This window comes from Amia ocellicauda, chromosome 18 (assembly GCF_036373705.1).
Source record: "Amia ocellicauda isolate fAmiCal2 chromosome 18, fAmiCal2.hap1, whole genome shotgun sequence".
Taxonomy (NCBI): domain Eukaryota; kingdom Metazoa; phylum Chordata; class Actinopteri; order Amiiformes; family Amiidae; genus Amia; species Amia ocellicauda.
In genome coordinates, this window is record NC_089867.1 from 26353194 (window position 1) to 26497372 (window position 144179).

General features: G+C 42.8%; 2 protein-coding genes across 2 annotated transcripts; both read right to left on the reverse strand.

Annotated features, from left to right (window-relative positions):
• Nucleotides 1-4657: 4657 nt before the first annotated feature.
• On the reverse strand, nt 4658-66906 carry trim62.1 (tripartite motif containing 62, tandem duplicate 1). The gene is made up of 5 exons (XM_066690591.1): nt 65545-66906; nt 19670-19765; nt 13680-13936; nt 12788-12903; nt 4658-7991 (listed from the first exon to the last, which is right to left on the reverse strand). The coding sequence occupies exons 1-5, from the start codon at nt 65950-65952 to the stop codon at nt 7441-7443; spliced, it is 1428 nt and encodes a 475-aa protein (XP_066546688.1). The 5' UTR covers nt 65953-66906; the 3' UTR covers nt 4658-7440.
• A 36621-nt stretch (nt 66907-103527) lies between these two features.
• wnt4 (wingless-type MMTV integration site family, member 4) lies at nt 103528-128483 on the reverse strand. The gene is made up of 5 exons (XM_066690759.1): nt 127862-128483; nt 109412-109647; nt 107050-107181; nt 105584-105726; nt 103528-104834 (listed from the first exon to the last, which is right to left on the reverse strand). Exons 1-5 carry the CDS (start codon nt 127936-127938, stop codon nt 104367-104369), a joined length of 1056 nt encoding a protein of 351 aa, XP_066546856.1. The 5' UTR covers nt 127939-128483; the 3' UTR covers nt 103528-104366.
• Between the last annotated feature and the right edge of the window lie 15696 nt (nt 128484-144179).

Sequence of the window (144179 nt, forward strand, 5' to 3'; positions counted from 1 at the left end):
TATGTCCAATTAGCAATCAATGATTTTAACACACGTGTTGACAGTAAACAGGCCTTTTCTCTGCTTGATCAGCCTGCTTCTCCAGCTCAATTCCACTCACAAAAGCACAACCCTGTTCAATCTTTGTTGCGGCAGCAAGACTTGCAGAACACAATTTGATCAAGACTCATTCATGAACGTCCCCCTTCTCCCTTGACTAGTAATGATTTTATATATATATTTTTTTAAACCTTACAAAATCAGATAAATACTGAATCATCTAAATCTGCAAACTTTTTTTTATAACCATTGGGTTACAGCATTCAAATTAGACAATCCATAAACATGGGATTCAAAATGCACCAAAAACAGTAGGCTTCATCCCCCTGGGCTTCTTTAACAGCAACTTCTGTGGCCTGTGAACCCGCAGTGTTATATTGAGGAATTGTGGCAGACTGTCAATACAGTTCCGGTGACCATAGCAGAAAGCTGAGCCAATTACTTATTAACTGCCAAATTGAGACAATTAATTATGTAAGTAGAAAAAGTAAATTTATGAAAGTAAACAAGTAAATAACACATGCAGGCAGGCTGGCTGGCATTTGTACACATGGCTGTACTGAGAAACTGGATGCATAAACCTAGAAATTAAAGTTGTCAAGCAGCGCTGTGTAGTATTTATTGGGAGCCCGAGGGAGAGGATGTCATTCCAGAAGCAGACACCAGATGTCACTCTGAGCAAATGAGACGAGGGCAGGAGATTTCCGATTGCTGGTCCTCAAAGTGTAACTGATGTGTGTAACTTCCTGGCACAGTGGTAGATCTAGGGAATGACTTTGACCCAGACCAGCCAATCACCACCCATACGTTCACACACCCGCCCCAAATAAGACCACCAGCTGCATCACAGCAGCCACAGAACAACTTCTTTCATGTGCTGTATTGCATGTGTAGCTATTTCAGTTTTCAGGTACAGAAATCCATGACTGTCTACACCTTCCTAGGAAACTTATAATGAAACAATAGCTTCTACATTTCTGCTTTACTTCCAGGGGACCCCAGTCTGCACTGTGCACAGAATGTAGATTGAATGTTAATGGGTAGCCAATTATATTAACAGCAATACAAATATTGCATATGTATCAAATTTTAAATTAGGCTATAATGTATGATTGTGCAAATAAACACGTTAATGAATCTTATTGTAATTAAGTTTAAATGCATCTATTCCAGGTTTGCTGCAGTACAATCATTAAACACGGTAACAAATAAGTTGTTGCGCACCATGTGGAAAAGCCCCAAAACCAGACTGAACGTGGAAATGAAGGTAGAGGGTTGGATATCAATGAAAATGTCAGGAATGATTACGGAGAGCAATCATTGCACACGATCCAATTTCAACTGAATATGCATCATTATGTGCGTCATTATAATTAATACATGTTTACTTCCTACATACCAAGTCTACACTGAGGGCATTTCATGGAAACAAGGAGAATATGGAAAAATCAATGGGAATTTAACGGTCACAGTTCTGCTCCTAGGCATAATGCCAGAAGAGAGAAAACAGAACCCTACATGGCAGTCAAAGCAGGCCAGAGACAGAAATAGAGCTTCTTCCTGATTAATACTTGAGGCTCGAGTCCCTTCTCTCACAGCCCTGCACTCAGCTCAGTTTTTCAATTTACATTCCGATTGATTGATGGGGTATCTAGAACGCTGGCCAGTCATCGATCATTTGGACGCAGGGCACTGCATGTAGGTCTTCCTGGCTCCCACAGGCCCGTCTGTGACCCGATACCGAAGCTTCCATATTCAGGGTCTCCAGCCGACTAATCTCTTGAAGATGGACCCAGACTGCACTAAAAATATTTGATAACAGATTTCTGTCAAGTTTTCAATGGCTTCCAAATTTTATCACCCAAAATCTTTTTTTTTTTTTTTTTTGTCTGACGTTACCTGGTCGCACCCACACAGACCTTTTCAAGGCTTTGCTCGTTGTCTCCTCACTTTCACTTCAACTCAGACGACTGTCTCTTTCCTGGCTTCAATGGTTACGGGGGTGGGGAGGGTGAGTGTCCAGTATCTTAGCTCCTAGAAGGCAAAAAAAACCTGTCCAGTATTCAAGGCCCTAGGTGTTACTTGTAGCATGGAACCCTTTTAAAGACTTATTAAAATATCCTCCTAATCCTCCAAACCTTGAATTTCAGTTCTGGTCCTTATGCCAAGCAGCAGGCAGATCTGATCTAACGAGAAGGTCTTCTAGCTGGGTGAGCGTCCCTCTGCTCGGTGCAAGAGGAATCTGATCTCACTGCGCAGGCGAGTTCCTGTATGAGTTAAATGTTTGTGTATTGTATTTGGTTCAATTTTGGTGTTGATCTGTAGATGACATGCAAAGGGAAGAGAGCAGTTTGGGTTTTGAGCAGACAGGCTAAATCCAAACAATGCCATGGGTCCAGTCACTTTTTAAGCTGAACTGGTCTGCGTGCTGTAGAGGGGGAGGGGGACGAATCAGCAAACGCCCTGCGCTATTGAAAAATAAACCGAGGGAAAAAAACAACAACTAAAAAACAGATCCATAAGTTATGACATGCAGACATGTCATGTTATGTCACATCCCCCTCTGATATGGATCCTCTAATAAAAGCAAAGTTTACAAACAAGAGGAGGCCATTCGACCCATCAAAACCAATTTGGAACTAAACTATCAAATGGTTCAAATTAGCAAAACATGGGTATTTAAAACCCTGCAGAAGGATTGTATTAGCTCTGCGTCTTTGAAATGAACGTAATTCGTCCTACAAGAGGGGAACACACAGCGCATTACAGGACCAGAGTGCTGCCGTGGCAGAGAGGACGAGCGCTCTGAAGGGCAGACATTCGGGCAGGGAAGCGACTCATCCGAGGGACACGCACAGAACCCAGTTGGAAAAGGAAAGATTTGAGACAAACCAAGGGAAAATATTCCTTTGTTGGAAACTACAGCCTCCGACTGTCAGTCTACATGTTTTTTATCTCGCTCTTGAATCTCTTCTCTTGCTTGAACAAGAGATATAACATAAAAACCTATTACAGAATGCCACGAAAAAAACCCCTCTCAATCCAGAAGTTATTGCAACAATGTTGTGATTAACAGTCTGATTGATCTATTGACGTTTTTTTCCATGACTTTATTTTCGTTATGAATGCAACCAGATGAGGACTGAGCCACACAGCAATTTAGCTTTTTGTTAAAAATATCAGAACACTGAAAAGGAAAAGCTTGCTTTGGTTGAAGGAGAAAATTACAAAGTTGAAAGCTTCAGAAATTATGTATGGGTTTAAAGTTTTGCTGTCCTTACTGAGCTTGACAATTGCTTGGGGAGGATTTCCTTTGGTATTAATATTGGTGATGTTCTATATATTACGTGTTCCCATAAATAGGATTGCCAAGTCCAGGATAATTTAAAGTCTGGGGGTAAGGAAGACCAGGTTGCATAGGACCGATAAGATCAAGAGTCAAACTGAAATGAAAAGTCCCTGTGACAGGTGTGGAGACGGCGCCGCAGCACAGTAACACATGCTCCAATTACCTGGGGCTAAAACATGAGAACGCTGAAATACAAACTATCACGCTACACACAGGAATTCCTTCAAATAAGGTTTAAAATGAACAAAAAGAATAAAGCAGAAAACCTTTTTCATGTGAACTCCGAGAGGAATACTATCAAGAGAAACACTTCAAAAGGTTTCTGTATGAATTTAATAAAACAAAAATGAATAAATAAATTAAAGCCTTGAGCATTGCAACATTCCCGTTTTCCAGAATTAGAGCCGAGAACCCAGAGATACCCTGTGACCAACTTCACCGGCTGGCTGGAGACAGGAGCTCCTCGGCCGTGTTTAGCTAGAAGATCGGTTAGAAAACATAACGTTAGATCTGTTTAAAAGGATTGAAAATAACCACAGAACAGAAATCAATGTTAAAAGTCACAATCACAGTTCATGTTTGGCCACTAGGTTTCAAATGGGTCAGTTCAGAAAAGAGCAACAAACTATTCTCAGTGTGAGAGGAGTGTTAGGACATGCAGGTTAAAGAGAATCACTTGTTAGTTAGATCTGGATACTGTGGTCAGTTCTGGGCTCCACACTTCAAGAAAGATATCGCTGCTCTAGAGGCAGTTCAGAGGAGAGCAACCAGACTTATTCCAGGTCTGAAGGGAATGTCCTACTGAGAGACTGAGGACCTGAACCTTTTCACCCTGGAACAGAGGAGACTACGTGGGGACTTGATCCAAGTCTTCAAAATCATGAAAGGCATCGACCACATCGCTCCTCTGGCAGCAGGATCCTTCTGTGCCAGGGTTGAGAACCACCAATGCTCAACGATTCAACAGTGGTGTAGTTTACTTACCCAACACATTGCACTGCTGGGCTGCTGTACGTGTAAAATTTAATTTAATCTACCCTTGGGACTAATGAGAATTCCCCAATTAGCACTTGTGCCCCTAAGAGCCCACAACAAAACTTGTTAAGGTGTTAATGAACTTACCACCACAATTCAGTGGACTCCTCTCCTGGAAAAATCATTCAAGATTAGTTAGTAGGTTGGTCCTCGGGTGGCAGGCGGCGAGACTCCAAGGAAGAGTGTGAGAGCGACATGCTTCAGTTCGACCCGAATGAAACAGATTTGCACAGCGAGTTTTACAATGCCTTTATTGTACATTAAAATGCTTCTTGTGAACGTCTTGTTGCAGCACAGACCCGAGTGCGTCCACACAGCGACACTTTGACAGCGGCCGTCGAGAGACGGATCAGTCATCTGCATCGTGGTTCAGTCACCCGATAAGCAGCATCATCTGAGGAATACTGGTCTTTATTTTTATTCAGAAAACTATTTGAGAGAGAGACTGCAAAGAAAGCAATGACCCATCAACCACATCACCCCCCTATAGCCACACCCAAGACAGCACATGCCACAGGGCACTTCTGTATTAAAAGTCAGTGAGAGTTAATCACATTACTGCCAATCGTTCCTCTTGCCATGACTCCAGTGCCCGGGTCAGGGCCTCATTTCCTCATTTCAGTCTGAATCTTAATTAGCTTTTTTCCAGGCAAAAATATTCTTGAACACTGCTGCCAAAAGCAATCTCAAACTTACTGAACACATAGTAAAGGACACATTAGCACTGCCAAGGATAAATATTCATTACGATGGCTAATATACATTTACTTTTCCCTCAGCCACACTGCATATTGTTCAGCTTTCTCCCAAAAATAAAAACAATTTGGTCATTCGTGAGTTTATATTGCTTTCCAATTTAAACTGGTCATGTTCGCTTGGGTTTTATTACGCTTCTAAAGTGAGGCTTGGGTTCTGTGGCACACATCTGAGCTTTAAAAATAAAATGAAATGAAAGATGGACTTGTTACTTGCTGATTGTAATGAATGTATGACAAACTTCAAAGACAGTTGCAAACTAAGAACCCTTTCAGACTAAGCCAAACAGGAAGGCGATCACAAAAGGAACTGGCGTCGGGTCTCTATCGCTGCGTTGAGGGTCTGAAATGCTCCGTCAAACCATCTCCACCATTAACATCCTCGAGGGGCTGAGAGGGAGCTGAGACTGTCTCAAACTGAAGCACGGGGCACGGTGACTGATGTTATGTTATCACCCGGGCAAGGGCTGAAAGGTTTCTCCGTCCCCCGAAAGTCAAAGCTTTAAAAGATAAAACTACCCAAAGCCATTCAAAACGGCAGCAGAACTAAGACACTTTACACAGGAAAACGCACTTAAATCCATAGAGACTTTCAATCAATACTATACAGAGTATTCTTCGTTCAGATGTGCAGAGTTCAGTTTAATTGAGAGACAAGACTATCAGGACTAATGTTACCATGTGACCGTGGTGGTAATATTCAGGTAAACTGTACGTGTAAGGAACAAGAGCCACTCTTTCCAAAAGAAAACATTGGAAGTGGCTCTACTTTAGAGGATATAGAACAAACAGAGCAGAATCGCCCCTCCAAAGCGACAAACACAACTGCTGCCACTGCCAAGTGACTTCAAACCAAACCTGGTCATTTTAAATGTTTCCTTCTACTGTTCCTACCTGGCTTTAAAGCTGAAATGAGCCTGGCCAATCTGGTCTATTTGTTAATCTAATCAGATAAACATTTTTGTAATAATGCCTTTCCATTCAAAAGACTGTCAAACTACAATCAGACAAAAATAACAGATCTGTAGAGTCATAAAAATGTCAAGTCAGTGTGCCACACAATTCCTTAAATGAAAAGACTAGCTGACAGCAAATCCAAATAATTGGACAAATTAATAAATTAATCTGAATATATTAATAGTTGGCATATAGTGGCAAGGTCAGTAGGGTTTTGAAAAATACAAAGCCCATACCAAGTCTCGTCAATGCTTCACCGTCTCCAGACAACAGGCAGTGCGTCACAATTTAAATTCAACGGTTTGATTCAGTTTTCCTATACGTTTGATCGACAATTTGTTGGGACGGTCTGACTGGAATGATTGGAAATCTACACAAATTGTAGTTTACAGATGAATAAAGATTAAAGTTAGTAATAAATCTTTGGAAAGTAAAAAACTAAATAAAAAATACCCATCTACCTCAAATGTATATGCTTATGATATGTAGAAACACTTTAAAACAGTTTCCCCAAAGCCCAAAAGCAGCAGAAATGTTTGACCTGACCTCCACTAACCCTGTCCTCCTCGAACACAAGACAAGGGTAAATGGCAGCACCTCTCCTCCAATGAGGCACTTCCTCTTCGCTCAGTCTTCCACCTCATCTCTCCTGTCCCTTAAACACACCTGGCTACAACCCTGCTGGCACCGAGGCGAATTAAATGATTGCGTCTCCAGCGTACGGCAGCTATATTGAGAAATCGATGGCGGACTTCTGGAGTGAGAGAGAAGATGAGGGTCCTACATCGAGGGCCGAGCTACAGCAGCTAATGAAATCCCACTGAAAGCCGATAGCCTCATTACACGTTTACCGTCAAGCACAGGAGTGGAGAGGCCCGGACTCATTATATATAGGAAAAAACAAAAGCTTTTCAGCATCTGACAGTATCTTTCTGCATCTCCAAGATATCATTTTAGTGTTTTTGTCCTTGTGCTAATGCTAAACAAAAAAAATACATACTGTACATCCCTCCAGAAGCCCCCCCAATTACACGTGAATAAATTAAATCAAGAAAAAAATACAGTAAAGGCAATCCCATTCCAGACCCGTTTCGCTTTGACTTTCAAAAAGTAGCATCACAGAACCCCATACCAGGCCAGACGGATTAAAATAAAGTCTCCTGTGTCCAGTGGCCTGCAGACACCCAGTTCATGGCTATCCCTGGAGAGTCGCACAAAAACGACAAAAAACCCCAAAGCCCACAGATGAGAAACTGGTCCGTGCCCTTGGCGGCCCGCTCTCCCTCTCCCTCCGTCGTGAGGGTCTTATAGGCGGACTGTATTGATCCTCAGCGGCTGGACGTTCTTCCCGTTGGCGTGGCTCTGTCCCGGGCTGAAGTATGGGTACAACTTGCCGGGGAATTTCTCGCGGAAAGTGTAGAGCCAGGACATGTCATCGGCGTTGTAGAAGACCAGCAGGCCCTTGGGGTAGTCCAGGTAGACGCCCACCTTCTCAAGCTTGCTCTTGACGTTGAGGCGCGTCCAGGGCTCGGTGCAGGCGCTGTACTGGTTGCCATCGTGCATCACGATGCAGTAGAATCCCCGGCTGGGCTGGATCTGGATGCTGCCCTTGCGGCTCACCGTCTCGTGGGCCACGCCGATCATCCACTGGGTCTTCTCTGACACCATCACCTCCCAGTAGTGCACTCCAGTGCCGAAGCCCTCCGCGCCCAGCACCGACACCTCCACGTCGAAGCGGCGCGGCGAGTCCTGCAGGGGCTGGGGGTGCAGGTTCCCGTAGGCCACGATGGTGCAGTCGTCCGACAGGATGAGACGCTGGTGGGCCGTGATGGGGTCCAGTGTCAGGGCAGCGGGCACTGAGGGAGGAAAATAAAAAGAACACGGGAGAGGAGTTCTAGACAGTTAAGTTGCATTGTTTTGTGAAATTCTGGTTTAAAAAACATTGAATTATGAGGGAGAAACTGGATATGAATAGAAAAGTCACTTTCAATTAATGGTTGGGAAAGCACACGTTACTTGAAAAGAAGATTAAAAAGGTTTTAAATTAAAATCTCTGTGGATTCTGTGGTGAATTTGGTGAATCTCTCAAATCCTGGGGAAGTCCCTTTTCAGAGGTGCTGTCATATACAGGTTTATTTGGGGACCACTAAACTATTTACAGGGTTTTAAATGATATAGAAATAGTTGTTTTAAGAAACGACCTATATTGCAACTGGAATCATTGCAAAACAGCCACAAAGGAGACTACATCATTGCAGGAAACCCATCCGTTAATCCATTTGTGTAATTCATTACAAGTACGTTACCATTATTTTACGCAGCTGCGTTACTTTCCTCTGGAGCTGGTGAGCATTGTTTTGTTTAGCATAAGTCTGCTGATTCAGCCGACTGGCAGCCAATCACAGAGCACGCTGGGAGACTGCAGCTGCTGGAAATTGCAGGGTTCTCGGATTGTCAGGCTTTCAAGGGGATTGTGAAATTTCCAGGGCTTTTAAGTCCCCCCTCCCGTTCCCATTAAAGAGGATGACAATTACTTTTCTTTTTTTAGTTTTCAGCATACGCTGGATTAAAGTCTGAAATCTAACATCATATTTAAAGAAAAGCAAGTCACAAGCAGGTTTATTACCCAGCAGTAAATCTTTACAGTAACGGTAGCGCTGACAGAATGAGATTTCCTCGTGGGCGGATTAATCTGAAATACATCCAGGCAATTCGCTGCTAAGCTGCTCCATTTGCATCATCGCCACACATACCGGCGATCACGCCTTGGTCACTGGGATTGAGCGGCTCTTCATTTGCAAATGAGGAGAATGTGTTTATTTCCTTTGACGGTATGTGGCTCAGTACATAACACAGTAAACACAAAGTGTGGGGGGTGAGGTGTGCGTGTTGTACACTGTTCTTCCGCAGAAAGATACTTTTTAATCTCCAGTCTGAGGAAGAACTGGCAGCGCATTGAGTCACGGCGAAGTCCTCCTTCACGCACAAGCTGTGAATAATGAAATCACACAGTGTAATATTACTGCCTTCGAGCACATGGGAGGGGTAATATCTGTACATGTTTCATACTTGTATCACCCACACGCTAAGTTAAATAGGATACATTTCAGGCATTTTAAGTGGAGCTGCGCATTCATACTGGAAACCATATCCGGGAAGGGAGCGTCGGCACAGCGCAGTGAGGAGAACACGAGTCCAGGCCTCGTGCCCCACTGTGTCAAACAAAGAGACCCTGTTTGGACTTCAGCATTTAAAATTACAATGCTGACTGAAACCAGCCCACTTTGACAACACTGATGCACTGCCATGGTTTAATTTCAGATTTGGATTCAAGTTGTATAGTCGTTGCTTTTTTCTTCCTGCACCATGCATCTTGAAAAGTGTACATGCTGTGGGCGCTGTAAGTCACCCAGAGTAATTGGTGTCTGACAAATAAATAAAATAAACAAAACCAAGAACTGCACCAGGGCCCCAGCAACTCAGCTGGAAATAAATGAGCCAAAATCAGCAGAAGCCAGGTCTACAAGTTACATGATGTTGCATTGCCTTAAATTTATAGAAGCAAAAGAAACTGAGAATGCATCACAGCACATAAACTACTCCTTCAGAAGAAACCCTCAGTACTTTAAAACATTAACTGCACTTTCCTGCCAGAAGAAAGTGTTATCTGTGTGTTTGTCCTGTTTTTTAGTGTTTTTCAGATGGCACTGAGTAAAACTAGCAGAAACAAGAACATAATGTGCTCAGAACAATGGCTGTGAGTTTTAAGAAACCAACTGACAAAATTGTTACCCTAATCCATTACAAGCGAATCTGGCTTCAGACCATCACACAAACCAGGTCTCCAATTGGATCACAAATTGGGATATAAAATACACTGATGGGCGCTTGGCAAAGCTGTCAATAGGATTTGTGGAATGCAATGTATTATCTTATTTCCTTTAAAAACCAGGCTCTTCACAACATCAGTCATAGCCTTATATTCGTCACATGACAGGGGGAAGTCAGGAACACAGACTGAAAGGATGCGAGATCCTTGGCGACAACACAGCAGATACTTTTTTAAAAGCCTTTTCTTCACACAATCCGCCTCAGCTGTTTTCTCTTCTGAAAAGCAATACTTCTACCCATTTTGCCTCGGTTTCAGCCTTTTCGTGGGACTGTGGCTCCTATGTTGCAAATTACATGGCTTTGCTCTGCCGGAGATGTGCATTATCTGCGATTTCTGAGAGAATCTAATAGTGTGCTAATTGTTAGCTACAAGACTTAGTTATTAATGGACACCAAACGAGCATAATGGGGCGAAAGGCCTCCTCTCGATTGGACACTTTGGTTTATTTGTACCTCAGAGCTCCTACAGAAATTAGGTGATGAGATGAAAACCCAAGTCATTAAATCACTCAATCAGGAACATTTACCTTACATTTTCTAACATTTTCAACAAAATTGTGTCGCTTATCCCCAATTGGACAGTGAGCTAAGACTCCAAGTATACCATGTTTTCTGTTACCTGAGTAAAACTGGACACGGACGATGATCGATCAAGACGATTAAAGGCCCACTTGTAAAGCATTTTGTTCACAACGATTACAGATGTGACTGTACCAATTCCACCTCACCTCAAGCCTCTTTGATGCTCAGCTCTGAGGAGTACGGAAATTACTGGACCACACTTTGCTTACGTTTCATCTGCAGGAAAATTACTTCTCTTCACAGAGAATATATGAGGAGTTTGCAACGGGGGGGGAAACGAGGTTAGAATCATTAAGCACTCAGAAGCGTTCGAGAGTTAACGGGTTTAAATGAGCAATTTAGAAGAAACACTGGGGTTTAAAGGGCGGATGTTTTATTACAGGCATTTGTGCACACGCCTGGAAAAGTGTTGAAAAGGAGCAGGCCTAATTACATGACAAGCACGGTTATATACGTGTGTCTGGGCCAGGGTTACAGGCGTGCCTTGTTCTAAGCGGCTCCCTGTCCCTCTTACTCTCGCTGTACCTGCTTATCAGCTGCTGAAAACCATTTGTACTTATCTATGCGTGAAATGTGCCGCTGACAGGGCCATATTGATTGCGAAGAGAACTTGCTCAGAAGCAAAGGCACGGAGGAAAATGGAGAGCGAGAGTACGTGTGTGTGTGGATGTCAAAAAATAAATAAAAGGGAAGGAAAAAAAATCGTATACATATATACATCCTGGCAGAACTGCATTAGTCGGGGAGGGGGGTAATCAAAGCCAAAGTCACTGTTCGGGTGTGGATTTGCTGACAGCGCACCTTTGCGAAGAGCCAGGGAAGCACAAAAACCTAATCCATCAACAGTGGACCCGTCACACAGGACTGAGGGGGCCGGACTCTCGGCGAGCCGTGCCTCTGAAAGGCTCCATCCTGGTCTTCAGGAGCAGCAGACTCAGCTGCTGAATTGACAAAGGGTGGTGGGGGTGGGGGGGGACTAAACCAACAACAAAAAAAAAACAACGAGATGGAGATGACAGGCATCAGGCCCTCCTGGGGGAAACTGTGCAAAAACACGACGGCTGTGATATGGTGTAAAAGCGTCTGAACCGGACTTGGTGTTAACAGGCAAGTGATGCAGTGAAACGAGCCACGGCAGCAGGAATCTGACGGCGCCGAGGCCAGACCCAGCAGGCAACCCCTCGGCACATATGCAGATGTGACCGCTATATGTGCAGATTTTTTTTTTTTAAAAGCCTCCGGGATTTAGGGATGTATAATATCTGAGGATCAACTGAATTATACAAGAATGCTATTGAGTTGTTTACGCTACAATTCTTTTATGCATGAAGCTCGAAAAGGCAATTGTGTGCAACCGTGGCATCTAGGCAATTATGCTAATATTGTCCTAGGTAGGAGGCAGGGTATCAAAAACGTTTTGGCTGAAGGCTCCAGATCAAGTCCACAGGTCAATTATCTCCAGCCTCCGGGCTGCAGTCAGTGACAGGAAGGCCATCCTCCGCCCAATTCCTAACATGTCAAGTGATGAGATGAGGATTTGTATTGATTGGTCACAAAGAGGAACATTTTTGTTTTTCTTCCATCTTCCCTCAAAGCGAGTTATTAGAGAATCAGAATCTGTCACCTTCTGAGTTTTCAGTACAGCAGTCCAAATACCAAATATCGATGTTAAAGAATCCAAATCCAAATAGACTCTTTCAAAGTGACCAACATGTGGCGCTCTTCCTCCCGCCCCCCGCCCCCACCAGACATCTCACAGGCTGCTGGGTTATAGTCTTTGGAAGGAGGCACTGGTCTGAGATCCTGACTGATCCCACGGTACTATTTAAAAGAATTAGTTTTCGTCCGGCTAATTTTACGCCAGTTTTAATGGGCCGAGTAATCCCTCTCTCCAGCACCTTATATACAGTTAGCAAAACCTTCTCTATGGCTTGCTTATGAAACATTTTTGCACTCCCCCGCTGTCTTTATCCAGACTGCGTACAAATGTGTGTCTGAATAAAACTAAGAGAACGGAATGATGTGCAGAGGAGGAGTACAACTCATGACCCGTATTTGTTACCGTGGATAAGAGAAGATGGCAATTCAACGCACACTCGCTGTTTATCCAAGTTCACAATCAGAGATGGGGGTGGGGGGAGTACCTTTTCAGTTTAGAGACCTTTCTATTGTACAATACCTGGAGAAATGTCCTGGAAGAGAGATTTCCAGATGGTATACTGCAGGGGTCCCATGTATTTGGACGTTGGGAAGTCTTCATACGTCAGGTTGGTTTCATGAATCTTGCCTTTAATTCTGGAAGGAACAGCAAAATCAGCCATTAGTTTGAGCATCTCAATATAAACTATGGCCAGCTTTTAGGGAAAAAAATTCTCTCCTCTCTCCTCTCTCTGTAGGGATCTGTCCCCCCTAATTAGTACTGGGCAAATCCTGGGTCTTGGGATCTTCCGTTTTGTTCTACTTCAATTAGTTCCTACTGGTGAACGGCTACAAATCTTAAAATCTTTATTTTACAATCAAAGCTGGTTTAACTTGCTCACCGCTTTGGCATTTCCAGTGTGTTAGTGCTTAAATCCACAACATTAAGTAGTAGATTAAAAATACAAATATGTTGATTAATTGCTTGGGGTTGGGCATCACGGACTTCAGATCAATGCAGGAAATCAAACTAGTTAAGCATGGTTTCCTGAATTGTAGGTAAAAGAGTGCCTGCTCTATGTGAAGTTGGCAAGGGATGTGGCTGTAATATACTTGTATTAATACACTATATATGCCACAAAAAAAAGTTTACGTCGTTCACCTAATGAGTGAATCTTCTACCGGTTTTGGAATACCAATATTTGGTATCAAATACAACATGACACATCTGCACGTATAATTACACCATTATGAATTACCTCCAGCGTAACTGTGCATGAAGAGCAGTCATTAACACAAAAGCGCACAAAGTGGATACCCATGATTGTCCATCCCCACCCTGGGAATCAGTGTTTGACCATTTAAAGACGCCACCAAAATCCACCCCCGACCGCAGGCCCGTGGGACCCGTGTGGCCGGGAGCCGTGCCATACCGTTCGGACGTGAGCGCCACCCCCTCCAGGAAGCCATGGCGATCGGTCTCGCTGAGCCGCTCCTGCAGGATCTGGATGCCCTCCTTGACGTCGCGCAGCTGCTGGCTGTAGCGCTGGATCTTCTGCTCGATGTCGGAGAGCGTGTGGGCGGTGTCCTGCTCCAGCTCCTCCAGCATGGACTTCTGGCGCTCCCGGAGGAAGCGGTGCAGCCTCTCGAACGCCTCGCCGATCGTCGCCCGCAGCCCCTTCGCCGACGACTGCAAGGGTAGAGAAACTCATACATGAGGAAAGAGACAAAACAGGAAGACATCTCTTTTGTGGCGTTAAGTAACTATGGCGTCACTGAACTATCAGCCGAGGCAGCTTCAAAAATTAACTGGACAGAACGTGTTAACTGCAGATGGTTTTACTGGTTCTTTACTGGGATTTATAAATCACTGATATTGTAGTTGGTGGGATACAGGGTACAGAGAGGGGCTCATAGGATCCACAGGGGAAGAGATGACAGACAAGGCTTACAAAACCATCATGTGATGGTTGGCAGGGTGAGGGATGACATGGACTGAAAAAAGGGTTGATGTTTCTTGTTGTCACTTCTTTAGGAGCTGATTCATCAATGCAACCTCTTACAGCTGTTCATCAAATGAAAACAATCCCATCAGTAAGTATTGTTCTCAAAAAAAAAAAATCTCTTCCCGATAGTGGAACAATAAAGCAGTCTCTCTCTCTCACCACCCTCTAAAAATTGATTTTCCCTTTTCACTTAGACACTGTCTATCCCATGCATGTCTCTTTACCCAAGTGTGTTGCCTTGGATGAAGCCGTCAGGGAAAATGAATGATAACACGGGCAGTAATCAGGAGCTTTTTTACCCTCATGAACACAATCAGGGGGAAGATTGTTCACTAAGAGCTGCCTGGACAACCAGTACACAATGCAAAGCTCTCATCAGGGCTCGGGTGAAATTAGCAGACCGCTAACGACAATCCTTACAAAACCATCTTGTGGAAGCAAGAAAATCAATACAATAGCCTAACAGACAGGTAATGAGGAGGGAGAATGAACGAGGGGAAAGTTGCAGGAGTCAGAATCACAGCTGGAGATGAGATTCACAAAAGAAAAGCCACATGAAAGCCCATGAGACCGGAGGAGAGGCAAGAGGGAAAGTGTTTCAAAACTCAACAATGAGATAAAGTGCTGCGGATGGGGGGGGTGGGGAGGGAGGAAAGGAGGATAAGGATCAGTACGATAAAGAAAAAGGGATCGAGTAACAATATTGAGAATAAGAACAGAAACCAAGAGTAAAGCTAACAGACTGAGTGCCTTAAAAGCACTACAGCCTTTAAAGATGGAAGAAAGATGTGCATCCCGACGCTCAGTGCTGACGACAGAAAACAGGAAGCGAAGTGGATTAAGGTAAATAGAAATCCTGAAGACAGACAACGCAACGTGGTTAATGAAGTGAGGAGCAGATTTGGGAGATGGAGAGAGACTGCTGAAGCAAAAAAACAAGGATTTGGAGAAGCATCAGCCACAGATAATATAACCATTTAGAGGAGTGAGAAGGAAATCATAAGCTGAATCTTAAATGCATTACAAATAGTCAGGGGCAGCAGAGTCTAGCAATCACAGGGACAAAATCTTGTGAGCCACCCATATAAAACACTTGAGTCATTTTAAATTAAGGGACTATGGAAAAATAAACATTTGGCAGAGGGAAAGGGGGAGTTTTTGGAGTTTGCAATAACAGCCAAAGTGTCCTTCGAGTCAGAAAAAACCTCTGACAGGAGAAGCCCTGAGAGCTGGCGTTGTGAGGCACAGCACTTCATTTCAGACCGCTGCCGAATCTGTACCGGGATCATGTAGCCGCTATCAGTATTAATAATATCAGCGAGCGGCGATCGATTAAGAGACTAGTTCAAACAGCAACGCGTTCTCCCCTAGACTTTTTCGGGCTACATGAGGAAGCGATAATAGCAGGGGCACATAGATAATAGCCACTTTAAAAAGATAACCGTACGGAGAGTAGACAGTGGAAGGGTGGGATGTAAGTCAGATATAAATGACAGTGTAACTGTTTTAGAAATCAATCTCAGATTTGGCTATTGATCATAACTGACAACTTCATGGGTTTGGGAAGCCTCACACATACAAGAGAGGTTATAAACCATCATCACAAACTGTAAAACAAACCAGTCCCTCCTCCTCAGCCATGACTCTCTCCAAATGCCGTCACCACTCCACTCCGACATGCAGCGGCCGCTTCTTCACAGGTCAACATCTGATGAAACCAACCCTCCCAGACCAACTACTCCACACAGCTCCTCATCCAGACTTGGTCATCTCCTGGCCGGCCCCCCTGCGTCTGCCACCCGTCTGCTCCACCTCATGCAGATCTCCCCTGTCGCCTGATGTCTCTCTAGCTCCCGATCATAGCTGGCATCCAGGTCAAGAGTCAGATTCCTGCCAACTGCTGCTACCCTCTCTCCCTTCTCACTGCCCCGAACTACCCTAATCCAGACCATCCTCTCTTTCCTAGGCTAGAAAACTAGCCATTTCCTCCTGCCTCCTGAGCCCTTGCCCTCAAACTGTACAAGTAGTGGAATAAACTAAACCCAGAGGGCAGATCCTACGTTTCATGGGAAGTCGAATACTTCACAGACCGAGTCAGAAAAGTTTTTTTTTTTTTTTATCCATGACATTATTGATTATTATAAGATCATGTTTCTCTCCCCCTCCCCAGCCACAGACATGGGCTGATGTCACACGCAGATTGGACAGAATGACAAGTCTCTCGTCTGCCACCTTGAGGTGAGGCTATCATTGTTAACAGTATAACGGTCTCGAATGACAAAGTATGTCTATATGTATATTTTCCCTGTGCTCCTTAAACCATACACAAGCTCATATTTATCCAAGAACTCCATACAGAAATAATGATGTACATTTACAGGAGTGCAGGGTTTCCATTTTAATAACAGCAGGGCAAGAAGAATATGCCGATTTGCTACAGTCACTGTGTTCCTTAGAATGTCTTTCCTGCCGAGTAGCCCATTCTTGCGTCAGCTAAAAGAAATCTAAGGCCATCAAGCTCCCAGACAACACAAATCAGCACAGAGTAGCAATAATTAATCCTCGTGCCTGGGGATAAGAGTGAATTAGCAATAAACACTGTGGCAATGGCACTAAGTCACTGCACGATTACCAGAGGTGACTGCAAAAGCACAGGGAAGGGAATGTTATGTAATACGTTCAACATTGCTTCAAACACAAGAAAAGGTATAATTTGCTGCTGATTGCCCTCTCTCTCTCTCTCTCTCTCTCTCTCTCTCTCTCTCTCTCTCTCTCTCAGTACATTACTGTCTCGTCATTAACTACATACGGAGGTGCGAAAAAGAACGTGAAGGTGAGTCCTTATCGATGGGTCAGGGAACTGGTAATTTCAGCAGCACATGGCAGCCACAAAAAGCAGCTCGATTTCTTTAATACAGTCCAGTGAACAAGACACGAGTCTGGGATGCAGTCTATAACTATATAAGTAATGGTCCTAGTCAAACCGTTGGAGACAGCAAATCTATGGATCTATTTCTCCCAAAACAAGCGTGCTCAGAATGGAATTTCCCCAAAGCCACCTCTTCAATATTACTTGTGAACCTTTAACAGGTTGTGGACCTTTTCAGCATTGGAAAAACTAGGTTAAACATGAATTTGTCTTGCCGATTATATACCCACAGAATGCATACGTTTCTGTTCCCCCCAAGAATCAAGCGAAACGGGTCTGCCAATAATACTTGTACAAACTCAGCAGGAAGAAAACATGCTTAAACAACCCAACAGCCCTCAAGTGAAAATCAAGAAACTTGGCCAGCTCTATACAAGTTCTGAGGTTAAAGTTTGGTTTGTAAGGAATAATGCAGCTAGCCCACTGCCATAATCTGTTTGTAAATACAGTAAAACCCTGCTTTGCCTTGGCCATTTTTGTCTCATTTAGTTTCTGCGGAACTGACTTTCACTGACCCGACGCCTCACCTTTGTGTTGTTTTATTTTGCCTTTAATTTTAGCCCATTGTATGTATGAGAGCGTCCCCACTCAGTTTCGATGTGCATTCCTTGTGGACAAAATAAAAGGACAGTAGCTGAAAATGGTGTCTTCTCCCTCTAAAAAGGAAACCCAAAAGAACAGGAGGGCTGATCCTCATAAGCACTTCATAAAGGTGAACTGGTATTCGTGCTGATTCTGATTGTCTCAACAGGCATGTATGTTGAGTGTGCTGTGTTTATTTTGTATTTTATACAGAAGTGTTAATTTCTGCATTTCAAATTTGGTAAATATGGTTTGTATGGCTGTATCCTGGGTTATAACATGAGTCTTTGTATGCGAGAACATCCTCAATGCCGTAGTCTAATTGAAGCTCTGATCAGACACTGGGATTAATCTGAATTGTCGTTTAATATTGTAAGACATGGATGACTACAAACATCTTACTGCTGTTATTCTGTGCCCCCAAATTATAGAAATCCCTCATTTACAATGTGTAAATCCTTGGATCCTCTTTATTTTTTTCTAGAGATACATTTTTAGTAGTTTAGAAATATGCAAATGTGTCGATCAGTACCAGCATCTTCTTGCTGTGCCAGTCCACCCAAACACGAGCATCTTACAACTGATGGAAACCGTGGCGTCTTCAGAAGCAGTTGCAAAATTGAAGTTGCATATTTCTAGGAGATTATAAACTGAGCTGAGTAATAAAGCAAAAGCACAAACAGTCTGGAAGCAAAAGATGAGACTGTGAAGCAGGCAAGGTCCTTGATTTCTGTCTAGTGATGCTGCCAGTAAGGGATCTCCACTCCAGACTTAAGGGAATATTAAGTACGTTAAATATACACCTGTTTTACTCTACAATTAAAAATAAGAATAATTCAATTTAACAATGCGAGGCCTTCACCTGCAGATACTGGGGGGTGAAAGCAATTCAAACTCTGCTAGGATTAATACCTTTGTTACTGTGCTGTATGGCATCACACTAGAAATGAGTCAGAGGTTGCCAAATCGCAGCTGTGCTCGGATTTAGACAGGAAGCGGTCTTACTGTGAAGCCCTGTTCTATGAGTCTTGCACAGGTATCAGACTAAACGAATGAGCAGAGAGCCCTCTTCCAGGTCTGCTCAGTGAAACAGGTGGAGCGGGGCATGGTTTGTGAAAAAGATAAATGGCACCAATTGTACGAGTCCACAGTGTCGGTCAAAGGCTAGTTTCTTAATCCTTCAAAGTCAAACAAGAGAAAAAAAAAACAGCCTTGCAAAAGTTGTTGTATTGACTCACTCCCCTGATTACAAAGAGGGGTCAAGATTAATGAGTTGTTCAATAAACCAATTTGCTGGTTAGAATGTGTTGTCAGTCACAGAACGGTGTGTGTGTATGTGTGTGTGTGTGTGTATATATATATATGTGTGTGTGTGAGGGCTACCTCAACGTAACGCGGTTTGCGCTGCTCGGTCTTCTCCTACGTGCTGGACGATAATTCGGGGAACACTCAATTGCTAAAATCACGGTATTTGTACCCTGTATAGAATTAGTACAGTGAGGCAGACTGCTGTATGAAACCCCTCATCTAACTCAGAGCCCAGCTTGTGGGGAGATGCTGATTAAGTCATGGGCTTACAATACTCTTGTGGGCTAATGAAGATGAAGAAACAGATTTGGGAGTATGCAGTTGCTCTCCTCTCTGATGTAATGGATGGATTTAAAACAAACTAGTTTTGTTTTTTGGGATCAGGCAACCTTCAAACGGCAATACTGTGGCTTAGTGGTTAGGGCTCTGGACTCATAGCTGTGGGTTCAAATAGCGGGTGGGGCAGTGCTGTTGTACCCTTGAGCAAGGTACTTCACTCAGATTGCCCCCGCTGTATAAATGGGTACAAATGTAAGTCGTCCTGGAAGAAATTTCAAAATCGCCACTGTGCGCTGGAGGTGAAGGCACGGCCTCTTACCTTGGTCTCGGTGAGCTGTCTCTGAAGCAGCTGCAGGGCCTCCGTGTGGCCGATCTCACTGTCCTGAAGGGCCAAGAGCTGCTCCTTCATCTCCCGCTGCAAAGGAGATCAGACCGGAGTCAGTCAGGCTCACATTTCGACAGACATCAAGAGTACCGCACTTTAAACCAATGGCATTTTCAATATCGTTCCTCAGGCCATTATCAATATCGTTCCTCAGGCCTTAAACCCATTGAGTACCAAGAAAGATCAATACAATACAAGGCTGCACCGCAGTTTGATTAGTCTTGATTACAAGTGTTGGATTGTTGTACTGCCGCAGTATGAAAGCACATCTCACATTTTCACTTCCCAGAAGAACAGAACGGATTACAGTCAGCTCATCTTGCTGGTTTGGCTGCCAGCGGAAAAAATCTTAATTTCCCTCAGCAAGGAAAGCAAGTTCCCCACCAGATGTATTTATAGTAAGTTCACAATATACCCCCCATTTTTTGTGTAAAGAAGTTCAGCCCCCAATACTCCTATTAATTCTTCCATCTGACCTCAGGCCTTCGTTCACTACAGAGTAATTTGGTTTCTGCACAAATCTACTCGAAATATGGTAACAGGATGTAAATACCTAGCACTAGCCTGTGGGTTATACAAGAGCTCGAGTCTTAAGTTTCGTTGTGAAACAATCACACAGCACCACAAGCAAGTGGCTGAACAGCAGCTTCCAAACACGCAAGAGAAATTACCCAGCAGCCTGAACACTATAATAATAAATACTTATCCCCATTCCATCACTTCAATCCACCTCCTGTTGTTTTCCTGAAACACAAGGGCAGCTGTACCTAATACACCCCACACTTGATCTGAAATTAAAATGTTGCTGGTTAATTAAATAAAGTGACTGGGTTGTGGCGTCCCATGGTTTCTGGGGGCATTTCAATCAGAGATTTGAAAAACTACAAAAGAATACATTCCTGCTGCTTTATTCCTGGTGTTATTGGAAATTGAACACATGCCTGTAGACATTTTTAGCATTTCGTCCCCAAAACTGTGATGACTGTGACCTTGGAGCAGATTCTTACTAAATTCAAGTACCCAAGTGACCGAAAACAAATCATGCGATCCCTGAACTAAAATCTCCCTCCTCGGATAGTCCTTTTCCTGCCCTTCAATGATATTGTGACATTTGCCTTTTCTTTCCTGCTAGAGGCATTGAAGTGATGAAGTTTGTGAGCTGTGCATTGGCGTTCGAAGTACCCTGTGAAGTTTAAAGATCTAAGCGCTGCGAGAAGATATCACCTGTTGGAGCAATTTAAATGGAGTACATCAATTCCAGCAAGCCTGGCCACTAATCATGCCCACATATGGTGACTGTCTCTTCACTCAACACCCAAGACATTTCAGTGTCATTTGTCACTTGATTGTCAAACTGCCGCTTCCCCACTGAAGCAATGTTAAAGCAACATAGGTCTAATAAATCATTTAATTCTCTACCACCTTGCGAAGGACATGGCAATAGGCTGAAATTAACTCTGCATGTGAGCGGTTATGGCCTAATTTCTTCCTCATTAAGCTCCACAGCCATCAAGTCCTGCACATGACAACGCGGAAGGCGGGTCAGAACTGGGTCTCAATGGCAAAAAATAAATCCTGAAGGCGCTGTATAACGTTAGGGGGGAGTTAATTGTTCAGTTTCCCTCTCAGAGGGACGGGTGCTCAGCACAGCTACTGTAAATAATCGCATAAAAATGTCCTTTAAAATAGAGCTGATGCAATGTTGAGAAAAGTGCAAAATCCCAACAGAGCTTCCTTGCGTACTTCTGAGCCACCGCGTTCCCTCATTCCCTCATTTCCTCCATTTCTGCCTTGAGGAATCTGACGCTTTTTATTATTGTTTTGTTTTCAGCAGCTAAAGATTAAACAAGGTGCGTCCTTGAGGCTGATGTTTCACACTTCAGTTTAACCTCCTGTTGGTCTCTGGATCTCTTTGCCCACCTGGATCTTGAATCTCAAATCGATAATTCGATTCTCAGATCTGGGCTGAAGACCCTACCACGTCCTGTTTGCTTTAAAATCTGCTTGTCCATTTCCTCTAGATTTTTAGATACTGACAAATGATTGAGCTCTATCCGTGTTGCTAACACCGTATATCTCCACGTTTACCTTTCTGATAAGGACTGAGCACATTGGACCATGCCTTGAAAACAGTGTATTGCGGGTCTATCCCGCACCCCCACAATATCACCTACAAGTAAAAAAACATGCTAAATTAGTTCGATGAAGTAAAGAAAACTTTTTGGGAACCTAAATAACCTTGGCAGCTGTTATTCAAGTATCAATACTCAGATGCTGCAGGACTGCAGAGCTCATTATAATCTTTAATAAAATCTAATAGTCACTATCCTTCACTTATGCTTTATGAAATATGCATTAACCCAGGTGGCAGCGCATGTCTTTAATAACCTGGATGGCGGAGCTCAATAGCGTCTGACCACAGCACCCGAAAGCTGATTTGAGCTGCTGTCCCAAGGGTGCTACGCATTTGTTTCAGTAAACCAGTGGCGAGCGCTAATAGGGAAAGAAGTGTTTTATTCAACAAACGAAAGTTGAGTTTGTCCTCAACTTAAGATGGCAGTTATAAAACCAATAGAAAACATACGTGCAAAAAATTTTGTTTATAAAAATGTATATAGCAAGTGTTTTTTTATTGTTCTCGAAACACAAAGCTGTTTTACTTTTCAGTTTGACAGGTGCTAAACTGTTTTGATAATTAATAAACAAAACATTAAATTCAGTGTTTACAGTCCAATACTGTAGTATGGAAGTAGAATTGTTTGTATTCTTAAATGAGACAATATGGAGTATGCATAGTAGAAAAATATTTACATGCACACTGGATCCGATCATGCATGGGATTTTTTCATGCATGAAAAGAGAAACTAGTGTGTAGCCCTCCCACCTTGCACACAGAGTCTGCAATCGTTGCACGATGAAACGAGTGAAACGAGTTCGATCCGATTTTATGTGCGTTAAAAATGACATTGACCAATGAAACACAAGAGGAAGACGTGGATTGGTGGAAAAGCTTATTTGCGTGCCTAACCACGAAGAAATACACAACAGAGCAAATATAGACCAACAATATATGTCAAGCTATCGCGGAGCTGGACATGAATGATACCTACTGTCTCATGTAGCTAGAATTGAAGAACAGCACAGCAAGACGTGTGACGTGTGACTTAAAAAGACTTCCACTTTCAAATAAACAGTTTAATGTTGAAACATGCACTATGCACTCATGCACTCTACTGCGCCTGTTTCGTCTCTTCCTTACTTGCTACAACTTTTTGCATGAAGGACTACAAATGAGGTGTCAGATCCAGTGCACCGGCCCGTACCAGCTGAGCAACTTCATTCTGTCATCACGGCTCCAGTGTTATTTCTCTTCAGGTGCTCATGCATCGTTGTGCTGCCGCGCCATGTGGGTTCAGATTTTCACAATTTGCAGCAAACTGTCTTTGAGGTGTTCATTGTAAAGTGCTCCTATACTGTAGAAGACTTTCCATGGGTGTAGCTGATGTCTTTCCACTGCTGCCACTCTTGTAAAGTGCGGACTATCTCAAGACAACAGAAAACGGAACCATGTTTACCCTGAACTCACCCAGACAGTTCTCGGTTGCAGGATGAGCCTCGAATCACCCTCTTTACTGCCAGACGAGCTCTTTGTTACTTTGCTAATAACATGCTTAATTAGAGCTTCCTCGTTGTTTTCTGCTTTTAGGCAGCTGGAGTTAGTACAATTAAATATCCTATCGTAAGAGAACTTAGCTGAAATGAAGACACCGAGATGCACCTTTCTTCTCTGTTCATGTCTTAAAAATACAATATTTTGAAAGTTAGTCTAGACACATATAATACAATTTTCTGACGTTCTGATCAGGGTTCATTTATTAAACGTTTCAGGTGACCTAGCGGATTAAACGTTGGCATGGATGTGTGCCATGTAAACAATTAGTTCACTATTTCAGCGATGAATAAATCATGCCACAGTATTCTTCCAGGCCTCCCTGTGCAGCTGAACTCTGAGAAACCCAAGACACGCGGGACTTGGGTCTGGAAGCATGACGGAAGCGCGAGAATGAAAGCTTCAAATGAAAAATAAATTCATATAAATTTCATATAAAAAGGTAAGCTAAATGATGGATTCTAACGATATTAATGTATCACTCTGAGATGATCGATTCATGCATCACCACAGAGGTCAGGTTCAGGGGAAAGTGTCTGCTAACTCAGGGGGTCCCCAACCTGAGCGATGGAGGGTCACAGCATCTTCAAGGTTTGTTTCCACCTTAGGTGCCGAATCCAACTAGAAACAATTGACCATGACCTCCCAAGGTCAGAGAGCTGGTTGGTCTACATCCTTCCCAAACACCCCTGTGCTTAAGGACTATTACTACAGTATCTGCCCACAATATCTCCATTGCTAAGGAAGAGAAGAAACTAACTAAAGCTGCTCTTGCAGGGCTGGGTGCGTTTCCTCATAACCAAGCATTTTTCAAAAGCTTAGAGCACCTCCATCAATACCAATTAATTCTGCATTAAGGTCTTAAAACAATAGAAATATTGATTTGTGCCTCTGAATCACCTTTAGAAAAATAACCGCACATAAATGGAAGCAAAGTGTTCTGAAAATGTGCAAATGCAGTTTTCTTTTTTCCATAGTTTAAGCAGCAGCTTGAGAAGGATAAAACATTGCAGAATAATCTGCAGGTGGGTTTTATTTACTGCGCCTCAAACACACAAGTGAGCAGTTACCCACACTGAGGCTAACCTTGTCCCAGACGGCAGCATCGTAACTCCTTCATGCAGCACTAATGAAAAGCATGACCTACCATAAACAGAGTTACACTGCCACTGCCAAGCTCTGCAAGCTAAAATATTTACAACCATGCCATAGATCAAATGATGAGGCGCTGGGCAGACGACCAATCTACACTTAAACCCCGCTCTTCGCCTTCAGTCAGACAACTGTGGAGATACAGCAGCAGAGAAAATGTAAACAAAATTCTGTGATTTAAGCTAGAGTGATTGCTTAATTTCCTAAGAAACCAGTTACCGTTTTTCAGTCAGTCTCAGCTTTGACTTCCTGCTTTATGGTGACAATACACATTAGCATCCCCTCTTATACTAATTGTCAAGATTGATCATATTCAAAATCGGTCTCTAGAGTTACCAATATCAGCTAAAACATGGTTTCATATTCCCAAATCGGATGGAGAGAGGTAGGCCTACACATCTAGACAGAGCAGAACTTAAATGTTTTGAGTCAATGGACAAAAATCTCTACAAGAAATCCAGCAGCCAGTACAGCTAATTGTAACCAAGCTACTTCAATTAAATTATACAGGAAATGCTCTGGGAAGAACGACAAACAGCCAGCAAAAACCATCAAGGCCATGCACACACATTGCAACAATGATGAATCATAAACCAACACTTCTACATTATTGTATTTGTACGCAGTGGGATATTAAGTGGAAAACGCTGGTGAATCCTGATCGCGAGAGGCTCCCCGACCCTCACCTACGAAACCTCACAACATGCGGAGTGCGTTTCACCATAATGGGACCGGATCACGAAAACAGGATTCAGCAGCAGATAGGATTACCGATGCATCTGTGACAGCAGGGTCATACAATGGAAAACAATCCTCTCAGTAACAGAGGGGTTGACATGTAACTTTAACCTCCCTGAGTTCACTTGCAATTAAATGGCGAAACCTTTACTTGATAGGTGTTCATGCAAGCAGGCGATATGATTCCAGACACGGCTACACTATTTATAGGCAGCACATACAGTGAGGGGAAAAAAGTATTTGATCCCCTGCTGATTTTGTATGTTTGCCCACTGCCAAAGATATGATCAGTCTATAATTTTAATGGTAGGTGTATTTTAACAGTGAGAGACAGAATAACAACAACAAAATCCAGAAAAACGCATTTCAAAAAAGTTATACATTGATTTGCATGTTAATGAGTGAAATAAGTATTTGTCCCCTTCGACTTAGTACTTGGTGGCAAAACCCTTGTTGGCAATCACAGAGGTCAGACGTTTCTTGTAGTTGGCCACCAGGTTTGCACACATCTCAGGAGGGATTTTGTCCCACTCCTCTTTGCAGATCCTCTCCAAGTCATTAAGGTTTCGAGGCTGACGTTTGGCAACTCGAACCTTCAGCTCCCTCCACAGATTTTCTATGGGATTGAGGTCTGGAGACTGGCTAGGCCACTCCAGGACCTTAAATGCGCTTCTTCTTGAGCCACTCCTTTGTTGCCTTGGCTGTGTGTTTTGGGTCATTGTCATGCTGGAATACCCATCCACGACCCATTTTCAATGCCCTGGCTGAGGGAAGGAGGTTCTCACCCAAGATTTGACGGTACATGGCCCCGTCCATTGTCCCTTTGAGGCGGTGCAGTTGTCCTGTCCCCTTAGCAGAAAAACACGCCCAAAGCATAATGTTTCCACCTCCATGTTTGACGGTGGGGATGGTGTTCTTGGGGTCATTCCTCCTTCTTCAAACACTGCGAGTTGAGTTGATGCCAAGGAGCTCAATTTTGGTCTCATCTAACCACAACACTTTCACCCAGTTCTCCTCTGAATCATTCAGATGTTCACTGGCAAACTTCAGACAGGCCTGTACATGCGCTTTCTTGAGCAGGGGGACCTTGCGGGCGCTGCAGGATTTCAGTCCTTCACGGCGTAGTGTGTTACCAATTGTTTTCTTGGTGACTATGGTCCCAGCTGCCTTGAGATCATTAACAAGATCCTCCCGTGTAGTTCTGGGCTGATTCCTCACCGTTCTCATGATCATTGAAACTCCACGAGGTGAGATCTTGCATGGAGCCCCAGTTTGGAATCTGATTGATTGATTGCTTCTGTGGACAGGTGTCTTTTATACAGGTAACGAGCTGAGATTAGGAGCAGTCCCTTTAAGAGAGTGCTCTCAATCTCAGCTCGTTACCTGTATAAAAGACACCTGGGAGCCAGAAATCTTGCTGATTGATAGGGGATCAAATACTTATTTCCCTCATTAACATGCAAATCAATTTATAACTTTTTTGAAATGCGTTTTTCTGGATTGTTTTGTTGTTATTCTGTCTCTCACTGTTAAAATACACCTACCATTAAAATTATAGACTGATCATTTCTTTGTCAGTGGGCAAACGCACAAAATCAGCAGGGGATCAAATACTTTTTTCCCTCACTGTATATGAAATCATATCATAGAGCTGCAGCTTTCTCTCAGGACTCCAGGCACACACTTGTACCCCCTTTAAACGAGATATAAATCTGTCCACCACCGACAGTGCTGCCTTGATTATTCAGAGTTAGTCGATTATTCACTTAAAAGGAATGATATGTTTCAGCTCAGCAAGACACTTCTGTAATGATTTACAGTGGCCACAGGCCTGCTTTCCTCAGACCCCCCCGCTGTGCACCGAAACAGAGACAAGCCCGGGATACAGCAGTAGATCTGCCCAGACAAGTTGTGCACATCCAACCATCTGCCAACGCACCACTCCTCTCCGACGCTACAGAATTCCATTATAGGTAATGCACCTTTGCAGAGTTTCAAATAGTGCCCATTTACATCATACAACACAAGTAACATTTCTCCTTTAATGTCACCCTTTATGTAGTCCTCGAGTTCAAGGCCATCACACAAAGCAGCCAACATGTGTCAGTTACTAAGAGTAAGCAATCAATAAACATTTCATACTTTAGCTAATTAACACTTTAAATAGGCACTAGCACAATTCAAGCTTGTGTTTATCTAGTGTATAACTTAAATTTAAAATCTAGCCAAATAATGGCAGGTGTCAAACGGAGTTGCGTGCTGTATTACGTAGCCATGCTCGAATACCTAAACCCTGAATTAACCAATCAGGAAAGACTACGGTCACGTCTGATTGGCTGCAAAATTCAATATGGCAGTGGTTTTTCCCTTGTATTAGGATACATAGATAAGAAAAGTTCAAAAGATCAATCTATAATTGTCAAAGCTGTATATTTAGATTGTTCACACCCTTACCCACTATGTTTTGTCCAGGTCCCTCCGATACTTAAATTTGTTTTGTTCAAAGTGATCTCATCTCAGATTTCGCCCACATCCGTCGCCTGTTGAATTCAGCACATTTCAACACATTTGAAACGTCTATAAATCACCCGACCCTTCCAGCAGCATTTCCCATGTATGCATCCCATGTAAAGAGAAATCATATAATTTGAGGCCAAACCAATTAAACCATAGAACTATATCTTTCACCAGCTGTGATGGAACGCTGTTGTCTTTTGTCAACTTGTAGTGGCTTCCAATCCTAAAGAATATTTAAAAACACATCGGCACTACATGTACAAAACCACCGATCCTTAATTGAGAGATGTGTAGAGTCATAAAAAGAGACACCTAGTTAACCTATTTTTCACTAGGTCCTTCCTCAAGTGAATGCTCTCAGTTTCTGCAGTAAATCCCATCCTCAATATGCATGTTCTACGGGCGATTCATTAAACCATCACATTTAGTTAAAAACAGCATTTCAGTGCCTCCAGATCCATCTGAGTTCTGCCTCCCTTTGCCACCTTTCTGTGGAGATATTCGGTCTGGTGTCTGAAAAATGTGGAGGACAAAACATGTTCTGGAAAACATGAAGGTCTTAAAAAAAAAAAAAAAAAAAATTAAGTCCACCCCCATGTGTTTTTTCCAAGGTGTCCTTTATAAAAATTATAAATTGCAAAACAATAAGATATCCAGCTCCCTCCCTCCTGGGATATCAAATTCAGGCCCCAAGTCATCATTACTACAAGAATATGTATTAAATGCATTTCCCCACCTCATCAGAATACAAAGTAACCTGTGCATCACTTGGGCATTAGAAAGAGCCCCCTTGGGTCCAACTGGGGTCTGCAAAACAGTCTGTACTTTCCCTGTCCTAATTACTGTATGTTGCAACTTACAAAATAAAATTTACAGTAGCCAGATCTCTCCCCTGGGCATGTTGTCGTGTTAATACCAAACGAAGCGCTTTGCATGCCATGGATTGTGTTACACTGCAGTTCATACAACACCCTGACAGGGGTTCAGACAACACTGAGGAACAGCTGGAGAGATGCAAGTGAGTGAAATGATGGCACCGACCCAGGAGGCTTAAAGTGATGCTTTAGCAATGGCAACACTGAGGGAGGCCAGGCAATAATATTATTATTAATAATAATAATAGGGATCACAAAGAAGGATTTAAAAAATACGTATTTGTGGAAACGTTCAACCAGCTCTAGCGATGTTTAGGTTTTCCAACTCTGCACGTATTTGGAAGCTAGAAATTTTCTGATGGAGAGGGGAAATTGTCCCGTGCATTCTCTCCAGTATAAACACCCAATCTCTGCCAGAACGAGACGGCAATGTTAGCAAGCAGAGCAGATCTGACGGGCGGAAAGTGGACGCTCTCTCCATCTCTCCCCCGATCTCTTCCCTGCAGAGCTCCCGAGGCAGTGCAGCGTGCCGCGAATCTGGAGAGCGTCATCGTACGTAACCTCTCGCTGCCCCCCGGCTGCCCACATACTGCAGCCGCTTCGTTCCTGTCGGTGGTAAGGATTTATTGGAGACCCAGAACTAGCAAAGTGCCACAGATATCGATTCGGGAAACCATGGCAGTGAGGGTCGGCAATTTATTAAACTGCAAGTAGGAACCGGGGGGGGTCAGGGGGAGTGTGTACGGTGCTGTGGTAATTGTTCGGTTTTTTCATAAGAACAAAGTTTACAAATGAGGAGGACATTCAACCCATCGTGCTCATTTGGTGTCCATTAATAAAGGAGTGATCCAAGGATCCGATCCACTATCCAGTCTGTTTTTGAATGTTCCCAAATTGTCTCTTCAGCCACATCGCTGGGGAGTTTGTTCAGATTGTGACGCCTCTCTGTGTGAAGAAGCGTCTCCTGTTTTCTGTCTTGAATGCCTTGAAGCCCAATTTCCATTTGTGTCCCGGGTGCGTGTGTCCCTACTGATCTGGAAAAGCTCCTCTGGTTTGATGTGGTCGATGCCTTTCATGATTTTGAAGACTTGGATCAAGTCCCCACGTAGTCTCCTCTGTTCCAGGGTGAAAAGGTTCAGGTCCTCAGTCTCTCAGTAGGACATTCCCTTCAGACCTGGAATAAGTCTGGTTGCTCTCCTCTGAACTGCCTCTAGAGCAGCGATATCTTTCTTGAAGTGTGGAGCCCAGAACTGTCCACAGTATCCAGATGAGCTCTAACTAGTGCATTGTACAGTCTGAACATCACTGCCCTTGTTCTCAATTCTACACTTTTGACAATATACCCTAACATCCTGTTTGCCTTTTTTATTGCTTCCCCACATTGTTTGGATGGAGAAAGTGAGGAGTCCACATAGACTCCTAGGTCTTTCTCATGCGTTACTTCATCTAGTTCTATTCCTCCCATAGTGCAATTATAGTGGACATTTTTGTTACCTGCGTGTAATACCTTGCCAAGTCCATTTGAATAGCCTGTGCTGCCGAGATTGTATCTGCTGAGTCACCTATTTTTGTATCTGCAAATTTGACAAGTTTGCCAACTATCCCAGAGTCCAGATCATTAATATAGATTAGAAAAAGCACAGGCCCTAGTACTGATCCCTGTGGAACTCCACTAACAACCTCACTCCAGTTAGAAGTGACTCCTCTAATCGACACCCTCCGTTTCCTATACATCAACCAGTTCATAATCCATCTACTTACATTACCCTGAATGCCTACAGCTTCCAATTTAAGGATCAGTCTTTGGTTTGGAACCTTATCAAAAGCTTTTTGAAAATCTAAGTATATCATATCATATGCTTTCACATGATCTACAGCTGCAGTTGCATGTTCAAAAAATTCTAATAAATTAGTAAGACATGATCTGCCTCGTCTAAACCCATTTTGACTATCTCCAAGAAAATTGTTTTCATTAAGATGCTCCTCTATTTTCCATCTAATAATTTTTTCCAACATTTTACAGGTGATGCAGGTGAGACTGATTGGTCTGTAGTTTCCTGGCTCAGTTTTGTCCCCTTTCTTGTGGATTGGTATGACATTTGCTGTCTTCCAGTCAGTGGGCACATCCCCTGTTCTAAGTGTCATTTGGAATATTTGAGTTAGCGGCCTGTAAATAATTTCCCTCATTTCTTTAAGTACTGTTGGAAATATCCCATCTGGCCCAGGTGATTTGTTGGTTTTTAATTCTGCTAGTCCCTTTAGTACCTCCTCCTCATTTATCCTGATCTCTCTTAGGGTTTGACTGGACTGGTTGTTAACCTGTGGCATGTTATCGGCTTTTTCTTTTGTAAAAACCTCTGTGAAATACTCATTTAGAACATTTGCCACATCTTGTTCGTTTTCCAAGATTCTTCCATTTTTGCCCTTTATCTGTTTCATTTCCTCCTTTATTGACCTCTTGCTGTTGTAATATTGAGAAAAGCTCTTTGCATTAGCTTGAGCTCCAAGAGCTATGTTTCTTTCTATTTAGCGCTTTGCTTTCCTGATCCCTTTCTTAACATCTCTTTGAAGTTCAACATATTCTTTGTATTTTGTTGTCTCTATCCCTTTTGTATGCACTATACAACATTTTCTCTATTTGTTTGCATACTTCTATTGAACCATTTTGGGCAATGTTTTTTGGTCCTCAATTTGTAAAATTTTAGGGCTGGTATACCATAAAAAAAAACGATATACTGGTATTCATTTATGGACCAGTTTGGACTTTAAAATACCAATATGAAGGTATTGTAAAAGTTTTCTATGCTAAACTGAATTTACTAATTACCGTGTCATTCAGCTACCAATAAACCTGATCGTGTTCGCGTATCCCACAACTTGCTGCGCCGGCTGCTTGAGACTGCGCTGTCTGACACGAGACGCATCTGATCAAGGAACGCAGATAGTGTTCGTGTAATGCAAAATTACCGCAAATCTGCACAGCTCCACCAACCTGCGCTACAAGAACACGACTACCTTTCTTAATTTATTATTTGTATATTTTAGTTTTTATTTAAAAATAGAATTGCCAATCATTTAAGTAACATTATTGTGCATCATAGATTTACATTATATTTAAAAAAAATATATTGATGTAATTTAATAAAGCATTGACAATGCTAAAGTGTCAATCTAGAATTCTATATCTGTGGTTTTGACAATGCTGTTCACAGCTTCATTGTGTAATGAAAGTTGACATTCGCCTGCACTAACAAGGGGTCAGCAGTAGTTTTCATAAAGCTTAACATATCCCTCTTGATTTCTGCATAATCTTTTGTCTCGCAGCCACAGCTCACCTCCCACAGCAGCGTCTCAGAGCTGTGCTGGGTGGTGCGATTCTGCACAGATTTGTGGGCGGGGCTTAGTGGCATCACGCAGAAACACTCCAAGAACGCGCATCTCTGAGTCTCTGCGCAGAACTGCGCTTCTCGAACACAACCCTTGTTCTGGAATTAATGTGCCTCAGCCAAATATCGAAAATAAATTCCATGTGTATTGTGTTCAATGCAAAATGAATGAAGACAATGAATGACCCTCGTGAATCTGTCCTGAAGAAAGGTGTGTAGTTGATAGTGTGGACATGATTTGGTTTCAAGACAACGGACACAGAACAGAGAAATGCAATTCAATGTCAGTTGTGTCTTATTTATTTTTGCTTTACAAATGGTATAAAATAGCCATTAATAAATACTGTCATACCGTCAAATTTGAAAAATACCATGATACTGTATTTTTGCCATATTGCCCACCCCTACTAAGTTTTGGTACATATTTCTCCTGAGCCTCAAGTAGTATATTCTTAAAATATACCCATCAATTTTCAACTGACTCTGTATCCAGTGTGCTCCAGTCTACCTCTTCTAAGTGCCACCTAATACCTTCAAGGTTTTCTTTTCTAAAATTGTAGACGCTTGTTTTAGACTTGGTCCTTGTTTTTTGAAAGAATGCCTCAAAGCTAACCATATGGTGACCACAATTTGCCATTGGTTCTCTAACTACTGTCCCTCTGACTCTATCTTGGTCATTTGAAAAGATCAAGTCAATGCATGCGCTCTCTCTATTTGGTTCCCTGACAAATTGAGTTATAAAGCAGTCATTTACCATCTCAACCATTTCTATTTCTGCTCTGTAGTCCCGACTGGGCTTTCCCAGTCTACCTTTGGGAAACTGATGACGTCAAAGGAAATGAGAACTGCCGGAAAAGTCATTGTGTAACCAAGATTTTGAATTAAGGGTGGTTTGGTTACAAAATATTAGCAGGCATCAGTCATAAAATGCCATAAATCCTTAAATCAAGTTACAAAACTTCTGTATTTAAAGGACTATGAAAGAAAGACATGGCAAAACTGTGGTCAGGTACACCTGAAAACTGCCCAGACTCAATTTTAATGACTTTCAAAGTCAATGTGGGCTTCAACCACCTCACTTTTCTTCTTTTCTCATGAAATATTGACACCAAAATAAAATAAGTTTGCCAGGTTGGCTTTATAAAGAAGGCCATGGTTTAAAACTCTCGCTGTAGAAGCCCAGGGGACCGATGGCTGTGCTTTTGTTCTAGTTATTGTTAGAATAGTTGTAAAATTGTTATGAGAAGGGGGAAAGAAAAGCAAAACAGAGAAAAACGAAAAAGTCACCAAAGAGTGTGCATTAAGTGGCTGCTTATTCCCTGACTCAAGAGCTCTGTATTATTCTTTTAGAAAATCATGAATCACAGAGTATAGTCATCCATCCGACACATAGCCCTCGAACTGACGGGAAAAAAAAACTAAATTATAAACACACACAAACATACACACTTTAATATTGCATTTTCAAATTGTTTGCCAGATATTTTGGCAGGTGAGTCTAATTCCCTTCTGTCACTAGAAAATAAAGCTTAAGTGGGCAAAGACAGAGCCCCAAAGTCCGCTAATTAGAGTCTGCGCAAAGAGATAGGAGGGATTATGCCCCTGACGTCGGCGGGGAAGGGGGCCAGTCGGGGTCCTGGGGACGTCTGAAGCTCACGCCTGGCAGTCTGGGTAATCAATCCCTTAACGAGATTATCTCACACAATGGATCCCAAACCTCTGCTTCTGCTGCAGACTCTTGCAGCTCCTTGGCACAGGCTAGCTTTGCATGAATAAACCATTACTGCTCATATTGAGGGGGGGAGAAAATCACTGAAATATCGATCTCTACAACCTCCTGCATACAAAGCCTATAAAGACCACCACTCCCGCCCCCACACACAACACCATTTATCTGACAATGCCGGGCCCTAGGATGATTACAGTGCCAGCACTATAGACGTTCAGGATTGCCACCGTTTGTGTATTTACCGCTTCCTGGTCTAAGCAGCGCAGTAAAGCAAACAAACACAGCCCCTCATTAGCTTTCCGCACAGGCAGGTACATGCATCCGAGTTTTCATTTCTTTTCCCTACTTCCAACTCCCCCAAGGAAAATTTAAAAGATTTTTAAATTAAAATTTAAAGATGAGAGAGAAAACAGCGAGTTTCAAAGGAATAAAAATAGAAACATGTCTCCTGAAAGTCGACTTGTATAAAGTCCATTAGACCTAAAAACACAAATGGAATAGCCAGGCTGCAAGACTACTTTCTGTACGGGGGTACAACCCTAAAGAAAATTATTGCATGTTTATACGACTCGTACAAAGTCCAGTAGACCGTTAACCATCCAGTTAACCATTATTAATAAAAAGGATCAAAGAAAGATGGATGTTTCAATTAATACAAGTACAGTCTTCAAAGGGCTAGTCGGCCAATTCATTAATACAGACTCAAGGTTTGTCATGTGACGCATCATATGCAGGGGGGCAGATGCGACTGAGCAGCCCCTGGACCTTCCAGTGGGGGGTATTCCAGTGAGAGAATTAGTGGAACTTGAACGGATAAAGACAAGTGGATGCTAGCAAAATTATTTTCACAAAGCAGACTCATTTTATTAACAAAACATGTACACTATTGCCATAAAGAATGAATCTGTGCGAGTGTTCGTTGGATTTCTTTGGCCATTGTTAGATGCTGCTGATCATGATGTAGAGAGAAATTACACTCGGGTGGCGATCGAGGAGATTTACTGTAAGGTTTGGGCGCCGCAGGATCTCAGCTGCGGTCGACAGAACTGCTGTGCTGATTCAGATCTTTGAAATGTTGCATCGTATGAAGATCAGTGAATTGCGGTTAATATGCAAGCTGAAAGGCTTTGAAATATTTTGCTTATATCCATACAGTTATGTTTTAGTCTGCATACAATAATCAAAGTGGTACTGCTTTCACTGACATACAACGGCACTGAACTGCATGAAATTTGAGTCTTGCAGAAGCAGGCGAGGAACTCTGGCTCAGAACATTCCCATTCATCTCACAGATGAGAAAATATTTAACTTCTTAGGAAAGCAGCAGGGGTTTAATGTGCAAAATACTGAGGTAGGAAATTACAGAGGCACAACTGACAGAACGGTTAATGAAACCCCTCCTGACTGATTAGTTTATACCACAGTAAAACCATTTCAGAGGTCCTGCCCCACCTGACCTGACCCACCGGCGACACTGACAGCACAATTCAACCCGTTAACCAGAGTGCAGCCGGGAGGATTGAGGCATATGATTTTTCCTGTGCTCTTAAAATCTTTATCCACTTCTCCTCAACTGGGGTTTCTGAGCTCTTGAATTCCTTGGGGACCAAACTCAATCTCTCAGACCTGCACTCCCCCACCCCACTAAGCCACTTAAATGAATGGAGGTCACTATGACAAGATTATAATTTTGTATAGATCTTACGAGATATCCTTGATCACTGTACACAAAAATAGGATGCTACGTAAACCTCAATACAACTGAGCCAGTGCGATGCTGCATCGATTTAAACAAAACACAGACTGTGCAACTCAAGGGGTTTTTGCTGGGGAATAATCTCAGGCTGAGCCCACCTCCCATCACATCCCATTTTGAAAATAACCGCATTTGTACAGAGAGATGAAGATCTTTTAATGGGTAAACAAGGCTACATTAAGAAAAAAAAAAAGGTTCCTACTTTACTGTTCTGATTGTATTAAATTGTATAGAGTTACATTGGTACTGTGGCTTCATGAAGACGTTTGGAAGCAGACTAGGTCAGACTTGCCAGTGTCGTCTCGCAAGAACCAGATAATTCGTCCTGGAAGTACCAAGAACAAGTTCTTGCACAACCCGCCCAGGAAGCGTTGTTCTGCATACAAGGTAGAGACTAGAGGAAATCTTTCAAGTTTGGATAGGATAATTGCAGAGGTAGTGACTGAAAAGGGTAAATTGTGGATAGCATTGCGCACATAGAATAAACACACTGTGATCCATATGCTGGTGTGTGTACATATTGTTTTTCCTAGAGATTTCCGGTGGCTCTTTCAACAAATGGATTAAAAATGCACCAACAGTTTAAAGCGCTTGTTTCTTTTAATGGGAAGCAATCAGCAAGCTCTACACAGAACAGAACCTGGCTGTGTTAGTTTAGTGTGTGTTCATAAAATGCACATTTGAATGCACACAATATCAGCATAGTTATCGCAGAATTGGATTAAGTGGTGCAATTTGGTAGCGTCTAGACTTTTGCCTCATAAGAAAACATCCATATTTAAAGTGTCACTTAATCAACTCACGATGAGAAAAAGACAAGTAGCACACAGACAGAAAACAGACACACAGAGCACTTCCAAGTCATATACCCATTGAAACTACCAAACTGACCTTTCATGGGTTTCTTTCATAAGTTTGAGGCTTTAATATTTTAACAAAATCCATATTTATCAGAAAGGGTAAATAAGAAAAAGCACGAGGGGCTAGATCCGGATTCTTTATTGCCACACAACTGATATGGAATATTAATGATATTAAAATAAACACTGCTAGTTGGAAGAATTAACCACAAAGCTGACGGGATAATTGGTTTACTTCCTTCACATGGCATAAATAGCAGCAATCTGTCGAAAGCAGTGACTTCACTCAGCACCATAATTAGTCATCGATGAAATCAGCCTTAAATGCCAATGGATTTAGATCGGAAATTACAACGGGAGAACTAGTTATGTGCTGAACATTGACGCATTTGATTAGAATTTACTGCGGACTGGTTTCTTTCCTTTTTTTTTTTCCTTCTTTTTCAAATTTCCCTTTACTAAGTGGTGCATAGCTATAACCCTTTAAATGGAGTGAGCGTCCAGAGGTATAGGGACCCCAGAGCCTTTGGAAATTGCCATGGGCCCCTTCATCTTCTGAGGTCTGCTTCAAATCCATTTCTGCATCTGTGCGTGGAAGAAATCCAGCTCGGATTCATCATCGCAGAAAGCTGTCCTCTTCCTAGTGGCTCCAGTGAAATAGAGGTTAACGCCCCATGCTTACTTATCGGAGTCTTAGGGCCGGTGTTACTCCTGTGGGGTGGGACGGCTCTTGCTAGCAGTAGTCTTTTGACGCACTGAACAATGCTGGAAACAAAGGCAGTGTAATACACAGGCCGTTCTCCATAGGTGTGTTTAAGAACGGACTCATGCTCTGAAAGGTGTCCCGAGAATGATATTAAAATAAATAGTCGTTCACTGGCTGTAGAAACGTAGTTCTTTATCATTGTTATTAAGAAGTAATCCGAGTCTCAGCACATGAATAAAATCACAATACAGGGAGAGTAGGGTACAGAATAGGGCAGCTTTCAATCTCACTGAAATTGAAAGATGCTGAACAACAGCCCTTTTCCATTTCAGCAGCACCGTTATTCGGCCTTTGCCTTTCTGAATGCGATGTTTCGGTTACACAGACCTTGACAGCGTCAGGGAAGCCTGCATTCATCGCAGTCCCAGTATTTGGCAGTGGCCTGATTTCCGTCTAAGGTGTAATGCTCCAGGAGACCTTTATTGAAGGCTCTTGCATGTCTGTATTGAAGGAGAGATCAATACAGACATGCGAGAGGATCATCTAAAGAGTCTGGTTTCTCTGCCCATTTACTCTGAAAGGGTAACTAAAGCCCCCAAGAATTAAATCGCAAATGTTTTTTGGTTTGTTTTGGACAATGGAAATACTAAAGAACAGATGTAGAGCTTCCCATTTCCGGTCCACTACGGGCTGCAAGGTTGGCCCATCACACTTCAAATGTGATTGCGGTTACTTACAGCCCACAGCTTGGGATTTATCTTCAGACATTCAGGGTCTGTCGTGAACTGGCCCTTGGGGAGGGACACACACAATTAGCTTTCATCAACGGTGCATATGGGTGCACTACATATATGCCGGTTATGTAGATGAAAGGCACCACTTTAGAGTTAATACTCGAGACTCAATCACCTTGAATCATTGGGTGTGAAGTCAGTTGCCACAGAATCACCCAGTAGCTTCAAGGAGCCATTTAGCATGTGTGTGGAGAAGAAAGGCGGGCAGCGGAAATTCAGTAATTGAAATTCTGTTCTTGGCGTCGGGGTGGGCTTCAGTCACTTCAGAGAAAATGCTTTCTGTTCACAGCCGGGCTTTAAATGCCGAGTTTCATTGTGATGGAAGGCAGTTCAAACGTACACATCCTTGAAAAGTTTGAAGGCATAAAAGAACGAAATGAACCCTTAAAGGATTCGATTTTCATGATTAAAACAAAATTGCTTTGAGTGGATGAAATCCAGGGCAAGCCATGCAAATGATGAATGTACTGAATGCATTTCCTCAGTCCAGGTAGCACTGAGCAGCGATGCTATGTAGCTCAGAATGAAGGGGAAGTACATACTTCGAAGAGAGGCCAACAAAGATGAGGAAACACAAATGTACATTCATTATAAAATGGAGAGTATGACGCAGTACTGTGATCAGGAAATAAGGAAGATGGATAGCGAGTTGAGGGAACCCTTCAGACATGGGAAATTAATCCACAGCAGTGAAAAGAAAAAGCATACAATGGACAGCAGGAGTGTGTCAATACAGGTATGAGAGACCTGGGGGCGGGGGGGGAAACTCCGGGGCAGGTGTTAAAACACCCCGGCACACTTAGCAGAACGATAAAAGCTCAAGATGCCAGCAGAGAGTAATAGATTAAATGTAGAAGATGAAAAGCAAAATGCGTGTATTTAATGAATACTTTATAGAGGCGTGGAGGAAAAGCACAGAAACACAGGCCCTGCTCTGACCTCGGCATCTGCAAAGCAGGGACCGGAGCTTTTAAAGCACATCGCTCGGTCCGGATGGGATCTGTGCATTAATACTTAAAGAAATGAAGGGTTTGATTCACTGGCCCATTGAGAAGGTAGTGGAACAAACAGTTTATAGGAGAGGGGGGAGAAGAGGGAAGGTAAAAAAAAAGCTTTACATGAGGTGAAGGATATAGGTTTAGTCAAATCAGCCTTACTCTCCCAATCGTGTAGTACAAGGGCCAATTAGAGCATCCAATCACCCTACCAGCATGTCTTTGGGAAGTGGGAGGACACCACAGTACCCGGCGAAAACCCACAGGGACACTGGGAGGACATGGAAACTACTGGCAAGACATGGAGGCTGGCTTCAAACACACACCCTAGGCAACAGTGCTCCCCAGAGCGCCACCATGCTCTCCCCATTTATTTAATGTAATTGGATTTTTAAATTGATTTTTCCTTCTGCATGGTTGGTTAAGGTATCTATTGTCATCACTCATGAAGCTCAGGAAAGTTAAATCTTAAGACTGAAGGGGAAATTGATGGGTTAACGTGGATGTTTCAAGTTAGGGTCCGCGGGAGCCTTTTGACAAGCCATCTCTGCTAGTGAAGTGAAGACGAGAATTGGGGATATTAAAAGTACATGCACTGAACAGGAGCCGTTATAGGAGATACAATGAGTCTAGAATTCGGTTCAACATCTCTGAGGAAGTGTTAAAGAGGTTGGGTTTTAGAACACATGGGAAGATATATTTAGATTTCCAGAAGAATTTTTTTGGGATAAAACAAAGTACCACATGAATATTTCCTTGTCAAAGCAGTGGGAAGCCAAGTCTGAACATCCACAGGGATAACTAACTGGTTAGTAGAATGCAAGTCTGTGAGGGTGGAACACAACCTCAATATGGAGCAAGGTAATTAGATCACTACCTCTGGGATCAGTGCTCGGATTGCAGTCGTTCCTCATTTAATTGACCTAGACTCTGGCAAAGCTTAACTTATACTAATTTGTAGATATGAAATTATCGAGGCTACAAATTACTGATCGTGGAATACAAATTCTGTATTAGAAAGTAAGAAGATCAGGATCGAATAACACCTACATTTGAACAATAAGCGGTAACAGGCAACAAGACTATTCTATTTTGGTCTGACTGTACCCATGTATTAGAAAGCCAAAATAATGTATATTAAATTAAAGGAGGTCATGCTGAAAAAATAAAAGGTTATGCTCTGATATGACTCAATTTAGTGACTACCACCTTATCTGTATTTATCTAACGTCTGCACAGGAGTTGATGATAATTAGTTGCTTAACCGTACACGAGCGATGCACTGGGAGAGAGAAAAATAATAAATTAGATTGCATAAACTAGTGCTAAACAAGCATGTCAAGATAAAAGCAGAAGGTTTATTACATTTAAAAATGAAACTGCACTGCGAACGAAACCCTGTGCAGAGAGGACGTGTCTGCTCTGGGAACCTCAATCGCATCCCAAGACAGAGAGCTACTCTGCAGCAGCGATTAAACAAAAGAAGCCGATCTCTTCTGCTCGAAGCAAAGACGACTCTGGGGAGACAGAGGTATTCGGCATCCTGAGAAAAGACACAAAGGCTCTCCTTTACAGCAAACATGAAGAGGCAGGACAAGGCATGTACTGAAATAAGTGCAAGTGCATTAAAGACGAAGAGCAAGAGGCATGTCCTTCTGCTCAGGAGTGGGTGTGAGGATGAAACCACAAGATCAAATCAACATGCTCACCAGCACTCCTCGCCAAAACGCCTGGTAGACTCAATTATGCCCAAATGGCCTTCTCATTTGAAATCTGTACGTCATCATGACAATGGACAGAAACTACTACTGCTTGTGAACGGTTGTCATTTTCCCTTCCTAAGTGACACAGAATGCAGAATCTTAATCACTTCCATAAGCGGAGATCAAATTGCATATTTTCTCCTCAGAAATAACATATCCATGCCAAAATCATATCTGTCACTGAGATCACTGAGCTATGGAAACAACGACAAAGAAAACTAAACACTGCTCATTAATGTATGGGTTATTCAAATCGGTCACTTCCTACACAGCTCTTTTTTCCGATAGAACTCATTATCGAGGTTTACTACAAAATGTCAAACTACAGATCAATGATTCGAAGGAGTTGTTGGCTTAAGTTGTGGGTTTGGAACAGACCCACTGACTCGAAATAAACACCATCTCCGGCACACAGGTCCACACACACTGTCCCACCGAGAGAGGATGCAAGAAACTCGTCTTAACATTGCATTCCCACCCATCCACAACAGACCGAAGCTCACAGACTTCAGGATTTCATCTTCACAATGAAACTAAAATGTGAAAGGAATGAGGGAAGGATTTGATTCATAGTAGTTTCTATGTGCTCCAGCGAACTGCAAAAACCTCACTAATGGAGGATTAGCAGAAATGCAGCCCAGATGGCATTGTGCGCGATGTAGTTCTTCAAATTTGAGAGCCCCCCCACCCCCAGTTTAACTCTTAAGTGCTCACTGTGAATATGACAAAACATACAGTTACCGTCACTGGACAGGCTGGTGGAAGTGCACAAATTACTTGAGAACCACAGGACAACAAAACCCAAATCGATATCCTCAAAAGCTGAAGGATCAAGTGCCATTCACTTTACGCTTTAAGTATTGAATGCCTCCTCTCTGAGAACCTCATTTTATGGTGCCTTGAAATAGGCATAGCACTGGGCTCAAGTCTCATGACAGAAATTTAAAACATAGCCCCAGGATAGGGCCCCGTGACTAAATGGATACTAATCACTAAAAACACTGCACCTCTCTCACGGTGCTGCTCAGAGTGATGTACCCATCTTTTGACGTTTCTTCTTCTACTCCTGTTGCTCCGAGTTAAATTAACTGCGAACGCACATTACTTCAAAGCTGTGCATTAGTTTTGATAGAAATGTGCCTTTTCAGTTGGGGCTGCAGAAATCTCCCCTGCCTGCAAGTCGAATAGATGTGCATGTAGATGGGGCTTTTATTCATGACCTACAGCGTATGTGCTCACAAATGACAGTCACAAAAAATATTGTAAAAGGACATGACTATTTCAATAGATGTGAACTTGCTGCAGTAGAACAGTGTTACAATTTGAAAAGAAACTAGTTTATAAAAACAAAACCCACACCAAAGAGGGGCTGAGGTAAGAGGAGAGTAACTGGACCTCATCAGTAACAGACGACCGCCTTGAACTGGTTAATATTAAGCAAAAGCAGAGTAATGCATTTGATACCTGTGTAAGAAGCTACTGCTGGGTCAGGGAAAACCCCTCTCACTATACTGGGTACAGTCACTTCCAATCAGCCTGAATAACCCTTCCTCACCTTCTCATTTGGTATGGTTTGTTAACGAGGGATTGAAGGAAACCCATGAGACTGTTCATTCTGGAAAACACAATAAGTGAGGGAAAGACTACAGTAAACTGCAGTAAATCCAGGGTCATCTGGTGTACACAAACCTACCCCCCCCCGCTCTCAGCTCTGTATTAGCAGTGTCCTGCTGCCATTTCAATTCTTAAAATACAAAAAAGCACAGGGAGGAACTGAAACGCCTTACAGGCTGTTCCTGAGTAAATACTGCAGTGAGGAACAATATTTGCGTCCGTTAATTTTGCAGGTCATATGATTTTCTCACTGTGGCATTCAGACCACACAGCTCCTAGACGCGGTGGAAACTATTCCACCGTGCCCTTTTCACGGTTGAGCATTTGACTCCTTATGACGTGCCGGCGTCGGGTGACCCAAAGTTGCTGCGTTTGAGCGTGGGTGTGGTTTGGCACCCTAATAGCAAGGACACAAAAACACCAGGTCATCACTAAACAAAGCCACTCTCCTTCCTACACGCCGCACTGTACCTCAGACAACCCTATTATAACATCAGCATAACAAACAGCGTTTACAGCCCAGTGATTGCCCACGCATCCTGACATTACTGAACTAATACAGCTGCCAATCTGCTCTCTGGCCAGCGGGAACCTGGAGCACCACAGAGGAAGACAAAGGGTTAAACATTACACAGTACTGCCCTGGGCACACTGTCTTAATGGAAGCCTTTGAGTGTGTTCACAGTGGGTTAGTGCTGTGGATTGTGAGCCCATCTCAGGTCCACGGCATTCGACTGCCTGGTTTCGGTTGCTGCCACAACGAGGCCATTACAAGATCTGAGCTAGGGAGCATGAATCTCACTGCATCTGTCACTCCCTCCATTTATATATTAGTTGTTTTTTTACAGTAATTCAGATGCACACCACTGGAACCATCTACATACAGACCGGTATTCAAAATCACAGAGGGGAAGAAAACTCAAGGCAAGAAAACTGTCAAAAGCACACAACAACAACAAGCCAGTTTAGCCAACATCTCATTAAACTATTTCTAGGTCTCTGTAGAGAGAAGTTACTGGGTCCGACCCATTCTGCAGGCAAAAGAGTTTCTCCCCCGAGGAGCGCAGTGTGGGAACAAGCCTGCCAGAAAACTCATTCACAACCTTTTTAAGTTGCCTTGCCGAGATGAAAGTGGATCAAATGAAAGCTTCCCTATTGAAGCCCAAGGGTGCCAGGAAGGTGGGGGGGGGGGAGCAATGCTTATTTGAGAGTAACCTCAGAAAATGTAAAAGACGGCCTAACTAAGTTCCTGCTTTCAAGTCACTGAGTAATTTCTCCGTGGGCTCAACTCGCAATGCTTTAGAATCTGCCAGTAAATTAATTTAATAATGCGCATTCACACTGCTGCAGGAAAGTCTGTGCTAGCAGCTAAAAGGTTATAAAAATGAGTGGAGGAAAATCTCCTTCACCTAATGGTTTGGAAATGCAGAATAGGCTTCATATGCACACGCTCCCTTTGACATACAAGCACCCAGAACAATGGAGACCTGTCCCCCAGCAAGAGCCATCCCGGGTTGGTGCGAGGCGAGGGAATCAAGCCTTCGCTCCTAGAGGCTGGGATGTCAGTCTGATTTAGGAGTTAATTATCGGACAGAACAGGGAGAATTCACACACTCTTGCACAGTGCTGGATCATAGGCTTCTCCGTGCAGCATCTTTCAGGAGACACACGCATGCGTTTATTTATTTGTTTCATTAACAACACTCCACCGCTCCCAGAGTCCGGGTCCGCTGTGCCGACACAATTAGGCCACTGTAGCTGAAAATCCGGTGGAAAATGGTCATAATAGGCTATACGGCTTTATAGATCACCATCATTCGCTCGTCCGCCCACAAGGCTGCGTTTCAAGCGGTGACTCAAAAGGGAAATAAAAAGAAGCCACGGTACAAAGCGAAGAAGACCGTAGAATACAAATTAAAGTACTGCACTTCATTCAAACTGGGATTGGATGGTGTTTCATATTCCAAAGAAATACCACCCCCCTCTCCACTCTAACAACTCCACATCATTTCAAATGGGGCCTTCAGTGAACTCTAAAATTAATTCTGTAATAAATGGTCTGTGTGCAAAAACTCAGGCAGAACGGCAGTGGCGAAAGCACGTGCGAACGACGGCACATTCTCTGCTGCCCGTTAGTTACTCATATGCAGCACAACGTGGTCAGCAAAGCATCAGGCATTTCATTCTTGCACTCAACTCAAACCTGAACCGGCAAAAGCCACCGAAACATCTCACAGCCCTGGCGTGCCACATAATTGGTCGCATCTGTTGCGAGGCTCCCGCATTCCCCTTGCATTTGTTGCAGACTTGCATAAATAATTAGGGCGCTATCCTGCAAGGTCTGGTGCAGTGTGCGGCTCTTCCAGGAGCACAGCTGCGCTTTGAAGATATTGTGAGCGCAGAAGCTCCATTGATGTTCGCTTTTAACGTGCCGAGAGCTCGAGTCGAGCAAATTCCATTTCGCACACAAGGTCCACCAGCCCCACTGCCATGGCTTTCACCACATTGACATTTATTGAAAGAGGACTTAGAATTGAACTGCATTGCTTTCAATTTGAAGAACATATGAAGGTTTCAGAAAATGGATTGTAATTTCAAAACAGGAACTGAACTCGAACCAGCTTGAAGCTTCCACCAAAAAAAGCACATTGAAGACACCCCACCCTTCCTGTCCACTGCCTTCTGATTCAGTACAGTAGCCATTCATTACTTCCCAGTAGTATCATCACATCTCATTGCAATTCGGCAAAACGAAAAGGAGTTTAAACAAATGCCTGAAACAAAGGCTCGGTGTTCAGATACATAAAACATCTGTAAGGACTGGGGAAGAAAGCATGTCCATAGATTTATTGATGTCAAAGGGGCTAATTTTCCCTCTGAGTCAGACCTAGTGAATATAAATATATACTTTTCTAAAGGATAGTTTTCATTTAAAATAAGGAGGGGGGTGCTGTTCCTTCAAATCCCTTACTAAGCAGAAGCTCTTTGGTAGAGGATTAACTTGTAGGGAACAAACATTAAACCAAAACACGTTTACTTTTTTTTTTTTTTTTCCTTTCTGTAATTAATGTCCAACGGTTCTGAAAACGATGAAAGGAAAATCCATCTGTGTTTTAATCTCCACAGAAGGCTGTTGACCCTTAAGAGGATATGTCTCAGTGCAGGTCATAAATGTGCAGGTAACAAATCACACACACAGAAGGACTGCAGACAAGGTTCAGACCCCAGGCTCTTACTAAATACCTTAATGCTTTAATACCTTACAGTCTCTTCCTTCTCGGTTTCTGTACTGGGTTTGAAGTCAAGAAGGAAGAATAATCCCATGAAATATACTAGAAAGAAAAGGTCACAAAATGCACTGGAGCTAAATCTAAATCAATCAAACCCTGAATGGTGTAATTTAACTATAAATATTAAGAATTAAAGGTTAAAGAAGGGCCAGGGATTCGAAGAAAGTCAGCCCCCCCCCCCCCCCCAAAGAAGGAGACAGATTACAAATAAGCATATTGAAGGGAATGATCGACTAATTACAGCCCTGCATACTGTTGTGCGTAAGGAATTATTAGAGATTACAGACCAGTCTAGCCTTTGACTCATCAAATGGTATGTAATCTATGCTAATTCCCTCTTAATGAGGAATGACTGATTAGTTAAGAGTCTCAGGATTTACCAGAGATCAGTGGTTCTGCAGCGCCAGTAATTAACTGAACATCGTGTCCAACTGAGAAGTGTCTGTCATTCTTGCCCTCCTGGGATCAACTGACAGGCGAGCAGCGGAACACAATTGTGCAGCTTTAGAGAGCAACAATCCTGTTCCTGACCCAGAGAGAGATGGGGGTAAAGAGGGAGGGGGAGAGAGAAAGAGAGAGAGAAATGGGGGTAAAGAGGGAGAGAGAGAGAGAGAGATGGGGGTAGACAGAAAGAGAGAGGAGAGAAGAGAGCGAGCGGGTGCCAGCCCAAGGCAACAAACTTCAAACTGAATTCATTTTTAGACAGCGGGCTGAGCGCCACTACATTTGTTTTTCCTTCACAGCAAATAAAATGTGTCACAAATTGAGACACTCTTGTGGTGGGATACGAGGCGGTGGCAGTGAGGGGGGGTAGTAATCTGCCATGATCGTTTATTTACGGTAGTTAGTGTATATGCAATGGCAGGGCGGCGCGTTTTGTTTCAGTTGCGGGACAAACGTTCCAAATGTCAACAGACTTGGGGGAGTGCCGGGTATTTTACTGCGTCACTGTAACATCTTTGTCATTTGTCTTCTTTCTTTAACATCAAAATGACCCCCAGTCCCATCCCATCGGCAGCCAAATTACTCGCCCTGTAAATACTGTAAACAACCCAGCCCTTTTAAGGAAGTGGGACTGCAGCACTCCCAGACTGAGGATTTGCCTGCGCTTTCTAATGAGATGTTTAAATCAAAATCTGTTTAATTCCGTTTCTCAGTTCTCCTCTGAAAGGCCAAAGGGGTCATCTGGTTTCATTTCCACCTGAGCTCCTTCTGCAATTATTCACTTAACCTAGAAAAAGGAGGAAATTGACTGTTTTCTCCAGCAGGTTTACCAAGTCTCTGCTGCACTGAGACCCCGGAGGAGCAGCGGGGATAAATAATGGAAGATACACAATGTCTGGTTTTAGAAAACGGTTAAATAAAAAGCTTTATTATTAAAAACGCTTGATGTTTCTCCAGCTGGTCTTCTGCAAAATAAAATCAAGACAGGTCGCTTATATACACCAATCTACTGTGTCAAACCAGAGAGATCCCCATTAATCAATGCAAATGATCAACAACAAAAAGTTAGTTATGAAATTTTACATCAGTTTCAAACTTTACCACAACTTCCAATGCTTCACTCTGCAACTCACTGCGGTATATTAATGCAGTATCCTGCAGGCGGCGTAGACCACACTACAGATTCGCCCCTCACTAACACCCCATTGAATCAAACAATTGTATTAACTAAGTCACCTTGCATTCAATACACACAGCAGAGGAATAAATAAGAATGAATGAGTAATTTGGAAGCCACTGCAAACTAATTGAGCAATGGCATTTTTATTAACTGGCAAACATCCTAAGGAGTCTTCAGGTCGGCTTTAAAGACATGCCACTGGGAAACGGCTGCGGAGATCAAACAGGCTGTCCACTTTCCCCAGTAAACCCCAGGTGAGGACTTCCAAGACTAACTGCAGAAAAATAAACCCTAAGCAATACTATATAAACTAATGGTTTCACAATGGCATACGTACGTTGAAAAGCAAGGCGGAGATTCAGCTTTAGTGGACACAAAACCCAACTACCCCCGAGTCTAACTGCCACCGACGCATGAATAAATACAGAACATGTTCTGAATGCAAGACAATTTGGACTTGTCGCATAACTCGTTCCCAGAGTTAGAGGGAAGAAAAAAAAAAAAAAAAAAAACATCTTTGCCTCCACAAAGCCAGTTTCGACTTGGGGAAATTATTATTATTTTTATTTCTTGGCAGACGCCCTTATCCAGGGCGACTTACAACATAAGTGCAAACAAAGTGCAAATACAGAGAAGTACAAAGCATCAATCATTACAAATTCAACTTAGCTAAAACATAGCAATTCAAAATAATACATTTTACAAATTCCAATTTACACAAGTACAGTAAGTGAGATCCTACATCCTGGACGGTGAAAGCTAAGTGCTGTCAAGATGTAGGGTTACAGACTAGGGTTACGGGAAAGGGAGCAAGGAGGAAAACAATCAAGAACGCGAGGAGCAATAAGCTGAAGTGCTATCTAGCAGGGATAGAGGACTAATATTACAAGTGCTGTCGGAAGAGATGCGTCTTGAGTAAGCGCCGGAATGAGGTCAAGGACTGAGTTGTTTTGACTTCGGTGGGCAGGTCGTTCCACCATTTAGGGTTCAGGGATGAGAAGGAGCAGCTCTGGAGGAAGGGGAGTGGAGAAGAGGCAGAGTTAGTCTTCTGGCACTGGAGGAGCACAGTGGTCTGGAGGAGATGTATGGAGAGACAAGTGACTGAAGGTAGCTTGGTGCAGTGTGGTCAAGACAGCGGTAAGTGAGGGTCAAAGTCTTGAACTGAATGTGTGCCGCTATCGGGAGCCAGCGAAGGGAGCGGAGCAGTGGAGTAGCGTGTGTGAATCGGGGCAGAGAGACACCAGATGAGCCGCAGAGTTCTGGATGAGCTGGAGCGGCGGGTAGTGGACGCAGGCAGGCCGGCCTGGAGGGAGTTGCAGTAGTCCAGGCGGGAGAGGACCAGTGACTGGACGAGTAGCTGAGTTGAGTAGTCGGTGAGAAATACGCCGGATCCGTCCCTGTTGCTCAGGAAGAATCTGCAGGTGCGTGTCAGTGTGGTGATGTGCTGGGAGTAGGAGAGCGCAGGATCGAGGGTGACTCCTAGATTTTTAGCGGAAGAAGGAGAGAGTGTGCTGGATTCCAAAGGGATCGAGATGGGGAGGTCAGCAGAAGGTGAGGAAGAGTGGGGGAAAAAGAGGAGATCCGATATGGAGAGGTTGAGCTTGAGGTGGTACGAGTGCATCCAGGCAGAAATGGCAGACAAGCAGGAAGAGATGCGTGAGTGGATGAGAGGGTCAGAAGAGGGAAAAGACAGGAAGATCTGGGCATCATCAGCGTAGAAGTGGTAGGAGAAACCATGGGAAACGATGACGGGGCCCAGGGAGCGAGTGTAGAGAGAGATCAGCAGCGGGCCCAGGACGGAGCCTTGGGGAACGCCTGTGAGGAGAGGTTGGGGGGTGGATGAGGAGCCTCGCCATGTCACTTGGTAGGACCGGTTGCTGAGGTAGGAGGAGAACCAGGTGAGAACAGTCCCAGAGATCCCAAGGTCAGCGAGGCAGGAGAGGAGGATGGAGTGATCAACGGTGTCAAATGCTGCAGAGAGGTCAAGGAGGATGAGGACTGAGGAGAGGGAGGCCGCCCGAGACAGCTGAGGGAGTCAGTGACAGCCAGGAGAGCCGTCTCAGTGGAGTGAGCTGTGCGGAAGCCGGATTGCAGAGGATCAAGGAGTGAGTGTTGGGACAGAAAGTCCGAGAGCTGACGGTGGACCGCCCGCTCGAGAGTCTTGGAGAGGAAGTGAAGTAGGGAGACAGGGCGGTAGTTCTGAGGAGAGGTGGCATCAAGGGTTGGTTTCTTGAGCAGTGGGATGACAGCAGCTTGTATAAATGCAGAGGGGAAAGGAGGGAGGGGATGAAGGGGAGAAGATCAGGAGCGGTTGCTTGGAAGAGACGAGAAGGGAGAGGGTCCAGGTCGCATGTTGTGGGTTTGTGACGTAGGAGGAGAGCAGAAATCCACTGTGCTTTTAAATCCTCACTTAAGTTTTCAACAAGTCCGAAACTGATGGAGTCTTTTAAAATTGGTGCTGTACAGTCATGACATTTATTTCAGTTAATGGCTCTAGAAAAACTACTGGAAGTGATACTGTGTTTAAATTATGTATCGGGGAATTTCCTACGTTCCTACGACCTGTGCACTCAACAATTTTAGGAGCAAAACATATTGTGCTACTCTGTGCACAACTGGGAATAATGGAGGACAAGGAAAAAAAGGATTAGTCAGCTTTCAACCTCTACTCCACTACTTAAGCACAATCTTTTTGCCAATTAACACAAAAATAAGACCAAATAAGACTACTCTTTTCACTCTGCAAAGAACGTGTTTGGCATCTAGTTCAGTGCTGCAACACTGACTACAATTACATTAAAAAAAAAATCTTCACACCAAAAAAGTTCCTTTCAGTTACGTGTAAATTTCACCCACAACCACAAAAGTACAGAACACCTTGATTTCAACAATCAAGCTGTTAATGTAGTGAAAACAGAAGTTTTTAAAAATTCTTATTCATAATCTGAATCATAAAGCAATACTACTACAGTAATGGTAGATATAGGTACAGATGAATATTGAAAGCGTTTAATCATAATCTCTAGTACAAAATGCAATGGAGGGTTGCTCTTGATTGCTGTAATGCAGATTAGTCAGGATTTAAGGCCATTTTGCCATTGTGCTTTAAACACAGATTAATGCAAACAAACCAAAACAGAACAGTCCTAGGGAGTTAAAGGCATCCTGTGAAATAAATCTGATAACAGCTTATAAAAAAAAAAAAAAAAAAAAAAAAAAAAAAAAGCACCTATGCAATATGCATACGTAACTACCAAAGCAATCTGTTCAGCTGTGCGTGACGCTCCAGCTTGATTAAAGGGTAAGGGTTTCATTTGTGTCCTGCAGAGGCTGGCGTGCAAATCCATTTAAAAAAAAAAAAACTTGCATACAACACACACTGTATCCTCTGTTACAGACTGGGTAGGTATGGTTCTGCTAGAAGTGGCAGTTTTACCAATTGCATGTCAAGTGGCCGTTCCCGAGAAATGTAGAGGCCTTCCATCACGGATAAAATCAAGAATACTAATGCCAACACAAGACCGCAGCAAACTCAACGTGAGAACGGGCGATTTCCTGGCTGTGAATACCTCCAGAGAATACAATAGCGTGACAAGTGTCTGCAGATTTAAGAAATCAGAAAAAACAAATGTAAATGCAACCAAAACATGTTGACTATGTCTAATAAGAAGGTGACCTGGCCACTGAACTCTGTAAAACAGGAGAGCAGCATGTAGCTTTGGAGAGGGGGAACACAAATGCAACTTCTTGGACACCAATTTCGATCATCATCATCCAACAGGAGGTGGAAAACAATGCATGCAGGAGTTGGGGAGGACAAAGATGGCTAGGGAAGACGACACATGGACAGTTGGATGGACAGGGCTGAAGGACATGGGCTGAAGAATGGCATGGCCTTGGACGGCAGTTTCAGTTTCACAAATTGGAGTGTCACCACAAACCGATTCCTCGAGGGGATTTTAGAAGATGTATACTTTGCTTTCAATAGCCAATACATCATGATGGGCAGACCAAGCTTTCCCAAGTCAAGAGTCATTATGGGATTCATCTTGACCTGCAGAGTAGTTTGTTTATTCGAGGGATATTTTCTTCTTAGACAATTAAATGTTAAAGGGTCGAGACGGTCAGAAAACTCAATTTTTAACAATTCCTGCAGTTGTCAGTTACGTACAGCACCTCGTCTACTAATTCGCTCAGTGCTGCCAATATCACATCAAACGTGTATTTTCAGTTAAATTCCTTCCATCAGATCTATCAAAGTTTTGACACCAGTGACTTCACAGCTACCTTTTCCACTTTTTAAATCCAGTCCCAATGAGAACTGTGGTCATGTTTCCATCACGTGTCCAATAAATGTTCTAGGTCTATTGATTTAATTTATTCTTGGCAACCACAGAGAGAGGAGGGGGAAAAACAGGTCAATACACTGACTTTTACAGATTGGGTTGGCAGATTGGGTTCAGCTTTCCCTGGTCTGTGGAGACCAACCGAAGTCTCCAATAATTGTAGCCATGCCTCGTTTGCATGCTTGCGAAGTTCTGGAATCGCCGGGATGAGATAAATTGCAAGATTAACTTCATGGTGTCTGTATTACAGAGACGGATAGCATCGGTTTAGGAAAGAACAGGCAGAAGGAAATTGCAGATATAAACTCTTTAAATATGCAGTGTAGTTTTTTTTGCATGCTCTTTAGAAGAAAAAAAAAAAATCTTATTTCTCACATTGTCATTTTCTTTCACTACCACGAGTTCAAAATTGAAAGGGAACAATACAGAGTGGGATACAGTAAGGCAATGTGCCAGGAGATACTAGCCGTACAAGAGCTCTGCAGCAGTAAACTGAAGGGCCGTTGCACTTAATTAGGAGCTTGGTTAGAATGAAAAAGATAGGGACATGAAATCATAATACAGTCCAGACCACAGCTCTCAGACCTGGTCTTAATCCCTTCTCTTCGATTTAGGATTAAGTGCAGATGCCTCGGTCGCACCGACACTGTAAACTAAGTGGGTGAAGAGAAACAGATTCCCGGAGGTGAGGATTTAAAAAAAAAAAAAGGCAATTCCAAGAACCAAAAGTCAAGGAAGCAAACTAAGGAATAAAATGAGTGAGTGAGCAAGCTACAAAAAAAGGAGAGGAGGACAATGTAACCAAAGAAAAATCTGTTGATCAAAGGTGAAATGGAAACCCTTTGCTTGTGCCCCCTTCGCCCTGAGGACTGATTAAAGATCTAAACGGTTGAACTGTTCACAAAAGAGGATGCAAAGTAACTGGAGATGGAAAAAACAACTTTAAAAAGGCAAACACAGGAGCCCTTTTTCATTTGTTGCACAGAGCGATGGATATTACACATTTCCAGCATCACAGCGAGAGGCCATTAGCAAGCTCCACCATCGAGGAGAAACCCTTCACCTTTCCCTCTGCAAAACATCTGGAGCCACTCCTTTGATTTCCAGCCACATTCACACACTTTCTTCTCCAATCGTAAAACTTGAGTTTTTTTTTTGTTTTTTTTGTTTTTTTATAGTGCGTCTCTTACCAAGACTTTTCCCTTCGCCACCCAACCCTCCGTTACAGTGACCTCAAGCTACAGAGGGATGGCAGCAATGACTAATCTCTGGATTCACACGCCATCATCAACCCCCCCCAACAACACACACTTCTTTCCCCTGTTTTGATCAAAACCAAGCTTTCAGATTCCAAATATCCGGCAGTCATCCGGGGCTGTCATGTTGTGCTACCGTCTCATATCTCAGCACTACAGAAGCAGACCTCGGGGCGGACTCGAAGGGCAGCCAGTGTTTTAGCAACCTCGGATGACCCCTCTCCGCATCGGCCGTATGACAGGAGAGATAACAATCAAACACTTGCCCTTGATGCTGGGATTTCTGCACAACAAGTTGCATTTTCACCAGCGCCTTGTTTTGGAGCTGGATGGTTCATCTTCTCCCCTTAAACATGAACCACACTGTGACCGGGGCTGGGAAACAGGTTGTTTATGGCACTGCTCAGGTAAATGAGATTTAGACGTCACATTGCAGACTGAAATAGAGAGAAGAGCTACATCCTGCTCAGCATTAAATTCAGATCCTGTGCTAGATCAGGGATGGTGTTATTTTGCAGTGGGATATTTCCATGCTGACTGATGTTACAATCAGCGTCTCCTGTGGGAAGAGCAGCTCCAGTCGATACACCTTCCCTGTGTAAATGTCAGTCACGGGGGACCACTTTGCTTTAACATGGCCAAGCATCATTTAAAGGAAAGGATTGAAACCGAACAGGATTCTCCCACCCCCATAACCCCTGTTCAAGACAAGCTATAGAAGAGATCCCAAGAGACAAAAGACCTAGAAGATGACCACACAAATATGACGATGAAATGAAATTTGGAAAAGAGACGCTGTACATCAAAACAAGTGGAAATGCCTTGGGGAAGCGGTCATCCAGCAGTGGATCAATGAAGACTGAGGATATATATATATATATAATTGCATTTGCATATAAAATTAATGCATATATGCTTTCAGCTACAAGGCACAACACTTACACGAATGCTACAGATTCCATTGTAACAAGGAATTTATAATCTCAGGCAAAAGGGAACAGACCGATACTAGACTCAGCATTGCCTGGGAAACGTTTAAAGGCTGACCACTTCAGCTTCATTACAAGTTCTGTCACAGAAACCCCTTTTCTCCCTTTCCATAACTTCCTGGCCTTGAAAAATCGCTTATTCAAAGTTAACTGGGACAGAGAAAAAGGCTGACAGTCATGGCTAACTATCGTATCAAGGTTGGCGAGTGTTATTGACGGACATCAGGGTTAAAATGGAAGTCAAATCCAAGCCCCCATCTTCTCTATGTCCAAGACCTCTTTCTATCAGCCATGAATAAGCAATTGTGGCCACAAGACAAGGCTCTCATCGTAAACCACTCATTACAGGTTAACCCTTAGTATGCCTTATTCTCATATTTTTAACTGATGGACCAGGTTCGAGATTAGAGTAGTGAGTCTTAACAGGTGGACACATTATAGGACATCAGGCAGGGATATTAATTTCATAATTAAGAATTGAAATATATTTGATAACATCAAGATAGCCAGTGATTAAAATGGCAAATTGTACTCCTTAAGCATTAGCAGCATGGCAGGAGAATGAAGGCCAGGGGTGAATTTCAGTAAGTCAACACGACCTTGTGTCACAGTTGAGGTTTCGCACCGAGGTGTGGCCGCCCACCACAGCAGCACGCTTTGATCGCTTGCCATTGACCTTCTGCATGGCGGTCAAACACTTCTGCAGCGAATAAACATGTACAACACACACACGAAACAATGAAAACCGCGGGAGTCTACAGAGCTCACCAGCAATATTCAAATCGGCGTGTTCCCATTTCGACGGTTTAATCTCCACTGCTTATTAACAAGTCCTGCGATTGGTTAGGCGAATCACGTCCAGGGGTGCACTGAAATGCTGTGTGTGAGAGAGAGATAAATGACAGCCTTTCTTTTGCACAGTAGCCGCCTAGCAGTGCAGCAAAATGGGCAGCTGCAGCCTCTCACAGGCCAGTCTCAGGCATGGAGAGAAAGCACCTGCGGCCCGACACACACGCACACACGGGGGCTGATACACACATTGCTCTCCTACACTTCCATTGTCACGGAGGCCGAAACAAAGCAACCACAACATTTCTTGCCATGGGTTGTTTCTTCCCGTTAAAAGGAAGCCTCTACCATTCTTAGTGGACCAGATCTTTGTTTTGCAGTTCTTGAGCCCTTTTTCTCCTCTTCGAAAATTGATTCTACTCGTAGACCACTGGAGTTTAATAAATGAAGTCAACGTCACATTTCAGCTTTACACAAAAATCCCCAAGTCACGATCATTGGTTTTATTCCAGAATCCAGATGAACAAGGTTGTTTTTTCTCCCGCTTAATGCGTCTTTCTGAGATGGTTGCATTTTTTTTTTTTTTTTAAACCAAAAACAAAGACTGAATTGTGGTCAGTGGAGAATGTGTGCAGAGCTGGCTGGCATAGTTGTGTGCTTTTACTAAACTTAGTAGCATATAAACTACATCAATTAGGCCACTACCACACTCCTAAATTTCCTCAAGCGAAACATCACAGGAGATACTGAAGATAAGTTGCATTACAGAAAGGACAGGAGGCTGGTGTACTTGGATTGTTTTGGAGACTTGTTTTGTCTAGGCAAGAATATTGTGGCAAAAATAAAACTCTGCTGGCAAGACTGTTATATTACAGTGGTACTAAAATAAAGCCTTTTATGGAGTTGTTTGACATCGAAACATTGTACTTTGCTCCAATTAAGTAATTTAGCATGGAAAATCAGGACTGCCACCCTGGGGGATTGGCATAGCACGGTGGTATTTATATAATTGATGTTGCGGAGGCCATCTTGGGTCAGCCCCAAAACTCCAGCCTGAGCCAGGGAGCCTAATTAAGCATCGCAGCGAAGGACGGAAGAGTTGGGCTGAACAGTTCTCGCTAGACCGGCTGCGCTCGTAGCCTTCGGACTAATTGAACACTTCATACCATGGATGGCTTGAGCTCAATGTGTTGACTAAATATAGCAACAGGATAAATTGTTATGTCTGGTAGGGAGAGCTTACAGACAGGTCCTCGTTAAAAATGTCCCTTTTAAAAGACTCCTGGGTAAATCCCTCATTAAGGAAAGCTTTGTTTTTGCTCCAGTTTGGTACTGGGTTGGTTGGTGCGTTTCAGCTGTACAGATTAGGCTGAGGCCTATTTCCACAGGTTGAGCAGTTACTGCCGCTGGACTGCATTAGAAAAACAAGAAGCACCATAATCAGTATTTTCCACCACACTGTGTTTACCATGCAAAGTAAACACCCTCACACTCCTAGAATAAACTATACAAAAACTAATTACCATCCTGAAGTGTATGATGTCATAGTGCAACTTGCAAAACAGAACAGGTGTAGACCTAGCATGATGATATTTATAGTTTTAAACATATGTCCCTAAATATATTAATAACAAAGCACAAACTTCTTCATGAAGCAAGTTATTCTGAATTGTACTATAAACCAGGTGAGTGGGTAATGTTTTTAAAAAGGCAGAATGTAAATGTTCAAAGTTCTAACACCTCCTTTAACACTTACAGAAGGCAGTGTTGTCCGCTTGTTTCATTGATAAACAAAACAGAGCAGAAAAAACCTTAGCAGGGTTGTGTGAGTCTCTCTGCTGTAGCTGTGTTTGAAGCAACAGGCAGGGCTGTGATCACGGTGAAGTAAGTTTATTTTGTGCGATGTTCTCGAGCAAGATAATCACCCTGTTGGCTCCCTGGAAAATCCCACTTACCAACGTGTTTCCAGGTCCTTTCAAAGGCACGTGGTTTCACATCACTCTCCTGTTGATTGATTGTCGTTCTGCAGACTGAGGTTTCCCCTGGTCAGTAGCTGTGCCAGAAGCTGTCAATCATGTGACAAGGCCGGACTGACTGGATGTTAGGGCAGGTCTGCTTTGGCTTCTTTTAACTAAAATAGGCCCATTTCTGCTGTCTTGATTCAGTTTATCTGCAGATGTATTCGAGAGCCCAGGGGAGTGAATGTGGGCATCGCGTGCAATGCTGCCTGGTGAGCATCACTTCCATTTATTTATTTCATTGGCTTCTCTCAAATGTGCTTCAGTAAACAGTCCTCTGTGTGTAAAGTCCAAACAGAAACAAACTGCTCAAACCTCCTGAGAGTCATCACAAATGGGAAGCATCTGGGTCTGCGTTGACACATTATCTATTCATCACAGACAACGCATGTGGGGCAGGGGAGGTCAATTAAACAAGCCGGCTTGAACTGTGTAAACAAATGCAATTTATAAAGTAGACAATCTGATACAAGCTTCTCCTGTGGCTGCCGTTGGTATTGGCAGATGTTATCTTGCAAGGTTAATTATTGATAAGCATATGCAGTCAACAAGTGGAGCAGAAAAACCTACAGAGATCGTAGAGATCAATTAAAACTGAGTACATTCGCAGTCCAAACACGTCCCAGGTCTGCAAGAGCCTGAAACTGACAGCCAGGGATATGGAGAGTGATTGGGCAGGGTCTGGGAGAGCAGATTTTTAACAAACACTCGGCACCCGAGCGAGAAGGGCATCGATGGACTGAAGGCCAGGCGAAAGTCACAGGCCAAACTAACTGCATACAGCATGCCAAGACATGCAGTGACCAGCCTGACAGGGTCTTTCAAAACATCCTGTGCTTTTAACAAATCAGAAACTGAAGAAACCGAGACAGAGAGTTGTTCAAAACTATGTTAAAAATAAAAAATAAAGAACAGCACTTCAGGAATACAATATACAATGAGTCACAAATCTCCTTCTATACAGAGAAGGCTGTATCCTATGCACCGCTTTTTGACCACTGTCTTGGGGAAACTATTGAAGTTCATGTTATGTGAAACAAACCACAAACTATAATAGAGCTCGAAAAACTGAGTAGTAAAGCCAGTCAACATTAGCAGATGCTTAAAAACATCTATCCAACCACACTACTCTCAACCAGGCCGTGCAAATCATTGGCAATCCTACAGTTACCTAAACAGGACCTAAACACAGGCCAACAAGGCAAGCGCAACACTCGGCTATAATGAGAACAAAAATAAAAAGGACAGTTACCTCATAACTCATTTTCACACGAGTCCTCGTGTCAGTCCAACTTCCAAGCCCGTCAGTCAAAAGTCCTTTCCCATGGCAACGGAAACCAACACACAATCACACAAGAGTGTCATCTGGCTGCATTTGTTCTGCACAATGTAAGGACATGTTGAGCGTCAAACTGCAGGCGCTTTGGGCACAACAAAGTTTAACTGATGTTTGGTTAATGTTTGGTTTTAAATTAGTCATCGTGACTTAAAATACTGAAATATTACAGTGTAAACAATGACAGAGGCAACTCGCCACATCTTTCACTGCTCTGACTTCAGCTTTCACCTAAAATGTGTTTTTTAGCATTGAGTATACTGTTACTGGGGTACAATGTGTGCAAATGGTAAAATATTTTACACAATTGTTACTATACTATCTACAAAAGCCTTGCGATCTTCGTCTAATAAAATTCATAGTAGATCATACAGTGGCTGAGCAATTCTGATACAATTAAATGAGGTATGACCTCAGGTAGAGAAACAATATAACTACAGATTGTAATATTTAAGAACATAAATAGAAGCCACTATAGCTGTCGGCTCTCAGGGACCTTATAAATTAAATTCATACAACCTTGCTTTGAAAAACTGAGAATTGGATTCGCGTATAAGTACTGCATTGTTTTATTGTACTCAACTATTAAAACGGTTGGGCAGGGAAACAATACAATGGTTGCCCCCCCAGCAGCTACACATCTGAAGGGATACATTAACGGAAGCCAATCTTGAAAAGCCCACCATCAGCCTTTCATTTCACTTCATACGGCACAGCAAAAAATAAAACTGTTTTAATGGTATCTGGTTATTTGCCCAGGGTGGTTTCTTCCCAATTACGGCTGGCGTTTGTTTAGGAACACAGGGGAGGCGGGCAGGCAGACGGCGCTGGTCATTATTATAATACAGGGCCTGCACCCCCCCGCTGACAGCCGTGGATCAGTCGGCGCTGCTTTAAGACCTGCGCTTTCCAACGCCAGGAGTGGACAAACAAAATGGGACTTCTTGCTCAGAGTAGCTGGATTGAGAGGGCAGGGCGCTGTACATCGCACTTCATTTCTCATTACATTTCATTTTTATGTCTACCATCTACAATAGTTGCTCTCAGTTTTTGCCCAAGAGACCCTCTTATTGTAGAAAGCGTTTGCACACTGAAACTCTGACCAACACTAAAAGCGATAGAAGTTTACACTTGAACCCACCCGCGATGTCAGCACAACTGAGGGGAGTCAAGTCCAGCAACGGCTTTTTCTTTTTGCAATTGTATGTAATCTTACAATAAATGCATCACATTGTCACACTATTTTAAATCCAACCACATCCGTTTAAGACTTATTTCAGCTAACGTCTAACAACTTATTAATACCCAAGATATTGGTTTATTAATTAACTAGTCTTTCTTCATTGTAGATCGGTACTGAACTTTATTGCTTTATTGTACTTCAGTATACATTTATTGTAATACAATTTTACAATAGTGGAAATGTTTATAGCTTTTTCTTGAATGACTGACATTGTTTCAAGACTTCAGCCAAATAATAATAATAGTAATAACAGTTTAGCTGACAACTATCAACAGCATTTCAGAGGATTAAATTCACCACACACAGAAGGGGGTTGGGGAATCGCAAAGAAAACCCTGTCAGTTTGACTTTACAAAATTGACAAAATTAATTTAAAAAATGTAGTGTAAATGTGAAATTACCAACTAAGTATAAAAGCTCAAAGTCAAGGTCTCTCTTCTGACCTTCAGATCTTGACTGAATCTCAGACTGTTCTGAATGGTTTTCAGTTCAAAGAGCAGATTAATCTGTACTGGTCTCCTATTTAAAGTCATTTAATTTGTGCAGTAACCTAATTCAGCCCCCAATAGCTCAGTTAATCGTTATTCCGCCTCCCCAGCTCTTTGAGAGATGGCCAACACCTCATTTTCAGAGAACAATGCAAGACTTAAATCCAGAAAGCAATGAAGGATTTTCTTCACTGGGATGTGCAGATGACTCCACATCTCCTGATTAAAGTTTAAAGAAAGGGAGACCAAGAGATGGGGGGGTTGAAGAGGTTAAGGTCTGCTTGATAAATATTCATTTTAAACACGAGTTTAAAAAGGTTTGCTCTGCTTCAGTGGAAGTTTGAATTATTGTTAATAATAATAAAATCAAACTGTAGAATGCAAAGGCAGAACCAGCTCGGTGGGTGGAGTGTTGGTGGAGGACAACTCAGAAAAACAGGAGTATAGTTCTTGCCAAGACCTGTATTGATTCAAGTTGACCTTATAGAGTGGGGCAATTGCTTCGATTATAAAGTAAAGCAATGGACATGGAATTGGTTTCAGTGATTTGATTTACCCTGCTGGCAAATCACGAACACCAAACTACAACTGGACTGTTTGGAGATCGGGGGATAAAATATACCATATCTATAATAGTTAAATGTTACAAATTGTACAGGTAAAAACAAACATCTGCAGCTGATGTCATATGTTCCCTGCAGAAGAGCTCTGACGGGGAAATCCAGTAAATAAGTACAAGTGCCCCCCTGAATGAACTAACTTTCCCGAAACGACTCGCGTTTGGCTCTGAGGTGAAATCAAAGTATTCCGTATTCTTTCCAAAGCTCGCTACACTGTCACACCAACACACACGTGAAAATGTATCTCCTTGTCACTTTACATATTAGGAACATCAGTGATGAGAAAGGCCTTAGTCCCCAAGTCTGGATGACAAAGCAGCCAAGCCCTCCTGACAAATAAAGGAGGGTGTATTAAATCACAGGTTAAAGATTAAACATTACAATGTTCCCCTCTTTGTTGGAAGGGGGGGAATACATTTAATTTGGTATTAATAGCCACAACTGAAAAGCTTGAAGAATAGAGGTTAAAGAAAGAGGAGTATGCGTTTCAAGTAGTTTAAGGAATTGCAAAATAGACACGACATGATTGCACAAACAGATTAGGAAGCTCAAGCCATTCCTCTCCACCTTGTGAAGTAACTTTCTACTATCCTGAAGAAACCAGAGCAGCCCTGCACCTTGGGATCTGACAGGAAGCGTGATAAAGTGTGTAGGGAACAACAAAAAACTAAAGAAACAGAAATGCAGAAATTACAAGGCGTTTATTTCATCTTCAGTCTGCTGAGCACTGCCAGTTTGTGGGAGAGATCACCCGAGTCAGTTCTCTGAACTCTAAAGAGTTGCCAGACTGATGCTGCCTCCTATTTACACCGAAACACGCCTTCAGATGGAAAATTATCTCAACGATGCCAATTGTTGAGCAATTATGTTCTGCAGCATCGCATTTCCAAAACCCATTTTCCTCCAGGTTTTGTCTAAGGCAGTGAAGCACTCCCATTCATAACTAGTGCTTTACCACCAAAGCAATTCCCCCCCCCCCACCCGACTGAAAATAATATGCTTTCCTTCAAATTCAGATATAACTGCTTCCCAGCCCATCACCTCCGAGTCCTACATGTTTAGATCGTCTTCGTATGTCCACCTGCGCTTGCATGGAGATCCTGTCTCAGGTTACCTGCGCAGCCGGCAGCCTGTATGGATGTCTTTGTCTCTGGTGTACCTGAGCGCCAGGAAACAATCACATCTGTGACTTCTACAGGGTGACGCGGTTTCAAGGACTAATTCAGGAGTAATTCGTGATCCATTCACATTTATGGGAGCTTTTAGCTTTCGGTTTCTATGGCCCATGTAAAGTATTATCAGATTTGCGTGTTTGGTTTTCTTTTTAAATGTCAAACAGAGTTAAGGCTACTTTTAAAAAAGCAGTATCAAAGTACATCTCTCCTGAAAGAGGGGAAGTTTGTTTTTAACTTCCGATTTAAAACTGCAAGACTGGGCAATAAAGGAATAATACACTTGTGGAGTATAGATTCTGTTTGAGCAGTTTCATAAACCATCTTGTGAAACTAAATACTAGAGGTCTCTCTGTAGTTCCGTTACAATTACCTGCCTGAATCCATCAGAGGCAGAAAACCGCTTCACATAGGTTTATTAATTCAAATCTCAGGCAATTTTGCAAAACAAAATCACTATTTCAAGTTGAGTCTTAATGAGCATTTTACAAAAAGCATTCCTCATTTCATAGAAAAATCAATTACAGGTGATGAAAATGCTTCCTATTGCACAGAGGCAGAAAGCATCTTAATTGCCATCAATAACATGCAACAAGAACGTGGTGTTTTTCTTCTGCAGAGACGCATCTTGTTCAGTTTTAATGAGAATATTTCTCATGGTAATCAAGACGGGCTTATAAGCTATACAATTTGCCGTGTGTCATGCTTGTTTGTGAATGGCTCACAATGAAGAATGAATGTCAAAAAGCAACGCACTTGACTAAATATATTTAGTCAAATATATATATATTTAAGGCAGTGAATTAATAACGCTGTGGAACATTTGCTTATTAATATACTCTTACAGGACTCTGCAGTGGACAATTAACATTATACAGGGAGAGAAAAAAGCCAGTAATGAACTCTTAATAATATTTAATTCAGAGACTCCAGGAAATAAAATAACACGCCTGACAGGAAGTGCTCCTGCTTGCAACAGAAATATTTATTAAAAAGTATGTTTTCCCCAAGGTGGGCCTAGATCTTAGCCAGTCTCTGCCCATGATAAATATCATGACAAGCAGCATAGCAGGAGCTCGGCAACTGTGCCTTTAAATACCAAGCTGCCGAACAAAAAACACTAACATTAAAAATGGCTTGGAGCCTTCAACCTGAGGCTGTCATTCTTCTGTTGACACATTTCCTGCCATGCTAGTGTCAATCACAGAGGCCAGCACAGTAATCCGAGTCGATTTGCCTGTAATTACAACACTTTGAAGTCACTTTCTGAGTAGCAATTATTCAGCAGAATGGTATGATGTTTTAGGGGGCAAGCCTTTAAAGGCAACAATAGTCATCACATTTAGAAAACTCGCTCCATACCCCTGAAAGAGAAAGACAGGAGAAAGTAAGCACAGAAAAACATCTCCTACACTCTCTTTAAGGCAGGTATGTAAATCTACACAATAACAAATATTTAAGAAATGCAGTTTAAGCAGTCTAATTGGGGGGCCTTTATTGTCAGCTTTGCTCCGGCACCGCAGAACAGGAACACAGCCGACACTGAGGCACCAACAAAACGTGTGCGTTTGCCCCGTCTCGCTCAAGGGTCTTTCTGAGGATAAACACTCCTGCATTAGCAGTCAGGAGCCGCACAGAACCACCTCAGGAGCTGCCTTTGAAAGAGCTTTTCCATGCTTGACAGCAAACACTTGTCAATGTAGCATGCATGGTGGGGGGGGCTAGGCATGCTGAATTGAATTTCGTACCAAGCATCCCCGGGCGCGATCTTAAAAGCCAACGCAGTAAATTGGTGTCGCCCGAAGGGGTCTCATTTTCAGGAGACGCAAACCAAGCAGACGTGAGTGTACCTTGAAGCGCTCCTGGGGGAATCTCTCCACGAGAGCGTATGCAAAGTGTTCAACAAAAGCAGCATCTTGTACTAATTAAGTCGCCGGTGAGATTACTTGGGAACCTGACGGCTGTGCGACTCGGCGCGCTCAGTAATTGGCCCGTGCTCAAGTCTCACGTCTTCGGCGATGAACTACTTTTTTGTGTCAGGTTGACTCGAGAGCTTAGAGTGTGAAAAGCTTTGAACTGGAGAGAGAGCTACACCAGTTACAGGAAGCTGAAGTAGAACCACACTTTCAAAGCTATGAAATGCCTTTTCCCATATCGTAACCCTCTCAAGACACAAGAAACACTTTAGAGGACTATGAAAGGGGAAACCCAGCAAGGTATGGTCAGAATTACAAAGCACAGAAATGTCAAGGCATGGCTCGACATTAAAGGAGGCACACAAAAAAAAAAAAAAAAAAAACAGTGATGTACTGGTTTGATCAAAAGAGCCACTGAAAGTTGATAATGTCTACAGCTACCATCACAGACCTGAGATTTTATTGCAGCAATTTCAAATCCTGTTTCTACACGAATATCAAAGATGACTTGACAAACTACGCTTCAGAAGATATTAAACATCTGGGGGTGTAGTGCAATAATGTTCACAAGCAATCATCTCGTATGGAGATTTTTTGATTATATTTGAAACTATCTTAGTTTGGGGACACAAATGGAAATTGGGCTTCAAGGCATTCGAGACAGAAAACAGGAGACACTTCTTCACACAGAGAGGCGTCACAATCTGAACAAACTCCCCAGCGATGTGGCTGAAGAGACAATTTGGGAACATTTAAAAATAGATCACTTGGATCACTTAGTTATTAATGGACACCAAACGAGCACGATGGGGCGAATGGGCTCCTCTCGTTTGTAAACTTTATGTTCTTATGTTCATAGCAGTTTTAGAGCATCAACACTGAGGCTTAAGTTGATTTCTAATAGTTGTATCAATCTTACCTACACTCTTATTTGCCTACTTGCCTAAATTAAGTTATCCACATTAAGGCTTTTATTAGCAGCGCTACATTGCTTTTCAGTCAGCTTTCCTTCTGCTGCACAATTTAAGGCCTTATTTAGTCAATCTGACATAAGCACAAATTGCAGTTAATTGGTTTCTATGACCTTCAAATGATGTTTTATTTAACTTCACTTTTAAAAGAAGTAGGTGCATAATGTCTTCTATTCATAAGATTTGTAAGAATTTTGTTTACATTATAATTTCCCTGCCACACATTAGTATTTTTAAAAGACCTGCTACTTTTTCCCTTACATAAGTAGAAGAAAAAATAAATAAAATAAACCACTACATTGGTCTACAGCTCTTTGGTGACCAATGATCAACAGACACCATCCAATCCTCAGTTATCATTTGTTACTCCCTTCTTTAGAGTCCAATCCCTGGCTATTAATAAAGTCATGCTTGTCTGTCCAGTACGGCTGCATTGAACATCAACAGTGTGCCATTTCTGTGAGAAAGGCAACCTTACCAATGACGCACAATGGTCCAATATTGAGCCCCCCCATTGCACTACTGTAGATTGCCATTTAAATCCACACAACATATCCAAGTGTCCCCACTCAATCATCGCCACATAACTGTCCTTGCTGTTTAGACTTACTAAAATCCTCCCCCTCAAAAAATACCCCACACAGGAACACTGCACTGCAGCAGGCAAAGCAATTAAACCTGAAGGCAAGGACAAACAGAAATGACATCTGCAAGTGGAGACCATTTGATTTGATTTCTCCCATCAGCAACTCACTGCCTTTTGTACTTGTTGAACGGGTACAGCTGCACTTTTCTGGGAAGTCAGCAAGATGGTACAGGGTGGGGGAGGGACAAAATATGAGATCATGAATCAAAACTGAGACACTTTGAGCCAATTTGATCTCTCTTCACGGTAATGCACTTGATCTGGCCCAGAGGAACAATGTATTATCAGTGACTAAGATACACATGACTGTTTTGATAAACTGCAAGGATAACATCTATAAATGCCTAGTCCAATGTTTCTAAAAGCAGTTGTGAAAATGTAAGTCAGTAAAGCACCCTCTGCCAGCTCAGTATCACACAGCAGCGCCTAGTTTGGAGCATGACAACGTCATTCATGAGTTGCAGTCCAACTTTGTGTCATAACATGCACAACACACACAATGGTCTATTCACTCTCCAGGTGGGAGAAGACAGAGGTCTGAGTGACTGACCTGGATCTCCTCGAAGGCCTCGTCGATGCTGGTGACCTGGTGCTGTTCGTGCAGGGCGGGCTCGTCGCAGAAGAAGCACACCAGGCTCTGGTCGCTCAGGCAGAAGAGCTTGACCTTCTCGTGGTCCTTGCAGGGGTAGGAGCTGCGCTGGGCGTTCAGGATGGCGTCCAGCGGGAAGGCGGCGTAGCGCTCCACGATGTTGGACAGCTTGAGGCTGGGCGAGAGCAGCGGGTCGGCAAAGGTCCGCCGGCACTCCGGGCAGTCCCGGGCCCCGTGGGGCTCCTGGCGGCTCCAGTGCTCGGTGATGCACTTGCGGCAGAAGTAGTGCTCGCAGCCGAAGCTCACCGGGTCCTGGTAGATGCTCAGGCAGATGGAGCACAGCAGCTCGTCCTTGAGACTACAAGCCATCTGCGGGTGCTCACAGCAGGGGCATTTACACCAAACTAAAATATTTAACTAGTCTACCTTAATAATACTGGTGAATTAATTGAATAAACCGCTGATAATTACTTTAATTAGTCCGCTGCACCCCAGAGCACCTGATGCAATACTCAAGTAAACGCGATGTGCTCTTCTCCTCCGCAGCGGGACACACATTAATGAATATGTATCGTCTCGCTTAACCCTAGAAAGATATTAATGGAAATGTATGGTCTCTCTTCGCCCCGGATAACAGCTAGTGCCTCCTCAGAGCTGCATGAAACTTCAACCAAAGAAAGCAGCAGAGCGCCGTGCAACCCCAGCACACAGGCACACAACAAAGCTTCCTATCAAACGCACACGGTTTATACGCCGGTGCTTTTATCCACAGTTAACAATAAAACCACGACCGCTTCCTTTGCCGACAAACACACGCACAAAGACCAGGCTGCCCGTCCAGGCGGAAACTTTAACCGCACGCCCGTGTCCGAGCTCTGTGTGCGGGAGCGGCGGGTGCAGCGCTGCGCTCCAGCTGAAACTGTTGCAGCTCTAATTACCGACTCGAGCAAACAAAGGTGCTACAATGTGTCGCTGCGGGCTTTAAATGTTGCACCTCGCCGGCCCCCACTTAAACCGCCAGCCCTGCGCCTCCTGCTCGCCCGGTACGGATGCGTGTACCTGCCCCCGACACTTCAACCCGCTCGCCTTCACACGATCATGGCATCCTGACCGGGGCTGAGTTTCGGACCCGGTGCTGCTGGGCTCTTCCCGGCTCCCACCGCCAGCGCTGTGGCCAATACCCAGCCTTCACGGCAGCTTGTGCGGCGCCTGCCCCACGGTTTAATCCGCGCTTGTGGAAAAGACGCCACGTCCGTATGATGTGCGCGGCGCGTCGGTCCGCAATCGCAGCCTCTTCCCGGCTCCGCAGCCCCGGGTCCGTCTCTCCAGGAAGGAGCGGAGCGGAGCGCCGGGACAAACCACTCGTTCACCTGCGCGCACCGAGGGGGGTGTCCCTGCTTTGGTGGATTCCTCCGCCCAGCCCCGCTCTCTAGGTTTCCTGCAAATGCACGGCTTTTCAGCTACAATTAATACAGTAGCGTTGACTGCTAAACTACATTAGTCTGTCAGACTTATATTAGATTTTATACTGGGTTTAAGCAGCGCACGTCCCCCCTCTAGGGTAGCCGACCCGTGCGGACTTCCTCATTGCTGCGCACCGGGGTTTGCTGGCTCTGCGTGTCCTGGACTAACAGCTGGTTTGAGAGGCGACGGCTCTGTTTGTCTGCCCTGTCCTGCCGCTACTGCGTGTTTTCATTTGGCAACCCATGCAGTCTTGAATTTCCCGAGTTTTAAAATTGGCCATTCATTGCAAACCATGTAAGTTTGTGAATTCTTTATTTTTCAGTCTATTTGTGATCTATTGCAAAATTAAAGCACAATAATGGACACGTTTCGGTCCTATGTCTTATTTTCCCCGATGTTGTTTTAAAACAGGTGCTTTTCTAAAGGTTTCTTCTACCGCCAGTGTGTGTATGCGAGGAGAACTCGCACAACGGATTCAAATCTCACATTACATCCATGTGTTACAAACTTTTAATAATTCTGTTATGTTGAATTTGTAATTGCATATAAAGACTAGTGTGGAAAATAACGGCAACGTGTTATGATTTTTATCATTATTAAATTGATTTCGTATAATAATAATAAATACATACATAAATCAAGTTTGCATGGCCCTGTGTTGTAACATATCGTAACCACATACATGCAGAAAGGCTTAAACTCTTGCAGCTCAAATATAAAGAGGAAATAAAACATGTACTGTGGTGTAGTCAAAATTGTATATATTTATACTTAGCACACAATACTACGTAATTGTAACAAATCAAAAAAGCTGTATGGATCAGTTTGGTACCTCTGAAACAAACGCCTAACAGGAGAAAGCCAGTTAGGTGGATAATGTAGCTTATGCTGGTGTATTTATAGCCTTGAACAGAAAGGCATACCCTCATTCTTTGCATACCAAGTAATTATATGGATAGAAACCAAAACAAAGCATTCTAAAAAGTAAAGCTGCACATGAGGTTTCATAATTTGTAAGACTTCCATACCATCCTTCTGGGTGCCAAGACTGGCCTCTGGAATTGTTTGCGTCCGACGTATTACACCCCCTATCCCCCCCACATACAATTAAACATATTTGTCCCCAAGACCCATCTTTTATAGGTTAAAAGTATCCTGAATTATGGGACAGTGACATAATTTCCCTGGAGTGAACTAATGCCCAGAGCCCAGGGACCTGTCTTTTGGTGTCCCGTTAGAAACTGGAGCCTCACCACACATAGTCCACTATCCTGTTCATCCCAGTCGGATTCGGGCGTAATTCACTTGCTATGCCACTGCTCTTGGTAAAGGTTAGCCATGGAATTGTTTAAATACTTTAGTTGATTAATGATGTCAGTTTTGGCCTCATATAATGGTTTAAAAATACTTAATAATACTGTGTTATACATATTTTCATTTGTGTTATTCCTGTTAATCTTAGAATGTGACCTTTAAGTGGCATACTTCTAATATTTTTGTGTTTGATTACATTACATCATGCAGGGTCACCATCCACAAAAATGTGGTCACACGAAAGCCAGAATATCATAGAATCATTGTTATAGACTTTTGCCACTGGTTATCCCAGATATGTGACAGGTATATGGCGTACAATTTGACACAGCGTAGGTGGTGTAGGACTCCTACAGTACACTGGGGCTTCTCTCAATGGGGCTTGTGATGGGAAATAAAGTAGCAAAGCTGGGCAGATTGCCAAGGGATAATATTGTGAGTGCATTCGAGTACTGTGGTTTCCAGCTATCACTCATCTGCTGAGAGGCACACCCTGCACGATTCCTGTTCTTTCTATTGTCTCCACTTACAACTGCTGGAACTGGTTGGGCCTGTATGGAAAAGGCAGCTGTGGCCCCAAAGAGGAATATGGACTCTACCGTTTCTGAGCAAGTATTGGAGTACAGTGAGTTGCAAACCTGCTGTAAACTTGCTGGAAATAGCCATCAGAGGATGGGTACATGGTGGTCATTAAGGGATGGACATTGTCAGAAACAATGCTCAGGTAGGCCGTGGCATTTAAACGATGCCCAATTGGCACTAAGGGGCCTAAAGTGTGCCAAGAAAACATCCCCACACCATTACACCACCACCACCAGCCTGCACAGTGGTAACAAGGCATGATGGATCCATGTTCTCATTCTGTTTACGCCAAATTCTGACTCGACCATCTGAATGTCTCAACAGAAATCGAGACTCATCAGACCAGGCAACATTTTTCCAGTCTTCAACTGTCCAATTTTGGTGAGCTTGTGCAAATTGTAGCCTCTTTTTCCTATTTGTAGTGGAGATGAGTGGTACCCGGTGGGGTCTTCTGCTGTTGTAGCCCATCCGCCTCAAGGTTGTACGTGTTGTGGCTTCACAAATGCTTTGCTGCATACCTCGGTTGTAACGAGTGGTTATTTCAGTCAAAGTTGCTCTTCTATCAGCTTGAATCAGTCGGCCCATTCTCCTCTGACCTCTAGCATCAACAAGGCATTTTCGCCCACAGGACTGCCGCATACTGGATGTTTTTCCCTTTTCACACCATTCTTTGTAAACCCTAGAAATGGTTGTGCGTGAAAATCCCAGTAACTGAGCAGATTGTGAAATCTGTCCCGTCTGGCACCAACAACCATGCCACGCTCAAAATTGTTTAAATCACCTTTCTTTCCCATTCAGACATTCAGTTTGGAGTTCAGGAGATTGTCTTGACCAGGACCACACCCCTAAATGCATTGAAGCAACTGCCATGTGATTGGTTGGTTAGATAATTGCATTAATGAGAAATTGAACAGGTGTTCCTAATAATCCTTTAGGTGAGTGTATATTATTGAACTAAAAGCAATTCCTAAGATTGGGTCAAGAAAGGACTTTATGGAGTTCCAGGAACAATCAGCTAATAACCTATTTCCATGTGAATTAATTAACTAGGTGAAGTTACCAAAATATATGAAATTCCATTCCATTTCTAGGACTAAACCACTTCGATACAAGAACTGGAGTTGTGTGTCTTGTTTGAAACTGCAAGGTCATTCTTTTCTTTTTATCAAGAGATTTTGAATTGAATTTTACTCTTTGTACAGACTCAAACTCAACAAGATGATGAGATAAATATTCATGCTCTGAGCTACATTTAATAAGTTTTCTATATACGCTGTGAGGTCAGAGACTGCCTGCTGCATCCCAAATCTTCAGCCTTGAGGAGAAATGATCTGAGGACAGCATTCAAAACAACAAATATCACATGGGAAGAACAAACAATAAAGACTCAGTAAGTACCTTTGTTAGTATGATGTGCCATCTGTAAAGTACAAAAGGTGTGTGTGTCGGGGGAGCAGATATATTTAATTTAACCATGAAAGATAAAAACAAAGGAGTTGAATTTTCAACTTCTGACACACTTATAAGAGAGCTTCTTAGACCTAGTTCTCATGATCCGTGTCTTCTGGGTCCCAGTCAGCTGTGGTGTCGGATGAATCGTGGATTTGCTAAATTGGACCCTGTCAGTCTCCCAGGATTTCTATGAATCAAGTTGCTTGTTCAATGTTGTTACTAATTTGTGATCTTCAGTGGTTTAGAAGCTTTCATCAACAAAAGGATTAAGCCTAGTTCAAATCAGGGGTCCTGAGGATAAGAGTTGAGAAGCTCTGAACTTGAACAGACAGATGGGTGAATCGACAAACACAAGGGGTGAAAGACAACACAATTGCTGTCTTCTTGAAAGTATATTTGCTGTGACTATGTTACACAACGTGAATCCAAGGTTGAAAACTGTAAAACAGCAAAATAAAAGAAGTAGGACTCATGCACATAAACACGAGCACCAACTGAAAATGCAACAGAAGCACGGAAAGGTACAGATTCAAAATGAGTGAGGATGGAATGTCAATGTTTTAATAATGGCATGAAAAGACATGTGATAACAGACCAGACATTACACACTCACGCCCACGCAAAACAACCAACAGTGTGGAAGTTTTAAGAGCAGACCATTACCCACAACGCCATGCGGTACAGAAGCACATTGCTAAAAAGCTGATGCGGTTCCTGGTTCTTCAGATTGACCTAAATAAATGAATAAATCCACAGTGAAACTACAGTCTGGGAACAGAGTAGGAAAGACAAAGCAGAGAAAACAGAAATCCAACAATCAAACAATGAATATCTGCCCAAACAGATCAATGACCTACAAGGACACAAAACCAAACAACTGTCATCACCCGAAAAGAAATCCAAAATATAGCAAAGCAAAGAAAAACGGCACAGAAATTAGTAATACATGGACTCTGGGCTCTGAGAAGACACTTTTCCCAACTGAAACATTGTCAAGCATGAAAGCATTCAGCCTGCTTTATCCCAGAATGAAAATGGATGTCTTTTTCACAGACAGTGTACTGCAGTGCATTGGCACATTTCACACTTATTGATGTGTTGTGATAAGTTGATATAAGCCATTTTGTAAACACACTAAATGTTATCGGAAAGTAGTCTCCAGCTGGTAGACACTTGCAGCTTTGGAGAGAGGCAAAGCATGTCAGTCTCAGTTTAATTCCATACTATGTCTAAAAATTAGGTGTTAGGTCTTCACAACTGTGAATGATGAGATCAAGTTGAATGTTCTACCTTCAAATAGAAACAGCCATTGCAGCCAAACATACGTACAAGTTTAGAGACATTTCTTTCATCATTGTCACCATCAGCCCATATCAATCCCCTGCAGGATGAAGGTCTCCTCTAGATGTCTCCACTTCCTTCGATCTACAGTCTCTCTTTGAGGTCACCCTGGCTTCTGATTCATCCACTCATTAATGTGTAATTTTCTTGGGTCATTTTTCTTTAGTCCTCTGATTGGACTTTCAGTGATGTCACATTTGCATAATCAAACAAACATATATCCCAAGAGATGAAGAAATACATAGATGACCAAATAAAAGATGGGAAGATGAAATAATTACCTTTGCGGGCGTGATGTGGAAAAGAGAAGCTGTAGATTGAAGCAAGTGGAAATACCTTGGCTAGGCCTTCATCCAGCAGTGGATCGGTATATGCTTCTGATGAAGATGATGATACATGTTTGATTAAGTAATGTATTGTAGAGCATACCCTGCTTTAAAACACAAATTACACAGAAGAGATGTGGTTCACCGAGTTTTATAAGACAGTAGAAAATAAATTCATTTCCTTTATTTTCATAGACCCAATAGCCTAAAAACTACCATTGATCTCTCCCCCGCCTCCGATCAATTGCACTTGCTGCTATTCCTGTATCTTGCCAAACTTTATATGACAGGATAATTGCTACTCTACTGAGCAGAGATGCTTTTTAACACGACACCTTCTCTGTCTCTCCGTGACAAAGGAAATCAGAGTTCGAGGGAAGGCTGAATCTTGCAGCTCTCGAATGATCCCACACAACCTGTGCATCTGAACTTATGATGTGTCAAAAGTTCTGTTGATTCTCCAGCAAGAGCAATTAATAAAGCAATTCATTTGCATCGAAGCACTTAAAAGTAAGACCCATTGCCAAGTGTTACAGTAAGCAATAATATCAAAGAATTCAAATCCATTAAATCAGAACACTACCAACTTTAGTGCCCTCCCTTTTGATTCTCCTGCACATTAGAAAATAAACTACAAAATACACTTTTTAATACCTGCAAGCAAGACATAAATAGGTTTTTAATCCAGTTTTTAAGTATGTAAAATTACAATACTCTTCCATGAAATTGTTCCATAACTCCTGGCCTATATAGCCAGCTGTATATTCACCCACTTTTTTGGCATGTATGAAAATCGAGTGACCCGCCATCTTTTCAAAACACAGAATGACCCGAATTACAGGACTATACCTCTCTGAGGAGAGGGGAGGCAAAGGCTGTGTAAAGGATGGGTGATTGACGTGCCGAGCTATATTTCATGAGCGTGTTTTTATTTTCATACCTGTGACAATGCAGAAGAGATAAGATCATGCTGTAAACAGCACTGTGAGCAAAACAGGAACAAACGGTTCTTGGAAAGGAAGGAAAACAAGGACCATTCATTGGGTTTGGGAGGTGCTTCATTTCAGCATCCCATTTTGTTTTGTTTTTCATTCATGCGGGAAATCATGCAGTTTAACACTATGCAGTCATTTATCAGTAGCTACTAAATGCTAATAAATAATAGTTGGACAGGATTGGTTTAGCGCTCCCTTTATTGCCCCAAAAAGGGTTGGCACACCCATATATTTAAATCCTCGGTGATCACCAAATTGAACAGCTGTTGTTTGATTTTCATTGTATTTGAAAAAGAGGATTGGCAAATGGACAGGAATGTTAGAGGAGGGATGATTTAGACAGACAAGACTTGTATCCACTTACATAAACCAGTTCCCCACTCTCTCTGTTGCCCTCGATGAAACACAGACTTTTACTATAGCCTGTGAATCACTAAGCCCACTTGTCTATACGTTAAAACCTCAATGGTGAAGCAGTTGCAACATTTTCAAATACAATATCTCTCACTTTCAGTCTTTCAACTTTCAAAAGAAACAGACCCAAGTCATTTATGTGTGTGTTTGTGAGGGGCGGGGGCGAATGACAGGGGTTAAGGCTTGTTCAACAGCCCACCTTCAGATGGAGAGACTGTTTGCATACAGAGTTGTAGTGGACTGTTGTCGCCACGCGTTTCTGGGATAGTGTCGATGTAAGTCAAAGTCATTTCTGGCACAGAGGACAAGAAGGTTGTCGTGATTTCATTATTAACGCCTGACAGCATTCGATCCAGACAGGAGAGCTGCACGTGTAGGATGGCAAAAGGCATCCCGCCACCTGGATGTAAACTCTGCATGCCAACAAGTTCGCTCGGGCAAAATGGCGGTCGGAAAGCGAAAAGTGCGATGTTGTATTCGTGCCTCTTCTTCTACAAGCACTAAAACATGCATTAAGCCAGACTTGGAAAATGCACAATGCAGGGTGTTAACCGCTTTATATTTCACCAACTGTGCTTGTTATGGAGCTTAAAAAAGGAATTCAAAGGATGAGGAAAAAACAACAAGACAACAAGGGGAGCCATTGAGACAGACACACCTTGAGACTCGATGAGCTGCAGCTCGTTTTTGTTGTTATTCCACTTTCTTCCTTTATTTATGTAAGATTTGAAATTGGTGCTTGTGGATCTTTCCCCCCCCAATACTGTCAGGCACAATGTCCGCAGTGCACCCAGCAGCCAGAGCGCACAATTGAACATCAGGATCTGTGAGCTTATAATAATAACATTTTATAATAATTATCTATTCATGTAGCCTTTATTCAAGGCAACTTAAAGTGAATAATACAAATTGTTGTGCCTGGATTTATAAACTCACAGGTGAATCACTGTGTTAAGCAGTGCAGTACTAAGCATTGCGGTATATCACAGTACAGGGTACAATACAAACCTAATGCACAGTGAAACACAAATATTCAGCCCATTAGATTGAAGTGCACGGAACAGACACATGCAAAAAATTATTCAAACAGACCCGTGAGATTTGCTGGGTTCTCTGGGTTTGAGGAGAAAGCTGGTCTCTCGGGATTCTGGAACAAATTCCTAAATGATATTCTTACACAAACATGCTCAAAAAACTGGCAACGTACACTTAAGAGTCTCCTCGCGTTTATAACAGTTCTATTTCACAGAAACCATTTCAATTCTCGATTAAGGGGAGTGTAGCCAGGGAGGCAGAAGCACAGATTTGCACAGACTAAAGAAATGACTTCCTTTTAATCCCCCTGTGGTGTTAAAAAGTAAAAGTACTTGAGTAACTGTCATTGACCCCACGATAAAACTATGTTGCCACAGAACTAGAATTTAAGGCACCATTTGACATAAGATATGCTGAAACGCAAACCTTTTCATCAAGGAATTTCACATTCTTTAGGGCAACTTGAAACACAGACAATGTAAAACTGTAACTTAATACATGATATCGATCTGTATTGTTGCTTTCAATTGAAACATATCTTTTTTCACTGAATGTAAAGAGTCATGGTTTCTAGTTCTCAATGCTTAGGGCTTTGGGTATTCATTTACTAATGCATTATCCTTCACGGCAATAGCTGGCAATGGTCAAGCCATCAATCCGTTGTAATTAACAGGCTCCACTTAGAGAGTCTAGCGTTTTTGCAACTTTCTGCACTTTCTATACTTAAAAATGTCCATTAAATGATTGCATGCTACAATTACATAATCAGAAAAGCCAGAATACAAAACCAGGTTGTTCGATGTCTCCAGTAGCAATCTGGAAGTGTGTTTTAGAAATCTGGGCAGGTTACAGCAACATGTTTTCTCAATCTCTGCTGTGTTAAAATCATAAAGCCTCTTTAGCCCTAATTATACTTTTAAGATTCATATCTTATTTATGGATTGAGAGCATTACTATGCTTTCATTTACCCCCCCCCTTTAAGCTTGAGCTTAAAAAAGTTTAATATTATATAAGAGAGTAAATTGACTTGCCAAGATAACAGTAAATATAATTTACCATTATGGGAGAGCTTTCAATACAGATTCCACCTCCCTGCTGTGGAGTAAAACCCTCATCTGTCACCCTGGCTCACTCAACATGTACACCCTGAGTAACCTCCCCTGAAACCCAAATCAGTCACCCAAGCACCGCATAAAACCAATCGCTGTGCTGAGCAGAAATGGCAAATACTATAATAGAGAGAAAATCATAATAACTTTAATGACTGCAGTTGACGGGAGAAGGGAACTGATGGACTTAATATGATTATAATCCAATCCCCACCACCAGCATAAACAAACGGCTAAATAAGCGATCCAATACAAATAAGTCAACCTGCATTACATGAGAATATCACCACACAATAATACCTAATAGCACTACTGCAAAACAGATTCTGATGATATGAATCAGGCACTGAGGCACGGCTGGGCCCAGGGAACATTGTCAAACAAAGGACGATACTTTGATGCAGGTTTGAATGGAGGCAGGTGTAGAGGCCCTTCTGCACTTAATCCTAGATGACATATAAATACAAATATGTCAATAATTACAAAGAAATCTCCCCTGCCCAGGCCCAGAAGAGAAAGGACAGGGATAGCGGGCTCAACGTGGGCTGAATATACCCTGCCCAGGCTGGAGAGGAAAACCACTTCAGGAGGAACATAGAGCTTACTGGTCATTCTAATCACCATTCCAACACCGGTTCCCTTCTAGTGCTTTTATGTGCTCAGAGTCAGCATTGCTCGGCAGGGACCCGTTCCCCCACAATGCACCTCTGCATCAGACACGCAGGCCGAATCTGTAAGCAGACAGTATCGCAGACGAGGCAGAACGAAGCCTGGTTCATCCCTTCTGCTTCAGCTCCCGATGTAAATTTTCCGGCAGATGAAGGATGTGGACCCTGATGCTGTGAATTCTTCACAGGGAGAATTGGATGGCTGAATCTGAATGAGCCAATTTCTCCGGGCGCCACGGAAAGAGAATGAAAATAAAGAACCACGCAGAACAAATAATGACAAAGATGATGACTACCTTAATTTTCATCTGAGAATAATGCCACATGTATTAGTATTTATAAGTGGTTATTAGTATGTAGCCCAATGTCAAGGGCAACGATGCTGTATTTGATTCACTCTTATTAAAAGCAATTAACCTATCATGTCTGACAGTTATTGCTGCAGTGGCACATCCTGATATAGCAAAGGTGTCATGATTTAAAGATATAAATCCATCCAATTAAAGGCTCAATCAAATCCAGCTCTATTGGCACAAACCTAAGGAGAGACAGACTCAAAGGACGGATAACCCTGTCCCTGGATTTATAGGTGTACCACACAGTAATCATTCAACCACAACCGGAGAAAGATGCTAACCGGGCCTGACCCACAATCCACCTGTCTGTCCAACGCCGACACATCTTAGCTGTCGCTGTAGAGATCGACCCGTTGTCACCAGTCCGGCATCACGACCTGCATGGGATCACAAAGTATTTATTGTGTCCCACACATTATGTAACCAGCCCTTTACAGTTGAATGCCCGTTGCCTCAGGAAAAAAGCAGTCAGTGAAATCATAATAATTATCATAAGAACAACAAATCAAACGCAAATCCATGAGGGGCATCTAGGGAAAGAAAAATGGCTCCAGATCAAAAACACAGTTCTGTCTCTATTCAAGCCACATTTGAGCGCAATTCATTCCCCAGGGACCGTCATCCCCGGTGAAAAGAGAGGGAGACAGCTGGGTCTCCTTTACTGTCTCTGCCCCCCACACACATCAGCTGCAGATCCATCCCAGTGTCTTCTCCTCACTCTTCACAACCCTATTGATCCAGCCCAGTCCCGGGCCCAGAACCGCTCTGAGCGTGTGGGAGAGAGCAACCAGATGAGGTGTCAGCTCCAAGTCCATCGTTCACACCTGCTCTGACGCACCTCCCCGCTCTGACACTCTGACCTCGGGTCATGAGAAATGAACGGCAACATTTGTTATCTGCCTTCACATTCAATTCTCATCACACATTAGAATGTACTGTAATGGATGGGGGGGGTTCATGTGGTTTGAGCTGGACCTGGGTGGGGAGGGCACATTCTCGCTCTGCTAGGGCTGCAGTCCCATCAGTTCTGATATGATTTTTACTGGCCACAGCTGAAGACCTGGGGAAAATTCTTAATTTCTCCCCAGTTCAATAATGGAAGCGATCACTCCAGCAGTTCATAAATCATTCTCTGCGATGATTAACAATTTTGCTTTGGTAAAAAATAAATTAAGCAGCTCTCCTTTGGAAGAAATGGTAGGTAGCCAGGCAGGATTGTAATGCAATGTGCATATTGTTATTTTTGTGTCTGTTTCCACAACTCTGCTGAACATAGCTGTGGTCCTGAATGTGCAAATTGAGTTTTTCGATAAGAAGGTACAAATGCCGTCCTACAAAAGACTGATGTTGAAGGAGGGAGTCAACGTCCTCCGATGAAAACTCTAAAGCTCCTCACAGGATACAGCTACAAATGGCAATATTTCAGCAGGGCTTTTTTCATACGTTTTCCCTCTTTGCAGCAGTGTTCTTGCTGAAGGGGCCAGCAGTTTTTCAAATGTCTGAAGAGCAACACGACATGAACAAACTCCACCATGCAGCACTCCCACACACTGTGTCTGCTAGTGTTAGTCTGGGTACGGTGGCTTTCATGAACTTGACAGTTGCTTTAGGGGGTCAAAATAAAAAGCCACGTAATTCAAAAAAGACTAAACATTCAGCTTCAAAATACTCTTTTTAACTGTGATGTAACAGTAGTGGAGAGCTATACAGTCGTCCTGTTGTGTCCTGGGTTGAGGTCTCTTCCTTAAATTAATGGAAATACACACAGGAATTCATCCTTGTTGTTCTAGGCCAGTGATTCCCAACCCGTGGGCCGCAAACATGTATTTTGAAATGCTTTTAAAATAGGAATACATTTTTTGTTTAAAGAAATGATAATAATTAGGCCTGTGTTAGAGGGCTCGTTTGGTCTCCAGAGCGTCGGAGGTTTTGAAGGTTTATCACATGACAATCACATCATGTTTTTCTCTTGTTGATCGAAATGGGCTGTTTTTCAAACCGCATACTACCCATACTACCCGTACATTACTGAACTGTTGGTATGTAGTACGTATAGTATGGGTAGTATGCGGTTTCAAATACAGCCATTGACTTCAGATGTCACTCGTAGTCTGTCTACATTAAAACATTTGATTTGTATAATGCCCATTACTTAAATAAAAGTCGTGGAATATAACGAAGTTAAAAACCGTTGTGTCAGCAGGTATTGGACCAGATTAAATTTAATTTGAAAATGTACGTTTACATTGATAATTTAACTATTTTTTTCTTCTGAAAGAGTACTATCCCCCATCTATCAGCATGCATGTGGACCACTGTGTTATTCTGCATTATTGTTTCTTTATCTGCCATCGTGCAAAATGTTGTGCAATATAATGCAAACGTGAAAAACGAAACAAATGTCTAAAAAAACATCTGCTGTTTGGGATGTTTTGCTAAATGCATAGAAGACATCCAAAAAGTTGAATGTAAGCTGTACAACTGAAAAGTGGTATATCACGGGGGAACTACCAACCTCCGGGATCATTTAATCAATGTAAATTTAAATTAGTATGCATAATTTATTAGGATTAATGGGTAAATTGCAACGAACTGAAAGCATAACTGGAGATCATCCCGTGGTTAGTAAGCAGCTCCGCGCTAAGTTCATTGCAATTTACCATTATTATTATTATTATTATTATTATTATTATTATTATTATTATTATCATTATCATTATCATTATTATTATCATCATCATTATTGTTATTATTATTATTATCATTATCATTATCATTATCATTATTATTATCATCATTATTATTATTATTATTATTATTATCATCATTATTATTATTATCATCATCATCATCATCATCATCATCATCATCATCATCATTATTATTATTATTATTATTATTATTATTTACTGAAACATATATAATGTTGACACAAACTGTAGAAGGGAGTCTTTTTCTTTAGTTAACCCAACTATTAAGGTTACTGTGTTCCAGTGTCTTTCGTATTTACTACTTTCAGTATAGTTGTCTTTTTAATGTTACTGAACACCGGGGTTCATCAAGTGTTTTACACCGTTTTAATACCGATTCGTTATTTCTGACACTATTTTCTCTGTTGAATAAAATACAAATTAAAGATAACATGCATACGTCACCACACATACAGTTTATTAAGAGTAAAGTGCTTTTACTGGAAGGAACATGTTTCATGCAAGTTAAATCAATAGCCTACCTATATATAAACCATGTACCTGTAAAAATAAATTAAAACACGATACTGTTCGACATAACACATTTTAAACTACAAGGGGATGTTTTATTTTGTTTATATGGATTAATTGAAATTTTGCAAATTTATTTAATGTATTTATATGTATTTAAAAAATGAGTTTTTGAATGGATTTTGTGGGTAGTGGGCCTCAAAGATTTATGATGTTAATCAAGTGGGCCTTGGAAAATGGAAAAGGTTGGGAAGCACTGTTCTAGGAAATCAACAAAAGAAACAGATCAGAAATAACGATTTCCCGCTCACAAAATAGCTTCTGTCCCTTAGGTGTATTCAGGCTGGTAAAACAGTCCTAATTATCATCAAGATTAACAAGTTGTTCACATTTGTATTAATTTAAATGGGACCCGACCCTAATCAACACCATGATCAAGAAACTTAATTAGATAATTAAATTGTTCCTGCTAAACACCTTCATTGGAGACTGTGTTCTCACAGAACACAAACTTATACATTATTTCATGTTTTGTTTATGTTTTGCACACCTTTCTATCTATATATTTTTGTGTTTGTTTTTTCCACCATAGGATTTGTGTATTGAACTCTCTCTCTTGTACTACAAACTCAACAATATGTGTCGATTTACAAACCTCTCTTGGAGTCACCTTGGCCACGGGCATCGGGCAAATAAAGTAACAACAACAACAACAACAACATCCAACTGAAGAGCACGATTCACAGTGAACAGGTTTCCAGGCAGACTCAAGTCCCCGTGCTGTACTGTAAGTGTTGCTCTGTTCCTCAGATACACACTGCATTATTTCAGGGGAGAAACAACCATTTAAAGGTTTCCCACCATAAAACATCCTTTCACGAATAATACCAGACTGTCGAGCGGCGAAATTCACATCTGCATGAGCCCCAGTGACTTCCTTCTTCCACCTGAGCCCATAAAGACTGAAAGGTAAATTGATTAGTGAGGGAAAAAAGTATTTGATCCCCTGCTGATTTTGTACGTTTGCCCACTGACAAAGAAATGATCAGTCTATAATTTTAATGGTAGGTGTATTTTAACAGTGAGAGACAGAATAACAGCAAAAAAATCCAGAAAAACGCATTTCAAAAAAGTTATAAATTGATTTGCATGTTAATGAGGGAAATAAGTATTTGATCCCCTATCAATCAGCAAGATTTCTGGCTCCCAGGTGTCTTTTATACCGGTAACGAGCTGAGATTAGGAGCACTCTCTTAAAGGGACTCTCCTAATCTCAGCTCGTTACCTGTATAAAAGACACCTGTCCACAGAAGCAATCAATCAATCAGATTCCAAACTCTCCACCATGGCCAAGACCAAAGAGCTGTCCAAGGATGTCAGGGACACGATTGTAGACCTGCACAAGGCTGGAATGGGCTACAAGACCATCGCCAAGCAGCTTGGTGAGAAGGTGACAACAGTTGGTGCGATTATTGGCAAATGGAAGAAACACAAAATAACTGTCAGTCTCCCTCGGTCTGGGGCTCCATGCAAGATCTCACCTCGTGGAGTTTCAATGATCATGAGAACAGTGAGGAATCAGCCCAGAACTACACGGGAGGATCTTGTTAATGATCTCAAGGCAGCTGGGACCATCGTCACCAAGAAAACAATTGGTAACACACTACGCCGTGAAGGACTGAAATCCTGCAGCGCCTGCAAGGTCCCCCTGCTCAAGAAAGCACATGTACAGGCCCGTCTGAAGTTTGCCAATGAACATCTGAATGATTCAGAGGAGAACTGGGTGAAAGCGTTGTGGTCAGATGAGACCAAAATCGAGCTCTTTGGCATCAACTCAACTCACCGTGTTTGGAGGAGGAGGAATGACCCCAAGAACACCATCCCCACCGTCAAACATGGAGGTGGAAACATTATGCTTTGGGGGTGTTTTCCTGCTAAGGGGACAGGACAACTGCACCGCATCAAAGGGACGATGGATGGGGCCATGTACCGTCAAATCTTGGGTGAGAACCTCCTTCCCTCAGCCAGGGCATTGAAAATGGGTCGTGGATGGGTATTCCAGCATGACAATGACCCAAAACACACAGCCAAGGCAACAAAGGAGTGGCTCAAGAAGAAGCACATTAAGGTCCTGGAGTGGCCTAGCCAGTCTCCAGACCTCAATCCCATAGAAAATCTGTGGAGGGAGCTGAAGGTTCGAGTTGCCAAACGTCAGCCTCGAAACCTTAATGACTTGGAGAGGATCTGCAAAGAGGAGTGGGACAAAATCCCTCCTGAGATGTGTGCAAACCTGGTGGCCAACTACAAGAAACGTCTGACCTCTGTGATTGCCAACAAGGGTTTTGCCACCAAGTACTAAGTCGAAGGGGTCAAATACTTATTTCACTCATTAACATGCAAATCAATTTATAACTTTTTTGAAATGCGTTTTTCTGGATTTTTTTGTTGTTGTTCTGTCTCTCACTGTTAAAATACACCTACCATTAAAATTATAGACTGATCATTTCTTTGTCAGTGGGCATACATACAAAATCAGCAGGGGATCAAATACTTTTTCCCCCCACTGTATATATATATATATATATATATATATACACATTTTATTCCCCACTTTACGTATTGAAGTTGGGTGTATGAGCTGCAGGGCTGAGGCTCTCCGGGACTAGAAGCTGTAAAGGTAACTAACTGTGGCTGTGAAGGTAATTTAGCAGTGCTGTAATAAAGGGCTGCATGCACAGGGCTTTGATTCTACTGGAGAGAGTCTGGCTCCATTGTCCAGTTGAACAAGCTATTCAGCAACAATTTTGCAGCAGATTGTCAGATCTTTAAGAAATGGCTGTATAAGTACCCCTGATCAATAATCTACCAGCAAGCAAACAAGCACAGAATCAGCAGCACAACAATACTCAATACAATTTTGATACAAATATCAAACAAACAACTATATACATACAATCTAAATGTTAAAAATGTGTAAAACGTAAATACTTTCCTTGTTGTCGATGTTTGATAGCACTTGCTGGGAGACGTCCTGCGGCCAAACCTGTTAGAAACAGGAAAACAGGTTCTATCAGATTTCAAAATAAATCTCTCATTGATTAAACCAACTCTTAGACAGAAGACCTATCTGAATGGAGAAGCACAAGAATCTCAACAAAAAAGTCATCGTCTTTACCTGCAAGTGCTTAACAATATTAGGACCCCTGCATGTCCACAGCAGTGAGCTTGAGCACAGTCCGCTTCATTTCAATGGCTGGGTCTGCCCACCATTTAAATTGAGAATGGTTTCACCAAAATATACAAGAGGGGATCTACATTAAGGAGGTTAAAAAAGCAAACAAAAAAAACACAAAAATCTTTATTCTCAAAGTTGTATTTCTATATTTGTTCGGCAGGAATCAATCATTTGTAATAGTTACGACATCAAACCAGAGGAGCTTTTCCAGATCAGCAGGGACACACGCACCCGGGACACAAATGGAAATTGGGCTTCAAGGCATTCAAGACAGAAAACAGGAGACACTTCTTCACACAGAGAGGCGTCACAGTCTGAACAAACTCCCCAGCGATGTGGCTGAAGAGACAATGTGGGAACATTCAAAAACAGACGGGATAGGATCCTTGGATCACTTAGTTATTAATGGACACCAAACGAGCACGATGGGGCGAATGGGCTCCTCTCGTTTGGACACTTTCTTATGTTTCTAATGTTTTACAAAACATACATAAAATAATCTGATTAATTCTGTAGTCAATATTTAATTGATCAATTTTAATATTTTATTGTACATCTGTTTTGTTTTTGTCTGTGGGGGGAGAAGTATTTTTGTTTCTGTTAGTCGTTTCTTGAAAAGCTTGGCGTCTGCAGATCATTTCCATAATATGCTTTTGGCAAAATAAGACCGGCGTGCCCTGCAGTGCGTGATCAGTCATGCATTTCAATTCCAGCCTCATCTGGACTGATGGCTTCGCTTTAAAACGGCCTTTCAGAAGCTCCCAGGCTTCTAATCTCCATCTCTTGAAATATCAAAACTATTTACTTCTTTGTTATTAAAATATTCAAACGCCAGCACCGAGCTCCCCGTCGCATGGGAGCACTTTTCTGCTCCAAATAATCTCGCTACCACAAGATTGAAAATGCTGTCCTGCCCCCCCTCTGGAGCTTCTTGCGTTCAGTTTGTCATCACTGCGGAGACTCAATCGTCTAACTGTCCTGCCGATCAAGTGAAGTTTTCCTCCCATCTTTATAGATACGCAAGATCTCTGTAGCTTTAATCCCTCTGGCATTCATATCTTCACCTGGACACCTGAGGGATCTTCAGAGCTTAGAGGGGTTGTCATCAGGTTTCACTCTGGGATAAATCTCTAGCATAAGGCCAGTAAGAAATTACAGGATTTGTATGTAAATACCAGCTCCAGGAGCCACTCAACACTGGCCTGTAAGTGTGTGTGTGTCTGTGTGTGTGTGTGTGTCTGTGTGTCTCTGTGTGTGTGTCTCTGTGTGTGCGTGTCTGTGTGTCTCTGTGTGTGTGTGTCTGTGTGTCTCTGTGTGTGTGTCTCTGTGTGTGCGTGTCTGTGTGTCTCTGTGTGTGTGTGTCTGTGTGTCTGTGTGTGTGTCTCTGTGTGTGCGTGTCTGTGTGTCTGTGTCTGTGTGTGTGTGCGTGAGTGGAGCCTCTGTAACGAGAAGGATCGTCCTTTTTCTGCCTCTTGTCACTCTAATGCCGCACACTTTCTGTGATGTATCTAATTTCCTGCAAATTATTATCAGCGGAAATTAGTGAACAGCACAGCAGACAACTGGAGATTGCTTTCCTCGATATGCCTGCAGAAATGGCTTCACAGGATCTGGGCCTGAAGTGGAGATTCATTTGATATGAGATATAACCACCACAGACATACATTAAAAAAAATGGACTTTTAAATGCCTTCACGATTGGAAACAGAGCCAGATAAACGCCATTTAAATGTCAACACAAAGCTGCGAGATACAGGGATGACAGAACCCTTCTGCCCCCTGGTGTCCATTCCCCGCATCACAGCCTGGCATTTTACAATGGCTAACTGCAGCAAACTCTTAAAAGCGATGCGATCAGTGCTGTGCTGCACTGACAGAAGGACTCTTGATGAAAAGTCAACAGCTCTCTCAGCTTCATCATTAGTTTCATGATTGATTGATTTTCTACAGCTCACACACTTTTCCGACAGTACTTGTAATATTAGTCCTCTATCCCTGCTAGATAGCACTTCACAGCTTTATTATGCTCCTCGCATTCTTGATGTTCTCCTCCTTGCTCCCTTTCCTGTAGCCCTCGTCTGTAACCCTACATCTTGACAGCACTTAGCTTTCACCGTCCAGGATGTAGGAAGTCACTTACTGTACTTGTGTAAATTGTAAACTGGAATTTGTAAAATGTATTATTCTGAATTGCTGTTTTAGCTAAATTGAATTTGTAATGATTGATGCCTTGTACTTCTCTGTATTTTTGCACTTTGCTTGCACTTATGTTGTAAGTCGCCCTGGATAAGGGTGTCTGCCAAGAAATAATAATAATAATAATAATAACAGGGGCAGCCAAGCCAGGTCCTGGAGGTCCACAGCACCTACAGTTTTGTGTTTTATTCAGATCGTTACCTGCTCAATTGGACACAGGAAGTTACATTTAAAAGTTTTGAAGTTGTTTTGCCCTTGACTTCTCCACAAAATGTTTACAGAAACACTTTCTTGGCAGCAAACGGCACAAAGAAGGACATGAGAAATGGGCTCCGATTTCCTCTCCAGATCTGCAGGTTAATAAATATCTAATACATTTCTCAGATATCATACATTGAGAAAGGCTGCAGAAGACAAATCCCTTTTTCTTTTTATTATTCTAACAATGTTCTTTGAGATAACTAGCTGTCAGACACCAACCTACCTTGTTATTTTTGTAAAACCTTAACTGAAAGCTTAAATACATTGAGTGTTGTGTTGTTTAAAAAGGAGCAAATACAAAAGACCCCTTAAAATTGTGCTGTGCAGCAAAGCAGCGATACACAGTTTGTGCATCAGTCTAGCCCTGGTGCAGGACCTGCATTATGGCATCGGTGGCTGATTTGAATTTCTTTGCAGCAGAAAAAACAGAGAAACATTTCACACATTATCAGGATGTACTAAAAGCTGCCATTGCAGTACTTCATGCAGCAGATGGTGCTGTAGAGCTATCTGGAGCTACATAATCTTACCATAAGTGTTGGGACAACAAATACTGCTGTACACAATGTATTGAATTTACTGTGGGACTGGAGTCAAAACGCTGAGCAGGCCGCAGATTGTTTTAATTGTGGTTTTCCTTGACATTGTGTTACACTCCCAGCTTTGTCACATGCTGATACACTATTGATACAATACTTCATAAAACTCTATCAATGCTGGTAGTATTTTGCTGTCCAAAATATAGACTAACAAAACTAAACAACAGTTCCCATGACCTCTGGAGTCCAATTCTCATTCCTAAATGTACCTGTCCTTTTATTTTCCATCTCTATACATTTTATTTCTATGCCAATAATGAAGAAAATAAACTAACAACAAATAAAACTCCAGCAAAATATGAATAACGGGAACATAAAATAGAAAAATACTCTAAATGAAGAATCTACCCCAGGAATACTTTTCTTTTTTATAATTTAGCCAATAAAACAATTACACAAAATAAATGAACAGACACAAAACAGAAGCAATTAAACAGGGGAAGGGAATCCACATCGGTATGTATCCAAATGGTTTCCAGTCTGTTCAGAAGGGCTCACACTGCTACTGGCATATCGTCCGTATGTTATCAATATACAATATTGCACGTATTAAGTCTGATCATGTTTGTTGCGAACACGACTCACAAAGAATTTGGAGAATGCTTTGTTTTGTCTCCGAATGAAGTGTGAAGGGAGGCGGAGGTTCCAGCTGCCGAAGAACTGGCCTTAACAATATCTGAGGAATAAGAGTTTATGAACGTATGGTGAGACATTAAAAACCCATTCAAACTCAGTCAGCTGAAAACCTCAGTGTTCACAGACCAGTTCCAACATGCTGCTCAATCATCATTTTCCATGACCTCGGGAAATGTATTCCAGCAATACATAACGTGTGTGTGTGTATATGCATGCACACATACGTCCCAATCAAAATGATAGGAGTCACCTTGAAATATGACTGAAAACCAAGAAAGAATCGAAATTGATGTTTGATCTGTATAAAAACTGATTAACATTCTCAGAAGAAATTCAAAAAGTTTCGGCTGAATCTTTCCACAAACTTGTCTGATCCAATGACCCAACTGTACATTGTTTGTGGTGTTAAGCGCAAGTGATCTGGTGACATTCTGACCACCAGGGTATTGCCAAAACTTAAGGAGTGTCCATGAGCTCTTAACCTAACTGTTTTCTTTCAGTCCCTAAAGTGTTGTTGATACACAGAGCATCAGACTGAGGCCAGCGGAGCGTGAGGGATCGTACTCCTCTCTGACTCAAGGCACGGTCTGCGAACTGAAATGCTCCTCTACGGGAATTATCTGAACATGGCCATTCGACGCTCTCAGTCAAGGATCATGTTTGATAGAGACTATTGGACTGCTCCATCAAACACCTTCTACACATCGTTCCAGAAGCTCTTTCAATGTTAATGGATGGTGCAACTTGGCCTCACCGTGCCAGGCTTGTCGAAAATCGTCCTCCTGGACCGAGGAAACTTTTGGCTGGTTTAGCCTTGCTTTGACATCCACTGCACTCAACTTCCCGAGGAGAACGTGCTGAACGCTGTTAGTATCTTAAACAACCTAGAAACACTCCATGAGGGCTTATCTCATACACAGGTGAGCCGTCCTTCAGCTTTTTCATATCTGTTGGTGCTTTCTTGTTAAGGAAAAACAAACGTACAGATCATGAGTCTCTTCTCGGATACCATCTTTGACAGGGCATGACTGAGAGAGCTGCATTTATCTCACACCCCCATTAAATAATGATCGCACTGTATGCTGGCCTGACAAACATGGCACTCCCTCAATCAGTCATTCACCTTTTCTCTCCCCTACTGCCATGGATGGAAGTCGATGTCTATAATTCTGCCCCTGCTTTGTCTCTCCGTAACGCCGGTTGAAGTGAAGATGCTTATTTCACTGGGCTGGGGTCTGGCAGGAGCACGTGGACATTCCTGATGGCCAGATTTGTGGACTGACTAGGTTAATGTTTTCTGAAAACCATGTAGTAGCCACTATTTATCGCTGTGCCCAATGGTAGGCCTCATTTAAAAAATAAGAACAACAACAACAGCATTAATACATTTCAGGAGCTCACACATCCAATGTAGACATATGTAGGAGTTTGTCTTGGTCTCAACTCACTTGACTAAGGGAACAATGCTCTGGCCATGAGGGCGAAGCAATCGCTTGGGCTGGAGTAGGGATGCAAAGCAATGGATGCTGGGAAAGTACCTTTGTTGTCAGATACTTGTGCTTGGTAAAAGAGTCAGGAGTGAGATTGGGGTTGACCTCCTGCCGAAATTAAGCTTAAACCTGCAATAAAATATCCCAGTTGAACTAGATTACTCTTTTATTGAAGCAATTCCATTGTTCCGTCTAAACTTGACCTGTAAACCTATATTTGTTCATGCTGGAAATGCAGAAATACATGCATTGTCCACAATGCAAGAATACCACAGATTTCCTCTTATTCTGCCTCCTTATACCTAACAGCACAACATATTTAACATTTATAGGCTAGAAACTGTTTTGCATGTACAATTATACTAATTTGGAGTCTTTGGAAGGCCACACCTTGTGTAGATTGGCAAGTGTTCACAATCACACTGCATGCATTCGTACACCATGTGGGAAAGTCTTCTCGTAGTCATGGAAGGAAATGATTTAAAAATCTGTCGTGTTCAGCTCTGCTCGTGTCGGGAGGGCGAGCAGACCGGCCTGTTCTGGGCTGCAGAGTGTTCTGGTTTTTCATTCCAGCCGAGATCTTAATCAGTGAATTGAACTACTTATTAAATCTAACCACTTTCACCCGTTCCCGAGCTGAAAGCAGGCAATGCTTTAAAGAGACCTATAAAAAGCGCTGGACTGTTGCCCAGATCTGAAGAAGGCAGCGTTACAGGCACCTGCTCGACTCACAAGCCCGAAGTATGGCTCAGACTCGTAAAGTACGGGTCATGCTTGTTTCACTCGGTCCTTTAATAAAACTGTGAAAGATACCTTTCATAAATAAGACCTCCTTTATCTGTTCCCCTTTCTTTCGCTGCAGTTTCCAAACTATAAAGAAGAGCAGGTGGTCAATTATTAAATTAAACATCAAAACTGACTTTGAGCGGCTATTAAACTCAAACTGTTGTACGGCAGTCAGTCTGACCAGTTTTACTGTTCTGTAGTATGAAATCAGATTGTCAGAACTCAGCAAAAGGACATTTAATCTGAAGGTAGATGCAATTAAAATACATAAAATAATTAAAAAAAAAATAATAATAATAAAATATATATATATATATATATATATATATATATATATATATATATATGTGCATGTATAATTTGTTTATTACAGGTTGTCCATTCTTTTTGTACACAGTTTTAGTTAATAGTATTAATAATACTGCTGTAAATTATGAACCAATAGTCAATTATTCATATTCATACTAATTGCTCTGGTGCATGACTTATGCATAATTTATGATGATTACTTTCGGTTATGCAGCATTTTAGTCACTGCACACAATATTAAAGTTTCATTGTATCAATAAATACAAATATGTGGGCAGGAGAGGTTGTGGGATGGGGGCTCTCTCTAACGATGATGGGATTGGTTGAATAAACAATCATAATTGTAACCATGATGACTTTATTGACTCTACAAAAGTGAGTCGCTCATCACCGCTAAATGCAGATCAATCAGAAGCAGCTTGCCTCAATCCTGCAGCGCTGAGAGCTCCCCGAATGAAAACAGACGTTAAACGCTAATGGACAGAGCCGAGCGTCACGGAGTCTTTCTCCCGATGAAGGCTGTGTTAAGGGCTGCGGATTTGGGAGCAAGGCCTTGACACATTCTTTGCGTTTCTGGAGTACTGTCTGTCAGCAAGCACTAATGCTAAATAGCTGCTGAAAGCTATTAATTATAACAAGCCCAGAAATTGCTGAGATTCCTGCTTTTTTCCCTCCCCCCAAACCCTCTTTTTTGGTAGCCACCTGCAACAGTGGCTGTGTTTATCTCCCAGCGCTGTCACAACACGGGCTAACGCTGCTGACAGCTTTCCGCCTAATCGAGCACACAAAAATGCAAGCAAGGACAGGTTTGCGCAATTCACAATTATGGATATTTTTTCCCCCGGCAAGTACCCACTTTACAGTGAGACAACAGGCTGTGCAAATCACACACTTTTAAACACATCTCTCTATCTTATCAATGCACTTCCTGTCCTGTGTCGGAGATGACTGGACGTCTGTCAGTTTCCACCTCCTTCTATCGCTCAGGAAGTCCCTACCAAGATACTGATCTGAATCTCACTGCTGGACTGTTACGTCAAGAGATATGTAACAAAACCCCATAACTTGGAGAGATCTGAATTTCACAAAGGTGAGCCAAATTGAAATATTTTAAAACCCCAAAATACTGTTATCCTCCAGGGGTATCATTTAACAGTTCAGAGCATTTGAATTACTGCATACGTGGAGTCTGTATGCAGCAAGTCTGCAGGTTACTTCTAGTTCATGCTTTCTTAGAGAAGAAAACAGGCACCGAGCAGAAGTAATATAAATACTCGGGTTATGGCATGAAACCAGTGCACAGAAATGTGCTGACCTCCTATAGATATTACACAGATTAGTGTATACCGGCTATAAACATTGGATATTCCCCATAGCAAGCAAAATTAAATCATGAAGTCAAATTGTACCCTACTGTCACTCTGGTTACCTCAGGGTTTAAGGTGTCTTCACTCCACCATGAATAAACCACGGGCTACCATAGTACACAAGCTGGTGGTTCACGAGTTGGTTCATGTGTCCTTACAGTAGAGTGACTTCCCATGTGTGGGAACGGGTTTCAGGCCGTAGTGTAGCCTGTTGTAAAGGGTCAATCTTTCTCAACTACAGCCATCAATCAGAGTGACGACCTGAAAAAGAGACACAACCATTTCCATACCGAAGATGGACAAATATACATACTTTGAAGTGTGAGGCAGTGCACAGGCATGATCTACTCTCTCCATGCAAGCTCTAACCCCTTAATCCACTTCAATACTTAATACCCCCCCATAAAAACAACACAGTTTGGCACAAATTGTCTCCTTCGTGACAGGAACCTGCTGAGGATTGGCTCAGCAGCTGAGGACGATACCTTTACTCTTAACTGACTCAACATCCACACAGTGTCAGAGAGAAGGGAGGCTGTAGGGAGACTTGGGCAGCTGTTCCAGTGATGACTACGAGGTCAGGAACGCACATACACTGTGCAGGTCACAGCCACCTTCTGATAGAAAGCCTGACCTTCACTTTGACAGAGGTCCTGTGTATACTAGGCCCACATTATTCTGTTAATCAATCAACCCCTCAGGTGAACCCAATCAATCCATCATCTAATACATCTCTCACTCATCCCCAATTCCGCTCTGGGGCTGACGGGGATCTCTCCTCATTTCTCAGACCAGGTCCTCCAGCACACAGCGGTGCAGATAGCACATGCACGGAAACCACCGCCCCACTCAATACCTGATTAATTGGACTGTCCCGGTCTCTTGAACCTCAGGGTCACCCGAAACAGGAGTCTCCTTGAGAAAGTCAAAACAACAATACCATTGAATCCCAGTTGACGGCACAGGCCCGAGCTGCTGACAGTTGGATTCGTGCTCTGAGGAGGAACGATCAGTTATGAAAACTGTCCGCCTTACCTGGCCTTTGTTGACCATGTTTTTAATCTGTTCCCATGATGCTTTAGTGAAGCCTTTCTACACAATAAACCAAACTAAAAATACAACAAATGTATACACCGACGTTCACGAATGCAGGGTGATTGATGCAATGTGCTCCACTTACACAGCACACATTGTTCCTGCCTAACCCCCCCCCACCCCGGTGTTATTCTTCATGGTTCTGCAGATAACCCGTCCAAAGAAAACAGTCACACTGACACTGGCTGTAGTCCTTGGCCCGCGTTCTGTACTACCGAGACATAGAAAAAGAAATATCCCTCTGAAAAAAACAAAGACGATGATCCTCTAATTAACGTCCCATTTCAATTGAGCGAGAGGGGAAGTCCAGCTACGTCCGGAGGATGATTTAGGAAGTTGTGGGACATGGATGGACTTCGAAACATGGGCTGTTACCATTGCTCCTTACATGAGATATTGCAGCACTTTGTTTTTGTTGTAGATCACAGTGACTGAACATGGAGACGATTAAAATACATTTTAAGAATCCAGGAACATTTCTGTCATACGTTGCAACTAACACAAAGAAACAATTAAGTTCAACAACAATAGATACAGATGCAGAACATCAGCAAAACAGAACTACTTACACTGCTGTCACCACTAGTATTGCTGCTAAAACTTCTGTTAATACTAATCATTATAAACAAGAGCAAATATGTACATGAATTGTAGGGTTAAACTCAATACTGCTTGAAACAGCTCTGATAAATCCTCTGACTGAACTTGACCGACTCGAACCTGTCTGGACAGTGAGACAGGGGACTCTCCTGTATCCAGTTTCAAAGCTGCGAAAAAATCTCTCTGGGATTACATTAAAAACCTGAAACAAAAAATGACAGAAAAATACATTCCAGGAGGTGTTAAATAAGAGAAAACCTGTGCACAGAATAAGAGATAAAGCTAAATAATACAGATACGAAGAGGCACTATTAAAATGTAGCATTTTATAGCATTGTAGCATTGGATAGGACTTGATAGCCTGTAAACTGAGCTACACACATACTGGAGAATGATGGATTGAAATCTATGGAAATGGTTATCAGGGGAAACAATGTGTCATATTTTGGAGGATTTACATCTGTTTGCATTTCTGCTGAGACCCTTCGGGGCATAAATTCCACAAGCTGTGGTATGAACTGCTAGATGCTCCTGCTTTGTGCTGCTACGCTGCGGTTCATGTGTATTCATACTTTTCGAATGAAGGGGTGTTGCTAATCAATGTTTAAAAATGCCCCAAGTTTGAGAATTAACCAAGGAGAGGAGAACTCACATCCTTGCAAATACACAGATCAATACAATCCTAACAAACATGTCAACCTCAGCTCTTCCAGAATGCCAGGTATAGAACGGACTGATGATCGATCAAACCAGTTCCAATAACGTCCTTCAAAAGCATTGCCGGTCGTTAACCAACCGCCTCCAACCTGCGCACCACAAGGGTTAAGAGACTGAAGTGCTGAGATATTGAGGCGACCCGGGAGCGCGTCTCTGCCCTAGCCCCGTCCCAGATGGCGTGCGTGTTGCTACAATGTAACCATCGCTGGTATGTGCATCGCGGTGTCAATCCTACCATGAAAACCCCCCCGTGCCGACTACAGGTGGCTGTAGGGAGTTTGATTTATGGCTCACAACAATATTTCATCTCAAATTTTTGCACAGTCCAGAGCTACCTTTCAGCAAGAGTGAGGCATGCTTAACTAAACTGAATGAAAATAACCTGATACCTGTTTTTTTTTAATCCTACACCCCCTGCCCTCCCTTCTGAAAGAAAATAGCATCACAAATGTGCGATTTATTCCAAGCATGGCAACCATATCAGGGATTATACAAGTTACAAATGTGGCATGAATGTGAAACACCGGTCTCTGTCAGCGTCCAACAGCTGTTTTCATCGGCAAACAAACACCTGGCTGGGAACTGAATCATTTATTTTCTTTCAACCGGAATACTCATACCTACATCAGTTTGAAAAAATCATCTGTATGCCAACCGTATCCCCCTGCACTGAAAATGTTCAAAAGGCAGTTTGTCAAAATGCTTTCAAAGGACTATTATCTTGAAATATTGAGGTTTTTTTGGTGAAGCCTTTCCACACAATAAACTAAACAAAAAAATCTAACAAACTGTAATACTTCAGGTGCAACCTTGGCATCTTAGACCCTGATTTCATTAGTATCTAACATTGAGTCATTCTCTGATCCCAAATCCTGGTTTGGTTTTCTTCATTTCAAACTCAGGGCGATGTTGTATGGGTAAGCAGATGGATGCTACCCTCTCCAACACAAAGAACACAGAGGAGATTATAATGTCCGTCACCTGAGACTAAAATACAGGCACGACCCTCCCAAACAATAATATCTTTGAAAGCTAATTTGAACCTTCCTCCAGCAAGACGACACACAAGCATTACGGAGCTACATGGAGCTCACCTACATCCTACTGACTGTTAGATGAGCTCCCTCCTTAAAGATCAAGAGTAATCACAGTTCCAGCTACATCAGCAGCCGGTATTAATCGCATGGGATTCAGGGTGTTTGTTTTTACTGACTGGAAGTTCTGGCTTTTTTCAATGCGATTTCTACAGAGTAAGAGTGCTATATTATAATTATAACCCACTAAATAATTTTTAGGCAGAGCACACAAGATTATTGGAATTGATTAAGGATAATAACTAAACAATATGGTTGTGGAGGAACTTAAATAAAATACTGAAATCTTCAGCTTCTTGTAAAGGTTCACTCTTTTAAAAGTATTTAAATGAGGGAGTAAATAATCCCTAACTTGCCTCAGTATATGTGCATAGAGGATGTCTCGGCACTATACTGTATGAACGCATACCAACTCAGACTCCGGCGGCTGTGAGGGCAATGGGGGATGTTTGACATTTGCGAAAGCGTACGTGACACAGGGGAAGACCCCGTCCATTGTAGGCCCGCCAGGCGGAGGCGGTTGTTATGACACGGTGCTCCATGCAGCGTACAGATACATGTATCCCGCGAACGGGCTGTTTCACTCAGTGACAACGACGGGAACAACAAGCCAGCGACTCCCAGACACAGGTGCACAGTCTGTCTCTCACTCCAGAGTGAGAAGACGCTGGGGCGGCCGTTAACGCAGTGAATCATCCCTATCAGAGAAATGAGCCATTGAGCCATTTCTCACAGACCCCCCACCCCCCCAAATAAAAGCCCTGCACATCTCTGTAATCCATGACATTTTAAAATTAATGCTTAGGATCCAGGATAATCTGATTTAACCCTTGAAATGTATAGTGAAGCACTCATATTGGCATTAACAGTGTACCAGCTCTGCCCACAGTTAAATTAATTGAAGCTGCTTGTTGGTGAACAATTCAACCTTGAGTTGATGACAAGGCTGTACATTTTATTTTGGTCATTTGCATTAGCTACTTATGTGTGTTTAAACAAATGTTACCGAAGAGTTTCTTAATTATGCCCTGTTTCCACTGGCCACATTTAGGTGCATCATGGCAGGTTCATTTGAGTCCAGGAGTTTCCACTGTGGCTCAGGTGCTACATCGCCTGTGCTCAAACCAGTTTCAGGAGGCACTGTTCTAGTATTGGCACAGCTTCTATGTTATATTTAATTTTAATATAAACCCGAGTTTTAACAAAATTAATCCAGCAATCAACCCAATTAATGTTTTTGAATAAATAGTAATTAATTAATTGACCTAATTAACACATTTAACTTTTATCACACTAGTTTGTATCTAAAATCAACATCTCACATGTGCAAAACAATTGGAGGCACTGAAGGCACTAAAGAACCTGCTGTATAAATTACAGCAACATATAAATCTGTCATAGTCGATACACCTGCAGAAAGATCAGTGATTACTCCAGAAAATGGAAGGACTCGATACTATAAGGTAGTCAATGTGTGAAGTCCCTGGAGCCCTGATTTTCCTGTCCTGCACTGACTGGTGTGTGTGTGCATTTGCTTTTCGTTCTTTATGAAGCTAATATATATTTTGTATACTTGTCCATTTTAAATAAAAGTTAAAAAAAAAAATGGCAAAGAAAAAGCATTGTATTGTACATTGTATTCTACAGGATAGCATTGTATTCTACATCAGTGCTATCCTCTGAAATCCTGTACCCATCATTTGTAACCCAAAAGAACCTGTGGCTGGAAACTAATTGAGGAATTGCGTATAATTGCGGACCGTGACTTCAATGTAAAAATCAAGGTGGCGTAGTCAGATAGTTTGGCTATAATGACACCAACCCACTTATCCAGGGTGTTACACAATGATTACTCCATTAAGCTGGACAATACACAAGAAGAACAAAATGAGCAAAGTGTTCAACACAATGTTTTCATTGAAAAAGAAAGGTCGCTCCCCCACCCCACACTGTGTGTAATGGGTGAACAAGCTTTCATCCACTACTGTAGGTGTACTACGTAGACACATATCTAAATGAGAATGAATTAATCGGGAGGCTACGTACTTAAAAAAAAGAAAAGAGAAAGAAGATAGATTACATGTTGATGAGGAATTCTTCCAGCTCTGAGAAAAGTTCACTAAAACAATAGTCGTCATTCATCGCCTGCTGTTGCGACAAAGGGAGTTCGCCTTTACAATGAATTCCACACAAATTACACACTGGACCACAGCGCGACTCACAATGGACTATCATTGTGTGGGGCTTTGCTGGAGCCTCTCAAACCCACACCCCAGCGCTGTGCCGGTACCCCGCTAGGAGCCACCTTGGCTCTCAGCTCACACCACTTGGGCCCAAGTGTTAGGAGAGCAAGAGGCAAAGATAAATACGTTTGATCGAAACCACATTCGTTCTCTATTCATACCACTGAACTCTTTTCGCAGTAACCTCTAGACGGTCGTTAATGATTCTGTTGTTGCCAAACCCCTAAGAGGAACCTGTGGAGAGTTTGGGATTGTCAAACAGACAGGCACTCAGTACTATGAATATATATATGGAATTGAAATCCATCAACACACGAAGATATGTGACTGATGAGATCTGTGATTGAAGATTTGGTAGATTTGGTGCTATTTTGCTCCAGGGTTGTTTAGTTGTATTTAGCTGTTATTGACATTTAAAACACGATTCGAACATCAAGCCTTGGTTATTTCCTTTTCACTTTGGCTGAGGTTTAACCTGCTATTGTGTGTGTTCGCTGAGGCAACAGTCTACTGCCCAAGCAAAGAACACTTCTGAAAAGACTCTTCATGCACGGAGAAGAGGTAAGGAAACACAGCCATTTTGTCCGGAGGTGTATTTTGTGGAGTCCAGGTTAGCGTGCATTTCCTACTGCAATTCCACAGCAGTGTACACCAGCTGTGAAGAAAGGACTGGGCCCTACTCCATTAATAACAGCTTTCCCTCCATACTAGCTCCTTGAATAAGGGTTTTTTGAAGAGTTAGGCTAATGCTACCCATGTAAGAGCTCCAGTTTGTCAGGGAGTTAATCTCTAAGTCCGTCCAGACTTCGCCCCAAACCGAGCGCAAAGCATAGCGGCTAAAACTTGTTTAATCCAGGCTTCGCTATAAACCCCCGCTGACATGAATGTGCAGAGCAGCCCTGCGGAGTGCCGAGTTCACCCGGGCATTGTTGTTCATCTGCTCCCTGGGCTCTGGCCTCGGTCTGTTTGGAGAAGGCCTCTTTCCGCATTACACAACGCCCATTTCGCAGAAAAAAGAAAGGGAGAAAAGGAGGGGAGAAAAAGGAATTGCAACTGTCATCACAAACAAGAACCATCTGTCTCATTTGAGTAACTTGTTTTCTTTTAATATGAGAAGTATGTTCCTGCAGATCCGCAGTTTGAAGCTAGTTCTGGAAGCGGACCAGGGCCTCTCCGCGGGCTTCATGCTGCTGCGCTGCGGATCTCAGCCGGGGATGGAGATTAGTCCCTTGGCCATCGCACCCTGCTTATCCCTCCCTATCAAACACACTGACACGCCGTATCATCTCTTTTATTTTAAGGATGCAGGCTTAGGTGCAGAAAGAGCCAAGAAACAGCAATTCACAACTCTTCAGCTCATCGAGGCACAATACTTATTGATCCAGTCAGTGCTACCTGGACTCACGTTCACACCGATAAATAATGGACAAAATAAAGTAAATGCGGTTTGGATTTAGCACACATGTATGTTTTGTTAATATGTAATCCATGATGACTTACATGTATGATTCTCTGTTTGTAGTTCAGTGGTGTATAAATGAGCACAATGGAGTGCCAGCCTGTGAACTCAAGTTTCTCTGGAGTCAACTATCTGCAATACCAAGGCCAGGTTTGTTCCATGAATATTTGGACAGTGACACAATTGTCATCATTTTGGCTTATCATTGGGTGAATGGTGTAGGAATTACACCCATTTATATATGTAGTTCCCCCAATTTTAGGGGCTCAAAAGTATTTGGACAAACTAACATAATTATGAATTAAATTGTGAGTTTCAATACTTGGTTGCAAATCCTTTGCAGTCAATGACTGCCTGAAGTCTGAAACCATAGACATCACCAGATGCTGGGTTTCTTCCCTGGCGATGCTCTGCCAGGCCTGCACTGCAGCTGCCTTTAGTTCCTGCTTGTTCTTGGGGCGTTTTGCCTTCAGTATTGTCTTCAGCAAGTGAAATGCTGCTCAATTGGATTCAGGTCAGGTGACTGACTTGGCCATTGCAGAACATTACACTTGTTCGCCTTAAAAAAGTCTTGGGTTGCTTTCACAGTATGCTTCAGGTCATTGTCCATCTGCAATGTGAAGTGCCGTCCAATGAGTTTTGGAGCATTTGGCTGAATCTGAGCAGATAATATAGCCTTAAACACTTCAGAATTCATCCTGCTGTTTTTGGCAGCAGGCACATCATCAATAAACACAAGGGAAGCTGTTCCCTGGCAGCCATACATGCCCATGCCATTACATGCTTCACAGATGAGGTGGTCTGCTTCCGATAATGAACAGTTCCTTCCCTTCTCCATACTCTTCTCTTCCCATCATTCTGGTTAATCTTTTAAGTTAATCTTTGTTCCAGAACTGTACAGGGTTCTTTAGATGGTTTTTGGCAAACTCGAATCTGGTCTTCCTGTTTTTGGGGCTTACCAATGGTTTACATCTTGTGGTAAATCCTCTGTATTTACTCTGGTGAAGTCTTCTCTTGATTGTTGACTTTGACACAGATACACCTACCTCCTGGAGGGTGTTCTTGGTCTGGCCAACTGCTGTGAAGGGGTTTTTCTTCACCAGGGAAATGTCATCCACCACAGTTGTTGTCCATGGTCTTCTGGGCCTTTTGGTATTCCTGAGCTCACCAGTGCGTTCTTTCTTTTTAAGAATGTACCACATAGTGTGAAAATATGAAAATCCTATAGTCAATTTACCAAGGTAATATTTTCCCCCATACTATTAGGTAAAGTGACACAAGAAAGCTCCTGAAATATGTAGCTTGTAAAACAAGTGGCTATTATAATTGACAGGTAGCAAACGCTTGTGATTTAAATGGTACTGTGAACCAGGCCGTGTTGTCACTGATGGCTGCATTATTCCTTCTTGCAGGGCTGTGACTCAGTGGATGCTGAAACAGTGGATGCTCTGAAAGCACAAGTTTCAAGGGACAAGCTTCTCTCATCATCTCTCCAGCAATTGGTAACTGGTGATCCAAACTGGGAGGGTAGAGAACCCCAAACAATCAGATATTCTAAATAAAACAAAACACGTTGCATTTTAAACATTGTGTCTCCACTTTTAATGGCAGAATGTGGTTTTACTGTGTGGATTTGGTTTTTAACCTGAGCACAAAGTCTGTTATGATTTTTATTTGTTTTATAGGAATCCTGAAGCTGACTCTGAAGCTGGGTATGCTCATCAAAAACCAAGGAAACGGAGAGTTTATTGGAGACAGGCCTCCACAATAATATTGTGCTAGAATTACAGATAAAAAGTCAAAGATGTGATGCCATGTGTTCCTCATTTTACTATAATCCCTGTAATAGCTGGAAAGAAGTGCCTCATGTGTTGCTGTGCATCTATTTTCCCCCAGTTCTTCCACAACGCCACTGGGTGAGACAGCGGCCGTTGCGATAGGATTACCTGTCACTCCACGGTTCACACGACACAGCAGACACACACTAATGTTTCTTTAGGCAATTGCAGTATTTGGTATTCGCAGCATTAATTTATTTAAAGCGGTTTGCAAGGCGTGGAGCCGTACTGCTGCTGATTCCCTGTGGGACGGGTACGTTTAAAGACACAGTGCCCGGCCAGAACCAGATTCACACTCACAATGTACTAGGTTTGACACAGAGTGGCTGGGAGCCACATACCAAAGTCCCGGGAAATTCCTCTTCTTGGACGAGAATGAGAATCGTGTCTCGCAAAGCGCTGTGTCTTTATTTTCATAAACACCCTGAATCCCCCTGTGGAAAATACAGAACAATTCCGTGGAAAGGGAACAGTTATTTTGTTCTCCATCCATTGTGTGGCCGTTGTGCAATAGATCCTCAGTACAGGGAAACGTTAAACCCCTTTTCTTTTTTAATCTGATGATGTATTTATGATATATGTGATACCAGGAAGCCTAAATAAATATCTGCTTGGCGTTAAGACTCTGTGATAATTTAATGTTGTGTCTATTGCGTGCAAGTATGACTGTTTAAAAATTTCAATAGTGAAATAATTTTCCACATGAATGCATACATGTCTGGAATTCACTTTCCTGTGCGTTTCCTTCAACGGTACCAGCTCTTTTAAACCCCTTGAAGAAATTGAGATTCAGTTATAAAAATTAGGACAAGTTGGGTCTGTTTTTCTGGTTTGTTTTTGCCCCAGAGACAGCCCTTTGCTTCAGTTTATCTGCAGCACGTTAATAACCCTTAATATCCATTTTATAACAAAAAAGTATACCATGCATAGGCAAACAAAAAGTACACAAAATGTCCCAACATAAGGCAATGACTGGACAGTTATTTGTCATTTGTGTGAAAAGCAGGACAAATACGTCCCTCTGATGCCAAGAGTATGATTTGTTCACTAAGATCAGCTGATTTCATGCTGTGCTTCTTGAACAGAACTCAGAACTAAAGCCACACCCTTCACTGACCTCTGACCTCACGTCTGACATCAGTAACCTAGACTGTACACAGAAATAGACCTACTTTAGACCCTGTCTCTATTTACACACATCGCTGCCTTGTTGGGTCATTCTCCAGCCCAGCTTTCCCCCTGCAGCGTACCGCATTGAGATGTGTCCCTCTGTCCGGCTTGCTGGCATTAGCTCTTATAGTCAAGGCACTACAGTCACATATAATGTATGGGCCGTCTAAGCACTTACTGACAAGCTAACCAAAGCCACACAACTAGTGTAACCAGCCGCCAAATGCACAGAGACCTGTACACTGATCACAAACACTGAAACAGGGAATCTTCCCTTTCTGATCATTACAGCTACCAGATTACTAAGAGGACAGACGCTCTGCTGTCAATCCTTTCACAGCAGGTAAAGAACCAGAACTAATACAGTGCAGAGGGTCACAGATACTCTGCCACCAGCACACAGTTTTGTATTTATCGTCAAGCACTTACACAACAGTGTTTTACTGGTCGTCCGACAGATGGAAACTCCACCAACACGAGGCTCCTCAACACAAAGTCGGTGAGGATGTCCCCCCACAAGATGGTATTCTGAAGCCATCAATGACATGGAGAACAGAAGGAAAATTGTGGACGGACAATAGTGAACTGGTGTGACCAGCAAAAGCTCATATCCCAATTTATGAGTGTAAATTGGAGAGGGATTTTAAAATGTCACGTTTTATCATGTTTTATTTGAAAAGCAACGGTTATATATATATTTTTCTACACACACTATCCACGCCTGATGAAGAGGTTTAAATTGTCAGATCATATTCCAGAGGAAAAGGGATTTCTCCATTTCTGAAGGGTGTTTTCACTGTCGAGAGCCCTTCTGTCACAGTAAACAGTGCAGTTTATTAATCTGATCACAAATTCCCCCCGTAATCACAGGTACATTTTATTCACATTAGAAAATGAACAATAAATACTTACCAGGCAGAGAATTGGAAAACTCGATTGCTCAGGCTTCTGATCATTTAAAAGTGAAATGGGCTTTGGGTGTAAATATTAATTACTATTCGTTTTAATATGCCTCATAAAACAAAGACTCAGCAATCGTACAACCTTAATTCAAAAAAGTCAACTGTCTCTTTGGAGACCCCTAGACTCCTATATTGTGGAGTCATGTTGCAAAGTGTGTAACGCAATAAAACTGTGCTCGTCTTCTAGGTGGAACTCAGTAACACTTGCCTCAGTATTAATACTGAGATGAGTTTCTTTTGGGAAAGCAATACGGATATAGACTATAACTGTCACTCATGTTTTGATGTGTGTCTAATGATATTGTCTTCTACTTTGTTTCTTTTTTATTAAAGAGAGTGCACTGCTGGCGTGGGCACCGAATACTGCAAACAAGAGCTGCTAACAAGCAAACCGCCGCGCATAACAGCAATATTGAGTCTATCTGCGTTTATTATGTACACACTATATCCAATTTTCTGAAGTCCTCATCTTCGTTTGCAGTTTAATTACCGAAGGCCAAGCAGAGAGACGGAAATCTTTAAACCCACTTAATTTTCCAGTTCAGAACAAACTGCCGTGAAATTACGAGAAACACACACAAAATTAAACTGACAAGCGGAGATGTACACAAAAACTGGCTGGCAATTAATCACTACGAGTTAGTGAAAGCACAGAATTGCGCAAGGTAATCGCCGGGTGTCGAGCCCCCAATAGGAAGCCTACATGAGGAGAATGATTATCTGCTGGTACACACTTAGTGTGATCCAGAGTTCGCCACAGGCTTTTATCCAGTGACACACAGAGATGAGGAGAAGAGTTGTTGTGAAGACAGCAGAGCAGTCAACACACAACAGGACCTTGGATTGACATCTCAGCTTCAGGACAGCGGAACAGCAAGGCCTTAAACTGGGAAACTCCTGTTTTTATTCTGAAGGACTGAACTGGAACTTAGTTTCTCACCGTTAAAGTGCCTGAATTGATCATTGATTGATGTTTAAGGTTCTCAGCAGAAACAGCGTCAACATCCAACCAGACAAAGCAGGAAACACTTGGGAAAAAACATGAATGACAGAAAATGCTGAGAAAACAAACCAATCCATTAACAGTCCACTGTCGGGATTCAAAATACGAGATACGAAGAAACATGACAAGGATTGTTCATTGGTTTGTTTTTTGACACATCATATATTTCAATTGAACATACATTCATACGTAATATAGTCCTCTTCAGTGTATATTTTTTTATTATCTTTAAACCGATCTATTTGTTTGTCTCAAAATAGCATAACGGAAGCATTTACTATAGAAAGCTCGGAATTACGGTCTTTGTACATCATAAATAATTCAGTCACTCCTGTCCACATGAATGGAATAATAGGAATAATAATAGAAACATAATAATCATGAGAAAACAAAAAAAACACAGGGGATTTATCGGTGGTATGTGCACTTGGAATCGGGAAAGTGCTTATGTTATCGTGCACAGACTTTCTGCTCCAACAGGCCCCACGCTGACCGCCAATCCTCAGAAATAAAAAGGGGGAACAATCCACAACAAACAATGCTTTTGTTGCCTCAATTCTAACATTCACACATCCACATCCACTAATTCAATTCAGATCTAAACCGGTCAGTACATTTATTTTATTAAATTTTATTTTAACTGAAACCAACTGCACTGGAGTTGCGGTTGAACTGATGCAGTCGTCTAGAATTCCATGCCATTGGAAAAAAACAACAACAACAGTTTATGTCTGAATATCATGTCCTTGGTTTGTTTGCTGTCTTTTCTTGTGTGGTAGATAGTCGGGAAGAGAAACTCCCATCTAGTGCGGAAGACTAAATATTCTGTACATTGTCAGTATGCGCTTGTATAGTTGAGCAGCACGTCGCTATACACAGAAACAATGGCCACATACGCCTCGAACACATTGTAGGTCTTCTGAAGAATAAACAACACGAAATGTACACCCGGACCGAAAATGTACTTATTGTCACAAGTCTGTCCTCTATGTTTTTGTCTTTTGTCCCTTTGTGTCCATCCCTCCGAATGGGTCCCGAAAGCAGCATCAGTAACAGAGATAAGAACCGCTCCTCATAACCCTCGGCCACTCCCACAATCCCTCCTCTCACGGAGCCACAGTACCTCAGGTTTCTCTCTCGATGTCACAATAAATAAAATTAAAAAAAAAGAAAGGAAATGAAACAACAACAACAAAGCGACCAAAAACAAAACAAACAAACAAACAAAAAAAAATCCTTTGGGACTCTTTTTTTCCTCCTTTTTAAATTAGAAAATATATATTTGCGTTTTTCTCCTCCTCTCCTCGTCTTTTCTAGTTTGATCTGGAATCTTCTTGCCGTTTCCCGGTCCATTTGCGTTTTTGTTGTTGCTCCTCTTTTTGTCTTTTCCCCAGTTCTGCTCACATTGATGGTCCCCCCTCCCTTCCCGCCCCCCCGCACACGGATCACCGGCAGGTGTGCATCTCCACCAGTTTCCGGCACTGTTTGCACTTGACGTAGCAGCACCAGTGGAACTTGCAGCTGCACCTGTCCACCACCTCCACCTCCTCGGTGTGGAAGCCCCGGCCGCAGCACATGAGCTCGCAGCCGTCGATGGCCTTGGAGGTCTTGTTGCAGTGGCGCCCAGCCGTGCCCAGCACCCCGTTCTTCAGGTCGTGGTCGCAGAAGTCCGGGCTGGAGTCCAAGTAGACCAGATCCTCGTCCGTGTGGGGCTTGAACTGCGAGTTCTTGGGCACCAGCACTTTGGTTGTGCCGATCTTGCGCTGCTCCACCTCCGTGGCCCCGTCGAACTTCTCCTTCAGCACCCCGCCCACCCTGCGGAAGGTGGGCATGGCCTTCCAGCAGGTCCGTACCTCACAGGAGCCCGACACGCCGTGGCACTTGCACTCCACACGCATGTTGCTCAGGATGGCCTGGGGGGAGAGGGAGACAACACGTTAAAGCCACAGTTCTCACAGGTGCTTAAACACGAAGAACACACACTCTTCACTTCAACGCACTGATAGTTGACTGACGTTGGGTGTTTGCATTTTACAAAACAAAACGTGCAAGAGAAAAGAAAACTGGGAAGCACTAAATTTAGTGTTTGTGTTTGTTTGTTTTATAAATAAAATACACACAATACAGTGTGAAGTATTAATATATTTTTATTTTCAAACGCATTGTGAGTTAGCTGTACATTTTTTCGTATATGTTATTTGTGCCATCTTTTGAAAAGAGGCGATTGTAAAACCTACAAAAAGCTCAAGGGTTAAACAGGGAACGGAGGCCACAACATTTCAAGCAACATTTCTCCAATGTATCCACTTGCTGTAAACGAACTGTTAGTTGAGTAAATCCAAGCAGCTGCGCTCACTTGTTCATATGTCTAACAGCCACATTGAAGAAAAATAAATAAAAATATTGTTATGGAGAATACAGTGTGCAGGATTTTTTTTTCTAATTAACTTTACTTTTTTGTGTGTGTAAAACCTGCACATCTACAATTAAGAAAATAAAAACTGTAAAGGAGCCATTTATTTTTCCTCCTTTATTGTGTACCCTTTGAAAGGAGTTGATCTATTGTGACTCAAAACAGCCGACCCTTAGAACTATTAGAACTCGGCACCACAAGTCTTAAATAAGACTTAAGGAAACACTCCTTCATTGTAATTTCCTTTACCTTCCTCCCGGCTTCGTTATTGTGGAGGTTCATTAGCGCTCGACTGGAAGACGACCCTTTACTCCTCTCCCTCACGTCGACGAAGGACTGCGAGAACGCCACCCCGTAAGCGATGTTGTCTGAGCAGCCCGACCACTGGAACCCTGAGAGAGAACAACACAGGGGGACGCGTTGAGAACCTCCGGCATGGTGAACATTTCCTCCATCACAATCATGGCTGTGGACAATGAAAGGTATCTCGCCATGCTGGGGGGACAACAGACACTGAAGACACCACCAGGACAAGGAAACTGGTAGACGCCAGATAAAATGATTCTGTGAATGTTAGCATATTACTGTAACAATATTCATAACATCTAAGCTCCAGTGGATGTTTGAGTTCTGACTGCCTTTTACTCTTCTATCCATATCTGAACCTTCCCCCCCAGGTGTAAGTAAGGGAAGAGTAGTCTCTGCGTTAAGAAACAATGCTGACTGCTTTATGTTTCCAGTGGTGAGGAAGTTAGAGACCCCCATCCTCAGCCTCCCGCCCTCCACACACACACTGCTCGGCGATCGCTAGGATACCGTTTAGCCACATTCTCATGTAATAATTCTGGAATGTGGAGGGAAGTAAATAACCGTAATTAATTTTAAAAATGAGTGTTTACAGCTGAAGCTGGCTCACTTTAAAGCATTTTTTTAAAACATCAGCCGTTTTTGGGGGGGTAGCGAAACGGGAACTCCCCTTTACTGGAGGATGCGTCTCTCGAGTGCCCACTGGGCTGAAAGAAACCTCTGTAGACAAAGGGTGGCGGGTGTGTGAAACCAACCACTGCTTTTGTCTGTTCTTGTACACTGGAAAACAGTGAATCAACATGAATTGAAACTGTAAACACTGGGATGGAGGATTGTGGACTAGTGTAATTACTGCACTATTTAACAATGTTTAAATTATCCTTATTGACTGCAGCTAAGGAGTCTCTTCTTGCATTTCGATTTGAATCCATTCAGACAGTCATGATGCCTCGCCACGTTACACAGGGCAGCCCGGACACAGGGAAAACACAGCTGCCACACAACACACAGCACAACAGACAACGCACAACCTCACCGCCACGTCTGATGTGTCAGGGGCTGTGTGTCGCCCCGGGGCTGATGCAGCCGGCAGGGATGTACAGTATGAGGTGTGTGGGGAAGAGGTGGCTACTTTATTATTCCCTGAACTGGGCCAAATCTGTCCCTGGAAACCATTTCATTAAGAGCATAAGACAGTGTCCAACTGAGAGGAAGCCATTCGCCCCATCGTGCTGGTTTGGTGTCCATTAATAACTAAGTGATCAAGGATCCTATCCAGTCTGTTTTTGAATGTTCCCAAATTGTCTCTTCAGCCAAATCGCTGGGGAGTTTGTTCAGATTGTGGCGACTAGACCAAATTAGACCAGTTAATAGGCCTTGTGTTTGGTGGGGGGGTCCGGCGTTCGTACCCTCTGGGCTGACCCCGTGCACGGTGCGGTCACAGCCGCACTTCTCCAGCTCTCCGCTGCTGCAGGCCCGGGTTACTGCGAACGCCACACCGGCCGAGGAGATGGCGTATACGAAGGCGGCCTCCCGAGTGCCTGCAGGGAACAGAATCACAGTATGAAGCCACAAAACAACAGACAGCAAAGTAATCTAGTGTAATATAATGTAATTTAGTCTGATCTGATGCCACTGCAGTAAGAAAACAAAACAGACAGCAATATAAATCTACGCGCATTGGAGTCCAAAAAACACTGGACTGTAACTGTAAGGTCACTGCAGTAAAAAACAATAGACGTGTTAGACTGAAACCAGTTCTGGGCTGTTGTCATGAATCGCTGGCCCTGGGGACTTTTCAGGGCATTTCATTCAAGTAGTGCTAGTTTCAAAGAGCGCATGCTTCTTTTTAATAGTTTATTAATAGTTTTAATAACATCTTTAATAAGATCGGCTTCTGCAGGTCACGGCGCATCCTGGACCATTTTTAGACGGATAGAAAGGGGGTTGATTGGTAAATGTAATGAAGATAAATGTTTCTTTCACTATAAAGATATCGGTGTTTGCATAATTCTAACGTGTGTGATTTATAGTGAATAGGTTGTGTGGAGATGTTATTGCACACAGTTTGTGCAGAACCTCTTGCCCAGAATGCAGATACAGTAAGAGATACAGTAAGAGACACATTTCACACAATCGATTAACTTGAATGAAATGAAGGTGAAGTTGAACCCCGATTTCATCTGGTGCCAACAATGCTGGAACTTTAAAACAATTTAATGTAAGAGATTTCTGCACACTGAGTGTTGCAAAGTGCCAGTGCTTTGCAGTCAGACTGTTGCTAAATGATTTAAATCATTTTGAAATGTTCCCGTCACACAGTGAAATCAAAGCATTCTGTCAATATAACGCAGCGCAGGGCTTGTCTAAAGTGCCAGCCGCCCTCGTCTGCGTGTGGTTTTCTCCAGGGTCGGCGCTTCTGTTAGAATCCTCACTAGGGCTTCCAAAGTCAGGACAACTGTGTGAAATCAAATCTCTGTTTGTACTGCTGCCATTGAGTGACACATGCAGTCACTTCCATTGTGCACTGATTTGTTCCTGATTGTTGGTGTCTTCCCCACACAGACAGATCTCTCTCATTCCAGAGAGGCCGGGATCACAGGAGCTCCAGCAGGGGGTATCCTCGTCCTGCTTCTCTCACCACTCACAGGCAGCAGAGCCCTGCAGAGCCCCTCTGTCCAGACAGGATTATGACCTGTCTTTCATATACCTGTTTGAAAGCAGACACACTGTGGATTTGGGGCCGTGTCTGGGAATCCGACGGGCCTCGAGGGGCTGCTGATAAGTCCGATTCCTCAGACTGCACTCAGGGCTGGCTGTTCTACCTGCCTGTCCGAGAGGCCGTGCTGGGGATTTAATTTACCTTTTGCCACATTGAAGCTGAACCGACACAAAAAGGTTGCAGTTTCTCGCCTGAGGGACAGCGGTGTGCCTCTATGACTCTCCGGAGACTGGCTTTCCTTGTACATGAAACGCGTTGTATTTGTGTTACTGTAACCCTTGCAAGTCGAGTTGATAATAGCGTCAGCCACATTAATGAATATACACAAAAAAATTACTGCACCTCGAAGACAGTGTCCAAAAAACCCTATATAAGCCAGAAACTTAGATGTGTACAATGTTTTTGTTTGCCCTACAGTGTGTTGAGCTAATTTGGGATTCATGACTCAAGTGAAAAAAACACACATGAATATTTTAGAAAGTAAATGTTCAGGAAAGGAAATAGAATTTGTTGACTAGAAAAAGGCAAAACCGAATACAAAAAATAACGGTATGGGCTTTAAACTGACTTCAGAGCACTCATAACTATGTATTTTTCTATAAAAAGGATCGCCACGTCAAGGAATGTAAGTCAGTTTGTCTAAAGCTATTATTTTTAGCACGGCACTCATGTGCAGAGACTTGACAGACCAGACCAGCTGAAGTTCGGTTTCAGTCGGCAGGGCAAAGACAGGGGGGATTCAAGTTAATCAATGGGGAAATGCAGGGATCAGGGGTTTAACTGTGGGATCAAAGCCCAGCCCTGGTACTTCTAATAAACGATTCCCTCGGAACGCAAAATAAAATAAGCAAACGCATAATTCCACGTATACAGTGTGTCTTGATGTCACCACCTCAAACAGGCAACGTGGCACTGACCTGCACCTCACCCCCACCCCCCCACCCCGACAGGGCACGGGTTGGGGGGTGCAGCCAAGTCCCAAAGAGAGCCAAAGAGGATAACAGGGAGGGAGCGCCACTGAGGAAAGGGGGTGGGGTGGCGGCTCTTACCTTGGGTGACCACCTTTCCGAAGACGGGCAGCGTCTCCAGGGTGGAACAGTTCCACCGCCGGTTCCTGAACTGGTGCTGGCACTCGTCGATGGCCAGCTGGGCGCCCCGACGCACCGAGTCCATCACCTCCACATTGCGTTTGCAGATCTGCACCTGGCGCTGAATCAGGCCCTTCAGCTTCTCGCACGTCTCTTCCTCCGAGATGCTGCCCACCGACGACAGCTTGGCCAGGTACCTGCAGCGGGACACGGATGGCAGCGTCACAAACACAGTGGTGTTCAGTTCATTTGGACAGAGAGGCAGTGGACAGGCAGTACGTTGGCCGGGGCAGGAAGGACAGACTCTCCACCTTGAATCTACTATCGCCAAGAGATCCAGTGTCTCTATTCTCCTCTTTCAATGATTTACCCCACTGTCTCTGTGCGTTCCTGTTTCTTACGTGCCTCTCGAAGGCACTGAAACGCACAAATACATGTCACAATCTCTGTACCTGCAAAATAGACCATTATTATTATCCGTAGGAGAAGCAGCAGTAATATAAATGCACGGGACACCGGATCCTATTTTATTTAATAAGAGTTTCAGATTGCGTAGTCTGTGGGGGCAGAAAGTCAGGTGTGAGATATATAGAAATAGAAACCTTCAGTTCAGAGATAGCAGGGATAATGCGGAGTGTCGACGAGATACGGAGAAGTTGAACTGGATTAGCATAATCAGCTCTGGGTCAGAGGTCAGGGTCTCTCCTCGGTCTGAGCCAGACCTCCGAATTATCTGCCCTCCCTCCCTCTGTCAGCGGCCCGGCCACTTCACCGCACCTGACAAAAATAGACTGCTTTCTCTTTTTTTCTTTTCTTGTTCTTTTTGGAGCGATCAAAGACAGACAGAGGGGGCGTCCTGGCTTTTCCCTGGATTGTGTAGTTGTCAAGAAGGGTGTCTGACAAGTTTGTCTAACTGTTGCTTTATCGAGAAAAAAATAAATAACATAGAGGCGGTGAGGCTGAAGCGATCTGAGACAATTGTAGGAATTTCAGTTTGGGCAGGAACAAAAGGTGGAAGGGAGTTGGTTCAAGGGATTGGGGTTACGATTAAATTTAAATCATAGTTTTCTTCATTTTTTTTTGACGTTTTGGAATTGTATTTCTGTAATACTCCTTGTACCGTATTTAATTTAGTGACGTTTCCCCTCTCGTTAGCAGTCGAAGCACAGAACGATTCAGACAAATAAATCAAACCCAATCCATCCTGTGAAATAGACTTGCCGTATCCTACGTGGGGGTTTACCTTTCATCCCGGTCTGTCACAGTCCCCATGCCCCCGAGAACAATGTGTGTTTTATCTAGACGATCAATACTGACTTTTGAAACAGCCACCCCCTCTCTCAAGATGTCCCTGTTCCTCACATTATTTGCTCTGGTTTCTTTATGACAACAAAGGCAGAAACACTCGTTGCACTGAAAAATGTGTTGTAATAATCTTCAACCTTCTCCTCATCCTGGGAACAAGATGCTGTTTGGTTTTAGTTTTTTTTAAGTCATGATGGAAACAAGGTCATGCGTGTTTTAAATAATCTCTAAACATTTGGTAAGTGTTTCTCACAGTCGTGGGATACACAAGGTAGGCAGTCTACTCCCTATACTTCAGGTTCTCTTTAGTCAGACAACATGCCAACGTCTAGGAATATAGCAGCACATTTAACTGTAAGATCCATAGTGGTACCACAAAAAGGCTTACAACCAAACAATTAGTCGTGTAGTCAACTGAGTAAGTTCCAGGGATTTGATTTCACTTCTCTTCCTGAGCAGGTTTAGGACTATGGCTATATGGACAGCCATCATTACTTTGAACATGATATGTCGGGAACATGAACACTGCAGGTGCTAGCAATGGTCAGACATGTTGGTGACGAACACACATGCTGCTCTGAGATCCTGTAACATGTCAGTCATAAACAGGACAGTGGCATGACTAAACCGGAGTATCCTGCTGAGGAGACAACTGGATCTGCCTTCAAACTAAAGAGGACACAAACTACTTATGTACAACATATCCTTTATTTCTGGTGGAAAAGGCCTAGAAAGTTCCTGCATTACAAACCACCGACACCAAAGCCGTTCACAAGAAGCAGCAAAACTAAATAAAAGAAAACCTGGATTGAATGACGTCGCTGTACTAGATGGTCATGGTAAACCTCTCCACTATGAGCTTGATATCTCCTTATGAAAGCAAAGGCACAGTTTTGTTCCTCTGCCCCTGTCTGGGACTCTTCGAGAGCTTTGCAGCGGCTTGCTCTTCAGGACGGTGTTTTTTCTGTCCTTCTAACAGTCTCCTAATCGCTCAGCTGAGGAAGTCTCTGTCTCTGTCTCTGTGTCTGTGACTGCCGATAACATAGACACCCCCCGGTCACACGGTCACCGCTCCAAATCCCTGCGCAGATAACCTTGACCTGCCCCGTTCAGCAAGATCCTTGAAGAAGTCATTCGCTCCAGCACTGGCCGCGATCTGCGATATATCTGAGGCCGGGACCTGGGGCAGCTCCACTTCAGCACATTGCTATGTCCCCCCTTTGAAGAGGCTAATCCGATGGGATTGTGGTTGTGTCATGCAGAGCGCAGATGAGTGAGGAGAGAATATGGGAAAGCAAGCTGTGCAAACATTTCTGTCACAAATTATATGTACAATGTTGGTCAACATTAACATCGTTAACAGTTTAGATATAACAAAGAGTTGCAGGCTCTCTAGGTCCAGGCAAACCAATAGAAATGCCAAAGGTGATCATGAAAATGTGTTATTAAAAATATATATATATATATATATATATGTTTATGGTCTCTGATATGCCCTACGATGGAGTCCAAACACTGGAGTCATGACCCCGTTTGGCACAAAGAAATGGGATCTCTCATTCAATGTGATTATTGGTTTATTCTGTTTTTCTTTCTTAACCTAAAATAAAGATGAGTTCAAATGGTTTTGAATGCCTTACACTGAAAGTACAGCAGCATTAACATGCATTGCAGTGCAACGCTGGTGACGCGTGAATGGCGATCTTGACCGCGCAGCATTTTGGGGTCAGGTCTACGTGCCAGTGTTTACATGGTCTATGATCTCTTAATATGCACTCATCTTCGGCCGGGACCTCAACAATAATCATCTCTACCACTGCCCTGGAAGAAGTCTGACAGAGTTCAGCAAGTCCGGCCCCCTTTCTGCAGCAAATTGCAAAATAATGTGGAAAAACAAACACCCATAGACTTAAGAAATGCCATATGTTCATAGGCGGGCAATTAATTACATTCCACAATTGCTTTTTCTCAGTTATGTGGAATTTCACAACAGGCAAGACTGAAAAAGTATGACTCAAAACTCGGCAATTTCATTCGGAGGTTAGACAAAGAAGGCAAAAGGTATACAAAGGTGACAGGAACAAATGGCATTCTTCTACTTGAAAGAGCAAGTGAAATATTTGCAGGAAGATGAATCGTTAAGGTGAAAGACTTGTGAAAACCCGACGCTAAGTAACCCAACACTATATACTTACATACATATCTCTCTCTATATATAAATATTACATAATACTAAGTGAATACGGTATATTCAAATGTATGTGGACGCTTCTCTGATAACACGTTGCATCCTGATGAGTCACAAATAGACGAGTTTCCACGGCATTGTGCTTTCCTCCTTCAATGGCACCTGTCTCTCATCTGCTCAACCTTTGAACATCGCAGGTGTGACAGATGCAGGTAGGTCAATTCCACCTCCCGTTATTTGCTGAATGTGCTAATCCACCACTTAATATCAGTTGTATGGAATGCATTTTTGTAAATAAGTGACTTGAAGGCATCTCATTTGCATCTGATTTAGCACAATTAATACTACTAATAATATATATATATATATATATGTATTTTTTCATTTGTATTTACATTTAAGTGCATGTGATCCCCAGTCTGTATCACAGAACATTTAGAGTAAGAAAATACACAGGAAAGTATCAGAAGAAATGTGACTGAACACAGAGACCCCCGCAACCTATGATTAGCAGGATGTGAGACATCACTCACAGCGACAAGAGTGACAACAACACAACACAATCTAAAGCCCTTTAATTCCAGCACCGGCGGAGAGCACCGTGTGACAGAACCCCGTCCATAATTACATAGGGAATCGCTGCCTAATTACCCCTCAGCAAAGACTGTGCGTCAAGAATGGGTAAATACCAATTTAGATGCCAAAACTGTCAGCGCTATCCTTTTCATAATCGGGTATTGTGTGATTTTAGACTGGAATTAGGGAGATGTCTCCAAAATGGATTACTGACAGAGAAAGAAGTTAACAGACATGGACAGTGTGGTATTAAACATGTTCGCTGTTATGGTGGGCTGCCACAGGTGGGTCTGCTTCCCTTGAAACACACAGGTCTGCTGTGGCTCCATCCAGTCTTTTTCAGTCGAGCTGTAGGATAACGTAGAAGTGCAGTGTGTGTCACCAGCTACTGCTGAGACTTCGGCTTATATATAACTACTACTTTATAGTGAACTAGAAACGTCCAGGGAATCACAACCTACCACCGCTGCACTTCCCCTATCTGCCCGCATACTACTGACTGAGAAGACTTGATTCAAGTCTTCAAAATCATGAACAGCACCGACCACATCAAACCAGAGGAGCTTTTCCAGATCAGCAGGGACACACGCACCCGGGACACAAATGGAAATTGGGCTCCAAGGCATTCAAGACAGAAAACAGGAGACACTTCTTCACACAGAGAGGCGTCACAATCTGAACAAACTCCCCAGCGATGTGGCTGAAGAGACAATTTGGGAACATTCAAAAACAGACTGGATAGGATCCTTGATCACTTAGTTATTAATGGACACCAAACGAGCACGAATGTAATGGTCTCTCACGATCGTAGGGTTTCGGTTGCTTGCTCACTGTGAACGCCAGTGACAGGATCTGAGAGTGATCTGCGCACAGGAGAGGATGTTGTGGAAGACTGAGCACATTCCACTAACGATGGGAAAACTATTACAGTAATTTGCTTTCTCTGTAAATCCTCTGTTTCAAAAGCTACGGAGTTCTGAAGAAAGGCTTATTTCAACACTTACTTAAACCCCCACTGGCGTGTCTGGATGTGCCCGCGCTCGGGAGCTCGTGGGTGGGTACGGGCGAGCCGTGCACCTGTACCGGAGCTCAGCGTGAGTCTGGCGCTCGTGTCCGGACCACAGCCCGGTGTGCCAGTCGGGGAACTGGGTTAAAAAGTCCTGTGGTATTCAATACAGTACAGCTGACCTTTGGGTTCGAATATCAGCGTCTGGGTGAAATCCATGGGAAGCTGCACCACACAGCACAACAGACATCTGGTTCCTTTACAAGAGGGGGGAATCAAGAATACAGATCTGTCTGAGATCTGTCCCTGCAACATGTACTCAAAATAAGATAACTTTGGAATATCAAGCAGCTGGAGTTGGCTTACTTTGGCAGCTAATAGTAGAACCTGACCTCGACCAACCTCCTCTGCGATGGGAGTCTTATCTGGGCCGCTTATTAACATGCATCACACTTGCAAACACTGATGAATACAGTTCTTATATAATTTTACAATCCCAAAGACTGGGCTTGATTCCAGACATAAATCAGAGTAAACTGACCCAAACTTTCAAGGGAGAAAAGAAAACGGAGGTAGAGAAACAGGTATGCAAAGGTTAAGATATATTTCAGTTGTTACACTAAATACACCCATAAATGGACTAGAGGGATTTGAAAACATTAATAGGATTTTCAGCATGTCATACTTAGTACCAATTTAAAAACCAAGATCTGCAGTCAGCCTTTACGCACACTATAAATAACATATATCTAGCCTGCTGCTTTATTTCCTGAGATGCACAAGCATTGCTGTATTGAAAAGACAAGCGTCCCTCTGCACTCTGCACCCATTTAAATGAGTTCACTCCCCAGCACGCCTCGACACTTCACAGCTTACAACTGGCTTTTCACCTACTAAGAGCAAACAACGCTGCTGTGTGGGGTAAGGCCTCCTGCAAATAAAAGATAATCACATAGAAATATATCAGCAAACGACAGGGTTAAGTGCAATCATTTTCTCCTTTTTCTACTTATATAACCGAGACTGTCAGGACAACTCCAAAGAGGAATGTCATTCTCCATTTAAAGCTCAATTATTGAAAGTTATCCCATTAAAAAGATAACCTACCAGACAGAATCGTGACTAACAGTTGTCAGAGTCCCATTTTAATTTGGCCGTTCCTGTGCAAAATGAGGAAGGTGACGTGTATATGTTTAGTTTGATAAGTAAAAAGATACTGCTGAAGAAAATCATATAACAGGGTGTCTGAGTTCCTTTACCTCTAAATGTGTTTAATCTAATTTAATCTGTGTCCTAAAATAGGTCAATACATCACTGCAGACCCCCACTATAAGCTGTAGTCATCTTTTTTGGGGATCAGTCTGCGTTTTATGATGATGTAAAATGAAGTGAAACGCTGTGATTTTCAGGCCCATATTTACATTAAATCTAAAGCCAAACTCGTATGGCTCCATATTGAGGTCAGATTACAGTAGTTCAGTGCCCATTGCCTGAGCGAGAGAAAAGCATTAGAATCCGGCAGCCATAGGTGCAGACACAACTATGCGCTGTACTAATACAGCTGCCGGTCTTCGGGTATCTATGCTGTTGAAAGTGTTATCAGAATATAAACAAGCCCTGGCCGCTGTATAAATATTCTCCGCCTGACAAGTGCATCGCTGAGAAGGAATCTCGCTCGACTCGCTATCAGCAGCCCGGCTAACCTTGTTATTGGCTCCTTGCACAGTTTATACTTCACCTCCTAGAGCAACACGGGAAAGGCTAAGCTCAAGATACCTTCCTCTTACAGCAGGGTGTGAGTCTTTTAGCATATCCCACGGATTCTGTCAGAGTCAAGAAGTCAGGGTTCTGGAAACTTGTATTCCTTTTTCCAATACAAGCGAATTATAAAACTCACATGTTACCAATACCGTTAGTTTGCGTTAGTATACAAAGCAAACTGGTGAAGTAAGTGCCTTCAAGCAAGACAATATCCTACATACAGGACAGCCACCTAAGGGATCACAGTAAACCAAATCAGAGCTCCAAGCTTTCATTTTACCTTTACTACAACTGTGAGGGACTTACATACAAACACAGCAGATAACATTCACTTGACAGATGTACATATATGTGCTGAAAACATAAATCCCAATTTAACAATTGCGCTTCCCTTGGCTCATGTTTGAGATTATTAGTCAATCTGCTGATTACTATTGCTCCAAAGCACCAGGTTATCTCTGATCCACTAGATGTCACTCTTTTCCCAGTTTCCTTAGTTTTGCAAAGCCCAAACTTTGCTTTTAACCTACTACACTATACTGATCAAATTAAGCTTTACCTCAGGTGTAAACCATACATATACAGATTGTCATGCTGGACGCATTGCAAGAAGAACAGTTCAGAGAAAGACATGAGAGATTAAAAAGACCAGGATGACCATTTGGATGATGGGAAGATGTACATCACAACAAGTGGAAACAGGAGGAGACCTTTATCCTTATAGATACACAACATAAATCAAAAGCATTTTACAGGACCAACAACAACAACAAAAAACATTGATTTCTCACCTAACAAGATGCTTGTTAGAGGAAAAAATATGATTTTTGAGTGCATGTCAGAGTCTGGAGACAAACTGCATCCACACGGCTGAAGATCAAGAGGAAACTGCAGGCCCTCAGGTCAACACCACACTTGGACATCCTGCGTGTGGGGAACCGTTCCTTCTCTTTCGACAGCGACATGACAAATCACAACCCAGAGAAACACAGATGACTCACAGGCTGTCATCACTGCCCACCGACACCAGCCCTCCTGTACTGTCCAAGACAAAGAGATTGGGACCGAGAAACCGATTTATCTTTGCAACTTTCACACTTTAAACAAACAAAAAGTATTTCCTGTTTTTCAGAAGTCGTTGACATTATTGAAGTATAGCCCAGATGCAGCTAAAAGTTTTACAATGCAGTGGCAATTTGATCTGCCGAAGGACTCCTCTGGTTTACAGAGTGTTTTCCGAGGCATGCGTATAGTTTGGGTCACGTAGTTGCTCTCCAACGAGTTATCAGCAAGATATGCCTTTGTTAAATCATAAAGAAACTTCTGTGTTCACAGGCTTTCGTTGTTTTTACAAGTTAGTCATTGTACAGGTTAGTCTTGACCTTTTTCCCACCGATATACCATACAAGCTTAGTGTTTGGTAACCTCAACGCATCACCAGTCGAATGTACAAAATCATCATGAGGTTTTAAAGTACGTGAGGGGAACGACCCCCAGTCTGGCGTCACTCTTGCTCCACGCCCAGCCCAGCAGACACACCCTCACACACACACACTATCATAAATATCTGATGAGCTTCCTTTCACGGACGCCAGGAGCTCGCTTCACCCACACCCACGCTCCCTCGCAGTTAAAATATTGAGCACAACATCCCTCCCAAAGTTGAGTCCTTGGTAACATCTGTAAATCATCCACCATCAAATTGCTGCTCCTTATAAATGCACTTATACCCCTATCCCCTTTCTACCAGACAGGTAAAGTCAGATACCTTACTTTCACTTGGAACATCACTGTGAATGTATCTCAATGAGGGGGATGCCGGAGAGGCCGAATGTCACATTTCATACATGCGCCCATCCCAGAGAGTTTCCTATGCGTGAGGCGGGTTCACGAGTCCGTCTCCATCCAGAGACGGGAGCCAGCTGTGAGGTATAGACAAGGGGAGGAGGGAAGAGCAGCCGAAAGAACGGGAGGTGGGAGGGTCAGGTATGTTTACATAACTTTTGCTTGACCCAGTTTGGCTGGCCGTGTCCGACTCTGCTTCCCGAAATATCATGATTTGGAGAACATGTATAAAAGGCAGGACAATGCACCTGAATCTGTGAGAGTGAATCCTCGTCTACAGACTGAACTCCGACTCAACTCCACTGCAGCAATACGAAATGCATGATGGATCCCCTCCTCTCCTGCCTGAGCCTCCCCACAGAATATTCCCTGAGCTCGTAGTAAACCAGAAAAAAAGTGTAAACTTTTCAGATACATAACAGAATCTACTGTTGGAAATAAAATCTAGTTCCAACAAGTATCTTCAGCAGACTGACTGAGTTTAAAAGCCCAGATGTGCATCAGCTTTAACTTGCATCCAGCCAGTCAAATCAGCTTTTCTGACCTTTGCAGTAGAAGCATAGAAGTCCTCCATTCATTTCTCATGGCACATGTATGTATGCTTCCTGTCAAGCATGTTCTCAATGAGACAAACTACGGACAAAACTGATGGTGAAAAGTACTTCAAAATGTCTATCTTTATTTCTGTTTGCTATTCAGGAGTACCATACTTCTGCGCCCAATATTATTATGACAAGTGCATCACATACTCCGCCGCTGTAGAGCTGTGTCTCAGTATTTTCCCCATAAAAGAAGTTACTTTTAATACAAATATCTCTGATACCGGAGACACAGGAGAAACTGACTGCACTGCTAGATGTCTCTTATTGCCAGTCTAATTCCATATTTCAAAGGTCAACCAGTGTAGTCTGGCCCAAAATAAAAGTAGCGAATAAACAATGAACCTCCACATGTTTAAAACGCATCACTGCTCCAACCGTTGATGGCTTTGATCGGCAGGCAGGTTGAGGCACAGACAGACATATTGGGGGGGAGAGACAAGATAGCAGCAATTAAAAGCGTTACAGCTTCCTAGTGTAGGAGGCACGTGAAAGAGAGGGGGGCGCCTTATTTTAAGCCAAAAATTAACTCAGTCAACCGCTTCGCAGGCACCAGGCGGCACATAAAAATAACGCAGAGTGGCAAAGCAGCAATAAAACCCTATAAAATTAGTCTCCCGCTTGTATTTTAATCCAGCGTTCAGGGAGCCAAGATAGCAGAGGGCCGTGCTGTTGGGCTGACTGGCAGCGCTGTGCAGAGGAGGGCTTTACACACGCAGCGTGCAGGGTGTGTGTGTGCGTGTTTGTGTCTGTGGGGGTTAGCACATGTCATACGAGCCCTCCCAGTGAGACCTGGAGGACCCTTCCCACTTCCCACTCTTTTCCCCTTGACAGTATCCATGAAGAATAACATCCCCCAGGACTTCTGCACTTTGTGTTCAAGAGCGTTGGACTGAAACCCAGAGTCCTTGTTTACCAGACTGGGTTGTGTGCCGTCCGTTGCAGCTTGTCTGTTCTCTCTGGTTGGCTCTGCACAACTCATTTACTGGAGTGTGGATGGCAGATGTGCAAAATGTAAAATCGCCTGGGAAAAAAGCATCAGAGAAATTAATAACTAAACAGCCCCCAAAAAAGTGATCTGGTCAAATCCCTCCCTACCTCTGCATCCGCTCCCATAAACCTATCCTAAGTCATTGATTTGGTCAAATACAATATAAACAACAGAACTGTATAAAATAACCACCTGCTCACCTAACGTCCTGATGCCCGGCCTGCACGCTCACACCTGACCTACTTCCACATCACTTTCATGGCCAAAATCCAGCTCCGCCCGGATCCGACTCTGGCTGATTAAAGGTCTCGGGCAGGTACCTCTGTCTGCGGCCCGACCTGCGGTTCTCACTCACACCCTCCTCCGGTGCGCTGTCAAAACTCCACACAGAGAAGGTGCTGACAGGAAGTCACCGAGCCTCTCTCGCTGTGATTTAGAAAGAGATTTATTGCCTGACAGACAACATGACTAATGCTTGTCAGATTCATTTGAAGACAGTGGCATTATATAAACCTGACTGTGCTAATTACTATACCGCAAAAGGATGCCATATTTATCATGTTTGATGTTTCAATTTTAATAAATTCCACAAGAGAGTTTGTATTCGGTCTAGTCACTTGACTGCTGAACTTGACCGAAAAAGGTGTTTGACTTCAAATTACAACAGGAAAGCAGAACAACACACAAAACCAAAACACACTTGTGTACACCTTTAACTGGGCCCTCCCCAGTCTGTGTAGGAGCGATGGAAACCTGAGCTGGAACAATCTGCTACGAATGGGGAGTCTTATTTCACAGACACCTCCGCAGGCTCGGGCACAAACACAGTTGGGGAAAATGACCATCATGCAGAACTCAGATGTTCTAGTTCCGAGACAGATTCCTTTTCATCGAACACTGGCCTCGTAAACTGTCGAGCGCTGACACAGAGTTTAAACCGGAGAGGAGAAAACGGACCAGAAAAATGTGACCATAATTACCAAAGACACAGCCTGACGCTTACCCAAGACTTGTTTTTATAAGCGGCTGTAATTATCTACGCGAGACATTTGCACTACATCTCAATGCCCGTCTGATGGGGGGATGATTGCCAGAGTCTCCTGCTCTCTCCGCCGTGGCGATCAGCCAAACCAACACTTACTTTAAACCCACTGGTCAAAGATTCGCACTCGGACATTTTCATTTCTCGCTGGACGGATTCTCTCAGTTTACAGGGGTCTCTGCGCTTTATATGATCTCTCTGTCCCTGTGCACCGTGTCCACCTGCTGCCTGCTATCTGTCCACTCAGCTGTTTGTACCGAAGCCTGGGTCTGACTTTGATCTTTCACCACAGTACAGACACTGTCAGATTATACATTCATGTTCAAACACTTATGCAAGTTATTTTTGGTAAATATATGTTTTGTTTTCCACTTTCAACATTGTTTTACTGTGGTTTAAACAGTTTATAGTGTGGGTTTACCATTCCTTCACTGCATTTCACTGCACTGGACTATGGGAAAAGCATGACATAACAGACAATATGTTTGTAAAGCCCGTTAACTGCAGGACAATATAGTTTTCTCCGGGTCCAGTGTGGTGAAACACGGTGAAGACACATCGAAACCACAGGAAATGACTCGCACTGTGGACAGACCGATGTAAAATCATATTATAAGCACAAAACCCTGACGAGCAATGGCCCGTCTACACTATGGATAGGCTGCTGTAGCAGTCAGTCTTTACACAATCAAACCTAGATTTTGCCAGGTCATGATTGTGCGGTTTGGGGACAACTGGTTAGTATCTTGGCTCTGCTGCAGCTACCTCTGTGACTGAACACGCTTAACCCCTTCCAGTCCAGAAGGGCCAGAGTCCACCCGGTTGTGAGGCTCTGTCTAAATCGCCGCTCGCTTTAACGTGGGAAATGCTACAATGGTTTCAAATATAAATATATATGAATCGTTCAATTTGGGGGCATGAAGAACTCATTTGGCACAAGAACCAGAGCACTGGGGACAAGTTGGTCAATAGTTTGCCTGCAACAGGACTGAGGAGGCTGCTGTGGCAATGTCCCTGGGGCGGTGTCGAGAGGAATGTCTGGTTTACCACACGGGCAATCAGGAAGTACGCGCACTTAAGCTTCTCTCGTTTTCATTAAAAACTGAGGCATTTTACATACATGTGCCATTTAATGGGTTCCCGAGTCATAAAAAAGGAAAACACGCGTCTCTTGCTCGAGTTGTAGAAGAATTTTAAGTTGAGTAAACCATAATCACCTAAGTCTGATAATTACATATGAATATAAACAATCTATATCATTAAACACTGTGTGGTTTCTCCAAAAGGGGAGGAAAAACAAAACACATGTCTTTGCTTTAGTTTGAGTATTTTAAGTTTATAACTTGAGGATGGGAAAAGCTGCTTTTTGGGGAAATATGTGAACCCATCGTGCACGTGGTTCGGACCAATTCAGATTGTATTCCGGACAGAATGTGATGTTTCCAATCTCCCAGTGGTTTAGACACCCTTGCAAAGGCTCAGCAAACAGGATTCAAACTTAGTTATGCAAGATTTGAGCAAGAAAGTATTTCAGTCCAGCTAAACACAGGGGGACGGGAGCCAGACGGCGTGGTTTCTGCCCGTAGTCTGGCAGGAGAGGGTGCGATGCACACAGCTCTCACAGCCGAGCCTGGAGGCAATCACACGATATTGGACTATGGAGATCGAATCCTGATGTTTGTCATTTCAGTGTTTAGTTGAAACGTGCAGAAACAACACATTTTTTAAACAGGAGAGTAAACATAAAACCCATAAGAATGCAGACTCCTAAAGCAGAGCAGTTTGAGCCATTTTCTCTTACACACCAAGTGATGAATGTGTGGGGCTCGTTACCCTATGCTGAGTAACTTTGGGTCGATAGTTATAAAGACTTCAAGTGTACATCTCTTCTGCATCAGAGTAGACTTTGTATATGAGTCTGCAACGCAGGAACAGCGAAGTGGATCACATAGTTCTGCAAACCGCCGTGTTCCCTCCAGTGAAGTTTGTAATTGGGAGAGTTCATTTTAATGCATGATTTATTAAAAGAACACAACTACAACAATTCCTCGAGCCAAGATCCCTGAGCAGACATTTAATCGGTAACACAATGAAGTCGACCTTAAAAGTAAATATATAAACTGCTTTACACTAAGTTGGATTTGAGTAAACATCTATTGCCTGAGTACACACATAAAAAGACTAGAGATAAAGATATAAATACAGAGCTAGATAAACAACAAAACCAGTCTGAAAATAATCAGAGGGGAGGCATTTAGAGCACTAGCTCTTGCTGCGACTGTTGTTTAGCCATCACACATATTTTAACAGGAGGAAAGATTATCCACTAAAGTGGGAATCACAGGAAACAGGTAAAGCGGATGGGACAGCATGACTAACCCAATTAAAAGCACAAAGCCGGTGGCAGCTACAGGATGTGTTCTAGATGTAGGCCGATCTTCAAAAAGCCAGCAGAAGCGAATCATATGTATTTTGGCATGCGTCTCCGTACCAGCAGACATGTATTTACATTTATTGAAGGAGTAATTGAGTCTATAAATTCTGGGTTGATAATTAGCAGGTAAGTCTGAATAAGGCCCGAGGGCTGCAAAACAACCGCGCTGGGAGAGAGGGACGATTGTCCTGCGTTAACGGCCTGGTGGCAGCGGCTCAGTCTTCTCCAAAACCTTCATTTCTCAACTCAACTGGACCGACGGCTCGTGGATTAATGGGTAACTGCGACAGGCCAAAACAATCTGATTTAAACAGAACCGAAAGGTAGCGCAGGCTGCCGATTTCATAACACATAAGCATTCAGGTTTATTTACATTTGCAAAACCACACTCTGCTGGCAAAAACGCAGTTACACACGCACGGCCCTTCACAGCCACCTCTGCTGGCGCGTGTGCCAGCCCCTCGCCGGAGACAGATGTTTCAAGAGCAGCCAATACACAACAATAAGACACTGCCAGCCCCCACTCCTTTCCGCATTCTCTCACACACACAAGAGCTGTTATCTATATTATAACCGAGGATGATTAGTAAGAAGTAGAAATACTTGACGACTCATATCCGTACCTTTACTACAAGCAGATCAGAAGCACTTGTGTTTCATCGTGTGGAATTATCAAAAGCAACAAGTATTTAAAGGTGTTCAATACATACAACTGTCTAACAGCTGATAATAAAAAGTTCTAAAAAAACATTTAACTCACTGGTGATGCCGAGATCGTGTAGTTACTTTCCTTTTACTGGTCACAAAGCTTAGACCTTATGTGGAATGAAATGTATTTCATGCATTCATTTATTTCTGATTTATTTAAACGGGATGTTCTGCATTTTCCTCCGCAGCACCTGCTGTTCCTGCTGAACTGACAAGTCTCTCAGCCTGTGAAGCGGACGGGAGCTCGGGGCTGACAGTGAACACAGAGGGTTCAGAGAACAGGAAACCACATAACACAGGGCGGGTTGAACGTCCCTGAGCTCCAACTGCAGACGATACAAAGCGTTCAGAGAGGCACTGCACACAGTGGGTGCTCAGGGACTTCTGACTGCCTCTGTGGGATTCAGAGGCATGTGCTGCGATCGTGCTTCCCCTGAACGCTTTCTCCCGATCACTAGCAGGAGTCTTTAGTTCCCTTATTGATTTTCACTGGTACAGTAAGTTATCATGGCATTAAACAATCAAGGTAAAGAAATAGTGAAAATGGTGAACAGAAAATGTATACTGTTTGTCAAAGGTAAACACTACCCACTTGAACAGACAGGTGAACACGGTGACAGATGAGAGGTGAAGCACAGTTACACCAGGTAGAAAACAGGTCTTCTGAAGCCCAGCTCTCAGCTGGGATCAAAGTTAAAGAAAACCCTTTCAAACACACTGAGAGTTGTATGTTATACTAGATATTAGCTGACACTGAAACTGCTTTCCTGTGATGCTCACTGTAAACGTGTGCTTTTATACAATTAAATGTCGATTGACTGATTGATTGATTGAAGGAAACTGATTAAGTCTGCAGTCTTACTCCCATGATCTAAATGAACATTCAAACAAGAATGGTAGAATTAAATTCGCTTAAATTAACAAACCTGGCTGAACGAAGCAATCCCACTTCTCTAGTAAAATCTTTAAAACAAAAAAAGGGCTTCCATTATAAATATATTTGAACTATTCTTAGTATTAGTATTAGTATAAGCATTAGTATTTCACAGAATTAATCAGCAAAGCCCGGCTTTTGGATGAACCTAATGGACCAGATGCTATATATTTCAAATCATTGCGAGCTTTTCAAATGCCATGAACAAAAGCATAGTCCATGTAACTGATTTTGATAAACGTGTTTTGACGGCATGGATGATTTACTGTAACAGATTTACTACAATGTGTTTCTTTCGGTAGGGGACACATCTGTACGTTGCAAGTGACTGGATCCCATGGAGGGGACAGGAGAATTATAGACCGTTGGAAACAAGTGACACACAGCCGCCGGTGTTCAAAATGTGTGTCAGTATAAAATTATATCTCAGAATATGAAAACCACCCTTCTCCCTGTCTGCACTGTCTGTACAATCTCTCACTGTAACATATTCTCTCTTTCACGGTCTGCATACCTGTTGCTATACCTGGTTACAGTGAAGACACGTCCTTGTTGCACACCCGTCCCAGGCCTGCTCTGAGCGTGTAGATGCGCATGTGTGCTGCTGGGTGTCAGACGCGTCTCAGGTCACCTTTCAAACACGAGTCAGAGCTGACAATACATTACACTTCAGCTAGGATACTCTCGGAGACTTCTACAAAGCATGCCCTTACACCATTAGTAATAGTGTAGAAAAAAACAACCATGTAATTTTTTTTTTTTCAGTCAGTCCACAATAAAATTAATGCATATATTACGGATTAAATCCCACTATTAATCACTGGTTCCATTTTTGTTTTCAAATCTGATGCACACTCTGAATATCGATTCGTCTTTCTTATTGATCAAAGCCATTAAATGCATATTTTAGTATTGAAAATAAACAGGCAATGCTAGTGTGTGATAAATGAAACACATTCATGTTGTTACCGTGCTCAGTCTGCAGCCGCCTGCGTGTGGATGCATATAAACTGCGCGCAGTCGTTTGTTAGATAATGTATGCCTGTTGCTTTAGCTTTAATTCTCTTAATGCACAATCCAACACCAACAATCATTTGCATTTATTCTGTATGTTATTACTAAAAGTGGAGCAAACTTTGCCTCACATACAAAATATGAATTGATACCGACGTTTGAGTGATCCAGAATAAGCTGCCCGTTAGGAGAAAGGAGGGAAAACACCTTCGGGTAAGAGCCGACAATTGCTGTATGTAAAAAACACGTTTCATTTAGTTTCATGTGTGCAGCTGGCGATCATTGCAGTCGTCCTTCCAAAAACACAAATACAATAATTTCCTATTAATAGCCGACACACTTTCCCAGGCAATGCACAGCGGCACCGAGCCGCATCCCCGTCTGTTCGCTCACAAATACTACAGACATGGAGTTCATTCAAGCAAGTTACAATACCTGATCATAATTCACAATGTATTACCTTTTTAAATATAAAAGCCGACATTGTATCCTGCCAATATGACATTACAGATTTGTTTCACAACAGACTCCCACTGAACCTAAACCAATGAATCAAACACATTAGTATTTTATAGCGCCCTTCGTGGGTAAAGACAGCGCGTCCAGCGCAAGTGCTGTGGGCGGCAGATTGTTAGAGGAGGAAACACATCGCTGGGGACTGTTGTTGCAGTAAAGATGACGAGCGATGGCAGTAATATGCTCTGTGCTCCGTGTGACACAATGAAGCTTTACTGCAAAGGTGCAAAAGCACACTTGTCACCCTCATAAGTATTCATAAACTAACGTATGACATCAAATAAACGTTAAACACATTGGCACGGTAACAATCTATAAATCCATAGTTTGTTATGTTTTATTTCTCAAAGCTAAAATAATCCTCCTCTGAAACACAGACACGCAGCGCTTACAAACGACTTCAATAATGCAGAAATCAAGCGACCTGCACCTGGCATTACAGGCGACACACCGGATCCGTCCGTGTTACACGTGATGCAAACAGCAGCCCCGATGCATATTTTAAAAAATAATATAACCAGTTTTTCAGTGTTTTACGGTTTCTTTGAAGCGCTGGTCTCGGTACAGTATGCGTCTCTCTGGCAGAAAAATCATATTTGCAGTGTAGTTCCCCCCCGGGTGTGAAACGAGCCTCCACACGTCTCGCCTCAATCACCACACCTTCATAGGAGATCACAACACGACTAAGAACAGAAAACACCTCCAACGGGCTGGCAAGGGTTTACTGCGAAATGCATCGGAAAAGGGAAAAGTTGGAAAATGACCCCGAAAACCCAATGTAAGTAATGACATGGAAATGGAAAGGCATCTTGTCACGCCAATTATAATTATTGGATTGGGCTACCTGTCAGAGAGTCACTTCCATTCTATTCCGATATTACACCGCAATGCAAACTTCTCTGCTTCCCTGCCGCTCACTAAACAGTCCTCGACAACACAAAAATGCCGCTTTAGATATGTGGGCAGAAGTGAAAATAAACACAGAAGTTGTGCAATATTTTACAAAAATGCAGACCCCCCCCCACACCACGCACGCACATGTGAAGGCAAAATATCCCCCCAAAATCCAGCTGCGCCGAGCGGAGAAAAGTGCGCGTAATCCCGAGGCAGACACCCAACCCATAACAGCGAGATGAAGCGAGGAGCCGAGGCAGCACTTCGCCTGCGCTTTCAGACGTCACACAGGCACTGTGCAGGTATGTAACATGCCTATTGCACTGTGAGGGACCATGCAATGTACTAGCCAATGTCTGTATTACATATAACAAGAACAGCAGCAGCAACGCCACTAATAATAATAGTAATAACAGGACTGTGTGCACTAGAAAGTTAATAAGTGAAACGAGCTGGTTAATTTGTAACGAGTTTAGGAAGGTAAAACAAACAAACAGAAACAACCAGTTGGCAACACCGAGGAAAACATGCAATCGCTCCCAGCCGGAGCCCGCATCGACCGCACGGCAGGGACAGCGTCGCGCAGCGGGGGACTTACAGCCAGTTGCTGGCGTGCGCGGAGAACAGGGCGAGGAAGAGCATCAGCAGAGACCTGAGCGCACCCGCCGAGGTCATCTTGAGCCGGGCAGCACGGCGGGCAGCGGGGCGGCGTGGGCTGCGGGGCGAGTCCCGGTGGACGGAGGGCGCAGACCGGTGGATCCTTCTCCAGCGCAGTTAATCCATCACCAGGCATCCGCTTGAGAAGTCACAGTCCTGCCACTGCCGAAGGTGTCCTGACCTCTTATCATAAATCAGCCCCCGACACCTAGGGACACCCCGCCAGCTCCAAATCCGGCACTGGCTAATGCTGTTGTACCAGCGATGTGTCTGATCTGTCAAGGGGCTATCAGATGAGCATGCATTGGGCTGGTTAATCCTTTTCTTTGACTCTGCTGCGTCCTGTTCAGCTCTCTCCTGCGCTAGTTAGCCTCGTCCCTGTGGCCATGTCTCCCTCGGGGCGCTGGGCTGCGTGGCTCGGGTTTGCCGTGGCTGTTGGTGGACTCTGGTGGAGGCTGGGCTGTGTGGTGGCTGATGCCCTCAGAGATGCAGCTCCGTGGAGGATCTGAAAGTGACTGCGGGGTTCAGTGAGTCCTGGCGGGTGTAGGAGGGGCGGCGCGACGCGGAGGGGAGGTTTGGATGTGGAAATATGGAGATAAAGGCGGGTTCACAACTCACTACCAAGACGCGTCTATACTTTTAAAGCCCAAGCGAGCTCTGGGCTTTTTAAAAGTCATCCCGGGAGGATGTCCCAGCAGTTATTCACCCTGAGGTACAGTTTTTGCAGTTCATTTCGACCTTTTTTGCTTTCTTGCGCTGCTGTATTCATATAGAAACCTTCCCCGTCCGGCTCAGATACGCACACCTTCCACCCACTTTTTGCTTTTCGTGATTAATAATCATCATCATCAGAAGAAGAATGACAAAATGATAATAAAGCAACTAGGCTATGTGTTGTAATATAATTATACAGTCCATTACCTAAAGAGAATAATACAATAAACGAGGGAAATTAAATATCTGTCTGCTCAAATAAATATATCCTAATTCTTATTCTTGTAGAGCAATGATAAATAACTGTACAGTACCTAACTGGAATGCATTTTGCCAACATGAAATGCTTTGTATTTTCCCCAGTGAGTTGCAGTTTTGAGCACCAGATTATTGTTTTCTTGAGCTTCCAGCCTTGATTGTGGATCTAAACTGAAACCCTGCCCTGTGCGCTGCCTGATCACAGAGCAGGCTGGCCTTCATCACAGAAATCCCACATGCAGACAGAGACCCCCTAAGCTGAGCCCTGCACTTGCTGTAAAGGGTACCCTGTTGGACAAAAGGATGTTGGCTAATCAGCAATATTTCTCATTAATGCTCATTTACAGGCTGCAGAGGAAGCCTTACATAGCTATTCCAATTAGGCCAGAAACAAGCAAATGAAACAGATAATACTCTCAACATAAAAAAAGCCCTTCTATTTTGTTTTCACTGCAGTCAAAACAGAATTGTTCCAAGAGCTGACCTCTGACAGGACGTTTTACACCATCATGGCCATCAAGAGAAAGTGTCATGGGTTTTATTGGCAGATGCCAACAATAAAAACACGTTGTGCCAGGCACCTGATGTGCAATAGGAACATTGCTACAATACAAACTCCCTCTATTCTAATTGGGAAAAATCTCCCCAGGTGATGCACCTTAAATGCACACCTGTAATATCCTGTAATAACCCTTGTGAAAAATGGTGTCAGACAGCTTTTTCCCACATCACTTTCTGTACATTTCATGATAGGCTCGGCTATAATGAAGACTTAATGTCAATAAACAGATTCACGTGGAGCCTGTGACTGCCAGCTATCATCACAGGTACTGGCCACATGAGACCTTAGGGTGATCGAATAGTGCTGACCAGGGGTTTTTACTGAACCCGTGGCTAAACCTCCAGGTAAGACCCCCCACCCCATCCCATCGGTTCAAGAGAGGGCAGAGGTTTAATACAGGTGCTCAAACTGTCAGCACCATGAAAAGCTGTCCAATCAGGCATCTGACCATAACTCCCCTGTAAACACACAGGAAGGGCAGGTCTTTCCCTTAGATCTCGATGTATAACAAAAACTAAAACCATGGCACGGCACAGTTTGTAACAGGAAGCTATGGAGTCTGGGTAAGGGAAAGTCATTGAATCGTAAAAGCCTGGCAAACAAAATATGCGCTCCACTGCTGTGCAAATGTACAATAGTAAACCTTTAAAACATAATTGTCCTGCATCACATTCTGCATATATTTAAGATCAATACCTCATTCCCAGCCTGGCAAACAGCCCTGTTAATACACATCTCAACCCCGATCCCTGCTGGACAGTGTTTTATGGTATTCGTAATCCACACTCACATTTTAAACATAGTCAATACCTCACAGAAGACATGGCCACTCAGTTCTTTTTCCTACTTTTATACACTCACCTAAAGGATTATTAGGAACACCTGTTCAATTTCTCATTAATGCAATTTTCTAATCAACCAATCACATGGCAGTTGCTTCAATGCATTTAGGGGTGTGGTCCTGGTCAAGACAATCTCCTGAACTCCAAACTGAATGTCTGAATGGGAAAGAAAGGTGATTTAAGCAATTTTGAGCGTGGCATGGTTGTTGGTGCCAGACGGGCCGGTCTGAGTATTTCACAATCTGCTCAGTTACTGGGATTTTCACGCACAACCATTTCTAGGGTTTACAAAGAATGGTGTGAAAAGGGAAAAACATCCAGTATGCGGCAGTCCTGTGGGCGAAAATGCCTTGTTGATGCTACAGGTCAGAGGAGAATGGGCCGACTGATTCAAGCTGATAGAAGAGCAACTTTGACTGAAATAACCACTCGTTACAACCGAGGTATGCAGCAAAGCATTTGTGAAGCCACAACACGTACAACCTTGAGGCGGATGGGCTACAACAGCAGAAGACCCCACCGGGTATCACTCATCTCCACTACAAATAGGAAAAAGAGGCTACAATTTGCACAAGCTCACCAAAATTGGACAGTTGAAGACTGGAAAAATGTTGCCTGGTCTGATGAGTCTCGATTTCTGTTGAGACATTCAGATGGTCGAGTCAGAATTTGGCGTAAACAGAATGAGAACATGGATCCATCATGCCTTGTTACCACTGTGCAGGCTGGTGGTGGTGGTGTACTGGTGTGGGGGATGTTTTCTTGGCACACTTTAGGCCCCTTAGTGCCAATTGGGCATCGTTTAAATGCCACGGCCTACCTGAGCATTGTTTCTGACCATGTCCATCCCTTAATGACCACCATGTACCCATCCTCTGATGGCTACTTCCAGCAGGATAATGCACCATGTCACAAAGGTCCAATCATTTCAAATTGGTTTCTTGAACATGACAATGAGTTCACTGTACTAAACTGGCCCCCACAGTCACCAGATCTCAACCCAATAGAGCATCTTTGGGATGTGGTGGAACGGGAGCTTCGTGCCCTGGATGTGCATCCCACAAATCTCCATCAACTGCAAGATGCTATCCTATCAATATGGGCCAACATTTCTAAAGAATGCTTTCAGCACCTTGTTGAATCAATGCCACGTAGAATTAAGGCAGTTCTGAAGGCGAAAGGGGGTCAAACACAGTATTAGTATGGTGTTCCTAATAATCCTTTAGGTGAGTGTATATCGCTAACTTGGCCTGTCCTACCAACAATTTGCCTGCTTTACCTTGTATTTCCCTTTAAAATGATCACTTATATCATACACAAAAACTCTGAGGAAAAAAAACATTGGTATTTAAGAAAAGAGAGAGCGCGAGAAGGAGAAACAGAGAAAGAGATTCCTGGCGTATTTCTGGAGTGAATGCGGTGCGTTTGAACTGCAGTGTGAGTTTATTTAAACCTGATCATGTCATGCAGAATGTGAAGACAGGTATTATACAGAAGACAATCCGTGCCTATAATTGGGTTTCTAAAGATTACCCCCATTGCATCAGAGATCCTTAGAAAGGACTTAAAAGTAATCTCATAGTTCATATCTGTCATTTCTGGCTAAGCAGACATTATCCACTTATAAATGCCAGCAAATCTTTGGTCTTTCAGGCTGTCAACCGATACAGGGGAGGACAGTCACGCAAAAACATTTCTCTTCAGAGTCTTTCATGTATTGCCTTTCCCATGTCAGATTTTAATGGCAATTAGAAAACAATATTAGGCATAAAGGAAGGAAACAAACAAAAAACTTGTGATGCATTTACATATCCTGACCCCGCCAAACATTTGAATAGCTTTTAGATAGTTTATTATATTTCTTTTTAATTTCAAGACATCTAAAAATATATACAATCGTGCATGTAAGCAATCCAATAACTTCCGGCTCTTTAATGGATCCTAAAAAACAGGAGTTTCTATTAAAACAGGTTAAGATTGCACAATTGTTAAGTTAGTAACTGTAAAAGTTTGTTGCTGTAGTAGTACAATAGTTAGATAAACAGACATGTATAGTTTAGGCTATATGGTAGTTTAAACAGTAAACGCACTCCCAATTGAATGCAGAGATTGGAAAATTAGTGGATTAGTTGTATAAACAAAAAGGCTTTTCCTAAGTAAGTATAATACAGATGACACAATATTAAAATGTGGTTAACAAAAAAAAATATGTATGGAAAGTGTTCTGAAAAACGGCTCAACGACAGACTCAAACAAATAGTAAAAAACTATAACATTCAAACAGGAACGTTTCTGTACAGTCTCATTTTCTCAAAAATATATAGCTTCCAAATATAACAGCATTAACCTCATGGTACCTCATATTATTTACTGGATTATTTGCCAAATATTCAGGGGTTTATAGACTGCTGTATTAAGAGCAACGCTGCCGAACGTTAGGGCTTTCTAGTTTGTAATCTGAGTCATGTCAATATGTTTTCGCTCATCCTATTTACAGATTAACCTGCAGTGAGTCATTGTGATGCTACAGGTATAAAGCTCTCAGAAAAACAACAACAATATTAACCAGTCGCCCAACTTAGCACCAAATCAGGCAAATCAGACGATGTTTTTCAGCAGTGACACAGAGCCGCATCTCTATCTCTGAGGATCTCTCTCTCGCTCTTTACGAGGCTGACTGTCAGGTGTTTTTGTAATACTGTTGCCACACTGTTTTTAGTGATTCATTAAAACAGGGTTTAAAATGTTATTTCTTTACTTATTTTAATGAAGACATGCACTTTTAATATAATCTCGGATTAAAGAATGCTGACTCCATCTTTACAACATCAATCCAGGATTGTTCTTTATTGCCTGACTGTTATAAATAATGTAATTTCGTTATCTTAACATAGTCATGGAATTTGTGTCTTATATTGCATTGAACTCCATTTTGCCTTTTACGGTATGATTTTTCTCTGCTGGTGTCCATGTGAATTGATCTCTGCAAACAAAACAGAAGGATTTACAAGTTGCCATAGACAGACTCAGGACAGTACAGGTGAGAGGCAGCCATCTTGTTTCAGACAGTCTTAGCATTCCTGATTTTGTTTTAACTGCCTTAATTGAAGTTAATCGTGTCTGTAGTTTGTCTTAATTTAAGTCAATTCAGTCCAGCTGCTGAGTTGGTGAAAGTAATTAGGTTGAATGAAAGGTGATTTAGTCGAGGACTAGCAGGATTTCAGTTAAGTGAGTTGTGCCAGGTGGATCCAGTTGGAGTCAGTTAGGTGTGAATTGGGGGCAGGTAGACAAAAGGGAACTTAAAGCTGCTGTTGAGAAAGAGCTGCATTGTTTCTCAGTGACAAAAAAGTCAAGCAGTTGACCAGGGGACAGAAACCAAGAGCCCGTTGATCTGCGCTGTATTAGTGATATGGAAGAATTGGTCAATCAGCCCATGAGAGAGACCTCAGAGCAGGACAGCGTAGAGACCTGCTGGGTTACAGTAGGTCGTAACCGCAGAAAAGGGCATGCACAACCCCTAGAGACATCCCAAGAGCCAGAAATGCCCAACAGGTTCCAACTGCTGGACACCGAGTTGGACAGTGACGGCTCAGAGGGTGATGGGAGGGCAGTTGAGCACCAGAGCACCATGGTGCCCCTTCCCCCCAGAACAGGGAGGTAGTTATAGTAGGAGACTCAATTCTTAGAGGTGTAGATCACACAGTGAGTTCTAGTGACAAGGAGACCCGCATGGTATCTTGCCTGCCTGGTGCTCAGGTTGCAGATCTCCCTAAACTAGTAGACAGGCTATTGGCCAAAGCCGGGGGGAATCCACTGGTCATGGTCCACATTGGAACCAATGACATAGGTAAAAGGTAGGACAGAGGTTCTGCAAGATGAATTTAAAGAGCAGAACCTCCACGTCAGTTTTCTCCGAAATATGTCTGGTACCACGTGCCAGGCCAGGGAGACCGGCAGAGATTAGAAAGTTTAACACGTGGTTGAAATCTTGGTGTAGGGAAGAGGGGTTTAGGTTTATGGAGCATTGGTCTTTCTTCTGGGATAGATGGGACCTGTACAAACCGGACGGTCTACATCTAAACAGAAGGGGGGCTAATGCATTGGGAGAGCGTATGTGCAGAGAAATTGAGAATCTTTTAAACTAGGGACCAAGGGGGCAGGGAGCTCTGACAATAGGAGATGTTCCTCTAAGGAAAGAAAACCAAGGGAAACTGCCAGTAGGAAAGTCCTGAAATGTTTGTACCTCAATGCCAGGAGTATAAGGAGTATAATTCTGGCGGGTGACTATGATGTTGTAGGAGTGACAGAAACATGGCTTACAGAAAATGATGGGGATGAATACAAGTTGAAAGGATACACACAGTTTAGGAGAGACAGGCAAAACCGAAGAGGGGGTGGGGTAGCATTATATGTGAAAAATGACATTGAGGCAGAAGAACTTGTCTTAGATCCCAGTAACGGAACAGAATCTTTGTGGGTCAAACTTTTGAAAAAAAGATCCGGAGGATTAGTGGTAGGAGTGTGTTACAGACCACCCAACTCAGATATTCAGAAAGATGTTGCATTGTACAGTGTAATCAGGACTGCATGTAGCAAGGCTGTTATAATGGGGGATTTCAATTTCCCAAACATAGACTGGGAAAGCCCAGCTGGGACTACAGAAGCAGAAACAGAAATGGTTGAGATGGTAAATGACCGCTTTCTAACTCAATTTGTCAGGGAACCAACCAGGGAGAGCGCATGTATTGACTTGATCTTTTCAAATGACCAAGATAGAGTCAGGGGGACAGTAGTTAGAGAACCAATGGCAAATTGTGATCACAACATGGTTAGCTTTGAGGCATTCTTTAAAAAAACAAGGACCAAGTCTAAAACAATGGTCTACAATTTCAGAAAAGCAAACCTTGAAGGTATGAGGCGGCACAGGTAGACTGGAGCCCATTGGATACAGAGTCAGTTGAAAAGGGATGGGTATATTTTAAGAATATACTACTTGAGGCTCAGGAGCAATTTGTACCAAAACGTAGCAAATTGAGGACCAAAAAACATTGAACTTAAGAAATGGATCAGGAAAGCAAAGAGGGAAATAGAAAGAAACATAGCTCTTGGAGCTAAAACTTATGCAAAGAGCTTTACTGCAATATTGAAATCAAGAGGTCAATAGAGGAGGAAGTGAAATGGGTAAATGCTAAAAACTGAAGTATCTAAGAAAAAGAACACGAGGTGGCAAATGTTCTAAATGAGTATTTCACAGAGGTTTTCACAGATGAAAAAATGGATAACATGCCACAGGTTAACAATCAGTCCAGTCAAACTCTAAGAGAGATCAGGATAAATGAGGAGGAGGTACTAAAGGGACTAGCAGAATTAAAAACAAACAAATCACCTGGGCCAGATGGTATATTTCCAACAGTACTTAAAGAAATGAGGGAAATTATTTATAGGCCGCTAACTCAAATATTTCAAATGACACTGAACAGGGGATGTGCCAACTGACTGGAAGGGGACAAAACTGAGCCAGGAAATTACAGACCAATCAGTCTCACCTTCATCACCTGTAAAATGTTGGAAAAAATGATTAGACAGAAAATAGAGGAGCATCTTAATGGAAACCATATTCTTGGAGATAGTCAACATGGGTTTAGACGAGGCAGATCATGTCTTACTAATTTATTAGAGGTCTTTGAACATGCAACTGCAGCTGTAGATGATGTGAAAGCATATGATATTATGTACTTAGATTTTCAAAAAGCTTTTGATAATCTATATTAATGATCTGGACTCTGGGATAGATAGCAAACTGGTCAAATTTGCAGATGATACTAAAATAGGTGTCTCAGCACATACAATCTCGGCAGCACAGGCTATTCAAAGGGACTTAGATAATATTCAGTTGTGGGCCGACACCTGGCAGATGAAATTCAATGTGGACAAGTGCAAGGTATTACACGCAGGTAACAAAAATGTCCACTATAATTACGCTATGGGAGGAACAGAACTAGATGAAGTAACACATGAGAAAGACCTAGGAGTCTATGTGGACTCCTCACTTTCTCCATCCAAACAATGTGGGGAAGCAATAAAAAGGGCAAACAGGCTGTTAGGGTATATTGTCAAAAGTGTAGAATTGAGAACAAGGGCAGTGCTGTTCAGACTGTACAATGCACTAGTTAGAGCTCATCTGGATACTGTGGACAGTTCTGGGCTCCACACTTCAAGAAAGATATCGCTGCTCTAGAGGCAGTTCAGAGGAGAGCAACCAGACTTATTCCAGGTCTGAAGGGAATGTCCTACTGAGAGACTGAGGAACTGAACCTTTTCACCCTGGAACAGAGGAGACTACGTGAGGAGCTTTTCCAGATCAGCAGGGACACACGCACCCGGGGATACAAATGGAAATTGGGCTTCAAGGCATTCAAGACAGAAAACAGGAGACACTTCTTCACACAGAGAGGCGTCACAATCTGAACAAACTCCCCAGTGATGTGGCTGAAGAGACAATTTGGGAACATTCAAAAACAGACTGGATAGGATCCTTGGATCATACAGTTATTAATGGACACCAAATGAGCATGATGGGGTGAATGGCTTCATCTCGTTTGTAAACTTTATGTTCTTATGAAGGGTGCTATATTACATAAACTGTCACTAATAGCAACATTGGCATCATTATAAAACTTGGTCTCTGTAAGGATACACAACATGTTATAGAAACCCTTTAATTAGCTGTATATTCAGAGACATACGCCAGCTTTTACACATTGCAAACCTCTCTCTTACTGTGCCACAGATGTCTAAATGCGTGTCTGTAAGTGTGACTGGTTTTGAGCGACACCACACTGCCATTTCAACAGAACATCTACCATCAGTACATGCATTTTTCATTCTAAAAACCCACTGAGATTAAAAGCCTGCCTGGCAGAGCTACTCAGAAGGAACGTCTCCCTCCCAGAGTCTGACTGACCAACAGAGGGAGAGAGTGAGTAATGTTCATGCTGCGATCCCACTCAGCAAGACAGGCCCAGGGAAACAGCCCCTGAGTGTTAGCAGGTGCAGACCTGACACGGCCGTCTCTGCTGAAGTGCTGTCCGGGCTGCTGAACACTATAAACCACACGTCTACTTGAGATGAAGTAGCTTCAGTCCACTGTGCTGAACACTGTCTGGGAAATCCCCCCTTCTGCAGGAGGCTGCTAGTTCAGGTTAGAGAAACTGGGAGCTTTTCTGACAGTAGCCTATCAGCTATCAAACAATGAGTAATTGATCTGAATGAAGGAAAACATTGGAAGTACTATAGTAATAATATTAATAATAACCCTCATCAAACCCAATCTGGGGTACCGGTTAAGATAATAGCCAAGGGTGTGGATCAGAACTTCTAATATCTAATGTTAATATATTTAAGAGCTCTCTCATTTCTCCTGGGAAAGTCTGACATGCTGAGATCCACGTTTGCCCAGCATCTGGGTCCTTCTTTACATGGATACTGTGATTTAGTGCCCTCTAGGCCACAAGCCAGCCAGACGGGAACAAAGCAGGGCCATCCTTTATCTGTACAGATCCTGGATCGAGTGAAGAGGCCTGGGAATGCCTGTATGGCATCTTCAAGACAGCGTGGGGAGACGAGACATCAATCATCTTTCTTCACACGCTGAGGATCCTCGCTGACAGGGATCAGGAGCAGCGATTTACAGGGCGAGACAATGATGGTTTCTTCAGTGAAGCTGTGACTTTCACTGCATCAATGGTCCTTAGCTCTCCCTGATTATTAGGGGATGCTTTATGATTACAAAGTCATGTTAACTGCTTCCTTCCTTTCTTCCTCTCAAGATTAGTTGCACTGGAGTAAGAAAGGGCAGTATTTGGGTTGGGGTTGGGTTTTACTATCTATAGGACAGGGCTGCTCATTTTAAAATGGAAGGGTGCCATACCCTTATTATCACGATGATGATGATGTGAGAAGGTTTGACAACCAGCACAATCCTTCCCAGAATGGCGTTGGCCAGGCACCAGGGGCGGCTGTGGTTCGCTGAGCTCTCTGACAGGCCGGCCTGCACAGATGATTCCCTTCACAGCTCCTTCTGACAGCAGCGCCGTCGCCTCACAAGAGCCGGGCCTGTGTGAACTCGTGTCAGGCCTGTATGGACTCGCGCCGCAGCGGACGGGCTGGCACACAGAGAGCCGCCTGCATCGGGAGAAGCTAGGGGATCTCTCTCATGTGGCACTTAATGCACTGCCGAGCAACCGGCAGCACCACAGCGACAATGGTGCGTGGATTAAGGTTTGCCACCTGCCCACGTTTGAGACGTGGAATTTAACTCCCCCGAAAGGTCTGCGTATATATATATATATATATATATTTTTTTTCCATTTTCCACTTTGACTCAGGCGTTGCAAAAATAACAAAACAGAACAACAAAACCCTACAGAATATGATTTAAATGTGTAGCACTGATTGAAGCCATTATTTAATCACCAATCACATGGAGCAGGGCCTGGGCAGGCTTATTTAGCACAAATTAAGCATTTTAGAGTCCAGTATTATGAACCAGCATGGCTGCAAGAGGAGACCTCCGTGGCTTCGAATGGGGTGTAACTTTGGTGCGCGTTTGCCAGGCGCTTCAGTAACAAAGGCTGCAGAAATCTATAATGTTTGCCTAGAGGGGGATGTCTACCTGGGAAAGTGCATCATCATTGCAGAGCAATGGTGAGTGAAAGCGCATCTTCCAAATCTGTGATGCACGGGCATTAGTCTGGACAGGGAGGTTCTGGCCTGGCCTGGGTCCACTCACTCCATTAGCAGGCAGGGTTGAAGCAGAATGATATGTTACTGTCCTGAGCTGGGAGGGGTGTTAAGTCCACAGGTCAACGGGTGGTTTGAGGAGCACAAGGATGCAGTTACCAATCTTCCACAGCCATCCCAGTCTCCAGACCTCAATCCAATGGAGCATTTGTGGGAGTATCTGGAGTGGTGACTGTGACAGCGGGGTCCACCTCCAAAGACGAGGAAGAATGGTGCCATATTTGTGCAGAATGGTTCCAGACCCTTGCTGATGACCTTTAGTGACATGTTATTGGCGTTTCTTTTTTTTTTCCACTACCTGTATGTGTGTAATTAAGGTTCAACTCAAACTCTGATGTCTACTGGACTGGGGAGATCCACACCAGGTAACCCAGCATAAAGAAATAAAAAAATCTTGAAATGAGTCATGTCATGACATAAGATGTATATCATAATGTTACTGAAGGAGAGATATTACTGTTCTCAGATAAATGTCTCCAAGGCATACATTGGCTATTGGAGCTCTGAGGACCTCAGCTGTCTTGACCAATTTTTATCCATGTCCCTAAGGGCCCCAATGTCTTTTGGTTTTCATTCTAGCTGATCCATTAATTTCAAAATTGATCAAAATCTTTGTTTCAATGGACCGACCGATATTGTCCTTTTCTCTCCAGGTGTGAAGCAGAGAGTGATTGAAACATTCCTATGAGTCCTGCCTTCAGGTGCGGTGCAACACTGGTCTGTGTGGTTTCTCGTCATGATCAACACCTCATTACTCTCTAATGGCCTTCATTTCCTCCTTTACTCTAAAATTAATCGCAAGTTTTTCAGTTCTACACAAAACTGGCATGAATTCTCATCTAAGGAACAAGGACACGGTCAGGGAATCTGCTCAAGGAACGTCCGGACGGATGATGCTCAGAGGAAATGGGGTGGGCAGATATTGAGTGGATGGGGGGGGTGGGTGATAAATGGCTCCCCGGAATGAAAAGTAGTTGAAACCCTGAGTCAGGGAATTGAAGACATGGCTCAGTTAACAGTCACTCCATGGCAACGGGGACTGGCACATATATCTGGTCACAATGGCAATTCTGTCCTCCAATGAGGGACGCACATTTTATATAGCCAGGCTACGCATTCGTCGCCCAGGTAACCACCGCTCTGAGGCCCATTTATTTAGGAGCCGTGGACATCCTTAACATTTACACTGCTCATCTGGCACCATAAACATCTCCCTGCTTTCCCACCGTGAGTTATGGTGATATTGTGTGTGGGATTCCGGGCCTCTTTCAAAGACACCTGTTGCGTTAAAGCAACACATACAGACAGGCCTTGGGAAAATGCCCCGGCCCCTGCACGGCCTGTCACAGGCCTGTGGAGCCACTTGTCCAACTACGTTTTCTCATAGTGTCTACAACTCACATTGTGTGCATTTTCAGTTAATTCCCCTGTGTGTTTTCAGGGGCTTCAGACTTATCCTCCCTAATCAGATCATTCTCCCCCCATTTTTAATGTGCATTCGTCACCAAATATAACTCGGGCATGGTACTCAACAGTTCCACCACCGAGTGAGTTCCACAGAGATGTTTAAAACAAGGTTCACTCACCCTATATCCCTAGAATGAAATATATATATATATATATGTGTACATGTGTGAGTTTACACTGAGGAACATTCATGGTGGGCTATGGAGCTGTCTGTTCAGAACTTGGCTCCTGGTTTTTATGAGACACGGTTCTTCCCAGTGTAGATCCAAACAGACTCCACCGAGAATACACTAGCGGACTGAAGAGAGAGACGGTGTGGAGGGGCTGGACAGCAGAGTCTCTTTTAGTTTCGATTCATTCAATTCTCAATTTGTTCCTGAATCCTGAGTCCTATCAGCCAGGCCTGGAGCTTTTGTATTTCAACAATTAGCTGCATCAGTTTAACAACACTGCCTCTTTTAATACTGACCCAATTAAGATTAAATTAAGCTGGAGATGAACTGTAGGAAAATTGTAGTTGCCCTTTATAATAAAGGCCTCTAATTCCAATGACATTACACAGTAACACTATAACTCACTGACTTCATATTGAATACATGTGCATATATCTTTATAGTGACTTTATATACTTCAGTCAGGGTTTATTGTACATTAATCTGTGTGTTGTTTGGGCATTTCAAATTCAACACAGTACTCTCAGAAAGTCAGGGCCACAACTTTGTTCTGGGCCAGTCCAAAAGCCCAGCGGGTAAAGGTGATAATGAACATGTGACTGTGAACGAGCCCAGGCATCAGATGTCTCTTCGTGTTGAAGACCGTAGTCGGGTCCAGAGGGCTTTAACCTTTCTTTAGTCCTTGTGATCTTACAAAGAAAAAAGAAAAACAAGCGGTCAGTAATTGCTCTGGGTGACTGACATGGTCTTTGAAAGGATGATGCTGAGGCACCAGATACCAGATATATATTGTCCCAATGTTCAGTGCTGTGTGCTGTGACTCTGGACCTGTGAGAGCCAATACTTTTCACACAATTCTAACTAACCCGGATCCAGAACTAAGTTAGAAATAGTGATTTGCGTCATTCTGGAATAGGACGACGATCAAGCAATCATCAATCATCTAGAGTTTTAAATATGAACTCAATTATTGTGAAATATTTATGAAAAACAGTGTGTTAATCGCAACAATGTATCTGATATTATTTTATTTTACAGTGTCAGCAAAATGATAAATAAACTAGAGCTTATTTGCTTTATATCTGAATCTAAGTTCATGAATTGTTGCACAGTGACACAGTGAACATCACTCCTGTGTCCCACTAACGGAAACCATAATGAATCTACAGATATACCGGTTAAGCAGTGAGTATGTGTGTGTGTGTGTGTGTGTGTGTGTGTGTGTGTGTGTGTTGGGGTAGGGGGTCTGAGCTTTGTTCCCATGTGTATCTGTGGTTAGGTTTATTAGGGTCGTGTCTATATGATTATTGGGACCGACTGGCATGTTTATCACCGTCACACGCTAACACTGACAACATGTAAAAACGCTGAAAGAAAATCCCAGACAGTTAGAGGCTTCAGTCAAACAGCAGCTGTTACTATTCACCTGCAATCTGCTGATCTTGTACTGTGCATGTACATCAAACAGGAGATAAATCGCTGCATATGCAACATTATTGATCATTGGAAACCTTTTCTCAGGTGTCTGATGTCTTAGCTTCAATTAAAATCTCCACAACAAGACTTCTCAACGGCACAGAAACAGTTCAGGAACAGCACAAGCAAGTTCAACAGAAAACAAGTTAACATTCCTCGGCCCTGCCATAATTTCCCTGAGTCCTCGAGTACGGCTCTAATTGGCGTAATGTTATTTTAACAGACATCCACTGTTGGGGAAGCGATTATTGAGTGATGGTGCAAACGTGACTCTCTCTCTCTCGTTGTTGATATGTTTGCAGTTGTTAAAGTTCGCTGGCTGAGGAGGTGAAACCCCAGAGAAATAAATCTGAGCACTTCTGGAAGACACTGCCAAGAGTCTGTCACGCTTTTAGGAGGAAAAACAGGTAATGACAAATTAATCTTTAAATTTAATTACTGCTACAGTGATTCCCAAAGGCTTGATTTCGCATCCAGCAACATCAACTGGAAGCCAGTCAACTCTTTTTTCGCTTAAATCAAACCAGCACATACTTGCCGCCAAGTTGAACTGTGAGCAATTATCTGAAAGTGAAAATAAGGCTGTTTTCAAACTCTCCCTTTTGCATCACTGTTCTTGTCGGGTCAAGTTTGTTTTATCTCTCTCACTCGCTTCTCTCTTCAAACACAACACTAGATGCTGTGGCAATACTGGGCAAATATTGACCAGGCTGCAGGTAAATATGCCAGCGATAGATATCACCCCCTGCAATCCCTCATCGGTCTCCCAAACAATAAAAGCGCCATTCGGCAAACATCAGACGACAGAAGGATAAGGCAGCCAGTGAATAAAACATCCCAATCTGCAGACATTTAGGTATGTTCCTATGAACCGTCAGAAATGTCAACACATCAACACGCTGGCTTATTGTAGAAAATCATCCAATAATGGAGGACAATTAAGGTGTTTTCCCAATAAAAAGTAAAGCACGGCACTGTCCCATGAATCCGTAATAAAAATAATTAAATAATACTCCAATTATAACAGTTACTAACAAGACTAATCAAATGGAACTGGTTAACATATACATCTTCAAACAGAGGAAAAAAAAAAAAATTAATTGTGATGTCCGTGATGCTAAAATGTGATGTGAAAATGTGAAAGATCATTTCAAACAACAGATGCCTGTACAGAAAGCCCTGCATGTGACGTACAAAACACTTTGACAAACTGTATGGTAGAATATCGCATCTGAACTCAAACACTGTGTGAAGAGGTTGTATTTTACTTTTATGAATAGCAGTGCCAGAACAATGAGAAGGTTATTTATGTATTTCTAAGTAAATTGAACTTATTCACTCATTGTACTGGGATGTGTGCTAATTGTATCTTGTATTGATGGTACTACTTCAGTTTTTTAGTGCTTTAAACTATTTTGTATTGATTGTATTACTGCTTAATGCTTTATGTGTTCTGTGTGTACTGCAAATAAATAAATAAATCAATAATCATAATAATAATGTTATTTAAATATTGGATATTGCTACTGATTTTCATCTGGACAGTGATTTTTAAGGATGGTAATCTATTTGCTTGTTTCTTAAAGCATCTAATACTTTAAGGAAATTAACGTAAATGTATTAAATGTTATTCAACACTTTGCGTCTCTAGGGTCGCACTGAAACCCTGACCCGAGGTTGAAGGACATCACAACATAACTGGTTACTGAGCAGACAGTGTGTGCTGTAGAGGACCCCACAGTTTCTGTGCTGGTCAGTCATATTGATCGCTTCCTTTTCTTTCTTTTTTTTAAATAGTACAATGTTAGTAAGAAACTGAGAACTGAAATTAACATCCAGCAAGGAAAGAGTTCAATTCAGTCTTTATTTGGTGTAGTGCCCTTCACCATTAGAAACAACCGCACACATATAGTGAAGAACGTTTTCCATAATACACATTTTTAAAGATTATAAATCAGTAGTCTG

Coding starts and splice junctions, on each gene's coding strand:
- trim62.1 (XM_066690591.1), bottom strand. CDS start 65,952: ATGGCTTGTAGTCTCAAGGACGAGCTGCTGTGCTCCATCTGCCTGAGC. Junction 19,766..65,544: donor AGGCCTTCGAGGAGATCCAG/GTCAGTCACTCA, acceptor TCTCCTTTGCAG/CGGGAGATGAAGGAGCAGCT. Junction 12,904..13,679: donor GTGGCGCTCACGTCCGAACG/GTATGGCACGGC, acceptor TGTTCCTTCCAG/AATTAAAGGCAAGATTCATG.
- wnt4 (XM_066690759.1), bottom strand. CDS start 127,938: ATGACCTCGGCGGGTGCGCTCAGGTCTCTGCTGATGCTCTTCCTCGCC. Junction 109,648..127,861: donor GCGCACGCCAGCAACTGGCT/GTAAGTCCCCCG, acceptor GTCCCGCTGCAG/GTACCTGGCCAAGCTGTCGT. Junction 105,727..107,049: donor GCACGGGGTCAGCCCAGAGG/GTACGAACGCCG, acceptor GTTCTCTCTCAG/GGTTCCAGTGGTCGGGCTGC.